At 43.5% G+C, this 144,179-nt stretch overlaps 1 protein-coding gene across 4 annotated transcripts; it reads right to left on the bottom strand.

The window, feature by feature from the left end:
• Positions 1–26,349: 26,349 nt before the first annotated feature.
• On the bottom strand, positions 26,350–131,052 carry LOC147604276 (catalytic/ hydrolase). Of its 4 annotated transcripts, none has more exons than XM_086795265.1 (11): positions 130,789–131,052; positions 130,580–130,697; positions 109,854–109,922; positions 64,607–64,686; positions 63,716–63,815; positions 33,225–33,278; positions 33,024–33,101; positions 31,741–31,838; positions 30,629–30,686; positions 26,890–27,011; positions 26,350–26,765 (listed from the first exon to the last, which is right to left on the bottom strand). In XM_086795265.1, the coding sequence occupies exons 1-11, from the start codon at positions 131,019–131,021 to the stop codon at positions 26,609–26,611; spliced, it is 1,167 nt and encodes a 388-aa protein (XP_086651391.1). In that variant the 5' UTR covers positions 131,022–131,052; the 3' UTR covers positions 26,350–26,608. The 4 variants fall into 4 exon arrangements, with proteins under 4 accessions (XP_086651391.1, XP_086651393.1, XP_086651392.1 ...); XM_086795266.1 differs by having other exon boundaries at positions 26,423–26,765; positions 26,932–27,011; XM_086795267.1 differs by lacking the exon at positions 33,024–33,101.
• Positions 131,053–144,179: the final 13,127 nt, after the last annotated feature.

The following is a 144,179-nucleotide window of genomic DNA, read 5'->3' as shown; positions in this document are numbered from 1 at the left end:
CCACTAGTGAGAAGATCTCATCAAAATTAATGCCCTTCTCCTGCTTAAAACCCTTGGAAACCAATCTTGCCTTATACTTAGGCAATGCATCTGCTGGAGACATCTTCAACTTATACACCCATTTGCATGGCAATGCATGCTTGCCTTTGGGCAATGAAACCAAATCCCAAGTTGCATTCTTCATCCACGAGTCCATCTCTGACTGCATGGCCTTCTCCCACTTATGCTTGTCATCCCGAGACATAGTATCTGTATAGTATGAAGGCTCACCACAATCTGTCAACATGACATAGTCAAGAGATGGTGTAAACCTTTGTGGAGGACGTGAGACTCTAGAAGATCGTCTCAACACTAGCTCAACCTGAGCTCCTGGCTGTCCCAACTGCATATCCTACATAATCTAAGGTTGTTCACTTGGCTGTGGCTCTCCCACCTCACGATCTATTGGCTGTCCATGCCCTGCATCATGTGGAACAAGCTGTTCATGCCTCGCATATGGTGGCTATCCATCCTCTTGAAACACCACTCTCCGTATCTCAACAGTCTTCTCTGGCTTCTTGTGCATATTGTCCTCTCATTAAAGATAACATCATGGGGATGCGTACTATCTTCCTAGCCTCTAGATCCCATAATCGGTATCCCATCTTGCCTGAATTACCATATCCAAGAAAAATGCACTTCCTTGACTTGGGATCAAGCTTGTTGCATTTTTCCTTAGGAACATAGCTTCACAACCAAATACACGAAAATGCCCATAAGATGGTGGCTTGCCTGAGCAAGCCTCTTGTGGCACTTGCCCATCTAGTGCCTTGGTAGGCGATCTATTGATAAGATGCACTGCTATCTTGATAGACTTAGCCCAAAAGCCATGAGGTAGACCGGCATTAGAAAGCATGCTTATATTCCTTTCTTGAATAGTTATATTCATCTTCTTAGCAACCCCATTCTAAGGAGGATTCTCAGGAGTAGTCAACTCCCGCTTGATGCCATGTAGCTCACAAAAATTCTTAAATGCATGAGAGGTATACTCTCCTCCATTATCAGTACGCAGGCATTTGAGCTTCTTGCCTGACTGATTTTCAGCAAATGCTAAGAACTTCTGAAATGCATCAAAGACATCACTCTTTTGCCGAAGAGGATAGACCCACACTTTCCGTGTAACATCATCAATGAAAGTAGCAAAGTAAGAAGCACCACCCAATGAGGCAGTAGGCATAGGTCCACACACATCACTATGAACCAACTCCAATGGTTCAAGCCTCTTCTTGCTTAAAGATTTTTTAATGTGAAGACCGTGTTTGCTTCCCATACATGCAATGCTCACACATGCTAAAATCTGAAAAATTAAACACAGGAACATACTGTAAACCAGAAAGTATCTTCATTCCTGTCATGCTCATGTGTCCCAACCGGTGATGCCACAATGAAACAGATGGCAGCTCAGTTACAGCAATCACATGATCCTTAACACCAGACACATGCAAAGAGTACAAAGTTCCGGACTTGGAACCTCCAACAACTACAAGAGACCCTTTGCTGATTTTCCCATGAGTGATTACCCAAAGAAAACATGGTAACCACTGTCATCCAATTGTCCAGTGCTGTGATCAAGCTCTTCTTAAGCATAGGCACATGCCGTACATTCTTGAGCACAAGAGCTAAGCCATTTGCAAGTGAAAGATACACATCTCCCACTCCAACAATGTCACAGGCATAATCATTTCCCAACCGCAGACATCCTTTCCTTCCTGCATCATAAGAGGCAAACCACTCCTAGTGTGGAGCAACATGAAAGGATGCTCCAGAGTCAATAATCCAGTCTTGTGACATACCATCATCCGTGGTAACCAAAAATGCATCTGAGAAAATAGAGGTATACAAGACATCATCGTCATCACCATCCCTTCAGCTTCTCTTAGCCAACCGCCTAACCACTGTAGTGATGGGATCCATTTAAGAATTTGGTTAGGTTTTGTCCCAAGTACCAGGGAAAAGAGTTCCCAGGCCCGCTAGCTGGATATTCAGGCAAACTTAAAGCTAGTCACTTACACACCCATGAAATTGCCTTTTTCACAGATTCAGCTGTCTTTAAAACAATCATTTAATGAAACTATAGTATCACTGATCATAATCCTCCAAAATATCCGGTTGAATCCTAATTTCTAATTTTTCCTTCATCGGAGTACCTATGGCATCATTGGCAACCAGAACGCTCACCACCTGTCCACTCAAGGGCCTTTTCGATAGTTCCTAGCTCATCGTACCCGGCAATATATTCACTTATAAAAATCAAAATGGAATCTCCATTGAAGATCAGCAAGATCAACCAACATATCCATATAAAAGAGCCATGGACTCATCCGTCGAGGACCAGCAAGGTCAATCAACCAGATCCATGCCCGAATTCAGAAAACAACTCTTACTCCTTGTTCTTCCAATATCTTCCCTGACGCACGTGTGGGTATCTTCGGTGACCCAGAGCCTGAGCACCATATGTTCAGCACCCTCTAGGATCTTTCGCAGGAGGTCACCTAGCACTTCACTCATTGGCCGCTTCCTTGGTCCCTCATCCACGGTACCGGAAGCTCACCATCCACATCAAACCAAGGCTGGTCAAGACCTTGGCCGACCTTGCTACATGAGACGTCCTCCATTGACTCTCCGTCAATTGTTGCAACTTTATATGCTAGGTCTCCACACGACATCAATCACAAGGTGAAAATGCTTTCCCAGTATTCGTGACATAAAACAGTCATTTAAAAACAAGTCATAAATACAGTTTCTATAACGAACTCTCATCTTTCCACATTGTTCCACATCAATCCACATCCATTTCATATGTATTCCCATTCTCATCCAATCACATCATTTTCATCTCATCGCATCTTTCCTCATTTAATCCTCATCAGATCTCATCCACTCGCATCTACCCATATCCACATCACATTCATTCACATTTCATCCATTCACATCACATCTCATTCATTCACATCTATCCCGTTTAACATCACATCTCATCACATTCATTCACATCTATCCCGTTTAACATCACATCTCATCACATTCATTCACATCACATATCATCCATTCACATCTATCCCAATTTACATCACATCCATTTCACATCAAATCTCATTCATTCACATCACCATCCCATCACATACATTCTATCCACATAACATCACATCACATCTATCCACATCATCTCTCATTCATCCACATCTCATCTCATTCATCCACATCCATCCAATCGTTCACATGTACGACTACCCACATCTATCCATACATTCATATCTATCACTTCACATCCACATATATTCATGTCACATCACCTCTCTTACATAGAATTTAAACATAGAATTTAAGAGAATTCTAATTTTGATATAAAAATTCTTTATGCATCTATTTATGCATAAAAATAAACTTCAATGGGAATAACACTTTTATATAAAATAAAAATCCTTTTATGTATCTATTTATGCATAGAATCCAATTCAATAGGAATAACACTTTTAAAATAAAAAAGAATTTCCTCATGCATAAAACTCAAATTTAATAAGAATGACACTTTTATAATAAAACAAATTCCTTTATGCATCTTTCTATGCATAAAAATCAAATTTAATAAGAATAACACTTTTGCAATAAAAAAATCCTTTATGCATCTTTCTATGCATAAAAATCAAATTTAATGAGAATAACACTTTTATAATTGAAAAAAAATCCATTATACATCTTTCTTTGCATAGAAAATAATTTTAATAAGAATAACACTTTTGCAATAAGAAAATTCCTTTATGCATCTTTCTATGCATAAAAATCAGATTTAATGAGAATAACACTTTTGTAATAAAAAAATTTTCATTATGCATTAAAAAAATTTTAAAAAGAATAACACTTTTGTAATAAAAAAAACTTCCTTTATGCATCTTTCTATGCATAAAAATCAAATTTAATGAGAATAACACTTTTATAATAAAAAAAATTTCATTATGCATCTTTCTATGCATAGAAATCAATTTTATTAAGAATAACACTTTTGTAATAAAAAAATTCATTTATGCATCTTTCTATGCATAAAAATCAAATTTAATGAGAATAACACTTTTATAATAAAAAATTTTCCATTATGTATCTTTCTATGCATAGAAATCAATTTTAATAAGAATAACACTTTTGTAATAAAAAATTCCTTTATGCATCTTTCTATACATAAAAATCAAATTTAATGAGAATAACACTTTTATAATAAAAAAATTTCCATTATGCATCTTTCTATGCATAGAAATCAATTTTAATAATTAATATCAGTGATATCCATGCATATTCATAGGTGAATATGTACATGGAGTAATTAGAATATTTCTTTTAGATGCAAAAATAGTGGGAATTACTTTTTTGGAATAACATAAAAACAAACTTTCTTTTCCATAAAATTATGGAAAGTTTTGCCATAACCTCCTTAATATCAAGTCTAAGTCAAGTCAAAGGAGTGGCGAAATGGTCCTTAAAACCACACTTTTCACAAAAGGAGAATTCTTGACTCTAAAATCCAGTTAGCTTCATCTCTAGATAGGGGGACACTAGTCAGTTGTACTTTTACACTTAGCCTAGTGTATGACCCATCACCTGAGAACTCCCTACTTAATTCCTTTTTGCATCGCATATCTATTTTAATCAATCCTCTTATGGATCTCAAGGTGTCATATTACAAGGCACATGTAATAGGCACACTTTGTTTTTACTAGTGCACATGTAATAGGCACACTTTGTTTTTACTAGTGCACTTGCCATCATTCATGCAACTAAATTATGGTGATTCAACAACTATTCCAAGAAACTTGATCGTGCGATCTCACTTCTAAGATTATGATCCCGCTGAACCCCCCTCAAAGGTTTGCCGTCATCATCCTATGTCTCAAATTGTTCATCAATTCAAACCTTTGATAACTCTCAGAGCGATAATTTGCCTTTCACATTGCCAATTATCTCAACCTTCGATCGATGACAAAACCCCTCAAATTGTTTTCGCGATCCAACCGATGTTAATCTGATCTTTGAATCTACAACAATCCATAAACGATCAATTTTTTTGGATCACCAATTCGACCAAGTGCCAGGAAGATGATAAGAAAGATGAAGTGAAACCACAAAAGGATATAGACAAAGATAAGGATGGAGGATCACGGGGGCCAACAAGGATGAGACCACCTAGGACAAAGATGGAGATGTAGAGAAACAGACAAAGGTGCACAATGCCAAGGTCAATAATCTAGTGGGCTCGTCTTCACGAAACAAAGAAACTAATAGGCAACTGAAGAGAGAAAGAAGACTGTAGACCAAGGTACAAGACCTACTAAAGAGAAAAAGAAGACTGTAGAGATCAAGGTACAAGACCTAGCACAGGAGCTCAAGAAGCCGGAGAAGAAGCAACAAAAGCACCAATCATGGATAAAGAAATATAGACTACCCACACGCATCTCTTACGAGTGCAAATCCTTGGCCCAAGCCCCCCATTCCCTAGCAAACCCTTCTCCTTGATGAACAGTCCAAAAGTGAAGGTGAAGAAAGTTCAGATGAGGAACAAACATAGTCAAGAGAAGACAAGTTCAACCACTTCACATATAACTCTATTCTTTCTCTCAGCCACACCATTCTGCTGAGGTGTATACCTGCAAACAAGTCAATTGTCTCCTTATTCCATGCTTCCTCAAGAAGTGCTCAAAAGCTTTTGAGGTGTATTCACCACCTCCATCTGTCCTCAGACCTCCTCTGCAATGGTGACATCCTCAGTTACAACAATCTTATCTATAACATGATGCCATCTGTAACTTTTTACTCACCCTACTAGCAATGCGGTGAAGCTTCCAAGGACAGAAGTACGTCTAGGTGCAGGGGGATGTTCCCTTAATCCATACTCATCTGCATTTTTGTCGTTCCCCACCCTAGCTTAGGTGGTTCATGTTACATTAGGCTTGTGGCCGAAGGCTGCTGGCCATATAAGGCTTGTATATACATGATAGTCTTTTTTGGGCACCTTATAAGTGTTGGGCAATCGGGCAAATAATGTGAAGAACACATCTTCTAGTGAACAACCTTCTTCCTTCTTCTCTAAAGCTTCTACTTTCTTGCTTGTGCTTTCTTGTGTGCATGTGGTGATGGATTTCTTGTGTGTGCTGTTTATTTCTGCATGCTTGATTTCATTTAAGTAGCTTGTAAATGCTTGGATTAGGAGTGGGGAATGGATTCAACCTTGCTAGCATAGCTATGGTCTATGTCATGGAGGATTGAAGAGGGTGATTGAAGGCTCAAACTAAAGGGATTGACACACCTCTAGGGTTCTCTCACCACTCTTCCTAATAACAAGGGATTTCCATGCTTCAAGAAAGCGGCTAGCAAATGATGATTCATAGCTCTGGCTAGAAGGCTCACTTGGAGGTGATCAATGGGCCCAGATCCGAGCGAGAAGGAAAGCCTACCAAGGCTCACCCCCTAGCTAAAGGTCTCTAACAACCAACTTGTCTAAGAGGGATTTGATCTGAATAGATAGATCAATGATGGCCAACCCACCATCATGCTAGAGTTAAATAATAAACCTTTAGGCCACCTTGGCCCTCACAAAACAGCAGGCCGTGTGTCCCTACCCAAAGAAAGTTATAAATCAACCTTGCACTTGGTCTGAAGCCATCCATGGGAGAATGCCTAGTAAGAAGTAATAATGTACCACATGGTGGCCAAGATCACCTAGTTGGACCCCACCACTCGCCCAACAAGGAAGAGTCATGCTACTCAAGTAAAGAAGCTTCTTTAGAATGCTCAAGAAGAGGGGAAAGTTGTTGCTGTGGCAAATTATCAATCCCTGCTTGATAACCCAAGTATCTAACTAGGGTGCTTGATAACCCAAGTATCTAACTAGGGTGTTGCGAGACAAAAGCCTTGTAGCCCAGTCCTCTGGTGGTGGGGAGTTTCCCTCGAGGAAAGCCCACCAATCCACTTTGTCATATAAGCTTTCTCATATTCAGGGAGTAGCACAACTAAGTCCTCCACTCAAAGCGTTCCAAACACTCACCTCTCCCAAAAAGTGAATATGCTATCCAGGATGCTCCTATCCTAGATGAAGCCTATCTACATGCCATGAATCAAATCTAGGAGGTGAGGTTGCATGCAATGCTGATGACTTTGCAGATGATTTAGTAGGCATTGGTGATGGGCACCACTATCGTATCTCTAATCTCCACCCTCCTAGGGAATCAAAGTGGATGATCCCCTTTGAAAGCCCCTCTGGCAAGAGGCCAATGCTTATGATCTCACTGCTATGAAGGCAAGCGCAGAAGCCATCCCCCTCCATGAGCTTCGAGACTCAAGGGAAGAGGGAAGTCAAGATTCCATCCACTCCACATTTTTTGTGGCGAGCAGGGCACCATACAAGCTCCCTCTTTGGATAGAGATGGGGTTGTCTGACTTTCCCGGCCAACCTTGGCCACTTCTCCAATGTTGGGTCATTTGCTACATTAATGTAGTAGCCAACTTCTCAACTTGTTGTCTTTTTGTGGACTCCTTGCTCTTTCCGTTAGATTTTGTAGTGTCTTGAAAGGGGCTTCTGATGTGCCCTCATGAAGTTCTCGAAAATGTGTTCCCTTGAAACTGTCCTCATGAAGTTCTCGGAAATGTGTTCCCTTGAAACTGTCCTCAAAAGTCCATAGCACTCCTACAACATTGCTCAAAGGAAGTATGGGCCATGGCATATAATGAATTGTGCAAGGATACGCCATCTAGACCTTCCAAGACTCTCCTGATTAGTCTTTAATCATAGAACGTGTCTCTGACACTGCAGCGAGAATGGAGATATCTGACTCTATTGATATAGTCTCGGATGGTTTTACCATCCCTTTGTTTGAAATTGTGCAATTGCTCCATCGAACTCCATCTAGTACCTTGGTGAGAATATCCTACCTTGAAGGCCTCTTCCAAGGCTTCAAAGGTGGCCTTGTCTCCTCAACTTTCAAGGACCTAAACCATTGGCCCGCTTTACCGTTTGAGGGTGAGGCACTCACCTTAACCTGATCTTCTACATGGCCAAAGGCTTCACAAATTTGATTAAACATCTCCAAATATGGGATGGGATCTCAAGTCACATCAAATTTAGTAAAGCTTTGAGATGTTGGTGGGTTTGTTCTGCTCTAATCTGGGTGCAGGTGCAAGTTGCCCGTGCCAACCCCCTCCCTATTTCCATGGCTAATCTTAATATTTCTGGGGTTAGCCCTGCCATGGTTGGAGTAGGTATAGGTTAAGGAAAGGTTGGAGGAGGAGCGAGGAAAATAGTATAATATACCATTGGAGGTCCTTATCTCATAGGTGGGTTAGATTGTGCCCCTTGTGGTCCCATGTGGTGTTGGGGGCATGATGCTTGCAACCACCCCCTCCCTATTTCCATGGCTAATATTACCACCCCCTCCCTATTTCCATGGCTAATGATGCTTGCAACCACCCCCTCCCTATTTCCATGGCTAATATTACCACTTCTGGTGTTAGCCTTGCCATGGCTGGTGGAGCAGGTGTAGGTTGAGGAAAGGTTGGGAGAGGAGCAGGGCCACAAGGATAATATACCATTGGAGGCCCTTGTCTCATAGGTGGGTTAGATTGTGCCCCTTATGGTCCTATGTGGTACCTAGGGTATGCTCCTTGTGGTGGGTACAGCTAGTATACAGGTGGACTGGGTTGATGTTATGGGCCTATGTAGACCCTTTCTCGCTGTTGGTATGACATTTATGGTCCTTGAGAAGATGGACCTGGCCCTAGGTTTTGTAAAGGTCTTTGGGCCTTGTAAGAACCAACCACTCCTGAAATAGGCATGGCTCTCCAAACTGGTGGTTCAGTCTAGGTTTGATGGCTTTCGCTCTACCCTATTTCCATTCTAGGATCTAGAGACAGTGTGGGCTCACCCTCTTGTGGATGGTCCACACCTCTTGCCCTAGGTTGCAGCTCTTCCGACTGTATGTTTCTTCCCAGTATAAATTTATGGAGCCTCAAAAGCAAGGCTTATCTGTGAATGTGTGGGAGAGGTAGGGCTTGTGCTCTTGGGCAGGTGACTCGTCCATGCACTTGGGTTCAGGCTCTCCTATCTCGAGGTTAGGAGTTTCTTGTCCCATTCTAGGGTGGTCTTTGCTTTCACTGGTGTTTTCCAAGATAAGCAAGGGAGCTTTGTTTGACTCCACGCGGTATTAACCGATGGGTCTGATCTTATAAGCAAGGGAGCTTTGGGAGAGTTCATGTCGTCAAAAAGAGGGTTGTTTTGCACCAATTTACCCGAGCATAGGTGCATGGAAAAGTGGAATTACTATGTAGAATCCTTGTGTGAAAAGTTTGTTTTGTGTTTTTTTTTTTGTGGGAATGGTATGGTCGTACGCTTTGAGAAAGGTACGGATGTACGCTTTCTAAGCTGAAGGGAACAGGCGTACGCTTCTCAGAGGGAAGATGGCACATACGTTCACTTTTTGAAGGACACGGGTGTGGCTTCACAAAGGAAGGGGCATGCAATTTGAGATGGAGAAGGTACGAGCATGGAAGATGAAGGGTACAGGTGTGGCAAGACTACCACGGGTGTATGCTTCAGGCAAAACAACTAATACGGGCATTTACTTTGGATAGGACAAGTGGTATGAGGGTGGCACAAGTGGAATGGGCGTACGCTTTTGAAGCTAGTGCAAAAGAGAATGGCACGGGCGTGGCAAAACTGATACGGCTGTGGCAAACACAATGAATGCTCTGGAACAGGCGTACCCTTCAAGATCTTCCCAAGATTTGGCCAGATTAAAGGCGTACCCTTCAAGATCTTCCCAAGATTTGGCTAGATTAAAGGCTGGAGATCTTCCCAAGATTTGGCTTGTAAAAATGGAACGAGTATGGCACAAGTGCCATGGTCATAGCATGTAAAGGAAACGGCCGTTCACTTCTCAGAACTACCTTCATAATGTGATTTTTGCCTAGTTTTTCCCTTAGATTCCTAGTGATTGATGTATCTTCTCACTAATTTTTTGGGGCTTTGATTCAATAGAGAGCTAGAGCTAGTCTCAAGCTATCTATTGATGCCTACAATGTTTAATGAAAACTAACTAATTAAGATTAATTTTTTAATTAAACTAAGGTGAAAACTTGATGAACAAATAACAAAAAATCAAAGAGTTGCATGAATGTCAAGGGCAATGTTTGAGCACTTACTTGCTTCTCCCATGCTCAATGAAGATCTCAATGCTACAATGCTCGATAAACCTCCATTGCTCCATGCAATCACCATCAACAAACAAAAACAAGCACGAAACCAAGCAACCAACCGGTGGATTTGCACTCCAACCGGTTCAAATAATGACTCTAGCAAATGAACAAAGTGGAGGACCCTAAGCTAAATGCATTTCCCCGGTAGCGGCACCAATGATGCTAATCCTAACATACTACCTTGCACACAAGAGAGAGAGAGAGAGAGAGAGAGAGAGAGAGAGAGAGAGAGAATAGAGGAGAGAAAACATGCAAGGGTCGAGTCTGGAGAGTTTCACTTAGCCAAACCTAATAAGGGTTAACTCCTCGATGTGAACCCGCTAGAGGCTCACTCCACCTTTACTTGTGTCACACCCAAGTAGAGATTCAATGGCTAGGTAGAGAGCAAGAAGGAGGGAGCTATGGAAAAAGCTCAACCTTCACCTCATGCCACATGCATGCAAGAGGGACTTGGTAGAGAGCAAAGAGAGGGGAGAGAAAGAGAGAAGCTAGAGCATCACCATCCCACAAGCACACACCAACAATTACGCATACAAGCACAACAAGCAAGCATACAACCACAAGCTCATGAGAGAGACAGAGAGAGGGACAAGACTACAATGAGACTAATGGGATTGTCCCTTTTCATATTTCATAAAATGTCTTATATACAAGAGCTCATAGTTACAATGGCTGGCCTCTATTTACAATTGGGGGCCCAAAACTAGTCTTCCTAGGTCTATGTACAACTATTCCTCATGACCGGTGTTACACAAACGGTAAGCTCGGTCATCCCATGTCTCTTTTCCATTAAGTGCGTTGTGCGGTTATAAAAGATGAATACAATAAGCGTAGCCACGCTTGAAAAGTAATGTTAACTAGAATGGTTAACACAAGTACAATTTGAAAGACTGACTTTCCAACCAAATAACAAATTAGGTGTATTATAAACCCATCCTCAACTAATGCTATTGTTTTCAATTTCAATCTTGTTTATTATTCTTCAGTTATTGTTTGTTTGAGTGCTTGCTTGCATTGTTCTCTAATTTCTCTATCACTTTTCTAGTTATCACTTGGATAGCCATTCAGATTTGGTCCTAATTCAATCCTTTCTTAGATCAACCTTAAAGTATGCCAAAGGAGTATGCCAAGTACTCCACCTTCCTTAGTGTACCCTCTTTAGTTAGAATAGAGCCCTCTTTAGTTAGAATAGAGCCCTCTAAGTAAATTGTGAAACTGAAAGTAGTTCAAATAAAAAACAAGAAACAAGAAACAAACCAAAAATATAAAAAATATAAAAATAATTTAAAAGACGACCCAAGAAGATAACCATCACCATGTGGGATCTAGGTATCACTTTTGGCTCTTAGTGATGGAGACTTGGGAACGTATCCTTGATCTTCATGGGATGGGACCTTGTGGCTAAAAACCTACAAACAAAGAGCTTTAAAAAAAACTATCGTTGTAGAGGTTTTTAGTGGTTCTTAGATACTCTTGTATGCGATCTCTAGGCCATTGCTTGGGTCTCTCAAGAGTGGTGCCATAATTTTCCATTTTTATCAAGTTCTTTCTAAAACTTAATTTTAAAAAAAGCAAAAGGCAAATCTTGGAATCATTACTTAGCGGTTTCATTTATACGATGCCCGATATAATAGCTAGAAATGGTTTCACTAATGTGATAGTGTGTAGAGACTAGGGTCATAACCTAAGGTATGCTTTCTTTTTATGGATTGGAGATGCAACGAGAGCGAGAGAGAGAGAGAGAACACATCGTTTGGTGGGTGCTCAATCACCCTTATCTTCAGGCTATTCACTATATAAATGAATGGTACATCCAACTATACACGGGGTTCCGGCCACATGGGCCTTTAACCCCAACAACCTCCCACTTAAAGGCCAATGTGCCTTTAAGGGAGAAAACCCAGTGGACATGCTATCGGATGCCCATCAATAGTCTGCAATGTGCAAACTGCTCAGAGAATAAACTCTTCGTGTAAGAAGATCTACAGGGTTATCAATTGTATGAACCTTGACAAGCCTAATGCACTTATCCTCAAGCACCTCTCTGATGAAGTGATACTTCACCTCAATATGCTTTGTCTTAGCATGAAAGACAGGATTCCGTGCCAAAACTAGATGGCACTTTGACTATCACTGTGCAAAACTGGAACCTCTCCTGTAATGCCCAAGTCTCCCACTAGACATGTAAGCCATATAGATTCCTTGCATGCCTCACTGGCTACAACATACTCTGCCTCAGTGTGGTAGACAAAGCCGTACAAGGCTGGAAAACAAGAGACCCATGAAATTGCACCTCCACTGAATGTGAAAACATATCCTGTCTCGTAGACCTTCTATTATCTACATTCCCTGCAAAATCTGCATCTGCATAACCAAGGATAGATTTATCCTTCCTCCCAAAGCAAATGCACAAATCCTTTGTACCAATCAAGTATCTCAAGATACTCTTCACTGCCTCCCAATGCTTCTCGCCAGGGTTAGCCATATACCTGCTAACAACTCCCACTACAAAAGAAATATCTGGATGTGTAGCTACCATGGCATACATCAAGCTACCAACTGCAGATGCATAAGGGATCTTCGCCATCTCAGCCCTCTCATCATCTGACACTTAGGGCTGTCCTTTTGGGGCTGAGTTTCACATATGGAGGCAACGGAGTACTTATGGGCTTCCTCCTCTCCATGTTGAAACGCTCAAGGACCTTGCCAATGTACTCCTTCTGTGTGACAGAGAGAGCACTTTCTTGCTTCTGTCCCTGACAATCCTCATACCAAGAATGTGACTGGCATCACCCAAATCCTTCATGTCGAAGGGCTCATGCAATTGTTTTTTCAAAGCATCCACATCATGAGTAGACTTCTCAACAATTAGCATATCATCCACATAAAGGATCAAAATCATAAGGGTGCCATCCAATGCCTTCTTAGTGTAGAGGCAATGATATGTCTCACTCTTGGTATATCCCTGGGATCGCATAAAAGCATGAAACTTATGGTACCACTCCTGTGGAGCTTTCTTCAGACCATAAAGGCTCTTTTGAAGCTTACATACCATGCGTTCCTTGTCCTGCACAACAGAGCCTCTAGTTGCTGCATGAAGATGTCCTCATGAAGATCCCCATGCAAGAAAGCTATCTTGACATCCATATGGACAAGCTCCATGTCCTCTCTGGCAACCAATGCAAGCACTGTACAAAGGGTAGTCATCTTCACCACTAGTGAGAAGATCTCATCAAAATCAATGCCCTTCTCCTGCTTAAAACCCTTGGAAACCAATCTTGCCTTATACTTAGGCAATGCATCTGCTGGAGACATCTTCAACTTATACACCCATTTGCATGGCAATGCATGCTTGCCTTTAGGCAATGAAACCAAATCCCAAGTTGCATTCTTCATCCAGGAGTCCATCTCTGACTTCATGGCCTTCTCCCACTTATGCTTGTCATCCCTCCCGAGACATAGTATCTGTATAGCATGAAGGCTCACCACAATCTGTCAACATGACATAGTCAAGAGATGGTGTAAACCTTTGTGGAGGACGTGAGACTCTAGAAGATCGTCTCAACACTAGCTCAACCTGAGCTCCTGGCTGTCCCAACTGCATATCCTACATAATCTGAGGTTGTTCACTTGGCTGTGGCTCTCCCACCTCACGATCTATTGGCTGTCCATGCCCTGCATCATGTGGAACAGGCTGTTCATGCCTCGCATATGGTGGCTATCCATCCTCTTGAAACACCACTCTGCGTATCTCAACAGTCTTCTCTGGCTTCTTGTGCATCTTGTCCTCTCATTAAAGATAACATCATGGGGATGCGTACTATCTTCCTAGCCTCTAGATCCCATAATCGGTATCCCATCTTGCCTGAATTACCATATCCAAGAAAAATGCACTTCCTTGACTTGGGATCAAGCTTGCTGCATTTTTCCTTAGGAACATAGCTTCACAACCAAATACACGAAAATGCCCATAAGATGGTGGCTTGCCTGAGCAAGCCTCTTGTGGCACTTGCCCATCTAGTGCCTTGGTAGGCGATCTATTGATAAGATGCACTGCTGTCTTGATAGACTTAGCCCAAAAGCCATGAGGTAGACCGGCATTAGAAAGCATGCTTATATTCCTTTCTTGAATAGTTATATTCATCTTCTTAGCAACCCCATTCTAAGGAGGATTCTCAGGAGTAGTCAACTCCCGCTTGATGCCATGTAGCTCACAAAAATTCTTAAATGCATGAGAGGTATACTCTCCTCCATTATCAGTACGCAGGCATTTGAGCTTCTTGCCCGACTGATTTTCAGCAAATGCTAAGAACTTTTGAAATGCATCAAAGACATCACTCTTCTGCCGAAGAGGATAGACCCACACTTTCCGTGTAACATCATCAATGAAAGTAGCAAAGTAAGAAGCACCACCCAATGAGGCAGTAGGCATAGGTCCACACACATCACTATGAACCAACTCCAATGGTTCAAGCCTCTTCTTGCTTAAAGATTTTTTAATGTGAAGACCGTGTTTGCTTCCCATACATGCAATGCTCACACATGCTAAAATCTGAAAAATTAAACACAGGAACATACTGTAAAACCAGAAAGTATCTTCATTCCTGTCATGCTCATGTGTCCCAACCGGTGATGCCACAATGAAACAGATGGCAGCTCAGTTACAGCAATCACATGATCCTTAACACCAGACACATGCAAAGAGTACAAAGTTCCGGACTTGGAACTTCCAACAACTACAAGAGACCCTTTGCTGATTTTCCCATGAGTGATTACCAAAGAAAACATGGTAACCACTGTCATTCAGTTGTTGGAAGTTCCGGACTTGGAACTTCCAACAACTACAAGAGACCCTTTGCTGATTTTCCCATGAGTGATTACCAAAGAAAACATGGTAACCACTGTCATCCAATTGTCCAGTGCTGTGATCAAGCTCTTCTTAAGCATAGGCACATGCCGTACATTCCTGAGCACAAGAGCTAAGCCATTTGCAAGTGAAAGATACACATCTCCCACTCCAACAATGTCACAGGCATAATCATTTCCCAACCGCAGACATCCTTTCCTTCCTGCATCATAAGAGGCAAACCACTCCTAGTGTGGAGCAACATGAAAGGATGCTCCAGAGTCAATAATCCAGTCTTGTGACATACCATCATCCGTGGTAACCAGAAATGCATCTGAGAAAATAGAGGTATACAAGACATCATCGTCATCACCATCCCTTCGGCTTCTCTTAGCCAACCGCCTAACCACTGTAGTGATGGGATCCATTTAAGAATTTGGTTAGGTTTTGTCCCAGGTACCAGGGAAAAGAGTTCCCAGGCCCCCTAGCCGGATATTCAGGCAAACTTAAAGAGCTAGTCACTTACACACCCAATATGAAATTGCCTTTTTCACAGATTCAGCTGTCTTTAAAACAATCATTTAATGAAACTATAGTATCACTGATCATAATCCTCCAAAATATCCGGTTGAATCCTAATTTCTAATTTTTCCTTCATCGGAGTACCTATGGCATCATTGGCAACCAGAACGCTCACCACCTGTCCACTCAGGGGCCTTTTCGATAGTTCCTAGCTCATCGTACCCGGCAATATATTCACTTATAAAAATCAAAATGGAATCTCCATTGAAGATCAGCAAGATCAACCAACATATCCATATAAAAGAGCCATGGACTCATCCGTCGAGGACCAGCAAGGTCAATCAACCAGATCCATGCCCGAATTCAGAAAACAACTCTTACTCCTTGTTCTTCCAATATCTTCCCTGACGCACGTGTGGGTATCTTCGGTGACCCAGAGCCTGAGCACCATATGGTCAGCACCCTCTAGGATCTTTTGCAGGAGGTCACCTAGCGCTTCACTCATTGGCCGCTTCCTTGGTCCCTCATCCACGGTACCGGAAGCTCACCAAACACATCAAACCAAGGCTAGTCAAGACCTTGGCCGACCTTGCTACATGAGACGTCCTCCATTGACTCTCCGTCAACTGTTGCAACTTTATCAGCTAGGTCTCCACACGACATCAATCACAAGACGGTCAAAATGCTTTCCCAGTATTCTTGACATAAAACAGTCATTTAAAAACAAGTCATAAATACAGTTTCTATAACGAACTCTCATCTTTCCACATTGTTCCACATCAATCCACATGATTTAATCCACATCCATTTCATATGTATTCCCATTCTCATCCAATCACATCATTTTCATCTCATCGCATCTTTCCTCATTTAATCCTCATCAGATCTCATCCACTCGCATCTACCCATATCCACATCACATTCATTCACATTTCATCCATTCACATCACATCTCATTCATTCACATCTATCCCGTTTAACATCACATCTCATCACATTCATTCACATCACATATCATCCATTCACATCTATCCCAATTTACATCACATCCATTTCAAATCAAATCTCATTCATTCACATCCCAATTCACATCACATCTCATCTCATCCATTCACATCACATCTCATCTCATTCATTCACATCACTATCCCATCACATACATTCTATCCACATAACATCACATCACATCTATCCACATCATATCTCATTCATCCACATCTCATCTCATTTATCCACATCCATCCAATCGTTCACATGTACGACTACCCACATCTATCCATACATTCATATCTATCACTTCACATCCACATATATTCATGTCACATCACCTCTCTTTACATCACATCACATTCTTTCATATACACATCCACATCCATTCTTTCACATACACATCCACATCCATTCTTTCACATACATCCACATCCATTCTTTCACATACACATCTACATCCATTCTTCACTTACACATTCACATCCATTCTTTCACATACATCCATCCATTCTTTCACATACATCCACATCCATTCAGGCGGCGTAAGACAGTCCTTTAAGAAAACACGGTTTCTATACAAGTTTTCAGTTTGATTTTCTTTTGATTACAAGGAGTATTTCTTGAATCAGTATCTCCAAAACTTCTTAATCGGAATTCTGAATTTCGTACCAGAATTCCTCTAATTCTAAAACCTTGATCCAAAGATCACTTCGAAGGGTCTGAAACTTAGTTTCAGATTTGGCGGGAGTTTTGACCTTCTTTCCTTGAAATTGACGAAAGAGTTTGGTATTGGTCATAGTCTGATTCAAGGTTCGAGTCTGATAAGATTTTTCCTGACCTATCTTTCTCGAAAAGGTTTGATAATTCTGTTACTATTTTACTAAATTTCTTTCTTTTAATATTCACTTAACTGATTTCTAAATTAGATACGAATTCCAATGAGGAATAAATTAATCATTTATCTGAATATTTCTATCTTGATATATTTCTTGCATTTTCTTCTTACAATCCGTGTGAATATAAAATGATAGAAATTTCTCTCTTAGAGTATTTAACTATTCATTTATCAAATACTCATAGAATTTAAACATAGAATTTAAGAGAATTCTAATTTTGATATAAAAATTCTTTATGCATCTATTTATGCATAAAAATAAACTTCAATGGGAATAACACTTTTATATAAAATAAAAATCCTTTTATGTATCTATTTATGCATAGAATCCAATTTAATAGGAATAACACTTTTAAAATAAAAAAGAATTTCCTTATGCATAAAACTCAAATTTAATAAGAATGACACTTTTATAATAAAACAAATTCCTTTATGCATCTTTCTATGCATAAAAATCAAATTTAATAAGAATAACACTTTTGTAATAAAAAAATCATTTATGCATCTTTCTATGCATAAAAATCAAATTTAATGAGAATAACACTTTTATAATTGAAAAAAAATCCATTATACATCTTTCTTTGCATAGAAAATAATTTTAATAAGAATAACACTTTTGCAATAAGAAAGTTCCTTTATGCATCTTTCTATGCATAAAAATCAAATTTAATGAGAATAACACTTTTGTAATAAAAAAAATTTTCATTATGCATAAAAAACAATTTTAAAAAGAATAACACTTTTAAAATAAAAAAAACTTCCTTTATGCATCTTTCTATGCATAAAAATCAAATTTAATGAGAATAACACTTTTATAATAAAAAAAATTTCATTATGCATCTTTCTATGCATAGAAATCAATTTTATTAAGAATAACACTTTTGTAATAAAAAAATTCATTTATGCATCTTTCTATGCATAAAAATCAAATTTAATGAGAATAACACTTTTATAATAAAAAATTTTCCATTATGTATCTTTCTATGCATAGAAATCAATTTTAATAAGAATAACACTTTTGTAATAAAAAAATTCCTTTATGCATCTTTCTATACATAAAAATCAAATTTAATGAGAATAACACTTTTATAATAAAAAAATTTCCATTATGCATCTTTCTATGCATAGAAATCAATTTTAATAATTAATATCAGTGATATCCATGCATATTCATAGGTGAATATGTACATGGAGTAATTAGAATATTTCTTTTAGATGCAAAAATAGTGGGAATTACTTTTTTGGAATAACATAAAAACAAACTTTCTTTTCCATAAAATTATGGAAAGTTTTGCCATAACCTCCTTAATATCAAGTCTAAGTCAAGTCAAAGGAGTGGCGAAATGGTCCTTAAAACCACACTTTTCACAAAAGGAGAATTCTTGACTCTAAAATCCAGTTAGCTTCATCTCTAGATAGGGGGACACTAGTGAGTTGTACTTTTACGCTTAGCCTAGTGTATGACCCATCACCTGAGAACTCCCTACTTAATTCCTTTTTGCATCGCATATCTATTTTAATCAATCCTCTTATGGATCTCAAGGTGTCATATTACAAGGCACATGTAATAGGCACACTTTGTTTTTACTAGTGCACTTGCCATCATTCATGCAACTAAATTATGGTGATTCAACAACTATTCCAAGAAACTTGATCGTGCGATCTCACTTCTAAGATTATGATCCCGCTGAACCCCCCTCAAAGGCTTGCCGTCATCATCCTATGTCTCAAATTGTTCATCAATTCAAACCTTTGATAACTCTCAGAGCGATAATTTGCCTTTCACATTGCCAATTATCTCAACCTTCGATCGATGACAAAACCCCTCAAATTGTTTTCGCGATCCAACCGATGTTAATCTGATCTTTGAATCTACAACAATCCGTAAACGATCAATTTTTTTGGATCACCAATTCGACCAAGTGCCATATTAGCAAAGGAAGATGATAAGAAAGATGAAGTGAAACCACAAAAGGATATAGACAAAGATAAGGATGGAGGATCACGGGGGCCAACAAGGATGAGACCACCTAGGACAAAGATGGAGATGTAGAGAAACAGACAAAGGTGCACAATGCCAAGGTCAATAATCTAGTGGGCTCGTCTTCACGAAACAAAGAAACTAATAGGCAACTGAAGAGAGAAAGAAGACTGTAGACCAAGGTACAAGACCTACTAAAGAGAAAAAGAAGACTGTAGAGATCAAGGTACAAGACCTAGCACAGGAGCTCAAGAAGCCGGAGAAGAAGCAACAAAAGCACCAATCATGGATAAAGAAATATAGACTACCCACACGCATCTCTTACGAGTGCAAATCCTTGGCCCAAACCCCCCATTCCCTAGCAAACCCTTCTCCTTGAACAGTCCAAAAGTGAAGGTGAAGAAAGTTCAGATGAGGAACAAACATAGTCAAGAGAAGACAAGTTCAACCTCCTCTGCAATGGTGACATCCTCAGTTACAACAATCTTATCTATAACATGATGCCATCTGTAACTTTTTACTCACCCTACTAGCAATGCGGTGAAGCTTCCAAGGACAGAAGTACGTCTAGGTGCAGGGGGATGTTCCCTTAATCCATACTCATCTGCATTTTTGTCGTTCCCCACCCTAGCTTAGGTGGTTCATGTTACATTAGGCTTGTGGCCGAAGGCTGCTGGCCATATAAGGCTTGTATATACATGATAGTCTTTTTTGGGCACCTTATAAGTGTTGGGCAATCGGGCAAATAATGTGAAGAACACATCTTCTAGTGAACAACCTTCTTCCTTCTTCTCTAAAGCTTCTACTTTCTTGCTTGTGCTTTCTTGTGTGCATGTGGTGATGGATTTCTTGTGTGTGCTGTTTATTTCTGCATGCTTGATTTCATTTAAGTAGCTTGTAAATGCTTGGATTAGGAGTGAGGAATGGATTCAACCTTGCTAGCATAGCTATGGTCTATGTCATGGAGGATTGAAGAGGGTGATTCAAGGCTCAAACTAAAGGGATTGACACACCTCTAGGGTTCTCTCACCACTCTTCCTAATAACAAGGGATTTCCATGCTTCAAGAAAGCGGCTAGCAAATGATGATTCATAGCTCTGGCTAGAAGGCTCACTTGGAGGTGATCAATGGGCCCAGATCCGAGCGAGAAGGAAAGCCTACCAAGGCTCACCCCCTAGCTAAAGGTCTCTAACAACCAACTTGTCTAAGAGGGATTTGATCTGAATAGATAGATCAATGATGGCCAACCCACCATCATGCTAGAGTTAAATAATAAACCTTTAGGCCACCTTGGCCCTCACAAAACAGCAGGCCGTGTGTCCCTACCCAAAGAAAGTTATAAATCAACCTTGCACTTGGTCTGAAGCCATCCATGGGAGAATGCCTAGTAAGAAGTAATAATGTACCACATGGTGGCCAAGATCACCTAGTTGGACCCCACCACTCGCCCAACAAGGAAGAGTCATGCTACTCAAGTAAAGAAGCTTCTTTAGAATGCTCAAGAAGAGGGGAAAGTTGTTGCTGTGGCAAATTATCAATCCCTGCTTGATAACCCAAGTATCTAACTAGGGTGCTTGATAACCCAAGTATCTAACTAGGGTGTTGCGAGACAAAAGCCTTGTAGCCCAGTCCTCTGGTGGTGGGGAGTTTCCCTCGAGGAAAGCCCACCAATCCACTTTGTCATATAAGCTTTCTCATATTCAGGGAGTAGCACAACTAAGTCCTCCACTCAAAGCGTTCCAAACACTCACCTCTCCCAAAAAGTGAATATGCTATCCAGAATGCTCCTATCCTAGATGAAGCCTATCTACATGCCATGAATCAAATCTAGGAGGTGAGGTTGCATGCAATGCTGATGACTTTGCAGATGATTTAGTAGGCATTGGTGATGGGCACCACTATCGTATCTCTAATCTCCACCCTCCTAGGGAATCAAAGTGGATGATCCCCTTTGAAAGCCCCTCTGGCAAGAGGCCAATGCTTATGATCTCACTGCTATGAAGGCAAGCGCAGAAGCCATCCTGAGCTTCGAGTCTCAAGGGAAGAGGGAAGTCAAGATTCCATCCACTCCACATTTTTTGTGGCGAGCAGGGCTTGGAGGGGATGTCCCTGAGCTCCTCTCAAGAAGGAGAGCTCAAAAATCTCTGTAGTCTGGGGGAGACCTGTGTGCTACCACACAATGTTGCCTGAGTCTAGAGCTCTATCACAATCTCACTTGAAGCTATCACAATAAAGATAGCAATATGCCGATGTCAAAGGGATTGCTGCTACCACATGTAAGAACACCAACAAGAGAATATCCAAGCTCGAAGAGTCTAGAGCTCTATCCTGCTTTCAAAGGCATGAGCCCGTTTGCTCCATGTGAGCCAAGGCTAAAAGTGTGTGACAGTATCAACTTACCATCCGTCTATGTCTCCCAAATGCTAAGAGAGGGAGTCTGCTCATCTCACTGCCCAGGGGAAAGCTTGTTCAAGAAAGTGGTACATGCTAGATAACAGTGTACAATGCTTTTGAGACTTCTTGTAGTATGCTAGTTGATACTAAGATGCTACAGTAGCTAACTAGCACTGTATAAGTACTAAAAATACTACCATAAAGCACTATTAACTACACCTTTCTATCCTTGTAATACCTACTTTAATCGCAATGAATAACATTGGGTATATATAGATCTTTGAGTGTGATTGGTGGTAGGTTAGATCTTGAAATTACTACACAACTTTGGTTATTTGTAGCTATAATATCTCCTTGCCTATGATGCTAGTGAAGATGAGGTTGTAGGATGATAGTCCATATGATTGGCTACATCTTTCTAGTCTTGACCATCTTCAAATTCAATACCATTTGGGAGATGCTAGATATTCAAAAGTGGATGTTGGTGCAGTTTATTCTTGCTAGAATATAGGAGTTTCCTTCCTATGACTTTAGTGAGCAATCAATTAGCCACAGATTTAGGTGTAGGTGATTCTACCATGTTACAAGTGAGTAAAGGTGAAGTAGAAAAGATGTGGTAAGACTTGAACCTTGATCTAAGGTCCTATCACATGCTAAAGCTATGAAAAATGCCTAACTTGAACACCCCCCCACAAGTATAGCAATGTACTTGCTCAACACCAAGATTCGTTTTGAGCATACTGAATTTATCATAGCTGATGGGTTTTGTGAAGAAGTTGCAACTTGGTGAGTGAAGCAATAAATTCCATCCATGACCTTCTCTCTTATAAAATGATAGTGAATCTCAATATGTTTTATCATGGCATGCAAAATTGGATTGTTGGAAAAATTATCACAAAAGACTTCAGTTGGACATACTTGAGCACCCTTCTCAACCATACGATCTCACATATTATCACATTGGTTGTCTTGTTGTATTCAGCTCTAGTTGATGAAAGTGCAACTGTGGGTTGTTTCTTGCTTGATTAGCTGATCATACCACTTCCAAGGGAGTAATAATATCCTCATGTAGACCTTCTATCTTCTAAGTTTCTATCCCAATCAACATCTTTATATGAAAACAACTTCATAGGAGAGTTAGCTTCATAAATCAATCCATGATCAAATGTACCCTTGATATACCTGAGAATCCTCTTGGCTACTAGTAGCAGCCAGTGAGATTTCCTAGGTTCTTGCATGAATTGACTCACAACTCATAGAGAATGAGAGATCTGATCTTGTGACCGTGAGGTAAATCATACTTCCAACTAGCTATCTATACATGTTTGCATTAGCCATCTTTAAGCCATCATCTTTCTCAAGCTTCAAGTTTGAATCCGTAAGAGTGGTGGCAAGTTTGCATGAATCCATGTTGAATCTCTTCAAAATGTCATGAGCATACTTTTGCTGTGAGAGGGAAATCTTGTTTGCATCCCAAAAGACTTCAATTCCAAGCAAGTAGTGGAGTTCTGCAAGATCCTTCATCTCATACTCCATTGCCAAAAATGTGTTGATTACTTTCAAACTTTCCATATTAGTACTTGTGAGCATAAGACCAACAACATATAGGATGATAAGGGTGATATCATCACCTTCAAGTTTGATGTAAAGAGTAGGATTTTCAATGTTGTTCTTAAACTCGCGAGTTTTGAGAAACCCATTGATCTTGTTGTACCATGCCCTCAGGACTTGCTTAAGCCCATACAATGACTTTTTCCACCTACAAACTCTGTTTGGAGAAGTGGCTCAACATAACCAAAGGGGCTATTTCATGTAGACCTCTTCTTGCAAATCTCCATTAAGGGATGCATCCTTGACATCCATTTGATGAAGTGGTCATCCATAGTGGGTTGCTAATGCCATGACTAATTTGATAGTTGTCATCTTTGCAATAAGGGAAAATGTTTCATCATAGTCTTCTCCATACCTTTGAGCAAATATTTTTGGCACATAACTTGGCTTTATACCTATCAATAAAACCATCTAAATCTAGCTTTACCCTATAGACCCAGTTGCATCCTATTGCTTTCTTACCTTTTGGTAAGTCTACAAGCTCCCATGTATCATTAGTCATGAGAGCATTATGTTCTTCATCCATTACTGAAATCCTTTCTTGCTTTGTACATGCTTCTTCATATGTTCAATTATAGGATTTAACTTAGCCATGAACCTTGTGTGTATGGCTACAAAATTTGATGTGTAAGTCAACCTTTGAGGTGTGGACTTTACCCTTGGCGATCTCCTTAGTGCTGTGCTTGAGGATTCTTTATCTTCATGTATAGGGGCTTATTGTTCCTCCATATCTTGACCTTGTTTTGGTGTAGAGGAGGTGGAACTTTGAGAAGCGATTGATGACTTCATGGGGGAATCTTCTTGGTTGGAAATTTATGAACCATTACTTTGACCTTCACCTATATCTTCATGGTATGTACTTGGGGCTACAAAAGACAACTTGTCATGCTCACCAAACACAACACAAAATCTCTTGACACACTCAGGTGATTGAAAAATTGAGATTATATAGCCTGTTAAAAATGTACACTTTCATTTGAATCCTTTGGAGTGTGAGTAAACTTAGCCCTTGGATGCGTCGCTCTAATGATACTTATACCTTCAAACATATTTCCCAAGATGTCCTTTGCTTCCTTTTCACTTGAAACATTTCTAATGTATGCAACCATGTTGTCATTGACATTGATGTTGATGAGGCCTTGAGCTTGAGTTGCTCTTCTATCCCAATCATTCCTTTGTTCTCCACCATGGCCTGGTCTTGCTTCTTCACTTGTCATAATCTTCCACATGTTCTAAATCATTAGTAGAGTTTGCATTTTAAACTTCCATGCAATGTAGTTGTTTTTATCAAGTTTGCTTGCATCACCAAGGAGAGACATATCACTGGTATGCATACATTCATCCCCTTTAAACTTCAGAGTGTATGCATACATTCATCCTGCTATATTTACAAATTCCACCTGTATATATACAAACTGTAAAAAAGGAGGCCTATAAATAGGCATCTTTCTATAATATACTACGTGATATCAAAGCTAAGACCTCTAATCTTACTATATTTAGACATTCCACTTGTATATACAAACTATAAAAAAGGAGGCCTATAAATAGATCCCTTTCTATAATATCCTACGTGATATCAAAGCTAAGTCCTCTAATCCTACCCTTTCCCCTAAAAATACTAACAATTCTTTCAACATCCTTGATAACACAATATAGAGCTAGACTATACAAGGGACACTGGCACACCCTCTCTTTTTGTAGAGTTATGGATGCACTAAAAGGAAATTCGCTTGTCCGATATATTTTCTTCTATCATGCCTAGAACTAAGTTTTTACGCTATCAATTTTTAAAATACTCACCATAACTAAACGTCTTTCGACATTCTTGATAACTATATATAAAATGCACTCTCTTTTTATGGAATTATAGATGCACTAAGATTCAACCTTCTTTATGATATATTTTCTTCTATCATGCTTAGAACTATGTTATTAAAATACTCACCATAAATAATCATCTTTACAGTTTATGAATACTTGATTTGATGAGTTGATTGAGACTTGTATCAAGATTGTGACAAATATTAAGACTAAGATTTGGGATTTGATTTTATCATTCTAAGTTTTTGATGTATCAGCTCTTGGGCAAATTGAGCGATCCTAGCTATATTACTTGGGGTGTGATTGCATGTAGACTTAGTCTTGCCCACAACTTCTCTTTTAGGGCACCGATGTAGATCTTGATATTCGTGTCTGTAGGGGCATAGCTCAAAGATGTTTGCTTCAAGATATCCCTCAATTACGATACACACCACCTCCATTGAGTATTAACACCACCTAAAAGATTAATACTAGTATCACGGTATGGCATATTCAAAGACCAGAGGCTCACAGGCCTTTGGGGGTATTCATGTTTATGACACCCAATGTACCTACAATATATGGAGTGACATCGTGCATACCCTTTGGGCAATTGCACAAACAAAACTCAACGTATTTATGAGAGAGAGGAACCATGGTATCTTCTCCTACACTCCTACGAGGCTTGTATGGTAGCATAGCACCCCCACTGTTTGGTTTAAGATCTCCCTTCGTATAATTTTATATTACTTAATAGAAGTCTATTTTTGAAAGAAAAAAATTATATTCACATTTTGTTAAACCACAAAACACACACAAATGAGCTAAAAAGTATGTTAATGTAACCATAGTCTAATTAACAGCACCATCATTTCCACTTGATATCCATTGAACAAAATCAAGTCATCATAATCAGAGTGTAAAGACTAATCAGAGTGTGAAGACCTATTCTCACAAGAGCGAGCTCACATAAAAGATCAAAAGTCCACATGCCCTTAGTACATACATGAAATGCTTAGCTAGTGCTCATCAAACAGAAAAGCAAACATTTGGCCAAGGTATTTTGCAACGTGAAGAAAAAAATGGGAAGACAGAGGAGCCTAGGCACAACGAAGTAAGAAACTGCAGGCAACGTTTGATAAAAAAAATTGTACAAACGTTGCCTGAAAACCTTACAAGCACCTTGAAAAAAAAGAAACGCATCTCCTACAATAATTAATAATTCTTCAATTTTCACACACTTTGGCTCCCTATTGGCATCTGTAAATAGTAAATCTGTGCTCTTGAAGAGAATTTAGCTATCCAACCATCCGCCCTTGAAAAGCTCCATTGCTGTTCTTCCCATAATCCACTCCATGTCCTCATCAGTCACAGAAACACTGCCCTTGGCTAAATCAAGGACATTCTTTGCTTTAGTGTAGCCACATTCATTAACCACATAGGGGAAGTCACTGCATACATACAATATCAGTGAGTCCTCACATCAATACCAAGATGACAATTCAAAAAAATAAATGATTTCTTGTTTGACGATTCTTGAAAGCTACAAAAAACTTTCCATTAATGTGGGTATACCTGCCCCAAAGCAGTCTTTTAGGACCAAAGGTGGCAATTAACTTTTTCAAAAGAGGCCATGTGTCCTTGTAAGGATACTCCTCCCTAGAAACTCTGAAGAAAGCACTCACTTTTACATATACCTACAATCAAACAAGTGATAGAGCTGTGAGCGTTGAGTCTAATGTTGAGTCTACATGGCTACAACACTAAAGCATTAGAATGCCTGCATGTCTCTATGTTGTTCCTAATCTAATTAGGCCTCAATCATCTCATAATTCATGTTAATTATTGAACAATTGACACCCAGCTTATTGTCTATTCAATTCCACTTAAGAAAGTGTTTTTTTTTCATACGTTGTATGCCATGCATGCACACTGTTGGGTAGGAGGGCAACTAGCCTGCAAACACACACACACACAACCTCAAGCACAGAGAAACGTGAGTGCTGGAAAAGATGTACTCAATAAATAAAATGGAAGTACAAGTGAGTACATAAAGTAGCCTAGGGCAAAGTGCCCAACACACATAAGTGTGTGCACACAGGGAAAAAACATGTGTCCAGTCCCAGGGAAAAAATGCCCGTGAGTAAGCTATGTTCACACCTGGAGTGGACATGACCAACAACCCCCCCTCAAGTGAACGGTGTGAACGGGTAGCAGGGTGATAAAGCTGTGAATGCTGCTTGCACTATGCTCCACAGTAAGAGTGATCAAGAGAGATCACGATGGCAAAGATGAGCTGCAGTGCCAATGGGAAAAGGGAGCACTATATGGCGGGGAAATAGAGAAGCCCCAATGTCATAGTGCTAATGCTAGAGCACAGTAGTACATAAACGCATCACCTAAAATGCATGTCAAAGATCATGTGGACATCAACTGCATCAAATCAAGAGGCATCACATAATACCTCCCTGAAGGCAAGCATCCAAATGCCAAGCTGAACTGCATGTAATCCACATCAATGACAACAAGAGAGCAAAGCATAGATCTATAACGGCACCAGTGATAAGCATAAGAAGAGGTAGCAGATATACGCATGTGTAAAGGCAACAAGATCCAGAAGTCATGCCTGTGAGACATGCAATGTAAGCTGCACGAGAAACTCATCAATGGAGGATCCGATGAGGAAAAATCAGCAATGGTAGGCTGATAAAAGTGAAAATTCAGCAATGGGAAAAGCTGAAAATCGGGAGAAAAAGTGAGGGCTCGAGGCAGGCATCAGCCAATGCTATGAGAGGATGGGTAAACTCTCAGCGATGCCATGATCAGTGGCATGTATGGCAAGTGTAAAGATGCATAATCCCACAATGAATAATATACATGTGACATGTCAAAACCATGAGAGCAAGCCAACACCAGTGCCAAGTGTGTAGAAGGCACTCCCAGTAAACATCACATGTGAGAAAGTGACAATGTCAACATTGTAGAAACAATCCCGTTGCAAGGGAAAACAGCATAAAAGGCATCTCCAGTAGACATCACATAAGAGAAAGCATCTAGCATAGACAAGCATAAGGGTCAACAAGCATAAGTGACCATGAGGCATCACCAACTGCATGTGGGCAAGTAAAATCCCCCCCCTGAATGCATCTGCCAGACAATGCATACCAAGAAGTACAGACTATAGAGCATAGTCATCAAAAGCAATGGCATCAAAAGACGTCTTTGCAAGTGATGAAGAAGGGTCAAGGCTGATACATGTGTAGCCAAATTGGCCTGATCTGCACCTGTGGAAGAAGATGCCAGCTGCTGCTTTTTTTCACTCTCAATACGCTTCCTGCATTCCTCTATGGTGTGCCCTGTTTTCTTGCAATAATTACAACACTTTTTCTTTTCAGGCTTGTCCTCTGTCTTGGGAGGATCCGATGGGCTAGGTTTAGGCCCAGATCGATTCCCACGAAAGGGAGTAGCCATTGCTGACTCAGCAGACATCATGTTGTTCTTGTTGGAACGAGATTGCTCTTCACTGAGCAAGAGAGTCACAAGGTTGTCAAAAGTGACCGCATTAGGTGCATTGCTTAGAGTCGCCTGCTTTATGACACTTGCCCCTAACAAGATGACATGGTGTTAAGATCCATTTTCATTCCGTTGGAATATTTTATGAACTTTTTTTTCAACAAAAAGGGTGGAAGAGTAGGTTTGTGGGGAGCGGATAGCGGATAGCGGGGATGGTAAATCTATTCTACTTCTTTATGCACGCTAACTCCTCTTGCCACGTGGTGGACGCTCCAACCTTGACACGTGGCGATCGTGGAAGATGCATGAGATGAAGAGAGTGATTTTTTAAAAAAATTTCCTCAGCAATGCAAGGGTCGAGTACTAGTTTATCTTTTAGAAGCTTCGGGCCATTTCCTATCCAAAGAAAGATCAACGAGGTGTCTATGAAGTTGAAGTTACCTCCGAACTGGACCATGCACGATGTGTTCCATGTCAATTGGCTCAAACCATATGCAAGTCCAATCCCTTCAGAGATTAAAGATAAAGCTGAACCAAACATTATTGATGAAGCTGCAGTGATGGTTCTTGAGCATATCCTTTTGCACCGCTTCAAGCACGGCTCCCACCGACGACAAAGACAATTCCTCACAACAAAGTTTCAAGCCCGAGGGACACACGAAGCAATTTGGCTTGACAAAGAATTTTTCAACAACAACCTGGCTTTATTGACGGACTATCTGGAGACTATGCAGCTTCCGTCAAGTTAAGTAGAAGGAGATGTCACGTGCATCCCGCACTGGGATGCCACATGGACATATTTGTACAGCAGGTGCAAGACCTGGAGTGGAAACTGGTCCCTTGTGAGCCCCACACTAGGAAAAATCAGCCAGGGTTCCACTGTAAGCCTCCAAGGTTAAGTGTACAAGTCCCATACATGGTCTTGGTCAAGTGTGCAAGTCCCTAACATGAAGCAGTGTCAGTCTATACTATGAGTCACCCTGCATGGGGATATGTCCTATATATCGATTGGGCAATAACAGGATGATTGCCGCTAAAGAACAGCCGACCACGTTACATTATGCAGGTTCCACTTTATTGACTAACAACGGCATAGATTACTGCTTCCACAGCCAAGGATAAAGGAACATGTGGATCGGGTGTGGCGTGCCTTAGGCTAGTGGAAAGGTAATTTGGGAAAGATATGGCAAAGCGAATTGCCTTTAAAACAGAAAGTTTTTGTATGGAGATGCCTCACGAAAACGCTCCCAAGAGGAGAGTATTTGGGAAAGCGCAAATTTGCGACCCCAAATTGTTTGCGGTGCCATCATCACATTGAGAGTCCTTATCATTTTCTATGGGCATGCACTGACACATGGGATTTTCTAAATCGTCTATTTTCGGATATGCAAACAAGATTCCCTGAGGTGACATTTGGAAAAATGTTTTGAATGTTTAAAAGATATCTTTCCAAACTACAAGAATATGCACTTTTCTTTGCCTGGGTGAGATATTGGGCTATATATGGACAATATGGCTGGATCGTAATTATGAGGTGTTTGCACAACCTCGGATCGACAAGTATATACTTCCGTCAATCATTACATCAGCATTGCATTACAGCTTTGAGCTGGAACAGAGTGATCAGCACAATTACGAAGTGTTTTTCCACTATTTTTAGATGTACTTTAATGAGAGCCTCTCAGGTTTTCGAATATAAAATAAAATAGTGGTTTCACAACCCCCCCCCAAAAAAAAGTGTGTGTGTGTGCAGAAGTAATGGGGGGGGAGGGGAGAGGTGGGAAGACAAAGAAAAACCTACTTGTGGAAATTTTGAGAGATCTAGAAGGCACTCCCACGCTTTCATGTCAGAGTCATCTCTGCAATAAAAACTAATTGGATTTTAGAGTAAACAACAAAACACTACGTTTTATATCCCCTTCTTTATTATGCACTCATCATTACACGAATTTCATGAGTATAATAGAGGGGGAAAAAAGGACTTCCAAATATATTTCTCCAGCTTGTCTTTGTTTCAATTTTGAACATGCATGCATAGCATACCTAGCTAAACTTTAAAGGGTTCTTTGATTTACGTGGCATGTTGAATCACTTTCAAAAACTCTTCCTACTGTGTTCTTTTGTCTATTTGTGTGGAATACAGGGTTCAAACTCATGCTCGCTTATGGCAGCATTGTGTGATCACAATTGCATCCAAGCTCGTTTCTAACAAGATGAAACAGATCAAAACATTTTTTTAAGATGATTTTTTTTTAGGATAAAAAAACTTGAGGCCCATTTCTTAATGCAACGTTTCCATATGCTGCAAACTGCTGCACCTGCACATTCCGCCTCTGCACGTGCCGCCATACAGCTCTGTACAGCCTGCATGTGCTCTCGTACAGCTGCCCTATATCAACCCATTGAAACCACAGGTTCAAGGGTTCCACATGAGGTACTTCCTGATTTTTGAGATGTGTTTTGTTCTCTTTTCATTTTCTTTGCTGCATCATTGCTATTCTGCAGAGGGTTTTTGCCTAATTTTTTTCAGCCATGAGGTGCTGATTTTTTAAAAGCATTTACAAAATGGCATTGTTTCTTGCTGTGCAGGGAGTAGGTAGCTTCCTGTTTACAGATTGTACCATGCCTCGGTCGCAAAGTCCCCTCTGGAACCATGTGACCAAGAAGTCAACATATGGTGGGTTTTAAACCTATTTACATGTTGTTATGCTTAAAATTTGCATTTACCAAGTTAAAACAGGCTCTTTTTGACCCCTATATTGTATGAAACGTTTCTGAAACATACGAAACATTTCAGAAACGTGTTTCATACAGGGTGTTTGCCACTCTAGGGTATGTCTTGACGGCAGAATCACGATGTTGAAATAGTATATACTATATCAACACAAATCTCAAAAAAGATAGTGACCATACAAGGGGGGCTTGCAAAATCCAAAATGATCAAGTAGGACTGTGGTTGCTGGAAATTCAGAACATAGCTGCTCAATTTCTGCAATATGAAGGAGAAGCCCCTGTAAAAACGAAGCATAATCATGTTAGTACCAACTAGAACCAGATTGAATTACAAAAAATGAATTGGAGCACGCTTCAGACGACTCAAACATGTGGTGGAAAAAGCATTGAAGTATCTGCAAGTTTTCAGAAGGGGGCAGGCTCTCTCATCTTTTCATGGTAGCAGCCTTGGATTATGCTGCTACTCATGTTACCTTTGTTTTGAGGAGCCCCCTCTCTTCATCTGCTGCTTTCTACTACACAACTGCAGTTGCAAACCCAACATAGCTCAGTTTCTCCATGCCTCTTAAGTCTTCCATATGTAAGTGTATATCCATGCATGCATGTGTGCGTACCTGTGTAGGTAAAAATACACCTCTTCTATGCGATGTCACAAACCCTCATACCTCTTCTGCTCTTGTTTGACCTGTTTGTGGTATACTTTCCCTCTTTGCTCCTCTGATATGTTGGTCTCTTCTTCAGCTCTCAAGTTCTCATCTCTTTTCCTTCTCCAGTCCTCTTTTTGGTCCTTATGTTGACCCAGACAAGAGTGGAGCATGGCATGCATAGAGCACGGGCCCAATTGTATACAGGATGTGTCTAGTTATCTGATGGGAGGAATTCGTATTGGATCCTATGCTACATCACTTCCTCAAACCAGCATAAGAGAGGATGATCCACATGCTACCGAACTACTTATCACACTCAAACAAGATACCCAGTCAGCAGCTCCATGTCTCATCACATACGTCGCATAGGAATCAAAGAGATGTGTCAAGTGCACACATGTATACGCTTGGTGCACATGGAATCACCGTATCAAAGGGGTACTTTCAAGAAAATTGAAGGTAGGCCTTACCCTTGCATGACATGCCAAGAACCAGAGATGAATGTAAAATGCAAATACTTCAACTCTCTTGGTGTGTGAGACATGACTACCCCTGAATGATACATCATTGAAGATTCTTACTCCTCTTGAGATACCTCTCTCATCTACATATCCCTCCTTAAAGTCTCTCCCACCTAGCCAAAAAATGGCATCCAATGCCAAAGGAGCCACAAAACTCTTGCCACAACTTTATCCATCCTATCTCCCTATCTCTATGATTGGCCATGTGTAGGTGCTAGGTAGTATGAGTCTTCTCCAAGAAGTGACCTGATACATAGCTTAAAGTAGGTCATCAACATCAGTCGTTACAATATACCTTGAAACACATGAAACCAACTGGTATGCCAAGCTGTCCAGCCTTCACAAACAGTGCTTTGCCGACATCATTGGTCATCTGTTAAAAAATCAGAAAGATCCTGGCTATCATCTGGCCAATAATTTAAATCATTTTTCGAAAGGTTAAGTTTAAGTTATTAGCTTAATGTAATAAGAGTTTCCAGTAAAGTTAAGGAAAGACCTTTTCATCAGATGGCCACAGATATGGATTAAATCGAACAGCTCGATATCCCTCCTGCAACAAGAAAGAACTAGTTTCATATCAAAAGCATGATCGAATTGTACCCTCTGCTAATTAGATCTCACATACACAACCTTGGTATGTTCTCTTGATCAAACTCATGCCTAAACAAGCAGCATTCAGAACTAAGAGTCTAATAGTACCACAAGCCACTTCATGCACTTTGCAGTCATAGATTTGAAAATTGGAACAAAAAGTTCCCCATAAACTGTGCACTATATGCAACAAGCGCCCTGTTTGCTGTTCCACACCTAAACATAGTTTAGGATTTGATAGGGGGAGCAATGGCAGAGTAAGTTGTCACCATTTGGTCCATCTCCATTTCTGGAGCCACTTCTATGGGATTGTCACTCCATAGAGCGGCCAGATTTGTACCATGTTCACATATGGCCAAGCCAGTGCCCAATGTGAAGGGGTCAGTTATCTTGTGTCACATGGACGTTACACAAAGCATTGTATGGGTTAAAGCAAGCTCCAAGAGCTTGGTATGATAAAATACATGCTCATCTAACCAGCCAAGGTTATATGAATAGTCCAGCTGAAAGCACATTGTATGTGAAGAAAACCGGTGCCCATATTCTCATAGTCATCTTGTATGTAGATGACATGCTCATTACAGGTACTAGCAAAGCACAGATTTCAGATTTCAAAGCTGATTTGAAAGCTGAATTTGATATGTCAGATTTGGGGCCTTTACACTACTATCTTGGCATACAGTTTATGCATACAGATGATGGCATTGTTATGCAGCTGTTAACCTATGACGGACATTGAGATGTACTACTTGTTACGTCATGTAATTAATTTAAGTATTCTGAGTCATGGGCCGGGCTTGTCGGTACCACATGTAAAGGATAAAGGGATTGGGTGATCGCCGATGAGAGGCGCATCTCGAATGTCAGCAGGATAAGGGTTAGGATCGGCTGGCCATGTATGGGCGGCCATGTGTGAACGGCTAGGTCACCTATAAGAGTCAAATGTAACCCTAAAACCTCTCATTCTCAATGTGCTGAATACAAGGAGTGCTCTTGCCTTATCTTCTCCATCCCATTCTCCTGCGTGTGTGTGTGAGAGAGAGAGAGAGATAGAGATAGCGACCGAGCACTGCGTGGCGGTAGAGTGGCGGCGGCGGCTCCTTCACTGCGGCGCGAGAATCCTTCACGACGGCGGTCTGAGCAGTGAGTGACACACCTTTGCTCCCTGTTGAGCTTGCTAGTTTCTAGTTGTATGCTTGCAGCCATTCGTGGCTCGCTTGCGGTGCCTGGCAAGTCCCCAGCTCCGACACGTGCGGCAAAAGCGAACATTTTTGGCGCCGCTGCCAGGGAAATGCCCTGCACCAAGCTCCAGATGCAGCTCGGGCTGCTGCGTGAAGTGAAATTTATACTGTAGGAAAAGCATACAGAGGTGTGATTGTGTGTATGGTGTTGATTTCCATTCATTTTTGCTGCATTTCTGGTTTTTTTCTACATTTCTGTTTTTACCCGTGCATTCATTAGGTCTGCGCGCTGTGGGTGTGTGTGCGAACACGAACGAGGGACTGCTCCCTCAGTTCTGCGCGACGCGAACCAAACAGCAGCAGCAAGGCGCTGCGGCGGCCAACCCTAAACCCTAAAACATCTTCCCCCAAAAAGAAAAAGAAAAAGAAAAAGAAAACGAAACCGAAACCCGCGTGGAGCGGAAAGAGAGATTTTTTATTTGGAAAGAAAATTTGAAAAGAAAAAACCCTTAATTGGTCCCGGCCTCGGTCTCGGTCTCGGTCTTTTGATATATATATATATAGGAGAGTGAGCCTCCATAGCTTTCTTTCAAGTGAAAGCCTAAGGAGAGTGGATCTCTATATGTAGTCTACCCCCAAAGGAGTGGAGTGGGCATGTGTAATAAAGCCTTCACCCTTTCCCCCACAAGCAAATAGAGTGTTCTAAGGACCACGGGAGCTCCGGATAGGCGAACACTGTGCTGTAAAGCACGCTAGGATCCCTTGAATGATACGCACGTCCTGAGCCATCACACGCCCTAGTCCAGGTTCGACCATAAGGAAGGGGGTAAAAAACAGGTTGAAAACAATATAAAAACAAGTAAAAACGGGGTGCGAAACACCTAAGAAACCACTTGTGTGGGCTTCAAGGGTAGTTACCAACGCCCGTAGGGTACCCACGTCACATGCGTCTACGCTCTGGTCGGGTGCTAGAGTCTGAGAAACTAGAAAGCGTTTCAATTTACGCAGGCTCACACCATCCCTCCACGTTAGCATCTTGGCCTTCAGTTGGAACCCAAGGGAGTGCAACCCAAGATCCACGGCTAGTGACTCGTCCTCCGACTCTGAAGTCATGGAAGGGCACCCTACCAAGAACTCTGAGGAAGCAAGCCAAAACATGCCAATTTGGGCCCCACAACCCGGATCTAGCATGTTTAGTCGTCTAATAGAGACCTTTAGTAGAGCTACACGCTCTGAACATGCGACAAGTGAAGTAAACGAAGGAGGAGGGGAAGTAGATTCGCCATTCACATCTCATGTAGACCCTACCCTCCCAAAGAGTGTCCATGTGGATATTCTGCCCACTTCGTTTAATGAAGACCCTACTGAGCTACCACCTTCTGACGGTCTTCCTAAAGTAGAGGTCCCTAGAAGTCAATCCATAAGAAGTGACATTGCGTCCACTTCAAGAGAACCTTTTGGCACGCCAAGTCTAGATGGGATATTTCTCAATGAAAATTGGGAATATGATCTACACACGGAGACTCTGAGGACCTATACATAGGTTACACATACCATGTAGATTGGTTAGAAGTCATACGATCTACATCTAGTGCCACCAATCTAGATGAACAACAACAAATGATATCTGAGGTTATTCATAGAATTATCCAATTCGAGAGACAGAATAGGGGAGTGAACCTAGTTTCCACTGGCCCTATGAGATTTTTGGATACGGGCAAGGCCAAACAACCAACCCTGTCACAATTGGAGACTCCCTCGGTGAGTCCCATAGATCCTTCGTATGTTACCCGTTACCACTGTAGTTAGTACACCACCGCTACCTAGTGGTACAGTACCTACAACAGTGCGTACCAGTGCATATCGGCCATATGTACCTATCGCTACTCATGCTCATGTAGCTCCTACGCCTCTTGTTATGCCAATGGCGTATGCTCCACGAATGCCTTATCACAACCTTATCTAAGAGGAGCTAGGCCTAGTCACATATCATATCCTACGTCAGCTGCATACATATCAAGACCACTACCAACTCTTGTCAACCAGGCCATCCTAGAAGTGCCTCCACCAGCTATGCCTGCTCACTTAGGTGATTTAGCAGCGTTTGCTCAAACGATCGAACGATCTATTGCGGAAAACATGCATGGCATGCCTAAGAGAGAGCCTAGAAGCAAGGCGGTACAAGTTGCCAAGCTCACTCAAAACTTCAGTGGTAACGAAGATGTTAGGAAGCACATTGAAGTTTTTGAACACGTGTGTAATTCCTTGGAAGAGCACAATGAGCTACATAAATGTAAAGCCTTAGGCTTAACCTTGAGTGAAAAAGCCAGAGATTGGTATCGAACAGCGTACTCACTATCCCACTCTCAAGAGATTGTTCTTGAAAGAATACATACGTGAGGGTGTGCTTTGGGGAGTAGCATCTCAACTCCAAAAAGCTGAACGCGAGGAAGGAGAGTCAGTGAGAGACTTTATTAGTCAACTAAAGCATCTAAATTCTCGCTGTACTCCCGATGAGCACTTCAATAACAACCAACTTCTTGATAGATTCATCCGAGGATTGCACCACGAGGACATATACAATGGCCTAGTCATTAGAGGTCTTACGACGTGGGAAGCAGTCACTACCAATGCAATCCAGTTAGAAGACAACTTGATGATTGCAGGTAAAAAGGTGTCTTCGGAGACACAGTCTGTCAGTTCGCAAGTATCTGGGCACGAGCCAATGACTATAAAACCTATTGCCAAGGAGCCCAAGATATCCGAAATGTCTGTAGCTGACCTTACTAAGGCTCTCCAAGAATACTTTAGGGGTAATCGAGCTCCTCAAAATAGCCATATGCACCCAAGAAGAGAGCAACAATGGTGTTTGGTTTGCTTAGGACCACATAGCACGAGTGAATGTCCCACATTCAGAGTCAAATTCAATGGGAATTGCAATGCATGTGGTAAGCATGGCCATTAATCTAAGGATTGTCTAGTACTTAAGCGTATGTTAGCAAATCAAGCACCACTAGCCTGGTCAAACACACCTCAAGTACCAGCATTGATGCCTGCACCACCTGTCGAGCAACCGTCACAACACATAGTTCCAAGGAACCCAAATTTAGTCCAGTCTGTGCCGTTACCACCGCCAGTGCTAGGACCACAACCTCCACATCCAAGGATTACCCCTATAAACCAGATAGGTTGTGAGTCACATAGTGCGTGTGGGGATTATGAAGAGGATATAGACCCCACTGTTCCATATGGGATTGATACGTTTGAAATGACTCCCCAGTACTACATGGAGGATCATTTCGGGCAAGTCAAGCCTGTATATCAAGCGGCTGCTCTCGCCACAAGAGGGCAAAACCTTAATACCGTGGCCAGGAGACCACCTCTTCAATGCTATGATTGTGGTGGGCCGCATCGTGTAGCGGAGTGCCCTAATAGGCTACATAAGATCGCTGCTCAAATGCAACCAAATCAAGGGAGCACGTCGGGAATACCTATACTTACATGTAATCGTTGTGGCATAGATCATTTGATTGCTCAATGTCCACATAATCCGAGTGCACCCAAGATTACGCCATTGAATTTGGTTGAAGTCACCAATGAGGCACGAGGAACCACACCTGTTGTACCCGCGAATGTAGTCACACGGTCAACGCTTCAAAATCAAAACTACATTCTTGAAGAGAGGGATACTGCATCAATTGCTCGAGCAAAGAAGAAGAAAACGCGACGGAAGAGATCGCTTAATGCCACAAGCTCCAAGCCTAGTTCAAAGACTAATATAGGAGCAGGAGACAACCCCGTGTATATGAATGATCCAGAAGATGATTCTGATTCAATAGAAACCATGGAGACTAAAGCCACTACTTTAAGGGAGGAACCCACTCGGGAGTTCAACGAAGGAGAATCAAGCGAATACATGAATCAGGGGAAACAAAGGGAAACTCCCCCGGCCCCACAACCAAGTCAGCTAATGCTCTCTCGGCCACCCAGACTGACTGAGACTCCCAAAGACAAGCCACGTGGGCCAAAAACCCTCAAGAAAAAGATTGGAACTTACCCAAACCCAGTAGAGGAGATTGAACGAGTGCAACACTTAAGGGGTTTGGTGGAAGAAACACAAAGAGAACTGGAGCCAGACCCTAGAAAAATCAAGATTCCAAACACAGTGTTTCCTACACAAGTTCAACCTCACAGGAGCCATAAACCGTTAGCTATACCTAGTATCATTCGGGAAGAAAGTGAGGATAGGACATCAGGAAGTGGGCAAACACCCTTCTTGCTTGAAAGAATGTTTAGTGAGGGAATGCCTGACCCCATCGAAGAGGAAGTGATTCCATCTTCACCAGTCCCTAGTCAGGGGCCGATATCTCGAAAAGTACCGTTGATGAATGTGTCCAAGCTAATGGATTTCATGTCCTCTGAAATCAGAACCACGATCATATCCAAGTTATACAGAGATCCTGAGCTATTCTTAGCTCTTCGGGCATTTCTCAATGGAGAACTGAAGGCGGGATTACCACAATTTGCAAATATGGATAGATCCGACACGCTTTAAGATGAGGAGGAACATTTGGATCTCCAGCCCAACCTAGATGAAGACTCGGTCGTTGAAATACCTGTTAACAAGTTGGGACGGTACTTTGAAGGTGACGAATCTAATGCAACCCTCCCTATTACTACCAAGGGATTAACTCTAAAGGGAATCCTTGATGGTGGTGCTGGAGTGAGCATTGTGACTAAAAACTGTTGGAAATCTATGGGAAGACCTCACCTCGAAGTCACAAACATAGTGGTTAAGATGGCAAACGGAACTATAGCTAAACCTATTGGAATGTTAAGGGACCTTAAGATCAAGGTTCTGGGATACAAGGTAAGACATACCTTCATTGTAATGGATTTCTCTAAGCATCCTATGTCATATCAAATGATCTTAGGACGTCCCTTCATGAGGGAAGCACAAATGGTGCATGACTGGTCGAAAAACCATGTCTACCTACAATTCCAGGACTCGGTCATTCGAGTTAATCTTGAGAATGGTCGCGCGCATCCTTTAGGAAGCAAGGTTATCATCAATAATCGATCGGATACCACTATTCACTCAGCCCCATTAAAGTATTGCTATACATGCATAAAAGAGACTAATGATGGGAAAGATTCTCCTTTTATGGATGTCCTACCGGGTATGACTGAGTCGGATAACGTGGATTGGGTACACCTAGCGGCAACCATAGACACATGGGAAAATAGAGGCACAAGTTGGGTAACGCCTGAGGAGCAAGACATGCCACCGTTAGTGCCAATAAACATGATAGGTGTTATGCACTTGACTCCTGATGGCAAGGAAGTGACAAATTCCCCCGACACTGAAAGTAGCGAAGACTCTGACCAATGCAACTCTGAGTCTGAATCTCAAGAAGAAACTGACTCTGAGCCTGATGGGGGGTATGAATCAAATATTCACCCAAGTGTGGAAGCAATGTGCTCAAGGCCTAGGGCAGTGACCTCTTGCAGTTCATCCAAGAGTGAGGGGGACACAAGTAAAGATCGACCAAGTGAGTCCGAATCTGATAGAAACAAAAATCAAAAACTTGGTAAGAAGAAAACGAGACATAAGCGACAACGCTATCGAGCTAATGTACGAACTACAATAAACAAAGAGAGATCCACTGCAGAATGGCTTAGTTATGTAGGAGCTATTGATGCTCATCGGAAGTTAGCGAATAATTGGGGACAATATCTCCAAAGTGTCATGTGGTGCATTCCGCAATCTCATGACGTCGCCCAATTAGAAATCGAAGAGAAGCCGAAACTAAGTCGTACTGCGAGAAGGCACCAAAACCGAGAGTTAGCTCAGTAACAACAACAACAACAAAAGGATGCGGAATTAAAAGAAAAAAGCATGGCACAACAAGAACCGGTAGACTTACACCCAGCACCCGAGCATTTCAAATCGTTTATCACGCGGGAACGTAAAGTCGTCTATACAAAAGCCCAACGAACGCCTACCAATGGGAGTAGCGGTGTCTACAATGGCCCGGGGGTAGTTAAGAAGATAGAACTAGTAGATCCAGGTGAGGAGTCTAACCCAGTTTTTATTGCTCAGGACCTCACCCAGACGGAGGAAGCTACACTCAAGAGGCTTCTTAGAGAATTCAAGGACAAAATGTGGATTCATATACCCTATTGAGCACTGAGAATGGGTTTCTCCAATAGTCATTGTACCAAAGAAGAATGGGAAACTCAGAGTGTGCGTTGATCTCAAAAAGATTAATGCAACCACCAGAAGGGATCATTACCCCTTGCCGTATTCTGAACATGTGCTTGAAAGAGTTGCAGATAAGGAGACTTATAGCTTTTTAGATGGGTACTCTGGATATAATCAGATCACAATTGTAGTAGAGGACCAAGCTAAAACAGCTTTTATAACGGAGTTTGGAGTGTTTGCCTTTCGCATCATGGCCTTTGGCTTGACCAATGCACCTGCAACATTCCAACGATTGATAAACCCGGCCTTTAAGACTTTTGTGAAGCTTTCTTAGATGATCTTTGTGTTCATTCCTCTTGGGACGAGCACTTAATGTGTTTACGGAAAATATTTGAAAGGTGTAGATTATACCGCATCTCATCGAATCCTTTCAAATGCCAATTCTGGGTTAAACACGGAGTTATTCTAGGGCATATAGTGTCCAAAAATGGGATTTCCACCGACGAGAGTAAAATCAAGCCTCAAGGTCATTCTGGAATTGCCCCCACCTACCAACTATAAGGGAGTCCAACGCTTTATGAGCCATGTTGGTTATTATCGAAGGTTTATTTTATTCTTCGCTGAGATAGCTCGACCATTGTACAAGCTTCTCATCGAGTTTAGTTGGACCGAAGATTGTGACCGTGTATATGAGCTATTAAAGAAGGCCTTGGCGAGTGCTCCAATCTTGAGAATGCCTAACTGGGATTTAATCTTCCATGTGCATATTGATGCATCAAACTTTGCTATTGGGTGTGTACTAACTCAACCGGGAGAACATAAACTAGACTACCCCATTAGCTTTGCCAGTCGCCAGTTGAACGATGCTGAAATGAACTACACCACTACGGAGCGAGAAGGGTTGGCAATGATATATGCAGTAAAGAAATTTCGTTATTACCTTCTTGCCACCAAGTTTGTTTTCTATGTGGATCATCAAGCATTGTTGTATCTGGTAAACAAACCATGCTCCACAAGAAGAATCACACGATGGCTATTGATTCTTCTTGAGTTTGATTTCACTGTTGTTGTGAGACCTGGCAAAAAACATGTCATGGCTGATCATTTGTCTCGCATACCTAATGGTGAAGCTCCTACGGGAGTTGAAGATGACTTACCCGACACTTCCTTGTTCATGGTGGAGACAATGCCCGATTGGAGTGAGAGGATTGTTAACTTTTTGGTTAATGGCTTTCCACCCAAAGAGCTTCGTAAAGATCTAGCTCGAAAGCTGATCAAGGAATGCGAACCCTATTGCCTGATGGCCGGGACTCTTTATAAAAGAGGAAAGGATGACGTTCTTAGACGTTGTGCCCGAGAGAATGAGTTTCTATATATTTTGCAAGAGTCACATATGGGCGTAGCCGGTGGTCACTTCTCAGAAGACTTAACTGCGCGAAAGATCTTACAATCAGGGTATTGGTGGCCCACTATGTTCCAAGATGCATCACTTTTTCTGAAGGGTTGCGATGAATGCCAACGCTACAAGAAACCCCAGCGGAAAGATCAGATGCCCCTACATCCAATTAAAGTAAATCAACCATTTGAAAAGTGGGGTTTAGACTTTGTAGGTCCAATTAGCCCAGCAGCCCGCAACACACAATCTCGCTATATTATTGTGGCCACTGACTATATGACCAAATGGACTGAAGCGAAAGCGGCACGTAAGGCAGATGCGAGGACAACAACCAAGTTCCTCTTTGAAAATATAATCACACGCTTCGGTTGTCCTTTTGAACTTGTGAGCGACAATGGTACGCATTTTATAAATGAAGTGATTAAGGAGCTCACAATAAATTTCATGATATCCCATTATAAATGAAGTGATTAAGGAGCTCACAATAAATTTCATGATATCCCATTATAAATCTACTCCTTATTATCCGCAAGCGAATGGCCAAGCCGAGAGTACCAACAAGACCTTAATCTCTGTTCTGACAAAGACTGTTGAGGCTCATCGCACGGATTGGGATCTAAAGCTTACGACAGCTTTATGGGCCTATCGTACTGCGTACAAAGTGGCTATTAATTGCACACCATTCAAGATGGTATATGGCCAAAGCAGTCATGCCGTGGGAGTTTGTCATTCCTAGTCTTCGTGTTGCTACTCAAGAGGGTTGGGATGGTAATCTCCTAGTAGAGCGTTTGTATATCCTTGGGCGGCTAAACGAAGAAAGGCAATTGGCGATGTACAATGCCCTTGTGGAGAAGGACAGAAGGAAGAAATGGTTCGATCGCCACCTGAAAGACAAGGACATCAAAGTTGGGGATAAAGTCCTGATGTATGGAGTGCGTAACAAAAAGAAGAAGCTCAAATATGCTGGTAAGGGACCGTATAGAGTACGTGAAATTACCCCGCAAGGTACCATCCGAGTGGAGACTCTCGACGGAGTTGAAACTATTGGATTCCTCAATGGGAGTAAATTCAAAAGATACTATGACCCCTTGAGCCAAGAGGAGTTACATGCAATCCATCAGAAAAAGGCAGCCAAAGAACAAGCTGAGCTTAAGAAGATACAAGCAAGAGTTGAAGCCAAAGAACGTCAACAGCGTGTTAGGCGCCAACGAGAAGCCAACTTGGGAATTATGCAAGCATTTTTCGAGGAGGCAAAGGAGGATTCACTGGAATCTGACCCGCCTCCACAATACCCAATTGAGCTACAAAGTCCTTACGGGGAGGTGCTGTATAATGCATTATTGGATACAGGAGCTCAACACAATTTGCTATCATATGGAGTGTGGTGTCAACTTGGAAAACCACCTTTATCCAAGAGTGCTATCCAAGTAAGGGTATCAATAAAAAGAAAATCCCTGTCTCAGGAATTCTGCACAGTCATGTTGCCTATGACAAGGGGACCGTAATTCAAAGCTTTTTGGTTATGCCTACTGGTACCATGGAGGGGACCGTAAACTTAGGGCGCAAACGGATGTTAGCCACCAAGTGCAATATTGATTGGGCAACCAGGCGAGTTACAACGCAAGAACCAACTCTCAGTCTGACTACTCAAAATCCCGCACCTAAGCCATCAACTCTGGACAAAACGCTAGATAACGAAAAATCACAAAGTCAAGTGGCCAAACCATCTTTGATTGTTTGCCACCCCTCACACGCTTCAACGCTAAGAGTGGAAACAGGTAGTGTCGTCTCCAAGGGCCCGCTTACTATACCAAAGAGTACATACAAATGGGTCCCAAAAGCTTCGTTAACGGCTACCTCCACTGCTCAATCTCGTTCAGACAAGAAGCCTCGTAGTAGGAAAGCAGCTACCCGCCAGAGAAAAGGCAACGTGACATCACGTTGGATTCCTAAAAAATTATTAGCAGCCCAACGGTACTACGAAGGGAATGACCAGATTTGGGTCCCTAAACATAAGATGAATCTCTCTACATCGCCTGTAAAACCTTGCAAACCAAACGTTGCCACCCCAACGACAATTCAAGACCATGGCAAGGGAAAGGTAACGGAGTGCTCCACACCACTTCTTCCAGAGCTAGTTTGGATTCCCAAACGATATCGATCGATACCACCTAGTTCAGAAAGGGGGGAGCCACATGAAGCTTCTAGCTCCTCATGCCAGGCACACGTTGATATGGAAATTTCTGTACGGTCTACACCTATCCTTGTCAACACCCACCAAGTAACCAATGAGTCTACGTCTCCCCTTGTAACAGTATCGCCGGAAACCATTTCCTCCGTTCATTCATGGGAGCGTACACTACCATCTCTGTAATTTGATGTAGCCACAAGGGTCATAAAAAGCTATCTGACCACATCACCACCTATGACCCGCTGGACAAATTGGTTCCAAGAGGCTACAACATCATTGCAAAAAATATGATCTATCCAAGGGGGGAGCATGTACTCATGTTCGACATTCTCTTGCCTCCTCCCCTAACCTTCTCCCCTGACCATGTAATTCCCAAATTCAAGGGGATGTATATATATAGCTTCATACACAAAAAAGAAAAGAAAAGAAAAACAAAAAATAGTAAAAAGAGCAAGAGCACATTAAGAGGAGAAATATCCGCACACAATTAGGAACTAGATTGCCCTGTCTTCATAAACCTACTGATGCTATATCTGTGTTTGCAGATATGGCAAATGCACGAGTATCACACACTTCATCCACTCCCACTTTTGGTGAGAGGTATCATCTGTACCTTTCGCAGATATTTCACATGTGCTATCCTGTAATTAAAACCAAATTCGATCATATAATGATACTAGCCAGAGAGGGAAATGTTGAGGAACTAGAATGGTTAATTCGTTTATTGACCACGACTGACTCCTACTCAGTAGAGAACGTATCCCCGATAGCCCAAGACTTTCCTTTTCCACAAGAGGACTATCCTCGCATGGTTACATTCTTGATGAGTTTATGTGGATGGGAATACGAAGAAGATATATCTGACGATAAATGGACGGATGAAACTCATGGCACTACCGAGGCGGACTTTATTTATTTGGATGATACAGATAGAGGCTTAGCCTTAGGGCTAGAGCCAGGACTCTACAACATCCTCTTACCTTGATCCTCAGTATTAGTGTGGTGACTGGTAGGTAGGTTAATATTTTCAAGTTGTTTTTAGTTTTGTGTGCTTAACGAGTCCTTATTTTTTCCACTGATGTGCCTCTCGAGGTATAGTGCTTGTTAGCTGGTTGTACGGGTTGAAAAGTTTGAGGTGGGTTCGCTTTCAAGTCTTGAGACTGCCGCAACGTTCATACATAAATATCTCATCAAATTGCGGGCATTTCTCATCAAATCAAGGAGATCTCCAAAATACAGGTGTAATTCTTCCATGCCCACTCTCTTTCGTTTTTACTGTTCAATTAATTGCATGAACTATAATGCATGACCACATGGAATTTGTCAAAGCACTACTTAGTTTTTGAAGTTGCCTAACGTGGTAGTGTAAATCATTAATGAGTTTAACCTTATTGGATATATTCTTGAGAATGCATGAAGTCTTTAGTTAACCCTGGAATACGGTTGTCTTAGGTGGGTCAAACCATCTTAATGTTTGACACCTGGCCGTGTGTGTGTTGACCTCTAAGACATAGCTTTTAGCCCTTTGTCGAAAGGATGTAAGAACACATTATAGTTCAGGAGCGAAAATAAAAAGAAAAAGAACCAAAAAAAAACTATAAAAAAATGACAATGTAAGTCTATTATGTGCTTTAATGTCGGTCTATCACCCTATTGACACTTGGTAGGCGAGGAGTATTCTACTCCAGACCGATGCCCTGGTTGGTAGGGGGTAGTCTTGCCTAAGATGAACTAATAGATTCCTGGAGAATGCCTTGTGTTAAACATGGCACCAGGATTGATGCTAGTTTTGCCTTAGGAAGGTCGCCATTGTGTATAAAAATTATCACATGCATAAAGAATAAAGGCAAAAGGCTCCTATAACTCTGATGTTTCTTGTGTCCCTAGGCTCTTGGGATTAGCTTGTTCTTAGAGTAGACACATTGTGGTCATCTGTTTATTTATTAAGCTTGGTAATTTTCCTTGACTTAGGCCAGTTATAGACCTTCATTAACCTTCGACACCTTGCTAACTCTTGATTTACTTTCAATAATTTTAAACTCCTGTTAATTTGCTACGCTAGCTCATTCATGTGACCCCTTAAACTAAGTTCTCATGGCAACATCCATTGTGGTCTAACATGTTTGATTTTATTACACTCTACATCTTTTGAATTCTAGCATACTTTCACTCTACTTCCCTGTTTTGCAGATGGTCTCCCACAACAAACCCTATCGAGCTTACCATACCATAGCTTTCAAGGACGGAATCTACATCAGGAAAGGAGGCATGTTAACCTATGACGGACATTGAGATGTACTACTTGCTACGTCATGTAATTAATTTAAGTATTCTGAGTCATGGGCCGGGCTTGTCGGTACCACATGTAAAGTATAAAGGGATTGGGTGATCGCCGATGAGAGGCACACCTCGAATGTCAGCAGGATAAGGGTTAGGATCGGCCGGCCATGTATGGGCGCCCATGTGTGAACGGCTAGGTCACCTATAAGAGTCAAATGTAACCCTAAAACCTCTCATTCTCAATGTGTTGAATACAAGGAGAGCTCTTGCCTTATCTTCTCCATCCCATTCTCCTGCGTGTGTGTGTGTGTGTGAGAGAGAGAGAGAGAGAGATAGCGACCGAGCACTGCGTGGCGGCACGGCGGCGGCGAGGCGGTAGAGCGGCGGCGGAGGCGACTCCTTCACTACGGCGACTCCTTCACTACGGCGCGAGAATCCTTCACGACGGCAATCTGAGCAGTGAGTGACACACCTTTGCTCCCTGTTGAGCTTGCTAGTTTCTAGTTGTATGCTTGCAGCCATTCATGGCTCGCTTACGGTGCTTGGCAAGTCCCCAGCTCCGACACGTGCGGCAAAAGCGCACAACAGCAAACTAAGTACATAAAAAGTTTGCTAAAAAGGTTTCACATGGATGAATGTAAGCCCATTTCTACTCCAGTAGAACCAGGTGTACGGCTTACTATGCATGATATTGGAGAGCCTTTTGAGGCCGGCATTTACAGCCAGGCAGTGGGATGTCTCATTTACTTGTGTAACACGAGGCCAGACATATCTTTTGGGGTGTCTTTGTTGAGCAAATTCATGCACAGCCCAGGCACAAAGCATTGGCAAGCAATCAAACGCATATTTCGTTATCTTCAGGGTACCCTAGAACTTGGTTTGTTCTATCCCAGAGGGGGCAACTTGCAACTTTATGCATACAGTGATTCAGATTGGGATGGTAATTATGATACCAGGCAATCCACCAGTGGAAATTGTTTTTTTCTTGGCAAATCATGCATGTCTTGGTTGAGTAAAAAGCAACCCACTATTGCCACATCTACTTGTGAGGCTGAGTACAGGGCAGTCTTCACAACTACAGTAGATTGTGTATGGTTGAGGAGATTATTGGCTGATCTTCGTGAGTGTCAGCAGACACCTACCACCATTCTCACTGATAGCCAGAGTGCTATGGCCGTGGCACGAAATCCAATATTTCATGTGTCATGACCCTGTGAAAATGGAATAGCACAAGTGTGGGCATGGTGGTTGCTGAGCAAAAATATTAAATGATTCACATTTGGGGTGCCCGGACAGAAATAATGATGTATGGACATTTCCAAGTGTGAAGGGGGAAACTAGAACATTAATATTTTAATGTTTTATTTATGGTTGCCCCTAGGCCTTAGTGGCCCCTAGGGAACTTTAATGTTTATTAAAGTTGGGGCCCTAGGACATTTTTGGAGAGAGGCCACTCCACTTTTGGAGTTGCATGCCTCTCTCATCTCTCTCTCTCTAGCTTTTTGGTAGGCGTGTAACCTACGTGCAAGAAACAAGCGCGGAGAGAAGGGGAAGCAAGTCGACTACTGTAGAGAGGTCTGGTTGCTCCTGTGTGTGTGAAGAAAACAGGCCGTACAGAGCTGTACGAATGTAGGTACAAGTGTACGACTGCAGGTACAGGTGGCGCTAACAGGAAACCGTACTGCAGGTACTGGCGGCGGCTGTTGCAAGCGGCTGCAGTTTGCAGTTGTAGTTTCAGGCAACGCAGGCAGGTACGACTGCAGCTACAGTGCGGTACGACTGTAGGTACAGTACTGTGCGACTGCTGGTACAGTGTACGAACAAGACAGGAGCAGGCGGCGCTGGACAGGACAGGTGCAGGCTGTGTTGATAGGTACAGTCAGCAGGCGGCTGCTGTTGGGTACTGACCAGTACAGTACAGGCACCTGTGGAAACTGTACGGACAAGTACAGTAGCGTTCTACTGACCTGTATAGGCAGGTACAGCTGGTGGCAGATCTTTTCAGACCTGAACAGTAGAGAACAGTGAATCTCCAGCTGCAGGTTAAGCTTTCCCAGAGCTATCTGATACATCAGACAAGTGGTTGCAAGAAGGCAAGTACAGATTGGTACGATTGGCTTCATAAGTGCAGAACCACGAGCTGATTTGGTAAGCTCTGAACTTGTCCATCTATCTTTCTTTCCATTGGCTTATGTCTGCTGCAGAGTTGTGCTATCTGGCCCCTTGTAAGAGGAGGGGTATGGCAGATTGAAAAGGGTGGAAACAGAGATTGGACAGTGGATGTATGTTTGTGCTGAGTTGTGGAACCATGTACATGAGATATGCCAGATGTGTGCTCGAGGCTGTCCTGCTGAATGGTCTTGGCTGATCAGAGGGAAGCACAGAGTGTTGCTTTGAGACACAGATCTGTGTGTGTGAATCCTCTGTGCTAAGAGGTATTGTGGGCTGCCAGATTGGACATACAGGTGTATTCTCTTGGCTGGTTTTGTTGTACTCAGCCTTACATATTTTTGAAATTGAATAAAGAAATACCACAAGGGGCGCCAAGCTTTGGGCCCAACAGGTGTCGGTTTTATTTCAGATTTGGGGCACTCTAGCTCCAATCAAATTTGTTTTTATATCTGGACTACAAGTGGAAGGGTGACTGCTAGTCTACCGCACTTTGGTTTCTACCAGAGGCCGGTTTCATCATGCACGTACCAAGCACATTGAGATTCATTGTCACTATGTTAGAGAGAGGTTACATGCAGGGGGGAGATCAGTTTATCTTACTGCCCTACACAGGATAATGTTGCAGATCTATTCACAAAGGCTTTACCTCGAGAAAAGTTTGAAGCTTTCCGCAAAGCTTTGGGCTTACTCTCACACAGAGAGTGATCTGCTACCTTGTACAGGTTCACACTTCCACTACAGGGGGGATTTGTAGGTATATGCTCACTTATGGTAGTGCTATGTGTGAACAGGGCTTAACCAAGGGCACTTTTTCCCATGTGGTTTTTCCCCTTGGATATCAAGTGTGAAAGGACACTCTACATATAATATTTTGTACTTCTATATTATATAGATGTGACACACATGCAAGGGTTGACTTGCATTTTGTGGCTACCACACTTTTGGCTCTCTCTCTCTCTCTCTCTCTCTCTCTCTCTCTCTCTCTCTCATTTCTGTGTGAGCTTCTCCATCCTGCACCTAACTCTAATGTGCAGGTTTGTGTGTGTGTGAGTGTGTGAGTCCAACACCAACAGGCACACACTACGGATTCTATGGCGAAGGAATTGAATCCCCTAGAGGTAGCCCTTAACTACCTTATACGCACTGGAAATTTGGTGAAAGGCAATGGAGGGGAACTTGGTGTGAAAGAACCCCCACATGGGGAGACAAGTAATGTTGTCTCCCAAGGTCAAGTCCTGTGCACAGAGATGAGGCTTCTGTCACTTCCAAGCAAGCCTCCACCCCGCATGGGTTGAAAAAAGAAAAGAATGTATATGGCAAAGAGAGTGGCAAAAAGCATGTTAATGTGCATGTCATGCATCCTCCCCATGGGGAAAGCGATAGGCATGTTAGCCACTACATTTTGCCTATGGAATTGGCTAGAGATGAGCCCAATAATGGGCTCGAAGTTGTGCATAAAGTTGGGACAGCCAAAGCTGATTATGTATCACGTGCCACTCATGCCACCAAGTATACCCATGGTGAATGAGTGTCATGCAGGGATCTAGGAGGCCGCCTTTGCACAGGTCACCATTGCATAGAGCACATGCCTCTGTGCCGCATGTTTCTCGTTAGGGTTTGATGCATGCACCTAGTTCTGCCCCTTTGGAGGATAAGGGGAAGAGAAAGCTGGAAGTTGAGGGTCATCATGCCAAGAGGCTTAAAGAATTTAAAGCAAGTGACAAATCTGTGAAGTTTGAAGCCTATCATGGTGATTATGATGCAAGCAAGGCAATTGCTTTTATAGCCCAGTTTGACATTGCCTGTAGTGATGAGGAATTCTTTGAGAAATCCAAGATTCACCATGTAAGCATGTTTCTGAAGGGCTCGGCTGCCCATTGGTGGATCACGAAAAAGCTCTCTAGAAGCCCCGTTCGAACATGGGAGGACTTTAAAGAGAGATTTTATGCACAATTCTTGCCTCTCAATGCCATGGAGAAGATTAGGTGGGATAAGATTGAGCACAAGGACAATGAGTCCATGCAAACATATGTAAACAAGTTTTGGAAGATCTACTTGGAGGTCTCGCCATTCTTGCTTGTGGTTGAGCCCGAAAAGAAAAGGAGGTCTACAAGTCCGATCTTGATAATAACCACAATGTTACCTTGCAAGACTATATAGCAGATGCCTTGCCACCGAGCAATTGGAACATAAATTGCAGTGTCCTGGTAGAGGAGACCATGCGTTCAAGGGCAAAGAGAGAACTAGTCGTAACCAGCAAAAGAACCGACAGCATGCTAAAACTTTTGTGAGAGATGTAAAGAGTGGTGGCAAGGCTGAAAATATGCAGCCAAAGGATGCCTCTCAGAAAAAGCACAAGTTTAGCCTCACTCCTGAGCAAAGGGAGTAATATGCCAAGGAGGGTAAATGCTTCTCATGTGGTAGCAAAGATCACATGTTTAGGGAATGCCCGCAACGTAAGAAGAAAGAAAAGAGAAGCAACCAAAGGTAAATGTGCACTATGTTCCTAACGTACAAGGGAATACAAAACATGAAAACAAAGAGAGTGGTATGTAAAGCCTGGAGACAGCTCAACGATCATACCGCTCTCTTTATGTTTGATGATTGTGCCACAGATAATTTCATTTTTGTGGAAATGGCGGCCTCTTTGGGTATTGAAATAGGGGACATGATACCCCAAATAGAAGCGGAGGCCACATTTGTGGGTAAAGAAGTGCAAGTAAACCCGATCATTGGGAAGTTGCGCATACATATCCAAGGTTACCTCGATCATGAGAACTTTTTGGTTGCACCACTCAATGGATGTGAAACCATGGCATCACCGCATGGAGCCATGTAAGGAGTATGGAACTACCAAGATTACTTTTATGCATAAAGGCTGCATGCATGTCATAGATGCTGGCCATGAGGGGGACTCCATCCCAGGTGTATCTCATATCCATATTAATAAAGCAATGAAGAAGAGTGTTTCCGCATACTTGGTCTTTGTTCGTGATAAGGTTGAATGTAATGACGTATGTAGATACTCTCACTAGTGAAAGGCTGAAATTTTTTAATGCATACAAGGATTGCTTTGCAAATGCATTACCAGGAGAGCTACTTCTTGAGATACCCGAGGATCATTGCATTGATTTGGTAGTAGGTACCAGGGTAGCTCCCCACCAAATACACCTGCATATACGGTAAGCGGAGCACAGCAAGAGGAGATTATGAAACAGATGATGGAGCTTTTGGACCAAGGTTTGGTTCAGCCAAGCTCTTCGCCATATTGCTCACCGGTCTTCCTAGTGCAGAAGAAGGATGGTTCCTTTCGTATGTGTGTGGATTACCGGGCTTTAAATAAGCTTACTATCAAGAATCGTTTCCCGATCCCGCGCATAGATGACATCCTCGATAAACTTGATGGGTCTGCATGTTTCAGCCGCATTGATCTTAAGAGTGGGTATCACCGGGTGCGTGTGGCACCACAAGATATACAAAAACGGCATTTAGGACGTCATTTATGAGTTTTTGGTTATGCCCTTTGGTCTTACAAATGCCCCGGCCACATTCAATAGAATGATGGATCACATTTAAAGTGAGCATCGGAAATTCACGTGTGCTTTTCGATGATATCTTGGTATTTTCCAAGAATGGGCAAAAACACCGCCAACATTTGGCCATTGTTTTTAAAGAGCTTCGTAACCACAAGCTCTTCATTCATGCGAAAAAGAGTGACTTTTTCCTTTCCGAGATTCACTATTTGGGATCAAAGAATGGCGTCAGGATAGATCTTGCAAAGATTAAAGCCATTCGGAATCGGCCTTGGCTATCTTCCTTACATGAAGTACAAAGCTTTTTGGGTTTATGTTCATATTACTTGTGTTTTGTCAGACACTTTGCATGGATTGCTTCGCCATTGCATGATCTCACCAAGAAGAAGGCAGTCTTCAAATGGACAGTCGATGAGAAAGATGCTTTCATTCGCCTCAAGGAGGCTGTTATGAGTGGGCCTGTGTTTCATTCCAGACCTACAGAAATCTTTCTATGTGGAATGTAATCTTTCTATGTGGAATGTGATGCATCCGGAAGTTACATTGGCGCTGTCCTAAATCAAGAAGGACATGCCATAGCTTATGAAAGCCGTCATTTGCATGACGCATAGCTTTCTTTGGGCATTTATGAGAAGCAGTTGTTGGCTATGATTCATGCCTTCACTATTTGGAAACACTACCTACTTGAGGCTGATTTTATGGTCAAGACAGATCATCAAATCCTAAGGTACTTCTTAACACAAATAAAGCTTTCGGAGAAGCATATGAGGATGGCGAAATTCTTGTCTATGTTATATTTTCAAATTATGCACACTCCAAGAAAGAGGAATGTGGTGGCAAATGCATTGTCTAGAAAGCCATGTGTGGCTGCAGTGTCAATTGCCTCACATGGGGACTTGCCATGCCTGAATTGTACCACACTGCAGGCAGGTACCACGGGTACAGAAGCAGTCGACTTAATACAGTCGACCACTGCAGTACGAAGCCGGTTGACGTGCGCTGACTGTACGGAGCAGGTACAGATGTACGTAGTAGGTACGGGCGCTGACAGGTGCAGTCGGCGCTGACAAGATGCAGTCGGCGCTGACTATACGGGCTGTACGGAATGTACGTTTCTGCTGACGGCGGCGAACAGGTACGGCAACTGCAGGCGAGCAGGTACAATTGGCAGCTGTACGGTTAACGCAGACGGCGCACAGTGTACGGGCAGAGTAATGATGTACGGGTTGTACGGAGGCAGAATGTGGCAGTGTACGGGCAAGGCAAGGGCAAGCCTTCAATGCTCTGATACCAAATGAAGGCAAAAGGGGTGTTAGGGTTAGGGTTTGGAGATGGTGCAAACAGGCGTGGAGAGCGACAGAGAGAGAACACGACTTCAGTGTATTCAGCTTGATAAAAAATGTGAAGTACAATAGCCACATAATAGTGACCTAAAGAGATGTGTTCACATGTCCGGCCATAAAATGTGCCGGGTGGACCAAAACACCTATAAACTGAATATAAGTGAAACTAAGCTAAACTGGGGGAAAAAACCTCCACTAACTGAAGTAAAAAGTGCCCCAGTAATCTACTGATGATCACTAGCACTCCTCTGGGTGCATACACAGCATAAAACCCAACAATTGATGAGTGCCATGCTCCTCCGTATGCAAGACATAGAGGTATAATGCCTACTACGCGAGCGTTACTTCTTTTGGCCAGGAATGCACAAACATATAGAGGCATATGTTTCTGCATGTATCACTTGCCAGAAAGTCAAGTTTGACAGGCAAAAGGCTCTTGGTTTGCTTCAGCCTTTGCCTATTCCCTTATAGCCATGGGAAAGTATTGCAATGGATTTTATCATGGATTCGCCTCGTACTCAGCAAGGCAATGATGCTATTTGGACCATTGTTGACAGGTTTAGCAAGCAAGCACACTTCTTGCAAGTCAGGAAGACCATTAAGCCCCAGCAAATGGCCAAGTTATTTGTGGCACAAGTGTTCAAACACCAATGGTATGCCTAAATCCATTGTGGGGGACAAAGATCCCAGGACTACAAGCCTCTTTTGGAGAGCCCTGTTTGACAATATGGACACTAAGCTGGACTTCTCGTCGGCTTTTCACCCCCAAACAGATGGGCAAAGTGAGGCTGCAAATTCAGCTGTGTTGGATCTTCTCAAATGCTATGTTGCAGAAGAGAAAACACTAGGGAAAGGTATCTACCGTTGGTAGAGTTTGCATACAACAACACAGTGCATGCATCCATGGGAAAGGCCCCGTTTGAAATTGTCTACGGCAAAGTGATACTGCCGCCCATCCTACGCACTAAGGATGAGATCTTTGCAGCTGATGAGCATGTCAAAGATATATACCTAGATGAATCTAGGAACATACCCAAATTCACCTTATAAGAAGGTGCAATTTATAACCTCATGGTAGTCATCCACAAGACAATAAACCATCAACTCCATCATGCATAGTATGGACTAGATACTACGACATCAACACTAACGTCATTAGTGCCCAATAGTGGGTGTAGAATTTGGTATTAATATATGCTCCCACACACACACAGCATACATTCATACAAGGTCTGTGTACTGAGTTTCTGTCAGAGCTCCAGAGATACACGGCAGACTCAGCAATAATGAAGCCTAGCACCAAGGATCATAACAATAGAAAGAATTATTACAACAAAAAGGTAGTTGATAACTTGATAGCAAGGTAGGATCAAAACGTACGTACGGATCCAATCCGTACCGTACGGGGATCCATACGTACGGGTCGATCGGTGCGGTCCCCCCCCCCCCCCCGGTTTTGTCCTTCTGTGCTGCATCTTGTGTCTGCATCTTGCGTTTGGACTCTGGAGGCTGTACGACCTCAACCTTCCGGTAAGGGCCAGCCGCCATGCTCTCTGTCCTCTACAGTTGCACTCTCTCTCTCTCTCTCTTCGCTACTGTCGCAAGTCGTGACTCGCCGCTGCCTTCTCCCTGGGCCGCCCCCTCCTCACCGTAGCCTCAGTTCGCCTCTGCCCTCACCGCCCCTGTTCGGCCACTGGCACCCAGTCGCCTCTGCCCTCACCGCCCCTGTTCGGCCACTGGCACCCAATACGGCTAGCCCTTTTTCCTACCCACCCTCGCTCAGGCCCCCAAGGCAGCAACATAACTCTCTCTCTATCTCTCTCTCAGCCTTAGCCCACCATCTGTGGATGACTCACTTGTGACAATGTGACTTGTCTTAAGTAATAAGTAATAAGTATTAAGTATTAAGTACGATTAACTTATTAAGATGATTGACGACTTGTGATTCTAATTTCTCACTTTTGAATTAGTAGGTTTGTGACCTTGTTGTGTCTCTATTTCGAAAGTTTTATATGTCAATGTGGACATGGACTGAAATTTTATGTAGGTGGCTGAAATTTCTGAGATTTTATGTATTTTTACCAATGGTACGTATTTTTACGTACCTTAAAATTTTTTTCCGTACCAAACAACGTACAGTACGTATGGATCCATACAGTACATAATGTTTGGTACCACCTTGGTTGATAGGGCATATGCACCGCTAAAGATAGAAAGAATTAACACAATATCAATTGGCTGCAACTTGGATGAAAACTTCACAATGTGAAATTTGCATGTCCACTAATACAGCATAAGATATACCTAGATGAATCCAGGAACATGCCCAAATTCACCTTATAAGAAAGTGCAATTTATAACCTCATGGACCATGGTAGTCATCCATAACCATCAACTCCATCATGCATAGTATGGACTAGATACTATGACATCCCCACTAACGTCATCAGTGCCCAATAGTGGATGTAGAACTTGGTATCAATATATGCTCCCACACACACTCCCCACGCGCGCACACAGCATACATTCATACAAGGTCTGTGTACTGAGTTTCTGTCAGAGCTCCGGAGATACAAGGCAAACTCAGCCATAATGAAGCCTAGCACCAAGCATGTCAGAGATCTTGATGTTGCCTTTGCACAAGTGCGGACAGCCATTGCTCGTTCACAAGATAAGCATAAGAGGGCTGCCGACAAGCACAGAAGAAAGGTAGACATCAAAGAAAGTGCTTGGGTATTGCTGAAATTTGAGAAAGCAAGACTCTGTAAGAGGCCAGGAAAGGAGGGAGCATGCCCTAAGATCTCTACCAGGTATTGCAGGCCTTTTAAGGTGATCAAGCAGATCAATGAGGTTGCTTTCCGTCTTGCATTGTCTAATCATTGAAGGATTCACAATGCCTTTCATGTGAGTCTATTGCGCAAGTATGTGGGACCAAAGCTAGAAGAGCCTTTCACTAAAGAGCCGCCAGAGGTTGATGAGCTAGAGGTAGTTCTTCAACCTGAACAAATTGTCTTTCACAAGGAGAGAAAGCTACCTGCCAGTAAGCTTTCCAGGAGATACCTTGTGAAGTTCAAGAACTATTTGCTGATCGACACAAAATGGGTTGATGAAGACTACTTCAAAGATTACCCACAACTTCTTCAGGCGTATTTGGAGGCTTTTCAGTTGAGGTCAACTATTTAGAAGCCAAGAGGGGGGGGAGGGGGGGGGGGGGTGTGTGTGTGGATGTCACCAATTGGCCGTCTTCTTCTATTTCGTGCCAAGGTACAAGAGGCCAGGGAGCTTCGTGTCACCCGTACTGAGGCCAGGACTTGCGTCACCTACAAGAGGCCAGGCCTCGTTCTACCTGTAGTGTGGCCAAGACATGGAACCCACTGTCAGGGATCCCAGTGCTTCCCACTGAGCCAGTTCCATGCTCGGGAAGACATGCTATTTACAGGTTCCAGGAATGGGAGATATATCCATTGCATAATGCATATGCATGCATCTTTGCCTGCTTGAAACTGTTTTCGCGTGACTTGTTTTCGTGTGACTGCTTGCTATGACATGTTCAGTTCACAGGCAGGGGACGCCCACTCATGAACCGTGCGAATGTCTTGTATTCTGACATAATTTGTGGCATATGAACAAGTGGTAAGTATTCATTTTAATTATTGAAATGGTGGGAAAGGTTTTACAACCTTTGGGCGTTCAGACTTCATTAAAGTCTGGACCGCCCACTAGGTTATGCCCGAGGCCCAAGAGCCATGTGTGGGCAGCCCAAGCCTTGGGCAACTGTGGGCACCCCGCTTGGTCATTTGAACCCACCATGTGGCCACTCTAATATGTGGACATCTTATGGAGGTGCCCACCATTATTCCGGGTTCCCAGAAGTAGAGCAGATACAGTAGGGTTCACAGTCAGTCACAGCAGGTACAGAAGGTGTCCACAGCAGGTACAGAGCAGGTACAGAGGGTGATATAGTAGGTGGCTTCAGCACAGAAGGTACAGTAGGGTACTTCTGGTGCAACAGTGCTGGTACAGCAGGTACAGAAGGTGATCCAGTAGGCGGCTTCAGCACAGCAGGCATAGTTGGGTACTGCTGGTGCAACAATGCTGGTACAGCAGGTACAACAGCAAGGGGTGCAACAGATTCAGCAGGTAGAAGAGGGGGCTACAGCAGATTCTGCAGGTAGAAAAGCCATCCACAAGGGGAATAGTCGACCAGAAGAAAAAGAGAAAGAAAGTTATATTAAATGTCTTCATGAGACCCAGTGGGTCTATGAGACCAAATGTGATACAATCGTGTCCATGTAATCTCATCATGGTACAAAAGAAAACAAAGACTAGAGCTATGAGCTGAGAATGTCAAATCCGAGCCATATGATACAAACTGGGACCATCATCATCAAGCTGGGGCTGATGTCTGTGTTGCTAGCGAGGTCCAAGGAGTCTAGGGCGTCCAGCTCACTGTAGTGCTGTGGCCCGGTCTAGAGTCATGGCAGAGTGGGGTCTTGCGGGGGGTCGGGCACTCAAGAATGTGTGGCTCGATGAGGCTGTGGGTATGTCATCCATAGCTGGTTGGGCATCCTCTCATGGTCGGAAGAACTGAGTGATGGTTGCTTGGGGCCGGGGTGGGTGTCTCCCATGGGGTCTCGACTCCCTAATCAGTGAGTCTATGTGGCGGTGAAGCTCTAGTAGGAAGAGTCCCAAGCACCGTTGATCTGGGTAATCCATGATCCTAGATAAGAGTTTGTGCCTATTTGTGCACTAGTATTTGGAGAATTTGAAACCTGTCTCTACGAGAGGATGAGCCAGGCTCAAGTACGAGAGCGCATGTTTGTGCCTGGCACGGAACAACAGTTTCGCATTCATCCCTCTCTATGTGTATGAGACTGGTGGTCAAGACGCAGTGGCTCTTACGAGTCTTGCATCGACATTCTACTCCGACACTTTTGTTTGAGTAACTTGTCTTCATACTTGCATTGCATTGGATTATTTGGCTGACAAGCCCTTGGAACTTTGTACAGATTTAAATACTCCAGTATTGAGGGGGGGTTTCGGCCCATTCGCGGCCCCAGTGATGGTGTACTGTGCAATACCTATCTCTTTTGCAAATTATCTTGTGCAATGATGTATCGTTCAATTGTTCTGTGCAAAATGGTTTTGACATATTAAGTGTAACGTGCGTATTGTTCACGAGACGGTACCCAAGGACGTTCACACCTAGCCGGTGTAGTTTCATCAGCAACACCCCCATTGGCCTCTGTACCTGCAATTTTGGGGTTTCAACAAAATTGAAGGTACCATCTCAAAATTGAAGCTACACATCATTACAAATTGGGGCTTTTGCAAAATTCACATACTATATCAAAATTATAGCTGCAATATTGTCAATAAATTTGGGGGTTATGCCAAAATTTTCCTCCTGCATCAAATCGAACAAGCAGAGAAGCCATAATAGAAAGAGGTTTTTAAAAAAATCAATTTGGGGCTTTTCGATTTTTCTACAGGCCAGACAAATTGAGACATTAATCTCAAATTGTCCATCATATTTCAAAATTGAGGGTGCATTACAAGCATTAAAGGGGTGCTACAGCTTCCTATAATATCAAATTTTGCAAACCCTTTTTTTAAAGGGTTTCATTAGCTGAAAATCATTTTTGAGAATTTGGGCATTTAGCACCATCTTTGTAAGGGTAGACACTCGCTCATCATCTATAAGAGCTAGGATCCGCTGTCTCCATCATGATGCGTGCACATATGTTTATTGAAAAGTTTGATGGAGAAACTTTCATAGCTGGCAAACCGAGCTGAAATTCAGCTTCATGTGTGAAGGCCTCTGGCCTTTCATTGAGGGGGAGGATAAGATGCCTAAAGTTGAAGGCGAAGGCCAGAAAGCTTGGAAGCTCCGAGATCAGAAAGCCTTTGGCCTCATAGCCCTAGGCCTATCCGACAACTTCATACATCATGTTGCTGATCTCCCAACTTCTAAATGAGATACTAGATAAACTCTTTGGAGCACAGGGTAAGAATAGAGTTCTATGGTCTGATGATGTTGTCACATGAGAGCTTTGTTGCTCATGTGAACACAGTCTGAAATCCCTGATGAACCAGCTTGCTACACTCAAAGCCAAGGTGGAAGAGGATGTGGCCGTAGCAGTCCTGATCAAATCAACCCCTAAAGATTCCTACGGAAACCTCATCACGACACTAAAGAATCTCCCAAACCTCACCTTGGAAGGAGTCATCAACTCCTTCAAAAAGAAGAAGAAAAGAAGTTCGAGAACAAGTCCATACAAGGAGAGGGCTCCTTTACAAAGGAGAACTTCAAAGATGCAAAGTGTTCCCTCTGTGTGGCAGAAACAACAATATAGAAAAAGACTCTTACACAAAGAAGCCGTGCAAACATTGTGGAAAAAACAACCACAATGAGAAATATTGCTACCACAAAAAGGAAGCTGCCAACATCCCCGAGGACACAGAGCCTTCCACACAGGAGGCCAAGTTTATTGCTAATGATTGGGCCTTTTAAAGTCCACGGAAAAAAAGAAAAAAGAGTGTGGTGTTGTATTCGGTTGTGTTCGTTCTTTTAGTTGTATCAGTGACCTGATCCTAGGTGTACTACTCCCAAGGGACTCCATTACAGGCATGTGAAACTAAGAGTCATGTGATTTATCCTTGACCAAATAATTAGCATGAGAAACCATGACCTAGATTTATCCTTGACACAATATGAGGTAATCCCTTGAGGGGGGGATTGTTGAGAATCAAGGTCTTACCTATGTGTGGGCAACCACTAGAAGACTTATGTGTTTGTGTGTGTGTGAACTACCTCTTAGAGGAGTCACAAATAATATCTAGATATTTGTGTATACTATGACATGTGCAGTGATGTCACACAAGCAACCTTTGTACCTATAAAAGATACTTGTACTGCATTGAAATAATCAAGCAACCATCACATCTTACAGTCGCGTACTCTTTCTCTCTCTAGCATTCCGTTGCCTAGGCCTCTTCTTGCTTGAGCTCCGCAGACACAGGGACACCTTCTTCAGAGAGCTTCGGCCCCAGCAACCTCGCCCCCTCCCTCGCCAGCCAACCATCACCAGTTTCTTGCGAACCCAGGAGGTGGAGGACACCGACATACTGAATCTTGTGGACCCTCCACGAGCTGCTCTGGACCTACCTCGCCCGAGAGGAGTTACCTCGGACTGAGCCTTTGCACTCCAGCGTGCCCGACACCCTCGGGCCCCCCGTCGGCCATGATCACCTCATCAACTCCAGATCTAGGATATGCTCCACCGCCATCGACCTACCTTTCCACGTGACATAGTTGAGGGAGACCTCTTGGCCATACTCATTAGCCCCATGCCTGATATTTTGGAGTGGTATACCATCTACTCGGAGCTGATGTTGCTCTCATGTTTCTATGTTCTTAGTATTCCACGATGAGTTTCCATGGACAATTTTGTATCACCCCAGTGAGACAGCTATGTTTATGTTTTCTTTCTATTTTATTTTCCATTCCATGATAAGATATGCCATGGACATTATTGTATCACTTTGGTCTCATAGGCCCATTGGGTCTTTAGTAGACGCTTAATCTCTCTCTCTCTCTCTCTCTCTCTCTCTCTCTCTCTCTCTCTCTCTCTCTCGGCAGGCTTTATGGCAACGATACACTCAAGAGACTTGGATTACACCCAGTCAGCCTCTACCGCCGAAGATGCTATACTACTACAGGCTTTATGGCAACGATACACTCAAGAGACTTGGATTACACCCAGTCAGCCTCTACCGCCGAAGATGCTATACTACTACAGAGATCAGTTTATGCGTACCTCAGCGGATGGATTCATACAGAGACCTGGATACATGGATGTGTACATGCCTTACAGTGCCCGAGTGGTGATCGGCCAGCTTAGAGTGTCATCACACCAGCTTGAGATTGAGGCAGGTAGGGCAGCACAGATCCCCAGAGCAGAGAGGATATGCAAACTATGCCAAGAGGAGGTTGAGAATGAGGAACATTATGTATGCAGATGCAGAGCATATAGTGTCATTAGAGAGAGATACACCACCATCTTCAGTGGACATCCCTCACTCCGCCAGATCATGGAGTCCGCAGACCAGCGCAGATTTGGCCAGTTCTTGCTAGAGACACAGCACCACAAGGAGACACTGCTACGGACTCATACCACAGGGAGAGGTGGGCGGCAGCTCCAGCTCACTGAATTCTTCCAAAGATCTATCCTAGTGCCTATCCTGACACAGGAGGGGGTTACACTTCAGCGCGCTGCGGACCTCCGAGCCAGACGGAGACCGAGAGCACCAGGCTACCAGACTCTCAGACTACATCAGAGGGAGATCATAGAGATACAGGTTCGACATCAGCACCATATCCAGGAGCGGCTAGCTCACTTACACTCACACCCGGAGATCATGCTGCGAGGTATTTTTGCCTCGCCATCGCCTATGTATCACATATTACACCCCCATTATGGTACTGGTTGGAGCTAGACAGATCTGCATTGCATTCTTGTATACCCTGCGCATATAGGTTGCATACTGAACCTCTAGCAGTAGTGCTCCATCCATCACATCCCCCCACTAGCTCAGTACTTTCATAGTTTATTTCATGTTCATTTTGTCCTCTTTTTTTCTGGACATCCAGAAGACATTGACAGTTGTACATTGATTTGTCTCATAGGTCGAGTTCGGCCTCTAGTAGACGTTAATACAGCTTTCTTTCTTTCTTCTTTCTCGTCTACATATTCATAGACATGGCATCTATTTATGAGCCTCCATAGGAGCCTAAACCTAGCAGCTCTGCATGAACAATAGTGATAATGTGGCTAGAAAGCTCAGTCATCCTAGACTAGGTTTACTTTTTCTTCTGGTTGTTGCTTCTTGTCGTCGTCGGAGGTAGAAGAAGCGAGTTTGCAGTCTTCATCAGCTTTCAACTTTGCAAGCCTCTTCTGACACCCTTCGATGTAGTGCCCTAGCTTGTGGCAGTAATGACACTTTCCTTTCTTCTTCTTGGTGTCACCCTGTGATGAGTCCACTTTGCCTTTGTCCCTAGAGAAGTAGACTTGGTCTCCTCTGCTTGCATCACCCCTGGATCTGTTCTTCCTTGTCTGCTCCTCATGGAGAAGTAATCCAACCTGGGGTTCGAAGGATATAGGCTTGCCCCTTCCTCTCATAGAGAGATTGAGAGAAGTATGGAAACTTTGATAGGACTCGGGTAAGGAGTTAAGAATGGCAATGAGAGCAGCATTCTATTATCATATATTTAGCAGCTATTCTTTTAGGTCTGTTAACTTAGTAAGATGATCTGTGATGGAATCATTGTCACCAGCCTAGACATTTTCCAGTATGAAAGAGGTCTGGTGAACTCCAAGGCACCTAAATATTTGGAAAAGTACAAGCTTTGGGAGTAGGCTCTCTTGGTGCAAGCTCTCTCTTCATTTGGAGTAGGCTCTCTTGGTGCAAGCTCTCTTCTACCATGTTGGCTACTCGCATTCTTGTCTACATCACCTTATGGAGAATCTCTACACTACTTCACTCCCCTCTACGGAGGGTTTTTCTATTTCTTTAGCCTTTTCACGGCTGTATGCATGCTGTACGAGCTGAATCAACCACTGTACCTACTGTTGTACCGGCTGGGTGGAGGGCTGTACCTGCTGTTTTCAGATTCTGTACCTACAAATGGAGCGCTGTACTGACTGTTTCAGATTCTGTAACTGCTGTAGTGAGTTTTTCAAACTTATGATGTGTTTTTTTTTTCCAAGAACGATACGATCGGCTCGTAATCTCCAAGAAATGCGATGCAGATAGAAAAATTTATTACTGTTTTTCATTAAACTTAACAGTTCCCCACATATTACGACAACAATAGCATACAGTGCTTTACAGCATAGCATACGCGCTTTACAAAACAGCCCGTGAATCCTTGATGGACAGGCTGGATTGCCCACCATCTATGAGTAGCAATTCCCTGCCCACATCACCGGATCCTTTGGCAGCAAGGACAGGCAGATTTTTTCAAATCAGGCCAGAATTTTCAAAAACACAGCCCACACCGATGATGGCTTTCTTAAATGACTAGTGCATCACCTTTGCCACAAGCCGTTCCAACTCAACGACTCCACCCCCTCCTTCTGTTGGATCGGCAAGACAACATCCAACAAATTTGTGTGGATATCTCTGTAAAACACTACATCAAGAACAGATCAGATCCAAAATCCAGTAAATCTTACAGACTAGTAATATAGGTAACAAATTTAATAAATGATAATTAATATTAAACACAAGATTATCATGATTTCATGTTGGTTTAAGATGAAACAATTCATCAAAATAGTCCACATGCGCACACAAGCGTGCACACAAAAGGGGAAAATGCACAGTTCTAGAAAGAATTAGCCACAACTTCATCAAAGACTTCAGGGAGCTTAAAACACAAACCCCTAATTTCACAAAAGCAACAAAGATTGCTTGAATTTCAATATACCTATGGCCAGAAAATTTTGTACACTTGGCATAAGAACTGAGCAAGGCAGACAACCTTGAGAAGATACCAGATGTTATACAAAGGCCATCCACAAGGTCCAATAGATTATTTGTGTAAGACTAAAAACTCTTCACAATTTGAATCATTTCAAATATCTTTGAAACAAAAGTAACGAGTGTTTGTAAAACCATGTCCAGGTAGAGGAGAAAAATAAGTTGACGGAGCAAAGAGGTGGACAAAGACCAAACAAGGACATCAATAAGCATGCAAAAAGATGGCCACCAAGCATGTATCAGTAGGCCTGTCATTAAAAAGCTGCATGACTTCCATATCAACTAAGCAATGCTCATTCACGTGCATTCACATGCATGAACTTACAATTTCTAGCAATATGACCTATATCTTTGACCGCTTCCAGCACAATGGTTTCATTCCTTACTGATCATCATCAATCGTACACAAGCCTTGATCGAAGAGCAAAGGTTTCTTCTTACCTTGATACATAAGAGTGGTCAAACTTGTGATTGATAGGTTGAACAATCAAAGCTCCCTCCACAGAACCTTCTTTCATTGCCTACACAATCCAAAGAGGACACAACCATCTCTTTTACAAAACCAAAACGTCAACTATGCATCCGATATAAACATAGTTCATAAGTGAGAAAGACAAAAGTGTACATTTACACAGCACAATACTTGCAATTTTACACACATGCTGACTAATGCCAAATTTTAAAGAAAATGAGGACGATCATTTACTGATGAACTCCAGAATCCAAGTACAATAAATTGTTGCAACACTTTTACCTTGCACCTCATTGCCCACGCTGAAGCACTGCAATGAAGAAGCAAAACTGGGCTGCTGTTAATTGCAACCAAACCAAAGGATAGGGGTGGAAGTTGGTAGAGGGTGTTGGAATTGGGGTTTGGAAAGATTGGGGTGGAAAGAAATGATGGTTAAGCATGGTGATTAAGCATAGAGGTTAACCTAATGAAGGAGATTAACACAAGAGAATGAACACAAGTAATTAGCATAAAGCAAGAGCATTAATCTTCATTAGTTGATGAGCCTTATATACACACCAAAATTACATCGAAGTAAGCACCAAAAATGGTTCCTAAAAGTGCCCACAATCACCCCCAAATTCTCTCCTTGAATTGAGAGAAAGGGAAACTCTTTTACTCCTGGTGAATGTGTGGTTTGGAGGATGAGAAACATCCAAATGAGAGGGGTTTTGAGAAATGATGCAAATCAGAGTTAGATCAACTCATAAACATGTGATTTGAAGCGTGAAACTCCCAAAAAACTCAAGAGTGATTAGAGCTAATCACCTCCTAATGACAGTGGACTGAAAAACTAATGAAACGCTTGGATCTCCTCAACCGATGGATGATTTGCTTCAAGACTTGGGCTGTAGATTCCTTGTACACTGAATTAGAGATCACCAAGAGCAATTAGAACAACTCCATCTACAGGTGCCAAATTTCGTGATTTGCTGCAGCGTTTTGCATTGGAAGACAACGTTTTTTGGCTGCATTTTCCAGCGAATCTGGCGGCACACTTTGATGTGGATGAAGCTTTGTGAATTTGCTTGAAGGCCCTATGCCTGGTTTTCAAAGAGAAGCTCTAAACATTTGGGGTACAGAAAAAGCATGTGTGCATGTGGTTTTTACCTATTCTTGAAGGTTGTGTGCATGTGGTTTTTACCTATTCTTGAAGGTATACAAAAAGTATGTGTGCTATTTATGCTATAATTCTATGATTAAGTTATAATGAAGAAAAAAATGAGCTCTTAAGGTTTTGCCTTTGGTGCCCAAGAGAGTAAGTGGGGATGGGCTAATTAAGGCAAGCGTGTGCAGTGGTGTACAAGCCATGCTTAGAAAGTGCCTCCTATAGCATATACTACATGCAATGTAGAAGCCATTACAGGTCAACCTCAGGGAGGGATTTTTGACGGTGAAAGCATGGGTAAACACACATCCGAGTTTGCTGATTGGGGAGGCCAGCTTGCGACAAATTTTCCTTTGCCCACCAAAACTCTCTCAAGCTTTAGGCTCTCACTCGAGCCTTGGGATTTATGGTAGGCATTAATCTCCAAGATTGTCAGCACATGTGGGGACTATTTTCAGCTGTTCATCAAGTGGTTTGGCCATTGCCATAGACACTCAGGGTATGTATTGTATATTCAGACTTGATGACTTGGGTGAAGTCCCAACTAGCTCAGCCTTTGGTGTAGCTAGTGCTCGGGGAGATGTAATTCACCTAGGTAGGTGTAAGCACTTATTGGGCATACCATATGCAAATAGCTAAACACTTAAACACTTAAAGATTTATGGACATTCACAATGCAGTAATAAAGCTGAAAATAAAGTGTTGCACTGTCACTAACACTGGGGCCGAAATGAGCCAACTCCCTTCCCCCCTCAATACATTTGTACTTCTTGGAGTATTGTGTTGTACATAACCATGGGTTCCATGTGCCAAGTTTTGCCATGAACAAAAGAAATGAATACATGTACTAACAATTCAGTCAGTGCAGATGTACCATAGTAGCATGGTGAAAGCCACACCCCCACCATATGTGAGATAAGAGAGCGCACAACTGTTGTCCGAGACCATGCATACACAAGTGCTCTCATACTAGAGCCAGGCTCTCATTCCCACGGCTAGCTAGTGTGCTGGTTCTCCTCACAAAGACACCGGTGGACACTCCCGAGCACAATACTAGGCAGCAGCAGGGTTACTGTATATGATGGAATTAGGGCTAGGGTTTACAAAGGTGCCGGTCAGCTAAGGGGGATGAGAGCTATCCATTGTGTGTGTTGAGAGAGAGAAATGTGATATAACCCAAGAGACAGGATATTGCAAGACCCAATGATGATTTGATTGATTGATGTGTTATGAAGCGTCACCAAGTACAATCCTTTTATAGCCTTAGAGACTCATCTGAATGACATCACTGCTTATGTCAAACTCGTATAATATCTAGATATTTATTTTGACCACTCTAAGAGTGGGTTCAACACACCTACCTACACACATAAGTGTGTGTTCACCAAAGTGGTTTCGTACGGTACGGTACGGTACGGTACGGTACGGTATATGTACAAGTACATAAAGCACGCATCGGGATAAGTACTTTAAGTACGTTCACTTTTTTAAAATTATGTATATATAATAAAGATATGTATTATAAACCCTGGTGCCTTTAGAGATGGAAGGACAACTCTGTTGAGTGGAAGAAGTGAGTGAAGTGGTCATGAGAACTCGAGATTGAGCTCGAGTGGCTCATCCATCAATGCTCTCAAGCTCTCTGTGAAGCTGTTTGTACATCTCCTCCTGCTCGAGACTAAGCTCGAGTGACTCGTCTATCAATGCCCTCAAGCTATCTGTGAAGCTGTCTGCATATCTCCTCGTGCTCATCACATACTATGTCACTCTCCTCGGCATGTTGCTGTTTGTGACACTCCAGCTCCTCAACATCAACCTACATACCATGTATTCACTAGTAGTTATTAGTGACCAGTCACTTTAAACTTTTTTTAAAGTACGGATACGGAAAGCATCGTACCGGTACAGTACGTATTGAAAGTACTGAAGAGATGAGTACGAGTACAGAATGCAACTATGGTGTTCACACACACACATACACAAATAGGGGTTCACACACACGAGACTCTTGAATGCCAACAAACCCCCCTTTGGAGCGGGGTGGAGATGCTTGAGAAAACCTTCAATAGCCATGGTCATTTGGACTCTAAACTGCAACACATGATACAAAAGATCAGAGTGTGCCAACACTCAAACTCTAATGTTGCCCCCCTAGATCTAAGTAGGGTGGCATGACACGGAAACAAGGCCTTTTATAACATTGAGGCATTACAAAGTGGATAAGAACACACAGAATTTATTTAAATTCAGTTTTTGAGGGAATTCCCGAGCAAAGAACCCATGACTCACACACATAGAACAGCTCAGAAGGCCCAATCATAACTTTCCTTGTTGAGAGAAAGATTATCCATTGATGTGAATGCTTTGTCGTCTTTTGCTATGGAAGCTTCTGTTGTGTCTTCATCTTCTTTGTCTTGGACAAGGTTGGCATGTGTCTTTTCTTGTTCTTTGGTCATTCTTTTGAAGCATCGGTCCTTTGTGTGTCCGAGCTTCTTACAAAAGTTGCACGTAGTTGTTTTCCCTTTGCCTTTCCCCTTTGTGAACATGGCACTCTATAGCTGGAATGTAGCTTTTTCTTGTTCTAAGGCGGCCATCTTCATCTTAAGGACGGCTACCATTACATCATATGACATTTCCCAAGCCACCCTACGTATAGTCAGGGTTTTGGAGTATTTTGAAACCCCTTCTACGCTGGATAAAAGCATTGCTTTCGTATCATCTTCATCAACGTTTGCCTTTGGATTGGCAAGTTGTTAAAAGGATTGAGCCTAAATTGCTAGAGTGTTCTTCCAAGATAATGCTTTCATTCATTTTCAAGTTGAAAACTTTTTGTTTAACACTCTGTAGTTATTGATTTTGTTCCCAAACGGATTCTCAAGTTTAACCCATACCTCCTTGGATAATTTGACAAAGTCCACGTTGTGGATAAGACTATCTAGAAGACCAAGGCCAATGAGGACGAAAGCTTTGTTATTTTTGTCATGCCAAGCTTGAGGCTTGTCAGCACCTTGATTTTCTATAGGTTCCATGTCAGTGCCTTTGACCAAGGACAAACAACCTAAAATTTTCAAAACAATTCTTGGCAGACATGATTTCTTTGTGGATGGAGGGGTAGTTTAATTCTGTGTCATGAAATCTTCCAGTAGCATATCAGTAAATTTCCTCTTTACCATCCTTTGTTTTTGTGAGAATGCCATCCCAATATTTGTCACAAGCATAAGAATAAACAGCAAGAGTCAAGAACTTCTGAAGAGGTTGCTGATCTTTGGAGAGGTTGCGAGGGTACATCCAAGAAACAAATTCAGACACCCAAGAAACCTTTGTGTTACTTTGATATTTGGAAACTTTTCACAGAAACTGCAGATCTTTTGTATTACATGTTCCTGAAGCATAATTTGTCTCAGATTGATTGTTGCTTGGAAAATTTAATCTTTTAAAGGAACATATGTAACTTTGTTGTTGCTTGACGATCTGCTACACCCTTCTCGCCTGCGTCCGACACAGCACCCGTTGTTGAGTACCACCTCTCACAACCTTCATCTCGGCCAGTCATCACCAACTTCATTTGGTATCATCAACACAACCGGCGTTGGTTGGTTGGGCACTTGCGCCACTCCATGGGGCTGAGTAGAGTGCAGTCTTTTTGAGCACAGAAGAGAGGCAGTGCAGACTGGCTCATTTGTGCATCCGTTGTTGGCTCATCTCTGCTCTTCTGCCCATCTTGTTCTCTCTTACATGCCAGGTGGAACCCTTTGCTAGTATATATACCTAGATGAACCCAGGAACATGCCCAAATTCACCTTATAAGAAAGTGCAATTTATAACCTCATGGTAGATAGTCGTCGAGAAAAAGAACCTTTATCTAGGCCAGGCCAAGCAATTGGCAGAAATTTAGAAAATCTCCCATTATCGTTATCGAAGTAGAAAAAGCTACTAAATGGGAATAGGATGTGAATGGGATGTGATAAGATGTAAATGGGATGTGATAGGATGTAAATGGGATGCGATAAGATGTAAATGGGATGCGATAGGATTTGATATTCTATGAATATTTGACCACCTTCATGAGGGTTTTTGTGCACGACTTCAATGTGTTCGGGAGAAAACAAGACCACATAAAGCACTTGATGATGTGTCTAGAAAAATGTAGAATAGCCAAACTGACTCTCAACCCAGTTAAGTGTGCCTTTGCAGTCACAAGTGGATCCTTGTTGGGACACACAGTGTCCGCAAAAGGACTAGCATCGGACCCAACAAAAGTCGAGATCATACTAACGCTGCAACCACCTAAGAATACCAAGGAGTTAGCCAGATTCCTGGGTTTAATTAAATGGCACAATAGGTTCATGAGATTCTTGGCAAATGTAGCAATACCTCTGTACAGTCTAACTAAAAAGGATGTAGAATATGTATGGTTAGGAGCATGTTAGGAAGCATTCCGGAATCTGAAACAGATGCTGTCTTCAGCACCAATTCTCCAGCAGCCAAATTTTAAGCTGGTGTTTCATGTGTTTGTGGATGCTATGCTTCTGACTTTGCCAGAGGAAGTGCTTTGATGCGAGACTTTCATAAAGGTTGGTTCCAACCAGTGTATTATACAAGAAGAAGACTATCAAAGCCAGAGAGGAGTTTTTTCACCTTGGAGAAGGAATCACTGAGAATGATTTACTTGATCAAAAAATTCATGCAGTATCTATTGGGTAATGTTTTCGTTTTTCATGTGAACCACAAGGCACTCTTATACCTCGTAAACAAGCCAGACTTAGCAAGAAAGTTAGCCAGATGGATGCTGTTGCTACAGAGTTTGAGTTCACCGTTAAGCACACCCCACGAAATAAACATGCAATGGCAGATTTCCTGTCTAGACTGGAGTCGGAAGAAACTCCAGGGTGGAGGATGATTTTCCAAATGCACACCTCTTCATCATAGATGGAGAGAGACCATGTTGGTATGATGAGATACTGCAATTCCTTTCCGACTCGTCTTTTCCGGAGTACATGTCAAGAGATCAGAGGAAAAAGCTAACTCTCAAGAGCAAGTTGTTCATGGTGGTGGCAGGACAATTATACAAGATGGGCAATGACCAAATTTTGAGAAGGTGCGTTCCTAAACATGAACAGCAAGCTATGCTAACAGAGGCACATCAAGGGATTAGTGGAGGCCACTATTCCGAAGAAATCACGGAAAGAAAAGTGTTCCAAGCAGGACTGTGGTGGCCAACAGCATTGACAGATGCCCACACGTTTGCAAAAGAGTGTGACATGTGCCAAAGGCTAGGGCAGCCAAATGATTCAGACACAATGCCTCACACTCCGATACTACCACTCGAGCCATTCTAGAAATGGAGTCTGGAATTTGTAAGCCCATTCAAGCCAACAGCTCAGAAAACGAGAAACAAGTATATATTGGTTGCCACAGATTGCTGCACAAAGTGAAAGACTAGAAGGCATCAGTGGCTAAGTTTCTATACGAAACAATCATGACAAGATTCAGATGCCCGACTGAGATAGTCAGCGATCGAGGGAACCACTTCCTCAATGAAGTAATTGTTGGGTTTTATGCTGTGTATGCACCCAGAGGAGTGCTAGTGATCATCAGTAGGTTACTGGGGCACTTTTTACTTCAGTTAGTGGAGGTTTTTTCCCCCAGTTTAGTTCAGTTTCACTTATATGCAGTTTATAAGTGTTTTGGTCTACCCGGCACATTTATGGCCGGACATGTGAACACTTATCCTTAAGGGTCACTATCATGTGGCTATTGTACTAGATTTTTCTATCATTGAAGTATATTGGAAGTCGTGTACTCCTCTCTCTGGTTTTCCACGCTTGCTTGAACCTGTGTAAACCCTAACCCTAACCCTCATTGTCTTCAATTGGTATCAGAGCATTGAAGCTCTACACAGCCCTGCCCGTACACTGCCAAGCCTTTGCTGCATCTGCCCGTACAGCATACGTACATTCAGTCTGCGCTGCCTGCATCGCCTTCAGTAGCTGTACCAGCCCGTACAGTCAAGCGCAGCCACCTACATCACCTGTGCGCCGTCAGGTAACCTCTGCGCCTGCTGCCCGTACCTGGTCGCCTTCAGTCGGGTACTGCAAGTCGTCGCCTACAACTACTGTAGAGCGCCGCCTTCAGCCCGTGTACCTGTGCGCCACCTGCAAGACGCCGCCTGCAGCCCCTGTCAGCGCTAATCGTCACCTGCACAGAGAAATGTGCAGCTTTAAGTGCTGTGTACCTGGCGACTGCACCTGGCGACTGTACAAACACTTACCTGACGTGTACCTGCTCGCCCAACACAGAACTGTACCTGCCCGTACAGTAAACGCTACCTGCACAGTACTTCCACCTACATCAGCCTGTGAAGTACAGTCATTTGTACTTGCACTTTGGTGATCAGTACCTGCAGAAATACCACAACCTACACAGTCATTCAGTGGTAAGCATTAAAATTCAGTTTTTGGGCATTTTTATTTTCTCTGTGAAAAATATACAGGCACAACAGGCAGATTTTCTAGCAAGAAAATATACAGGTTTTTTAGCACAGTTTGGGTGCAGCAAATTTGGGCATTTTTGGGACATTTTGGCATTGTGTACGCCATTTGCTGCTCTATTCAGTCATTGGTGCATTGAGCTGCACATTCAGAGGATTGAGAGTGCAGGCAGATTTGGGGGAACTGTATTCAGTGGAGTACAGTTGTTATCAGGGTTTTTGCTATTGGGTTTTTTGGTAAACAGGTACAACATTGTGCGTAAAGCATAATGGCAAATCAACAGCAAAGTGATGTATTCACATATTTGTCTAAGGAAGACAAATTGGATGGCACGAACTACTCCTTGTGGAGTTTTATGCTGAAAAATGTGCTTGTGGCAAAAGGTCTTTGGGATTTTGTTAGTGGTGATGAATCACGTCCAGGTCCATTGGCTCCAGAGACTCCTCCCCAAGGGGGTGCTCGTGGACGAGGACAACAGGTACAGGCTCCAGGACAGCCATTGCCTATTCAGAGAACAAATGCTCAAAAGACATGGGATGCCAGGGATGCACAAGCTTAGTCACTCATTGCATTGTCAGTTCAGAGGTCCATTATACCTCATATTCGTTCAGCTGGCTCTTCACAGAATGCATGGGTGACTTTGGAGCAGATGTATGCTGCTCGTAATGAGGCTAGGATCTCATTTTTGAAAAGAGAGCTGGAAAATCAGAAAATGAATGAAGGAGATGATATGTCTAGCCACTTAAACAAGCTGCAGGATTTGAGAGAGCAACTCATCAATGTGGATGAGATTATTCCTGAGAAACAGCTTGTGTCCACCATCTTGCACTCTTTGCCAAGATCCTACTTGGCTTTCCATACCTCTTTGAACCTCAGCATGAGGAATGCTGTTGAACCCCTCAAGTATCAGGAACTTGTTGCTCTCTTACTACAAGAGCAGCAAATGAGGAAGAATATGAATATGAACACAAATGCTGAACAAGCATTTACTACAGGTCAAAAGGGGAAAGGAAAAACTCAGCCAAAGAGTTCAAATCAAAATTCAGGTGATGGTGGTTCTTCACAGGATACCAAGAAAGGTGATGGACAGCCCAAGAAGAAGGGCAAATGTCATTACTGTAAGAAGCCAGGTCACTACATCACGGAATGTAGGAAGAGGATTGCCAAAGAGAAGGCAAAGGAAGCTGGGATGTCTGTTAATGATGCTCCTAAAGCTCCTCCAGAGACTGCTTCTTTTGTTGAGGACAGGGATTACTGTTTTTTTACATGCAGCTATGATGCCTCTTGGTCTTCACAGGCACTCAGTTTGACAGAGCATGCATGTACTTGGTATTTTGATAGTGGTGCCTCAAAGCATATCACATCTTGCAGGGATTTGTTTAGTCATGTTGGCCCTGCCCCTGTTGGCAAAACTGTTCAGTGTGCCAACAATGCTTCATATCCAGTTTGTGGCATTGGGGAGATTCAGCTTACAGCCATTGATGGCTCCATTCTCCGCCTTACAGATGCCTTATATGTACCAGGGATAAAGAAGAATTTGTTGTCCATTTCTTCTTTAGCACATTGTGGAATGCAGGTCTACTTTGATGATGATAAATGCATGGTCAGAGACAAAGCAAATGCCTTGACCTTGATGCTTACTGGTACATTATGTCATGGACTTTATGAGTTGGATGCATTTCAGCCAGTGGATCAGTCTGCTTATCATGCATTCACTCTTACTCCAGCTATGGTTGATGCGGAGTTATGGCATGCTCGCATGGGGCATGTAAATTTTGGTAGTCTTATGCTTATGCAGCGACATAATATGTTTACAGATCTACCTCTCATGGAGAAGCCTCCAGATCACATTTGTGAAGGATGTATTTTGGGAAAAATGCACAGGTTTTCCTTCCCACGTGATCAGGCTCTAAGAGCAACTGCAAAGTTGCAACTTATACACAGTGATCTTTGTGGTCCCATGCAGACGAAGTCATTAGGTGGTTGCTTTTATTTTGCAACATTTATTGATGACTTCTCTCATATATGCTGGGCCTATCCTTTGACACAGAAATCACAGGTATATGATGCATTTTTGGCCTTTGTAGCACTTGCTGAGACAGAGTCAGGATGCAAGGTGAAGACTCTCCGTTCTGACCGAGGGGGGGAATATATGTCACATGTGCTGAATTCCTTTCTTGGGAGTAGAGGTATAAAACATCAGTATACTACTCCTTACACTCCACAGCAGAATGGGGTTGCAGAAAGGAAAAATCGGTCACTCATGGAGATGGCCAGATGTATGCTAAAGGCAAAAAGACTACCACATATCTTTTGGGTGGAAGCAGTAATGTGTGCTTGTCATATTTTAAATCGATGTCCCACAAAGGCATTGGTTTCTATTACTCCTTTTGAGGCTTGGCATGGCCGCAAGCCTTCTGTATCGCATTTTCGTATCTTTGGGTGTCTTGCATATGCACACATACCCAAAGAGTTGAGGAGGAAGCTTGATGATAAAGCCACAAAATGCATTTTTGTTGGGTATAGCCGTGAGAGCAAGGGCTACAGGTTATATGACCCACTATCCAGGAAGATATTCATCAGTCGGGATGTGATTTTTGATGAAAAATCAGAAATATCCATGGCTGGTTATGAGGCAAATCAGGCTGAAAATGATGTGTTTGAAGGTCTACTACCCATGGAGTTTCATTCTACAGTTGGTGATCCAACTCATGAGGGTACTGGACAGCCAGCAAATGATGTAGGTGGTGCAGAAATTCAGCAGCCAAATGAGCCAGAAGCTGAACCAAATATGGGACAGCAGGCACCACAGGTCAGACATATACCTAGATGGTATTTGAGGACATTACAGGACAGCCATTTAGAGGGTCCTCTTGCTGGTCGTACTCGTAGGGAGACAAGGACCAATGAGCATGCACACATCATGGATTTGAATCTGGTTATGGCAGCCAGTTTACAGGATGATGATGAGCCTGATTCATTTGTGGATGCACGAGATAATGTGCATTGGAACAAAGCCATGCAGGATGAGATTGATTCTATTAAAAAGAATCAAACATGGGATTTGGTTGATCTGCCCAAAGGCAAGAAATCCATTGGTACTAAATGGGTCTATAAGTTGAAAAGACATGCAGATGGATCCATTGACAGGTACAAAGCCCGTCTAGTTGCAAAGGGCTATGCACAGAAGAAGGGCATTGATTATGAGGAGACATTTGCTCCTACATCCCGTATGTCGACACTTAGGTGTGTCATTGCATTGGCTGCACATCGTGGTTGGGTTGTTCACCAGTTGGACATAAAGACTGCATTCCTACATGGGGACCTCGAGGAGGAAGTTTATGTATTTCAGCCCATGGGATTTGCAGAACATGGTCATGAGGGGAAAGTATGCAGGCTGAAAAAGGCCTTGTATGGTTTGAAACAAGCTCCACGAGCTTGGTATGCAAAAATAGATGCTTTTCTACTCACTCAGGGATTTGTGAACAGTCCATCAGAGGCCACTTTGTATGTGAAGAAAGAAGAGACAGATCTGCTGGTCATCAGTCTTTATGTGGATGATCTCTTGCTCATGGGATCAAATGATGACAAAATTGCAGCTTTTAAGGAGATACTGCAACAGACATTTGACATGTCTGACTTGGGCCTTGTACATTACTATTTGGGCATACAGTTTGTGCAGGATAACAGAGGCATTGGGTTGTTGCAATCACGTTATGTTGCTAAACTTCTGGAGAAGTTTAAATTTCAGGATTGCAAGCCTATTAGTACTCCTATGGAGCCTGTGATGGAACTGTCACTACAAGATGACAGTGTTTCCTTTGATGCCACTACATATGCTCAGGCTGTTGGGTGCCTCATTTACTAGTGTAATACAAGGCCAGATATTCAGTATGCAGTCTCTCACTTGAGCAGATTCATGCACAGCCCACGGTTGTCACATTGGCAAGCTGTGAAGCGTGTATTCCGTTATTTGCAGGGTACCTCGTCTCTTGGTTTGCTTTATCCTGAGGGGGGTGACATGCAGTTACATGCTTACAGTGATTCAGATTGGGCTGGTGACTTTGATACTAGACATTCCACTAGTGGAAATTGTTTCTTCCTTGGCGCTTCATGCATTTCTTGGCTAAGCAAGAAACAGACCACAGTGGCCACTTCGTCTTGTGAGGCAGAGTACAGAGCAGCCTACACTACTACTGTTGAGTGTGTTTGGCTGCGTCGTCTTATGACTAATATGGATATTTCAGTGGAGGAGCCTACACCTATCTATACTGATAGTCAGAGTGCCATTGCTGTGGCCAGGAATCCTGTGTTTCATGCTCGCACGAAACACATTGAGATTCACTATCATTTTGTTCGGGAGAGACTCCAGGCAGGAGATATCAGTCTGATCTACTGTCCTACAGATCAGAATGTGGCAGACATCTTCACCAAGGCATTACCACGTCCGAAATTTGAAGCATTCCGCAATGCTTTGAATTTGTTTCCTTTTGGTGGATGATGTACAGTGATCACATATCACTCCAGGGGGGTTTGTTGGGTTTTATGCTGTGTATGCACCCAGAGGAGTGCTAGTGATCATCAGTAGGTTACTGGGGCACTTTTTACTTCAGTTAGTGGAGGTTTTTTCCCACAGTTTAGTTCAGTTTCACTTATATGCAGTTTATAAGTGTTTTGGTCCACCCGGCACATTTATGGCCGGACATGTGAACACTTATCCTTAAGGGTCACTATCATGTGGCTATTGTACGAGATTTTTCTATCATTGAAGTATATTGGAAGTCGTGTACTCCTCTCTCTGGTTTTCCACGCTTGCTTGAACCTGTGTAAACCCTAACCCTAACCCTCATTGTCTTCAGTAATTAAGAAGCTAACAAAGCAACACATGATCATACACAAGAAATCAACAGTCTGCTACCCACAGGCTAATGGACAAGCATAGAAACCTGAAAGGAATTATGATCAAGACAATCAATGAAAATAGGACAAATTGGGACACAAAACTACATTTTGCATTATGGGCATTCAAGATAGCTTACAAGAATGCAACAAGACTTACGCCATTTAGCATGGTGTATGGACTGGAAGCAGTAGTGCCCATGGAATTCATCACACAAAGTCTCAGAATAGGTGGCACAAAGATTATCTCCAGAAGAACCGGAAGTTCACAGAATTGAGCCACTCCTTAAATTGGATGAAAAAAGACCGTATAGTGCATGGACAGCTAAGATTGTGCAAAAACGAAGAAAGCTCCAAGTGGACAGGAACACCAAATTCAAAATCCTCGAGGAAGGAGACACAGTTGTGTTATTCTCCTCAAGAATGGAACCTCACCCAAGAAAGTTGAAGATGAGATGGACATGCCCATTCAAAATCATTAGGAAAATGGGAACGAGAACCTTTGAACTAGCAAGCCTGGATGGAGAAAGGTTAAAGAAGCTAGTGGACGGTTATAGGTTCAAGCCTTACCACGGAAGGATGCCAGAACGTGAAATGACACAAGACAGACAAGCACATCAAGAACCAGAAAGCATCCAAGGAGCAAAATCCGAATCCAATCAAGACAAGGAATGGGAATCGGGACAGAATTCTAGAAAGAGCAAAAAGGGAGAAGCACAAGATCTAAAAACAGAAACTGCCGATGTAAATGTAATTTCAGCATGTGTAGAAAGTGTAGAGCCAGCTGGCAATTGCATGGAGGCGATGGGAAAATCGATGGTGGCGCCACGTAAAAGGGTGCATGGATGGAAAGGGAAAGGAGTCGCATCAATTTTCCCACACCACTATCCAGATATAAACAACCTCATGGCCTATGCAATAGGCACTAATAAACAATATTTGAAAAGAATTTTGAAAAATCATGAAAACATCAGGCAATTATGGCCGTACCAAAGGAGGCGTGCACCATGACAACGGTTGGGAGGCACTGCAGTTTCTCACTGAACGCCCGCCTTCCTTGGTTTGTGTTTCTCTATTGTGCAAAAGCTCAATTCCCTACTCTCTCTTCACTAAGCTCCGTTGTGCTACCTGTCCCCTCTTTGCTAAACTTCGTTATGATTCCTGCCTCGTCTCACCCTCCTCTAGCTATCTGTTGCCTAGCAAGATGGTGGAGTTCGAGAACTTGTCATCCACCCTGTACAAAGAAGTAGAAAAACACGCAGAATGGCTCGAGAAGATGGCCTTGAAGGAGTTTGCAAACATGCCCTAGGAGGAGCTCCAACACAATTTCAAGGCAGGAGAACAGTTGGAGCAGCTCCAACCTTCCAATGTCATCACACTGCCCTCAGGAGAGAAGAGGGAGTTCAATTCCTTGTACGTGTTTGAGGTGTTCCACTTGTCGGGCAGAAGGCGAAGTTGAAATCAAGCTTGCAGAAGATGATGATCTCATCACAAAATTCGGCCCGCTAGAAGGAAAAGCCAAAGAATATGAAATAACCGGAACTACTAAAAAGAACAAGCAGAAGCAAATGAGGTTTGTGGTGGAGATGATAAACCTCACTCACAAACCCTACTGCATGTACGAGGAAACGTTTGGCATGATGAAAGCTGCAGAAGCAAGCACACGGGTGGCATGGGCAGAGGTGCTCTACCACAATCTCAAAGAGCAGATCGGGAAGCTCACCAGGCCAAACACAAAAACAAAAATCGGGCCATACCTTCACGCTCTCTTCAAAGGTAAGGTTCAACTAGGAGCAGAGAAGAAAAAGGAGAAAGGCACAAAGGACAATGCCCCTACAAGATCTGAAATCTCAAAGCCTTCCAGAAAGACTCAAGAACCAGCCACCACAGGTCAAGGAAAAAAGAGGTGGTTTGAGTTTGGGGAGAAGAAGGTCAGATCAAGAATTATCTCTGGAATTAAGAGTATGTGTTCATCTTCGATTTTTGGAACATAATCCAAATGATCTAAAACTTGAAAATCACCGTCCACAAACTTCTTGAGCCAAGAAATGTGGAAAGTTGGATGAATTCTATCCCAAGAAGGTGGTAACTCCAACTTATAACTGAGAGATGAGTTCTTCTTAATAATAGGAAAGGGTCCATAATATCTTGGGCGAAGCTTTGGAAAAACTGATTTCACTTTCTTGTATCGATGAGGGGCAATATATAATAATACCAAGTCTCCTTCTTGAAATTCAATATGACGACGACGCTTATTAGCTGTGCGTTGATATTGCTCTTGGACGCTGATCATCTTATCCTTAATCTGTAATAGAATATCTTGCATTTCCTGAATGAGATGGTCTGCTAAAGCCACTTTATGTTGAAGAACAAAGTTGGCAGGAATAAGGGGAGTATGGCCATAAGCTGCTTGAAAAGGTGTCATTCCAATAGCTGAATGATAAGAATTATTATAAGCAAATTCTACCAACGGTAAATATTCTTCCCATGAAGCTAATCGAGACTGAACATAATGTCGCAACATTTCTTCTAAAATCTGATTAACTCGTTCCGTTTGGCCATCTGTCTGAGGATAATAAGCAGAGCTAAAGAGTAAATTTGTACCAAGAGACTTGAATATCGAAGTCCAGAAATGTCCTGTAAACTTTGGGTCTCGATCCGAAACTATAGATTTTGGCAATCCATGAAGTTTGAAGATATACTGTATAAACAATACTGCAATATCTGAAGCTTGGGCTGCTTTCTTGCACGGGATGAAATGTGCCATTTTAGAAAATCTATCAACCACCACAAGAATCTATGTATTGCCTTTAGAAGAACGTGGCAATGAAGTGATAAAATCCATACTAACACTTTCCCAGCGTTCATTGGGAACTGGAAGTGGTTGAAGAAGACGAGCTGGAACTTGTCTGCTAGCTTTCATACCTTGGCACGAGAGACACGTTGTAACAAACTTAATAACATCTTGCTTCATTTGAGGCCAATAGTATGTAGCTGTCAAAAGACGATAAGTCTTGTTGATGCCTGGGTGTGCAGCATAAGTGACCTCGTGATGTTCTTTCACCAATACTCTTCGAACATGAGTATCATGAGGTACACAAATACGGTCCTGATAATATAATAAACCATCCACTATTGTATATGCACCATAAATCTTTAAGTCGGAAGAAGTTGCATTTTGAGAATTGAGAATTCGAAATGCATTTCCAAAATCACGATATGTTAAATAACACCAAAGGATCATACATTCAAGATATCAAGCAGCAATAGTGTCCAAAGCTACAACTTGGACGGGCGCCCGTAATGGTGTGACGGAGTATTTATGGCAATTCCCGCTTCAAGAGCGTGTGATAGCAAGTTCGGATGAAGTCCTAAGTGATGTACTTCATGGATATATTATAAGAGTAGTCATTGTAATAGCATTAGGCCTCTTATGAGCCTAAAGTGCCCGGTCGGCCATAGTTTAAGTGAGTGTGAACACTTATGGCCATGTATATAAGTGAATTTCTCTTATAATACAAGAGACTCTCCCATTGTACAATTGAGTCTTGCTCTTGCTAATATCTCTCCCTAATGCATGCTAGTGAGTGTGTGTGAGTGAAGTGAGGTGAGAGGAGAGACGAGGACCCGTAGTGCAACGTGGCGGTATGACAATGCTCGGGAGACACGGTGGAATTGCTTCTTAAGGAGTTGTAGAGCTTGGAGACCTCGAGTCCTTGAAACTTTGAGGTATATCCATTTCAACTGTAGAAATAGCCAAGACCGAAGCTGACAGCATACGACTGAGGGCATCCGCAACCACATTGGTAAGACCAGGAACATACTCAATTGTCATATGAAAATTGGCTAAGAATTCGACCCAACGTGCTTGCCTAGCATTCATAACTGGCTGCGTGAAGATATATTTCAAAGAATGATGATCTGTTTTTACCACTGAATCCGCACCAAGAAGATAATGTTTCCATGCACGATAAGCATGAACAATAGCTAAAAATTCCTTGTCATATACCGGGTATCGTCCCTGAATTGCAGAGTGCTTATGACTGTCAAACGCAATAGCACGTCCTTGTTGCCTTAAGACGGCACCAGTGGCAATATCAGAAGCATCCGTGTAAACATCAAAGGGGAGAGTAGGGTCTGGAATAGCCATGACAGGAGTTGTTGTCAAAGTTGTCTTTAAATTTTCAAAAGCTTCTGTTGCGGCTTCAGTCGGCATCTCTAAATCCCGAGAGGAGAGGCTACGTACTGGTGAAGCGGCTATATGCCATCCAGTATAGTAGGGGCGATCCTCTGGGACTGGGCTTGCACGAGAGTCTGCTACTGGAGAAGAAGGTACAGGAGTATGGGCAGCTACTCGTGTCAGGGTGTATACTCCGGTGTAGAGGGGCGCACCGTGAATGAAGATGGATGAATGTCCTCAGAATAGGTGCAATATTCATGAAAAATGATGCTACACTCGGGGAGGATAGCGCCCAGATAAGGATGACGCCTGAGCATAAAACAATAATGATCCAAATCCTGTGCAGAAGTACAAACACGTATAACCCACACGTTCGAATTCTCGGAGGTGAGAAGTCCGTGTGGCTATCTGTATGCGGTAATGAGTGGGCTGGAAATAGGGAGGCACACTCACTAGAACAGGGGCTGGGGCTGGTGGAGAAACACGGGTAGGAGAGGGCACTATGGATTGAGAGGGTGTATCCTGTAAATAACTAAAGTCATAGGTTTCCTCTGCCATAAGCCGTCGGAGAAGAGGTAGTGTGTGTCCACGTGATCCCGTAAAAAAGGTATTGGCCCCAGAGGAGTGGAGAGCCTGCAAAGGAATGAAATGGCGGGTTGCTGATATGTTAATACTCCACTTTATGTGAAATGTGTATACCCAAGAAAATGGAAAGATCACACCTGAAGGAGGTTGCCATTGTATTGCTGGAGAAGAAGCACCAAGGTCGTAGCCGTCAAGCCGCGGAGAATACCATCATAGACCGCAGGAGCCTAGCAATGAAGAAGGCTGCTTTCGAGGAAGAGAGGCGGCAGCAAATTGGCGCGTAGAAGACCAAGGCAGGCGCCATTTCGTAGAAACCCGTATGGTAAGTGTATGGTTTTTTTTTTTAATGTGCTGATCGCTGGCCATGGGGTGCTTTTTTGTTTTTATTTGTTTTATGCGCTGGTCGGCGGCTTGACGTCGGGTTCTCCCTCCCTTTTTTTTTTGTATGCGCTGGTCGGCGGCGGCTGGCCGTCTGGTTCTCCCTTCTTTTTTCTTTTTTTTTTTATGTGCGCGTTGGTCGGCGGCTGTTCTTCGCTGGCGGGTTTCCTGGCTTGCGCTGGCGCTCGTCGTTAGGTGCTGCCGGTTGCTTCACGTGGCTGGTAGAAGCCACGTGTATTAAAAGGCTTAATTATAAGCCTTAAGTTATAAGGCTGTTTTGCTTTATATAATTTTTTTTTATGTGAAACGTCACGTTTAAAAGAAAACGTGAAAAGGCATGGCTGTAGAGAAATACCACTGTAAAGCTTTTATAGCTTTGTTAACATGATTAAGACTTAATTAATAAACATAAGACAAATGCTGATAGAAAGATTGAGATGAGATGTTTGCATTGAGACAGGGGCCTTTCTTAAATAGAGGCCGAAAGGGTACAAGTGAAGAGACACATCCCTGGGAAGGGGTGTGGCTCTTGAGCATAGTCACAGGGGACGGAGGGGACGGCAGCTTGGAACGCCGGAACGGCGATTCGGGACGGAACAGGGACGGGGACGGACGGGGATAAACGGACGTCCCCCACATCACGTTTCTCACAGGGACGGGGACTGCGGTCGGGGACGGCAGAGAGCCGTTGCGCCTGCCGTTTTTTGGCAGTTGCGCCTGCCCGTTTCTAGCCGTTTATGGCTGTTGGCTCTTTGAGGCTTGGCCCTCTCTCTCTCTCTTGCCCTTGAGGCTTTCCTCTCTCTCTCTCTTGCCTATCTATATAAGAACAAGCCTCTACAAGGCTACAAGCACACACAAGTTCACAACTCTCAAGGCTCAAGCTTCTTCTCTCTTCCAACTTCCAAGTTCCAAGCTCTAGGCTCTCACACAAGGCCCGCGGGCCACCGCCCTACTATCTAGATTCTAGAATCTAGACTCTCTCTCTCTCTCTCTCTCTCTCTCTCAAGCCTCTTGAGTCTTGACTCTTCCAACTTCCAAGCCTCTAGGCTCTCTCTCTCTCTCTCTCTCTCTCTCTCATTCCTCAAGGCTCTCTCTCTCTCTCTCTCTCTCATTCCTCAAGGCTCAAGAGTCAAGCCATCTTCAACCATGGCATCCTCCTCACGTGCCGGGGCTTCTCGTAGAAGGACAACGGGATGGACATGGTGGGAGGAGGTTAACTACACCACATCCGTTCATGGAGGCGGTTCTCGGCCATGGGTATGCAAGCTTTGCCCGTACCAGCGAACGGGTGGCGCCGACAAAGTGCGATCCCACCTCTTGCATGAGAGTGGGCATGAGGTGAGGTTTTGCACGAATGTCGCGCCCGAGAAGAGACGGGAACTTCTTGACAAGCTTAGCGTCTACGAAGCGGTCGAAGCGACAAGGACACCACGAGTGGCCGTGGATCCCGCGACGATGGGGAGAGGAACTCAAGCCTCTACAATGGACTCATGTGGTGGATCGGGATCATGCACACCATCACCTTCACCATCAAGTCGGAATGTTACTCCATCCACGACACCGGCACCCTCCATCTCCACGGCCTCTCAATCATTACGTGGCCCACGGTGACAATCTACACTTGGGGAGAATTGGAACCCCAAGTTGAAGGAGGAGGTGGATATGGCAGTGGCCCGCTTCTTCTTCCACGACCACATTGCCTTTCAAGCGGCTAGGTAAGTGCAATCGATCATTGCCAATTCATCATTCATGTTTTCATCATCCTAGTCCCCTTCTCATTAGTAAATTACTTTCTTAAATAGGTCGGAATACTTCAAGGTCATGGTTAAGAAGATTGGGGAGTACGACTCAACCTATATGCCCCCCTCATCCGAGAGCTTGCGCACTACATTGCTCGAGAAGGAGAAGCGCATTGCAGAGCAAGCAGCCGACAACACAAAGCGGCAATGGGAGAGGAACGGAGTCTCCCTCATTGTGGATGGATGGAGTGACACCCGCAAGAGGAGTATTCACGGCATGGTTGCATATTCCCGCGGAGAGATGTACTTCATCTCATCTCATGATGCATCCGGCGCTGGGAAGAGCGCGGATGTGCTTGCGGCGGAGTGGGCTACCACCATGGAGATCGTTGGCCCCGAGCATGTAGTGGGCTTTGTTGCGGATGGGGAGCCTTCCAATAGGGCAGCGGGAGCTATTCTCCAAGGTATGTATGGACATGTCACGGTGTCCTTTTGTATGGCTCATTGCCTAAACAACCTCCTCAAGGACATCGGGGCATTACCATGGATCAGCCCGCTCATTGAGGAGGCCAACACCATGGTCTCCTTTGTCCTCAACCACCAAAGACTTCGGCATGAGTTCAACAAGAGGTCCTGTCTCTCTCTCCTCAAATATTCCGACACCCGGTTTGCCTACAACTTTCTCATGTTGGGCCGGTTGAAGGATTGTAGCGGTCCTTAGCGACGAGTTTGTCGCCATGCAAGAGTCCCATACAAACACTGGCCAAGAGTGTAGGCTACGGGCGGATGACGCCTCTTGGTGGGAGCGTGTGAAGACCACAGATGCTATGGTGAGGCCCATAGTCCACCTATTGAGGATTGTAGACGCTATGCAACCATGCATAGGCAAGGTCTACGAGGCCATGGATCGCATGATAGAGAAGTTGAAAGACTTCGTGCCTGACGAAGACAGATACGAGGAGATCCATGCCTTGTGTCTAGGAAGGTGGAATTCCTACTACTATCCATTGCATGCAGCAGCTTATGTGGTGGACCCAGAATTCCAAGGCAACAAGCAGGAGAGCGACCAGGAGGTGAGCGCTGGATGGAGGATCATCTTGGATCGTCTTGTGCCTGATGCATCGGTTAGGCGCAAGATCAGGGACCAGCTTTCGATGTACAGGTCATTTCATGGCTCCTATGGCTGTCATGATGCACAGGTTGACCGCTCCAAAGTTGGTGCTGCTCTATGGTGGGAGGACTTTGGTTCAAATGGACCAGAGCTGCAGCAGCTTGCCATCCGCATACTTAGCCAGGCCGTCAGCTCCTCTTGCTTGGAGCAACTTTGGAGTACCTACAGCCACATTGCCTCTAGGAAGAGGAACCGACTCGGGGTAGAGCGTGCCAATGACCTAGTCTTCGTCAGCGCGAACTTGCGAATGCTTTGCAAGAGCATGACCAAGAAGGCAGATTCCTTCACCGAGTGGGAGACGAGTTAACAAGAAGAGCAACAAGAGGATGAGGTGCAGGAGCAGCATGCCAGTGAGGATGAGATTGAGGATGAGCTTGATGCTTCTTTGGCACAAGCTACCCATGACCATGAGGCGAGCACTTCACGTGGATGATCATTCGTGGATCATGATTCATGGGCCTTACTACTTAGCTCTAGCCTCTAGCCTCTAGTCTTCAGCACTTTTTTGTCATTGACTCATTTGAGTCTGTCCATGTATTCTGCCTCCTTACGGCTTAGTCCTGACTCCTGAGTCATGACTCATTTTGTATCTACTTAATTATTAATATGACTCAAAAGCTTACCATTTTAGTGTAAATTTATGCTCATTTTGATGTACTTTCAAAGTAGAATAAGTGTAGAGTAGAAAAATTTTAAAAAAAAGTTTTTTTTGAGTGTTGTTCCCTCCCCCGTCCCCGTTCCCTACTTATGGCCGTCCCCCGTCCCGTCCCCCGTCCCCCGTCACCGTCCCCCGCTCCTTGTGACTATGCTCTTGAGTCAACGGTTATGTCCTTTGGACTTAGGGGTGTGCCTTTTAATGAATAGACATGTCCTTTGATAGTGACCCATGTGTAAGGGTGTGACCCTTCACAGGTGTCCTTTCAGTTAATAAGGGATTAATGAGTAATTAAGGAGAGATTAAGAGAGTTAGTCACAATCGTGACAAAGGCGGAGACACATCTTGCAATGCTGGATGCAGAGGACTATCCAGAAGTATATGAGGTGGAGGCAGAGAGGATGGAACAATGGGAAACACATGCAATGGAAGACCTCAAGGAGGTGTGGGGGACATACTTGGAAAAGTTGAAATCAGTAATGGCAGCACCACACCTGCATGTAAACAAATAATTCCTCATCAGCCAGGAGACACGAATCCAGACGGAGGGTCAAGAGATCCGGATCCGGCTACATCCTCAGGCCCGGAATCAAGAAAGGCTTCGGAGGCCCCAGCGTCGAGTGGAGCTAAAAAGGAAGTAGAAGGCAGTAGAGGTGGTGGCAGCAAGTCTGAAGAACTGCAAAAAGAGAATGAGGAGCTGCGGAAAAGATAAAGAGATAGTGTTGTGGCCCAACTCTGCATTGGATCAAATCCCGGCAAATGAGCTAAAAGAACATGCATGGGCGGCCACAAAGAAATTCGAAGAGAAAGCGAATGATGAAGCAACACTACAGGTTCAGGTGGAGGAGCTGGAGGTGCTCATCGAAGAATACAAGGAACAACAAAAGCAAGATGGCAAGACCATCAAAACGTTAATGAAGGAAGTAGAGACAACTACGCCCACAAGGGTGACAAGGGGCAAGGCAAGAAAAATGAGTGTTAATGAGCTTAATGTGGTGGCATTAACAACTGCCAATGCAGAGATCAAAAAGAGAGCAAAACAGTTGGATACCATGAGAAAAGCCCATGCCGAAGAACTACAGTCCAAAGACAAAATGATTCGGGATTTCCAAGGCTGGGCCAACCGAGAAAAAAGGGCAAAAGATTAAGCTGCAAGAGGAGTTGGGGCAGAAAAGCCTGAGCACTTGGAAAGAGACAGCCCTACAATGTATGTAGCAATTGGTGCACTCTTTACAGCAAGTAGGAACCCTGAGGCCTTCCAACTGGGACGACATAGCTAAGTTCATGACTAAGTTGGAAGCGCCTATAGAGACAGGACCAGGCCACAAGGAGACAAGCCCTTCCCCAGGAGAAACGCGAGGCCGGATCCAGAGCCATGCAGGGAAGCGGGGGTAAATTCTGACTAGCGGATCTGGGTGAGGAGGCAACGGCTCAATCAAAGAATGGCACTGTCAGTGCCCCTCACCAATGGAGTAAGCTAGCAGAGACATCAAAGAGAGGGTCAAGGTTGAATCAATCCTAAATACTGCCCTATGGGTGGAAGTGGAGCCAAGGCAGTAGAAGGGGCACAAGAGAACTGGAACAAACAATCTTTGAAGATGATGCCATCTGTCCGAAACACAGAACCCCATGCCTTTGTAGCTAACATGGCGGTGGCTGCGATGACGAGAGCCAAGGCCAAGTATCCAAATGCACAGCCTATCGAAGTGCAATTCAGAAGGGCTGATGAGTGAGCCATGGAAAACTGAAAGAAAAAGTAACATGAAAAACATCTAACAGGACATGTGATCTGCTGCAAATGATCCTATGTACAGTGAGATATGCTACGATCAGCTAATGACAATACCCGCCTTGGCCAAAACCGATCTGATGGTGGAATGAATGTCAAGCCTTTGTGATGGGAGCGTGACATGTCAGCGGAGAACCTCACGAATCTGTCTCTGTGTGGTGGAGGGTCCTGATGCTCTGGGTCGAGGACGTCTCGCTCGCGGAATGGATCGAGCTCTCTCACTAAGAACTCCTCTGGGGCGTGGACCTAGAGCGTGGGTACGGGTGATGGGCTCTGATGTCGTAGTAGAGGAACTGTTGTGGGCAATGGATTCCGATGTGGATGTATGTACCACAAAGAAATTTGTGATGGCTCTCTGTGAGGTGTCCTCTCGAAGCCAAGACTGTCTCTCAGCATGCTGGCTCAACACTACATCCCTGTGTCGTCTCAACTCCATCAAGTACATGCCCAAGCACCCCTGATCCTCAAACAGTATCACCCGTGTGAGTGGTCCGAATCCCTCTCGGAAGAGGGTATGGAATCTCCCCCGTATCTCATAGTAAGCCGGGCAACTGAGCATATAATGGGTCTCATCCTCTACTGCTCCTGTGATGCATATTGTGCATGTCCTCTCCTCATTTGGGATATCCTCAGCACTGCCAGTCTCTACTCTGAGGCAGTGAGAGGATACCCTAAGCTGGCCGATCGTGATATACATGGCATGTGACATGTGTATCTGTATGTATCCCGGGATCTCAAAGAATCCATCCTCGGAGAGTCTCAAGAAGTGATCTCTGTAGAACTCACACTTCTTACCAATCTCTAACGGAGACACCCATGTCTGGTGTATGTGTAGCCCGAGTAGATCTAACCGGATGATCCGGTTGATCTCCTAACGTGAGAGATCAAGGTATGGGGAATCCAAGCTATACTGAAACGAGGGGAGACGGTCCATCTGCATGCCATGTGCATGAAACCACTCGAGTACCTCAGAGTACCATGCATGTGTCGGTAATGGTAGCGGCCGTGTCATTGAGGAGGAGGGCAGTCCAGCTCGTCTCAATCGCTCCCTCTCCCTCCCGCCTTATAATTGCATAGAGGACTCTAGTGCTAGTCATGGGAGGCAATCTCTGTCAAGCATGTATACATGCTGAATATAAGTGACAGTTTGAAAAAAGGGCATCTGTAACCAGTGGTGCCACCCCAAACTCTGCATGTAGAATGTCATGTGGTACAGATGGCTTACTCCTAATCATGCGTGACAACATCATCACCTATAGCCTCTCTATGCTCCTCCACTGATCCTTCCCTAGGCCTGGCCCCCAAAGGGCTGCACCATACATAGCCGCTTGTTATACTAGAGTATCAAAGAGCCAGCACTTAGTGCGGGGTTCTTGGAAATGTGCCTAGAAACACTCTCTCTCCAAGGCTGAGGAAGATGAGTTGGCTAAACAACTCTAGACTATTTGAGGATGGGCCAGATCCATCCAAGTAAATCACCTTGGGGTGCGCCTATGTTACTTAGGAGAAAGAAGGATAAAACTTGGCGAATGTGTGTAGATTACAAGAGACTGAACAGATCAGATGACCTGATTGACCGTTTAGTAGGAGAGAAGCATTTCACGAAGATAGATTTACGTACTGGTTACCACCAGATACGTATTCATGAAAGGCACATCGAAAGAATCGCCTTTCGGACTAGGTATGGCCATTACGAGTTTCTCGTATTACCTTTTGGGTTGACCAATGCTCCAGCCACTTTCCAGCAAATAATGAACGATCTTTTTCGTGAACATTTGGGAAAGTTCGTGGTGGTGTTCCTGGATGATATTTTAGTATACAATCATACTCTCGGGGATCATGTTAGACACCTCACGATTGTCTTGATTATTTTAAGACAGAATCGACTGTATGCTAAATTCAGTAAATGTGAGTTTTTCATAATAGAGATGGGTTGAGCATTGACTATGATCGAGTGCAGAAGGTTTTGGCTTGGCCGACACCGCAGACGGTGAGACAACTTTGTTCTTTTCTCGGTTTTGTTGTTTTTCTTCGAAAATCTCTGCGGGAGTACTCTCAGCTCACACTACCAATGACCAACTTGTTGAAAAGTCATGGACGTAAGTCGAATCAGCCTATCACTTTGAATAACGATTTGGATACGGCCTTCAGAATTTTGGAAAGATAAAGTCAAGGAAGCACCTCCCTTAGCACTGCCTGATCCTAGTCGGCCTTATGTTCTTGAGACCGACGCAAGTGACCATGCGATCAAGGCTGCTCTATTCCAAGATGGTAGACCTGTTGCTTTCGAGAGTCGAAAGCTGGACGACACTCAATCTCGTTGGCCAACCCTTGAGAAAGAGCTTTACGCTATCATTTACACTCTCAAGCTTTGGAGGCATTATTTATATGGCTCCAAGTTTGTGGTACTGACTCATCATCAGTCAATCAAGTATGTGTGTGATGCGGATAATTTGAGAGGTCGAAAGGCTAGATGGACAGAGTTGATGCAAGATTTTGATTTTGAGATACGCTATCGCAAGGGGTCCATGAATAATGTAGCAGATGCGCTTAGTCAGCTCACAGAGGTGAATACTTTGTCATTCACCGAGATTTTCACAAACTTATTTCAGTCATTGAGATTGCTTTGCAAGACTGATAGTTATTTTGGTCCATATTGGCAGAGGATCCAAGACGGGAGCTCATTGAGCGACCAAGAATCGAAGACTGAGCAACCTACGATTCAGGCTACGGGAGACCAGTGGATGATTCGGAATGGTTTACTATTCCGTAATGACAAAATTTGTGTACCACACATCCCGGACATTAGGTCCAAGATTCTTAAGGAATGTCACAACACCCCTTCTGCTCGACACCCCGGGGTACATAGGACTTTAGCTTTAGTGAGACACTTTCTATTGGCCAAAGATAAATGGGTATGTAGAAGATTATGTCCTCAAGTGTCAGATTTGTCAAGCGTATAAAGCTGAACGCTTTAGACGACGGACTGGGATGTTGCATCCTTTGCAAATCCTAGGTAATAAGTGGGAAAGTATTTCCATGGATTTTATTACAGGATTGCCAAGAACACGTCAAGGCCATGATTCTATTTGGGTTGTGGTAGACCGCTTGACAAAGATGGCTAGATTTTTACCTACACGAAAGGCTGTTACAACTACGCAATTAGTAAGGCAGTTTATCGAGCAATTGTTTAGACTGTATGGTTTACCGTAGGACATAGTCAGTGATAGGGACTCTAAGTTTACAAGTGACTTTTGGAGGCTTGAGAAGTTGGAAACAACTTTGAATTTGAGTTCCTCAGATCATCCTCAATTTGAAGACCATACTAAAAGGGTGAATCGGACTTTGGAAGACATGCTTCATGCATATGTCCCCAAAAGACAGGGTTCATGGGAGGATTATCTTCCTATGTTAGAATTCGCATACAGCAGTATTAAGCATACGAGTACAGATTTTAGTCCTTTTATGCTTATGTACGGGTTTCAACCTACATCACCTGTTACCGTGGTATTTCCACGACTTCCGCATGATGCAACGCGTACCTTTTTGCAAGACATGCAAGAAATGTTACAAGTTGCGAAGGAATCTATTAGAAGCGCTCAAGACACAGAGAGATTTTATTCTAATAGACATCATTCACCGAGAGAGTTCTCTAAGGAACGATGGTGTATTTGCGAGTTCCGAAAGATTCCGAGACTTTGCGGACAGGCCGATCTCCGAAATTATCCCCTAGATACCACGGACCATTTCGAGTTAAACACCGGATTGGTTCAATTGCATATGAACTGGACTTGCCTTCTCATGTGAAAGTTCATCCCGTATTTCATGTTAGTAGACTTAAGTACTCGGTGGAGCAGACCAATAAGTTACTCCTCAACAATTCATAGATGTCAAGGATATGACATTTGTGCCACACAAACTGGAAAAGATTCTTGGATTTCGTGAAAGAGCATACGCTACTCACGGAATACAAGATCAAGTGGAAGGATCGTGCTGAGGAGGACGCTACATGGGAGACACTGACAGAGGGATTACCCTAAGTTTTTAGGGAGCTCAGGAGTGAGCCCATAGAGGAAGGGGAGTATGTCATGTGCACAAAGTGTATCTACCGTGTGCAGCACACACACAAGACTAGCTTCGAGGCTTGGGGTAGCTTGGAGCTAGGCAGGCAGATTGGCAAGATGGGCTAGGAATGGACTGACGGGTAGGCACCCATGTGTGGACACCCGGTGACTAGCCAAGAGCCTATAAAAGAGTGACCAAGGTCAATCAATCAATCAAAGTATCGCGAGGCTATGCGAGAGCTCTGTGGTCACGAGCCTAGATCATGCAACCGAGGCCGGCAATAGTCTTGAGGCCCGGGAGGGTAGCTCCATGGCGGTATGGGACGTCATGGGGTAGAGACTGGTCGGTACGTCTAGCTAGTCAGCTCAGCTCGTAGCTCGGTGGGAATAGCCAAGACTTGTGGGCTTTGCCCGGGGCTCAGGCTGTCGTGGTTGGGTGGTGTGTAACTCGCACGCGGGATGTGCCGGGGGGACTAGGGCCTTTTACACACTTGTTGATACCATCAATGCATATTAAAACATTTAAACATGGCCACAGCCTTAACACATATCCATCATCACTTTGCATAAAACATAAAGCTGGACAAAACATCCACAAATGCTGAAAATGGAGCTTGCACGTGTGACACCGCATAGAGGCCGGAATGGGCCGACCCCCCCCTTGGAGTATTTTATTACCCATGGAGAATAATATCATGTACAAGCTTTGAGGGCCTTACTCTCCCCACGGGAGATGCCAGATTTTCCCTATACAAATGCCATAACACAGCCCAACACAAGGCTACCAAGCCGGAACATAGGCTGTAGAAATGCCGAGCCAACAATATAATCCATATACCTCCGTGTGGGTACTGATTCTTCCCCAAAAACCACGGGTCTTCATGCAATAGAGCTGGTACAGCAAGTACAACTCTCCATTTAGCCGGTACATTAGGTACAATTGCTGGTACATCAAGTACAATGGCTGGTACAGCAGGTAGTGGTTGGTATAGCCGGTACGGTGGCTGGTACAACAAGTACAATGACTAGTACAGCACGTACAGTGGCTGGTACAGCCGGTACGGTGGCTGGTACAGCAAGTACAGAGGCTGGTATAGCCGGTACGATGGCTGGTACAGTAAGTACACACACACACACACACACACACATTTTTATGTTGTCCTATAGCATAAGAATGCTATAAATGGTAGAAAAATCCCAAATAATATCTGTTAAAATATGCAAATGCAGGGTCTCATAAAATGACCAGTACAAGCATGAAAAGGTGTATGTAGACCCTCTGGAGATGATATATCTTCCAACATGTTTCTGGTGCAGGGCAACCCCTAGACACCTACTTGCAACCTTTCCGCTGTAAATTCAAGAGGAGGATTCCATGGCTTCTACACCAACTATCATCTCTTCATCTATTCCTCAACTTCCAAAGGAATCCACCTTAGATGGAACCAATTATCTTGATTGGGCACTACAGATGAAGACTCTCCTTCGATACCATCAGCTATGGGGTATTGTTTCTGGTGTTGATGCCTCTCCCGATGCTACTTCTCCTTAAGCCGAGATTGATGCATGGGCTGACAAAGATACAAGGGCTCATGCCTTTATCTTCTTCAACATAAAACCCTCTATTGCTCGTCAATTTGATGACAATGATGAGAAAACTACAGAACAATCGTGGGATACCATCCAAAGGAGGTATCACCGTGAGAACTCTGCTCAAAAGGTGACCTTGGAGAATCAGCTCTCCAACCTGAAGATTGTCGATACTGCTAACATCATGGATTCTGTTACAAAGTTCATAACCATTCAGAAGGAGTTGGTCTCTTTGGGGAGCAAAGCTACCATCATGGATTCTGTTACAAAGTTCATAACCATTCAGAAGGAGTTGGTCTCTTTGGGGAGCAAAGCTACCATCACCGTGAGAACTCTACTTAGAAGGTGGCCTTGGAGAATCAGCTCTCCAACCTCAAGATTGCCGATACTGCTAACATCATGGATTCTATTACAGAGTTCATAACCATTCAGAAGCAGTTGGTCTCTTTGGGGAGCAAAGCTACCACTGAGGACTTTGTCAATCGGCTCCTCGCCAAATTGCCCGAGACTTTCTCTACTTTTTGTGATACTATATCAGTTCTTCCTTTTACTCTTGATCTACATACCATTGTTGGCATGCTTCAGGATAGGGCCATGAGAAAGAAGACCAGCCAAGGTACTTCCAAGACCCTTCTTTAGGCTAAGGGCAAAAGAAAATGGCAGTCCAAGGTTTCCACGAGCAACAAAGGTGACTACAAACCTACCAACAATCCCCCTCATAAGGAACCTGTTATTATTGTGGTCTCAAAGGTCACATTCAGCCTGATTGTCACAAGAAGAAGAGAAAAGGTGGTTCTGCTAAGAAACCCCCGAATCAAACCTCTTCATCCACCAGCCAAACTCAAAAATCCTCTTCCACCAAGAAGAATGTCTTCAGTATTGAGGAGGTTCCCTCTCACTCTCCTGTTCCTTCCACCTTACGTCTTACGGATTGGGTGGTTGATAGTGGGTGTACTACTCACATGACTCCTAACAGGACCATTCTTCATGACATTCGTCCCCACTCTACGACGGTGTCCACTGGTGATGCTTCCAACTTGGAGGCCTCTTCATTTGGTAATGTGCAACTTAATTCTTCCCCGGGCCAACCTTCTACCATTCAGGATGTGCTTCATGTTCCCAAGCTCTCCAACAATCTCCTCTCAATTTTCGGATTGTGGAGAAAGGCTATGGTGTCTACTTTGATAGTTCCATCCTTCAGATCATCAACACCAGCACCTTGCAAATTGTTGCCACAGGTATCCAGGAAGGTGGTCTTTATCGGTTAAAGGACTTTGGTGGCTCTTTGACTGAGTCCGAATCTTATCTGCTGCAACTTCTTCACAGCTATCATGCCTTGGTAGCTCATGTGGATACAAATTTGTTGCATGCTCGCTTTGGGCATCTGAATTATACTTCTCTACAGCTGTTGCATAGTCACAATGCCATGTGAACGGGAACGGGAATGGCCCATGCTGTCCGGAACAGGAACGGCATATAGAAATTAGGGAATGGGAATGCCACGTCAACACGCACATGCACATATATATATATATATATATATATATATATATATATATATATATATATATATATATATATATATATATAGTGTGCGTGCGTGCGTGCGTGCGTGCGTGCGTGTGTGTGTGTGTATACACATTATACATACTACATAGCCATTGTGATTGATCATGAGACTTGACTCATGAGAACTAAAGAAAATAGATCCAGAATCTAGATTCCACAATCAACTAGTGAAACTTCAAACAATACAAAGAGAGGCGCAATGTGCAGGAGTTCAAAGATAGATAAAATGTGCATAAGCAAATCCTAAATGTCAAATGACAAAAAACTAAAAGACGGAGTACAACATATCAAATGTCAAGATCAACAACTAAATCATCATCAACTACTCTAGAAGAGCTCCCATAATCATCATGGTCCATGTCCATAAGCACTGCATCATCATCTGAATCTGAAGAAGAGTGGGCATCAACGAAACCCTTTGCCTCTAGACTGTAGAGCTGACTAAGTAGTCGCATATTTGCGTAGACAAACCAAATCATTGGTTCTTTGTGTAGCAAGTCAGTTCCGCCTTAAGGCAATGTGGCTAAATACACTCCACAATTGCTCCATAGGAGAGGAACTAGCTCCTTGGCTCAAAATATGAATGGCAACACGTTGAAGCTCAGGAGTCCCTACTCCATAATCCTCCCACCATAAAGCAGCAGCCACACTGCATCTATCTCTCTACGCATCTGCTCAACCAAATCTTCCTTGCCTGCTTCTATAAATTGATAATTGATCTTTCCACCTTTTGAAGCCTCTCCAACATAATAAAATTATCGGCAAAGTGGGTTTCAGAAAATTTTAAGATATCCTTTTGGGAAGACCTCTTTCTGAACTCTGAGAGGATATAGTGGTAACGAGTGATAAAACTCACAATCTCTCTCCCTTTCTCAAGCCCATGGCAAATCCCCAATGTCCTTCAACAAATTATTCAGCCCATGTGCGATACAAGGAGTGAATGTGATATGAGGACACCTCAACTCCAACTTTGCCCCTGCCGCTCTATTTGATGCTTATCCATCCTCCTCCTCTATTGGAACTGATTGGCAAAAAGCCACATCATGGTCATGGTCATGCATCAAATGAGCTTGCACACGATTGGCACCTCCTATCTTTATTTGCTTGCAATACCTGCACTTACATTTCCTGGCACCTCCACTTGCATATGTCTCATCCCAGTCCACCCCATGACCAAGTAGCTTGCTTCTTGGACCGCTCGATGCCTAAAGCTCTAGGTGCCATTGAATGATTGTTGAAGGAGAAGAAGATGAAAGTAAGAGGATACTGTGAGCTTCCAAGCCTGGGCCCTGTGAACTTTCAAGTTTGAAGAAGGTCGAGTGACAAGTTACAACGCTCTATTCAATCTCAGGAGGGGTGGCCAGCGACCAGCGCATACACACAGCAGCCCGTTTTTTATTTGTTATCTTGGCAAAAGTACCGTTTGAAGGTACTTCCGTACCTTACATACTATATTAGGTACGTTTGGTACCTTTAAATGATACCTGACGACCGTTGCATTCCCAACCATCACAAGGAACGGCCGTTCTCGAAACAGCAACAGCCGTTCCGACTAAACCGCCACGTCACCACCCGTTCCAAACCGTTCCAACGTGCCATGCACATAGGAAACGCCGTTCCAAACCACCGAGAATGGCGTTTCCAGTTACTATCAGTTGTTGTCTTCTCAGTGGATGGTCAAGGGTCTTCCACCATTGAAATCCTCCCACTCCACTTGTGTGGCTTGTCTTCATGGCAAGCAACACCAAGATGTCTTACCTCACGAGGCTACTCATCAGGCTTCTCATATTCTGGAGCTCATTCATATGGACCTATGCGGCCCCATGCAGACTACTACCCAAGGATGTGCCAAGTACTTTATGCTTATTATTGATGATACTCGCACAAAGTTTGGGTTTATCTCTTGGCAAAAAAGTCTTAAACTTTCTCCCGCTTGCAAGAGTGGGTGACTTTGGTTGAGACTACGATCACACAAAAGATTCGACAAGTCCACTGCAACAATGGAGGAGAATTCATCTCCAAAGCCTTCCATATTTTTTTCTCACAGAAAGGTATAAGCCATTGATTTTCCACACCTCACACTCTTCAACAGAATGGTGTGGTTGAACGCAAGAACAGGACTGTTCAGGAGATGGCCCATCTATATATATATATATATATATATATATATATATATATATGTATAGAGAGAGAGAGAGAGAGAGAGAGAGAGAGAATCCAGGAACATGCCCAAATTCACCTTTTAGGAATGTGCATGTTATATACTCAAGGTAGTCAACCCACAAGACTATATAACTACCAACTCCATTATGCATAGTATGGACTAGATACTACGACATGGCCCATACCATGCTTTCTTCTTCTGATCTTCCTCACTCTTTCTAGGGAGAAGCTATGAGCACTACTATTTACATCATCAAAGGCGGTTTCTCATATGACCCCAGAGGAGGCTTTTACAGGACAGAAAACTTCCGTCTCTCATTTCAAGGTTTTCGGTTGTGATGCCTATGTTCATATCCCTCATTCTAACAAATCCAACCCAAGTCTAGGAGGTGCAAATTCCTTGGATATAGCTCTCATTCCCAAGCTTACAGATTATGGGATCCGGAGTCACGATCCTTGGTGATTTCTTGCGATGTTCACTCTGTTGAACCCTCAAATGATTCTCGCTCTCATCCCGAGCTTATCATCCTCCTTCCTCGGCCACCCCAACTCCACCACCAGCTTCTCCACCATCAACTTCTTTACCCCCTACGTCTCCACCCCCATTTTCTCCTTCCCCGGCTTCTTCTCCTCCTCCTCCTCCTCCTGCTTCTATGCAACGAAGGATTGCCCCCAAGGTTCCACAATGACTGGAAACCACTCTTCGTGATTCTCATCTCTCCAATATGGAACTTCATAAGCTTGTTGATTCTTCAACACAATCTTTGGAGCTTGTGCTACTAGTTTGGAGTAGGAAGACCTTATGGATGACACAGGAGGCTGTCGGCCAGCTTATGAAGCAATATTCTCTATCGGCTGCAGCATTTAATGGGAATTTTTGTCTAGGAACTGGCCAACAGCAAGTCAGCTAGTCCATAAAGGATTTCCAACCCTATAAAAGGGCACACTTGCTCAAGGCTTAGATCATTCAGCCCTCCTATAGGAGGAGTCATAGAATAGGAACTAGATTCGGTTTTCCACTTTTTGATGCGGCAGCCAAGGCTAGCCATGGCTTTGTACACCTTTTTGTACTATAGAATATACTGAATACTCAGCTATCTCTCTCTATTCTCTCCATCTTCTGTATGCATTTTGCATCAAGCATGTTCCAGGATGGTGTTTAGGGCTGAAAGAAGACTCCCAGAGCTTCCGCATGTGACAATTTGACACGGGCACAGAGATTACAGCAACTTCGTCATTCTTGTAACCTCGCCTGATGAGTACAGTGATACAGTCATATGAGCCTACTACAGCTAAAGAGGCTCTTGCTCTTCCTGAGTGGCAAGCAGCCATGGAGACCAAGATTGATTCCATTGAGAGGAATCGTACATGGGAGCTTGTGGACCGGCCTCTGCATCGCGACAGGTTATTGGGGTCAAGTGGGTCTTTAAGACCAAGTTTCATGCTGATGGATCTCTAGACAAACACAAAGCCACATTAGTTGCGAAGGGATACTCTCAGATTGAGGGTGTGGATTATGAGGAAACTTTTGCTCTTACAGCCAAATACACCACCATCCAGACAATTCTTGCTCTTTCTGCTCATGAGCACTGGCCGGTTTATCGAATGGATGTCAAGTCTGCCTTTCTTAATGGTGACTTACATGAGGAGGTGTATGTTGAACAACCTCAAGGTTTTCAGGTTCTCAGACATGAGGGTAAAGTGTACAGATTGTACGAAGCCCTTTATGGTTTGAAACACGTACCCAAGGCATAGTATGATAGGATTGATGCATTCTTTCTTTCCCTTTGATTCCATAGATGCTTTGTAGACAGCAATCTCTATGTCTTTGCTCATGATGCTTTGCTCTATTTGATTGTCTTATATGTTGATGGTTTATTGATCACTGGCTCACATCTTACCAAGATTGCATAGCTCCGGTCAAATTTAGCTCTCACCTTTGAGATGATAGATTTAGGACTTCTCTGCTACTTTCTTGGGATGGAGGTCTATCAGTCTTCTGATGGAGTGTTTCTTAGCTAGTACAAATATTTGCAGCAGCTCTTGGAGACATTTGGGAGGACCGAGTGCCATCCAATTTCTTGTCCAATGCATCCTAACTCCAAGCTCTCCTGTGATGATCCCTCTCCCCTCTTTGAGGACAGTACACAATATCGGAGGCTTGTTGGTTCTCTTATTTATTTGACTTATGCCAAGCTTGACATTTCTTACAGTGTCAAGCTTGACATTTCTCAATCAATTTTCTTCCACTCCTCGACATTCTTGTTGGCAGGCCACTCTAAGGGTTCTCCGATATTTATCCGGTACCTTGGACTATGGTCTCTGTTTCAGAGAAAGCACTAAGCTTGTCGGATACTCTGATGTTGATGGGACAAGTGATCACCATACTCGACGATCCACTTCTGGTTATTGCTTCACTCTTGGTTCCAATCTTATTTCCTTGAGATCCAAGAAGCAGAATACAGCATCATTATCTTCTACTGACGTTGAGTACCGTGCTCTCACACGGACAGCCAGAGTGCCTTGGTGTTGGCTCAAACTTCATCCTTCCATGGCAAGACCAGGTCCACTTTCACTTCAAGCTGGTCACCGACACCATAATTACACTGGAGTATTGTACTTCTCAAGACAACCTTGCTGATTTCTTAACCAAACCTCTTCCTCGAGATACTATTGATCAGCTCCTTACCCGTATGGGAGTCCGACCCCGTGCTGGAGCTGAAAGGAGGTGTTGGACATGTCATCTCCAACTTTCTTTTTGTAAGCCCAACGGAGCGTGCAGGGACAGACTCAACCACGTGTCCAAGAAATAAAAATATAAAGAGAGAGAGGGGAGAGAGAAAAGGAATGGGGATCTTGCACAAAATACCACATTGAGCAAGCAACAGGCCCCACCCCCTTTTAAGAATTTATTCAGGAACAATCCACGGGCACACTGGCCAAGATCAATACAATCAATGAATACAAAACAAACAAATATGCCAATGTAGGATATCCAAGTTGATGTCGATGTTGATGCACAAGATTTCTGATGTCGAGCACACCACGGGAATGACCCACAAGTATCTCTCACCAAGCTAGTACCAAATCCAATATCCAAATCCAATGAATCCAAGTCCAAGTCCACATCCAAGTCCAAGTCCCATAACCAAGTTCCACATCATGTCCAAGCTTCATGCCCAAGCTATATGTCCAAGCTTCATGTTCCATGTCCAAGCTCTATGCCCAAGTTCTCCATCTCTAAGATCTATGTCCAAGTCCAAGAAACACTCGCTCATCCCATGAGTAATCTCCACAACTCCTATAGCCTTGTCCATGAAGAAAACCATGAAAAAGCTCTATCTCGCAAGAAAACTGATATAAAACATGTTTTAATGGTTTTTGGACGGTAAAAACATTCAAAAAGCTGTTTTTAGGGTTTTTGGAGCACTTTTTGAAATTTCTGTCCGTACATGCGCCCGTATCGCCCATGCATATGCCCATACAAGTCTAGGGCTAACCGTACATCTGAAAAGCAAGTTGGAGAAGGTGTTGATGGCGAAGAAGAAGCTCTCCATGATCGTAATGATGCCCACACACACTCCACAATCTCCTTTAATCTTCAATGATCTTGTTCAAGGTACTACAAGAGAAGTCCAATCCTTTTTATACTTGTAAGAGACCCTGCTTTTTGCCAAAAAGCCTTCATGCTTTTGCTTTGCCTTTTTATGCTTTGCTTTTCTCTTTTTACTTTTATTAATAAAATATTACTCAACTTTTGGTGCTTCGCTTTTCTAACTTTAAGGCCTTGCTTTTTGGCTTTGGAGCTGCTTTTTGAGAAAGTGCCTTTTAGCTTTTGGTCCAGCTCAGTCTCCTCTTTCCAATGGTGCCCTTGGCTCGCGGTCAATCCTATTTGACTTTTTGCTTTTTCTTGCTTTTTGACCAAGAATGGTGCTTTTTTTTAATCAAACCTTATGGACCCTGTCCCCATGTCTTCTTCCACCTGTCTGGTATCCGGGCATGGATTTCATTATGTGAAATAGAGCTAGGAGGGCCAAATAGTTACACTTTTACTCCATTTTGTGTCCCTTTTTATCCAGATATTTATCTAATGTCATTAGGGATTTTTTCAATATTTTTTAGGCTATTTTAGGCATTTTTATCAATCGTGGACATTTGTCCTCCAGTCCTACAGGCCGACTGGCGCTCTACACATATGTATATAAGCATGGACATTGTTCATTCATAATTCATTCTATACTTTCAGTTCTTGGCTCAAGTATTGGATCTCTCTTGGCTGTCTACTCTCTCTTGTGTGATCTCTACTTGCTTCCACTTCATATTCACTTATTACACTATTGCATGACTTGAGTGAGAAGAAGGCAATGTACAAATGGACAAAAGCTGAAAGTGATGCCTTTGTACAGCTTAAGGATGCCATTATCACGAGACCCGTCTTGGTGATTCTTGCATAGGCTATTTAGTGTCGAATGTGATGCATGTGGCAGTTGTAATCGGGGTTGTTTTTAATCAAGAGGGCCATGTTGTGGCTTATGAGAGCAGGAGATTGCATAATGCCAAGCTCACACTTGGGATTTATGAGAAAGAGTTGTTGGCTGTAATTCACACCCTAACTGTCTGGAAATACTACTTGTTAGGGATTAATTTACAGTCAAAACTGATCACCAAAGCTTGAGGTGCTTTCTCACCCACGGCTTGAGGTGCTTTCTCACCCACACCAAGCTCTCCAAGAAGCACATGAGGATGGCGAACTTCCTCTCCATGTTTCATTTTCAGATTTCGCATACTCCCGGGAAGAAGAATGTGGTTGCCAATGCCTTGTCACAAAAGCCTTATGTGGTAACAATTGATATTGCTTCACACCTAGGATGAGTGAAATGTATCATTTGGATGAGGATTTTGAATGCATATGGGCTGATTTGCAGGCTGGTACAGCTCATGCTCATTTGTGATCAAGGATGTATACCTCATGAAATACAATTGCCTATGTGTGGTCAAGAACATGAGGCAAAAGGTCTTGGTCCTTGGATGAATGCCATGCTCCTCCTTATACTAGTCATATAGGTATACTACCTACAACTCAAATGGTTCAGAGGTATTTCTATTGGCCAGGCATGAGAAAAGACATTGATATCACAAAGGTCCTGGTGTGGACTCATGGAAGAGCATAGAGAGACTACACGTAATGATGCTATCACATTTGATCACGAGAAAATCGGTGCCACATGTTATTGTGCTAGCAGAGTTTGGGGCAGCCCCCTTGGTCATGGATGCCCTCTTCCAGACCATCACGTACACTCAGCATGTTTATACACTTACTAGGGACCGTCTCTCGAGACTGGCACTTGAGTCATCCCTTCAGTTACACCAGGCGGAGGAGAGGGAGAGGAAGAGAAAGGCATGCTAGACCGCCCTCCTCATCATCAACAGTTACCACCATCATTACTAGCACCAGCATGGAACTCTTAAGTGGTTGAGTGGTTTGACACACATGGCCTCCAATGGACCGAGCATCAGAACATGTACTGCTCCTCATCCTCCAACTCTCCTTTAGTGCATACTTTGCATATCCGGTCCTTTGTGAGAGGTGCTCGGCTCTACCAATCTCCACTCTAAGGCGGTGGGAGGATACACTGAGCGTACCAATCGCTATCCACATCGCATGTGACATGTGTGTCTGTATGTATCTTGATCTCTCAATGAATTTGTCCTGGTCTCTATAGAACCAGAGCTTCTTGCGAAGCTGTGGCGGGGGCACCCATTCCCGATGTATGTGAAGCCCAACAAATCCAACCGAATATTACGGTTGATCTATTACCGTGAGAGATCCAGGTATGGGGAGTCCAGGCTATACTGAAAAGGAGGGAGGTACTGTGAGATCCAAGGGAGATTTCATTCTCTCTTCTGAGATGCTTTCTATCCACTCTCACAGGTAATTCAATATGAGGACCAGAGATGCCAACACTCACACGCCAGAGAGAGGCAATATTGTGGCAACACTCCGAGAGGCAGACTCAGCACAACTCATCTCAAACTATCATCATAGATTTCTCTGACATACGCCCCCATACCTCAGAGGCCACCACTCCCACACACAACCCCTGGGTCCCACGCAGCCAGGAGGTTACTAGTGAAAGGGTTCGATCTATACTGCATGCGAGACATCCCCGGCCCCGTTCAACATGATTGTATACTCCATGCATATAGCTTTGCATTCTCCTAGTAGTAGAGCTCCATCACCTCCCCCACTCATTGTACTTATTGCACACCCAGATTCAGCTTTTTAGTTCAGTACTTTTTCATTTTGTTGGGATGACAGAGGATACCCCACACAGGTACACTGATTTATCTCATAGGCTAATAAAATCTTTCTTTCTTTCTTTCTTTCTTTCTCTCTCTCTCTTCGCTGTTCGCCGCCCTCTCCCGCCTGGGCTGGCTCGCTATGCTGGCCCACTCCTCACCCTTCCTGTCCCCGCCCACCCTTCCTCAGGCCCCCAAGGCAGGAACATAACTCTCTCTCTCTCTCTCCTCCCTACCTGTGGGAAGTGCTGCAGAGTAAGCTCGAGGAATGGCTCCAAGTCTCCAAGAGAAGCTCGAGGCCCTCGAGACAACAATGAAGGCACTAATCAAGGAGAACAAGAAGACACCAATTCCAACCTCAATGAGGTGGAGAACAAACTACACCGGCACATCATGGCCCTCGAAGCACGGGCCACGGACCTTGAACAAGAGAACACAGCACTCAAGGAGGAGGTGAGTGCATTGAAAGTGGAACTGGTAGCCGTCAAGAACACCGAGAAGGAAGAAGGGGAGATCAATGACAACACTCTCACGGCCATCAAAGAAGAGATCTCCAAGGAGATCACAAAGGACATGGAGGGAAAACTCGAAGCCAAGCAGTCAGGATGGGTTGAGGTGCTGAAGAAGAACATCCGTAAAGAAGTGAGGGAGGAGACTCAAAGGGAAGAACACTTGAGGAGGAGAAGATGAGGCATGCCCGCCACCTCAACATTCGAGTCAAAGGTATAGCCGAGACACCCGAGAGAAAGATGGACAGCTTCTATGCATGAAGCTCGGCTATAGGGAAGAGGACCCTCTCCCCTTCACCAAAGCATGGAGAGCCAGGAAAGACTCAACACGCAAGCGAGCCCTCATCCTACAATTTGCAGGAGAGACGGAGAGGGTCACCTTCATGAGAAAGAGGGTGATTCTACGAGGATTACAGGGAAATCCCATCTATTTGGATGACAACCTAAAACATGCATGCCGAGAGTCCTACAGGCCCGGAAAGAGGGCAAGAGAGCATTCTATCGCGATGGCCATGTCATCATCGATGGCAAGGCCACCGATTAGCGCCAGGCGGCCTATGGGACATCAGCTATGGAGGATCCAGATTCACAGATACACATAGCAGTTTGGAACTGCAATGGAGCACTTTGGACACATCCTGGGAGGATGGAGGAGGTCATGGAGGGACGGGACATCATACTACTTACAGAAACGCACCAGAGCCCAGAGAGGGGGCTACCCAAAGTAGAGGGCTATCAATGGGAGTTTACATACAGGGGGACCACACGACAGAGCACATTGAGAGGATCTGGAGGTATAGCGGTACCATTCAAGCGAGAGCTACAGGAGCGCCTACACATGGTAGCACGTGACCGAGAGGCTAGATACATGTGGATAGACAGCAACTCTCAGCAGATAGGGTGTTATACATTGCTCTATGCTACTTCTCTCCTAGAGGATCAAGATATGCCATGACAGCAGAGGATGACAGTAGAGGCAAGGAGGAGGACACAGGGCCATTGGGAGAGTCACCATATGCAGCCCTTTTAGATGAGATCATACACTACTCCAACCTGGGGGAAGTCCTCCTTATGGGGGACTTCAATGCACGGACACAGAGCCGACAGGGCGACATTTATGATTTCGAGCACCCCGAGGTGATGCACACACTAGAGGTGGAGGACACGGGAGCCTACAGGGTGTCAGAGGACATGGGGCCAAATAACATCAGATATGGTCATCACTTACTTGAGCTGGGAGCACGACACCATCTCGTTATTTATAACGGGATGAGACAGTGGTTGGCAGGATTCAGGAGCACTGACATGCTTTCCACGATCAAAGGGGGGGGGGGGGGGGGGGGGAAGCACAGTGGACTACATCATAGGGTCCATGGAGACCACACAGGTAGTGACATCTTTCACCATCCCCCCTTGTCCTATTGGTGCGGATCACACGTACCTCTTACTGTCACTGGCGAGCTCCACACCAGCACCCACACAACCCACACAGGGATCGCATACAACCTTCTACTTCACCCATGACTTGGCAGACATATATGAGCATCATGTATATGACAGGCTATTCCAGATGGATCCCCTGTCACCTCTAGACACACTCACCACCCAGCTGTCATCTCTACTACATACGGCTGCCACCCGCAGCTTCCCCCATCATACACACATTGCACGCACTGATAGATCTGGGAGCATGCCCCAGAATCGGTGGTATGATGATGAGTGCAGAGAGCTATATAGACACCTCCGCGCCCAAAGAGCACTGGGGGACCATTACACAGAGACAGGCAAGCCGACAGATGAGGATCCTCACACGCCATAAGAGGCGTGCATATGAGGAAGCACAGTACTGGGATATATACCACCTACTCATGAGCAGAGATGCAACCACTGCATGGCGCAGGATGAGAGAGCCTCGCCCTCGTTCCCCGATTGAGGATCCACACACATGGCACACATATGCAAAGAGCCTCTACCATATCCCTCAGCAGCCACCCATACCACAGCCACATGAATCCCGCCCTACCACCTCTACTTTCTTTACCGCCTCGATGGTAGAGAGAGCTATCCACCGGTTACAGCATGGGAGATCGGCTGACCACACAAGTATACAAAGTGAGCATCTTATTTATGCAGCTGACACACTGGGACCCCTCTTTAATAAGGCACTAGTGGAGGGTCTACCAGCTGAGGGAACTATGCACACCATTGTGCCTCTCCACAAAGCGGGAGACATGCTAGACCCTCAGCAGCCACCCATACCACAGCCACATGAATCCCGCCCTACCACCTCTACTTTCTTTACCGCCTCGATGGTAGAGAGAGCTATCCACCGGTTACAGCATGGGAGATCGGCTGACCACACAAGTATACAAAGTGAGCATCTTATTTATGCAGCTGACACACTGGGACCCCTCTTTAATAAGGCACTAGTGGAGGGTCTACCAGCTGAGGGAACTATGCACACCATTGTGCCTCTCCACAAAGCGGGAGACATGCTAGACCCCAGCAACTACAGGACTATCATGATTGGTCATACACTGGCCAAACTTTATGGTGCAGTGCTCGAGGCAGAGTTGAGCTCATATGCAGAGAAGGAGGGACTGCGAGCACCAGGGCAAGCTGGATTCCGACGAGCTTTCTCCACTATTGACCATATATTCACTATGAGATGTCTGATTGACAAGGCTAGGGCGCGGGACAAGAGATTATACTGCTGCTTTGTGGATTTCCGCAAAGCATTTGACACAGTGCCACGAGAGAGACTCTTCCAGCGTCTACAGTCATTGGGGATCCCATCAAAGATGGTTTCGGGTATCTATGCTTTATATGAGCAGGTCTTCGGGCGCCAATACGATGCCCCGGGGGGCTATCTGATGTTATTGCTAGCACCATAGGTGTGAAGCAAGGATGCCCACTCTCTTCTACACTATTTGGGCTATACATCGATGAGGTGGCTGACTTCATTGGTCACGGTGGTGGGGACGGGGTAGACATCTCAGGTACCACAGTCCACATTATGCTATATGCAGATGATATTATTCTGGTCTCTGAGTCGCAGATGGGACTAGAGCACCATCTCCATGTACTCGATGACTTCTACACACAGAGGGGGCTTATAGTGAACCTTGGGAAAACCAAGGCCATGATTTTCCACACCTCAGGGCCGGTTCGACGACAGGCCATCTTCACACTAGCAGGAGGACAAGTAGAGGTGGTAGACTCATATGTGTACCTGGGGATTACATTTACGACTCCGCCAGGAAGATTTACTATGGCACAGGCAGCCAGGGATAGACTCACACGAGGGTACGCAGCTCTGGCCATGCTAGAGAGACAGTGTCACCAGGCACACTTCCAGGAGCCCCGCACGAAGGGGTGGTTGTTTGACACACTAGTCACCCCTGCTTTGATGTATGCTGTAGCAAATGGGCACCTGGGCTCGCCACCTCCACATGGTCTCAGATAGAGAGGCCTCAGATTCTTATGCTCTCACAGATGATCCGCAGCAAACCCTCCGTCCCACATGACATTGTCCGGACGGAGTTTGCTGCACCTCCTATGCTAGTAGAGGCCCTCTTCCAGACGATCTGCTTCATACAGAGGATCAGAGATATGCCATCAGATCGACTCTCACATAGAGCTTTTGAGGCGTCCAAGCAGCTCGCAGAGAGTGGAGATATGAGATCATGGTATTCACAGATGATACAGTGGCTCACTCAGCATGGTCTTGACATAGATCACCTACCACCTTTCCAGTATGATATACATGCACCACACATCCAGCTCTCTCACAGTGAGACTCACCTACCATTTCACACTATAGCTACATGCTACTGGATAGGAGTTATACCTCTTGATGGTATGGGACATCAAGGTAAAGGTTAGATGTACTTCATTATAATTCATGTGTGCATCCCTTGGGCTCAGGGGTGGTTGGGTGGATGAGTTTATGCCTGATTTATGCATGTTTATGCATAAACATGCATGTTTATGCATGTTTATGCATAACATTTATCTAGAGAGATCGTAGGGTTTAACAAGTGGACTATTTGACTAGGTGGGTAGAAGCCAAGGCAACAAGAAGTGCTATAGAAAACAAGGTGTGTAAGTTCCTATTTGAGATGCTTTATTGTCATTTTGGAGTCCCTTTAGAACTAATTAATGATCAAGGAAGAGAGTTTAGGGCTGATGTGATGAAGGATCTTGCCGAGATGCTAAGCATAAAGAACATGTTTACTACTCCTTATCATCCGCAATGCAATGGGCTTGTGGAGAGTTTTAATGGTGTATTGCATAATTTGTTATTCAAGCTCATGTGAGGATGGGATCCACATATACACTCTTGCAAAGTTTGGTCACCATTGGATCACATTTGGTTCAATGTGCATTAGAAAGGCCCAATTTTCAATGTGTTATGGCCTTAGAGAGCCAATCTTTTGGATCATCCATTGTGTCACATCCAAGTCTGGGGACAAGCACACTTTGATCTTTAAAGTGTTCTCGCATGTAATGTGGCCTAAAACCTTATAATTACTTAGAAGGTTGGCATAACCTACTATATACACCATTCATTATGCAGGTCACTACTTATGTGACACAACTGTGTTAATCAAATGGAAATGAATGGAATTCAGTTCCACCCCTCAAAATTGAACAGAGTCCTTCGACAGGATTTATGCCAGCGATACACTCAAGAGACTTGGATTACACCCAGTCAGCCTCTACCGCCAAAGATGCTATACTACAGAGATCAGTTTATGCGTATCTCAGCGGATGGATTCATACAGAGACCTGGATACATGGATGTGTACATGCCTCACAGTGCCCGAGTGGTGATTGGCCAGCTCAGAGTGTCATCACACCAGCTTGAGATTGAGGCAAGTAGGGCAGCACGGATCCCCAGAGCATAGAGGATATGCAGACTATGCCAGGAGGAGGTTGAGAGTGAGGAACATTATGTATGCACATGCAGAGCATATAGTGTCATTAGAGAGAGATACACCACCATCTTCAATGGACATCCCTCACTATATGCACATGCAGAGCATATAGTGTCATTAGAGAGAGATACACCACCATCTTCAATGGACATCCCTCACTCCGCTCGATCATGGAGTTCGCAGACCAGCGCAGATTTGGCCAGTTCTTGCTAGAGACACAGCGCCACAGAGAGACACTGCTATGGACTCATACCACAGGGAGAGGTGGGCGACAGCTCCAACTCACTGATTTCTTCCAGAGATCTATCCCAGTGCCTATTCTGACACAAGAGGGGGTTACACTTCAGCGTGCTACGAACCTCAGACAGATTTCTTTAGTCTACACAGCATCCACGTCAGAGACCACCACCCACACTAGCGGTCTGGTCCCGTGCCCAGAGGGGTCCTCGGTGATAGAGCTCGATCTATTTTTGCATAGCCATTTCCGTTTCCGTATCCATTTCCCCAATTCCCATACCTATGTTTGAAATATGCACAAGAATAGAGGCTGCCAAATTGACCAAAAAGATGCAAAACAGAGTTCTCAGAAATCACCAGGACACTTGTCAAACCTAGCACACTTCCATTCAAAATAAGTTTAGACTTTATACTACTAAGACCAGTTATTCAAGGTAACTAAGGAGGCGTTCATTCAGATGACTTGATACTTGGGGGTTCACTCAGCACATGTATTGAGGATATCTATGGGACCCTTCTGTGTCTCATAACACAGGGAAACGCCCATCTAACCTGGAAGCACAGGGAGCTCCCGGAGAGTGGAAACTGTGATAACGAAGTACCTACTACCACTATAGTAGCTTTAAGAAAACCAATCTTCTTGGCTGTTTATATGGATGTCCAAGTCAAAGCATATAATCAATGTCATTCTATTGTGTAAAGGTGATGCTTTGTTTTTGATGTGCCACATGGCAGTGCAAAGTCCTGCAGAATCCCATGTCAACTACTTCTCCAATACACTTGCCTAAGCCTAGAATTTAGCCAAGTTACCTGTAGCAAAACATCAACACTGCCAGGAATCGTTGGTTCTTGCCCTGGGAAGTACGGGAATGCTTGTGCCTGCCATATCCAATGAAGCATGACAAGCCAGCCATCAATAAGAAAACCATGCTTACTTCTGGAGGAAGGAAAAAATCACCATTTAATACCACTACAACTTCTGTTCTCTACGTAAAAAATCTAGTCAAAACATGAACATGGTAGTGTTAAATCCTTTTGACTGCCTTGTGAATTGTAAATATTGCTTACATTACTTCAGTAAACAAAGTTTTACTTTGAACCTGGATCATCTTAAGAGAAGGCAGTGTTAAGACTTAATGGATCGTCTTTAGACTTAATGCACAAGGTTTCGTTATGTGTGTGGTTCCTCTCTAATAATTCTTTCAAGAGAAAGGATCGTCTCCAATCTCTAGTGCCAAGTTAGAGGTTGTTACTGCTTCCAACCAACAAGTAAAAACTGACCTTTGAAAGCAGTCAAAATTTGCACTCTGCTGACATTGATTGTGCCAAAATATTTGGGCAGAGATTCTCAATGGCCAATGGCAAGTCGGTGTTGGTCCAACCATTGTGGATAAAGGCTTCCCAACCATCCAAAAGGAAGTACCTTATATGTACAATTCCCCATTAAGTTGCAAAGGATGTATATGCTGACCCTTATAGATCAATAAGTACTTGTTGCCAACAAAGGGCAAAGGAGTCTACTCCCCCAAATCAACGAGCTGGAGCATCCCCCCGTCTGCACACCTGCATCTCCTCTCCCCCGTCCTCCTTCGCACTGCCCCCTCCTCCCTCCTCCTAAGCACTTCCACCTGCCCTTCGCCCTCTCCCACCCTCCGCTTCTCCCCCCCCCCTCTGCATTCTGCCCTCCGCCACCTGCCCACCCTGCCTCCTGTGCGCCCCGGAAAAAGTCCTCCAAAAGTAACACAGCAAATTGCACCTTCTCCTTCTCACCTTTGAATAAAATCAAAGTACATCTCCATTTTGCTAATCCACTCCGCCAATTCATTTAAAGCAGCAGCTTCTCCCTTGAACTTAGGAATGGCCACTGTATCATTCACATCTCTAAGTTACAGAGTCACCCAGACTCGACGCGCTATACTCAACACAATGCCACTAGGCCTCTTCTTTATATGCCAAAAGCCTCTTTAGTTAGCATAGCCCCATGCTAGTCTCGCTAACCATGCCAAACTAGAATGACATATACCATTGTGCTCACAACCTCAGCTTTCTGGGACTAGGCCTATGAACCAGTCAACCATATGCTGCCTAGCTCAGGCTTCCTAGTCATATTCCTTGTTTTAAATCAAATTCGCCAACATAGTGAAAGTCAAAACATATGAACCATATCAAGAGATCAAACCCCTTCTAAAACCTGTCATAAATGATATGTTCGCAACTTAGAAGGCAGCACTTTTCAAAAAAAAAACTCATTACTAAGCACACAACATGAAATAGTAAGTTGCCAATTTTGGGTTCAACACAATACTAAATTTAGCAAATTAAATGACCTCGTGAATTTAATTCATTAAATAGGAGGGTAATACAAACAGAAAAGGTCCTTGAGTGCCAAAATCAACCACGATTTTATACCATTGCAAGGTACCTTGAAATATGGCACTAGAAGGACTCAGATAAATCAACAGCTAGCCCAATTCCTTTTGATGAAAGACATCAACCTGATCAAGCCACTCTTGGACTTGGCAGCCTTGCACGTTTGGCAGACATGCTGTGGCCAGACTATGGGGGGCATGGTCACCCTAGGAGGACATCATTCGCTTCATCATCCACATCGGAATGCTGGCAAGGTAACTCAAAGATTATGCAGCAGCACTGCACAGCCTTCCTTGTTCCTCAACCCGGATGACGGTTGTATATTCTTGCATTACATGCTCCCAGTGTGACTTCCCCGCCCCCCCCAAAGAAAGGGGGGGAAAAAAAACAAATCTCAGTTTTTACACATCTATGGAGGGTTGTAATCTACCTCCGAGCAAATGCACTTTTGCTTAACTAATAGAAGAAACTCTTTTCAGCCGCGGAAAGGGAAGGGGGGGGCAGGGGGGGGGAGGGGGGGGGGGGAGGGGAGAGCAAGAGAGAGAGAGAGAGAGAGAGAGAGAGAGAGAGAGAAATGAAATGAAATGAAATGATATATTAACGTCTTCAGAAGGCCAAAATGACCTATGAGACCAAAAAGGTTACAACAATTGGTGGATCTGATACAATGTCTGTGTAAGAAAAGCTACAAACAACTAAACGACTAACTGAAACTGAAACAACTATGGGGAAATGTACGATACTAGGAGCTCCTAATGGATAACATCTGGGAGGAAAACTCCAGGAACAAAGGTAAGCATCATACACATCACTATCCAAAGATGTCTCTCATCGGTCGATGGCGGATATCCTCAATGTCCTCCATGGTGAGTACTCTGACTGGACGTCTCCCATGCCGTGCTAGTATGGTCCTGATCCTCTGTTGTAGTCTCCGCCGGTGTCGAGATGGGCCTCTCATCTTGGGGCGCCTAGACCGCCCCAGCTCTATAGCCCGATCAATCAGTGTACCTCTGGTGCGGCTGTACTCTGGGGCTGGCTGCAATGCCTGCTGGCCTGACTGCTCAATCTCTGGTCGAGAGAAGTCTGTAATCTGCCTCTGTAGGTGTCTCTCCCTCTCTGATCCCCTCCCTCTCAGGAGACCCTCTCTATGTCTACGTAGCTCCAACAAGTACAATCTGAGGCATCTCTAATCCTAGTATCTCATGACTCTAGAAAGTGGTCCGAAGCCCTCTCTAAACAGGCAGTGAAAACGGCCTGTATCTCATAATATACTGGACAGTGACATATGTAATGTAACTCTGTCTCTGGCTCCATCTGGCAAAGGCTGACAAATCCTGGCCTTAGCTGGTACTCCTCTGAATCTGCCAGTCTCAATCTCTAGCTGGTGTGAGGATGTGCGCATCTGACCAATAGCACACCGTACCCCATGAGAAAGATGAGTATCCATGTAGCTGGGTCTAATCACAAACCCATCCTCCGTGAGCTAGAGAAGATGATCTCTATAGAAAGCCATCTTCGTACCAAGCTCATGTGTCGGCTGTATCCATGTCCTTCTAGTGTCCAGCTGAGTCAAGTCCTGCCTGATAAGTCTGGTAATCTCTGCCCGTGTGAGAGAGAGGGAGGGTGCATCCAGGGAGTACTGAAATGGAGGTAGCCTGTCCATACTAAAGCCATGCAGTTGGAACCAAGCTGTCATCTGTGCATACCAACATGATCCGTCTCAATGTGATGCCAACTGTCGTGAAGACTCCAGGGCTAAGCGAGCATATCTGTCTCTAGGGAGAGCCCAAGTGCTATGTATAAAGGAGACTGATCGAGTGAGTGCCTCTACTACCAATGGGGGGGCAGCCATCTCTGCACGGATAATATCATGTGGTACGGAGGCCTTGGCCCTAATCATCCGGGAAATCATAGAAACCAAGGACCTCTCCATACGTCTCCATCCATCAGTGCTACCAGCTCGCGGCTGTGGTGATCCACTGAGGGTCCCCATATCTCCACTCCATACAGCATGGCTGAAGTGACCAAAGTGTCAAAGAGCCAGAGCTTTGTTCGAGGTTCCTGAAACTGAACCTGCGAACACATCCTCTCTAGTCTCCCCAATGCTGCATAAGCTCTGGTCAATCTGGTCTCCGCTACTCTCCTCAAGGAAAATAGTGGGCCACTAAAAACCACACCAAGGTAAGTATATGCATCTATATACTCCACTGTCTCCTGACCATATGTAAAGGTGGGTATTGACCTCCTAACCCACTATGCTGTGGTGTTAAACACCATCACCTTGGTTTTACCAAGGTTAAGAGACAATCCACTGTCCTGTGCAAACGTGTGCAATGCATCCAAATGACGCTGCATCCCCTCTGGAGAATCTGAGATGAGCACAATATCATCAGCATACAATAACAGCGGAATCCATGTCCCTACTAGCTGTGCTCCTCTGTCACCCTCCGAAACCTCATCCACATACATCCCAAATAAGGTGGGAGAAAGAGGGCAGCCCTGTTTCACCCCAATAGTGGAGTGAACCATCTCAGATATACCCTGAGTAGTACGTACCTGCCCCACAACTGTCCTGTATAAAGCCATGATTCCCCAAATCAGCTCTGTGGGCACTCCCATCTCCTGTAGTCTGCGCATCAGTCTGGCTCTCGGTACTGTGTCAAAAGCTTTGCGGAAATCCACAAAGCAACAATAAATCCTCCTGCCATATAATCTGCCCTCCTCAATAATAGCTCTGAGTGTCAAGATATGGTCAAGAGTGGAGAAACCTCTCCTGAACCCTGCCTGCCCTGATGCAAGTATGCCCTCTCTCTCTGCCCATCTACTCAACTCCTGCTCAAGAATAGATGCATATAATCTAGCCAATGTGTGACCAATCATGATGGTACGATAATTCCCGGGAAGCATGGGATCCCGTGACTTGAAGATAGGCACAATCGTGGACATATTCCAAGTCTCAGGAAAACCCTCACACATGGCTCGGTTAAACATCATAGCAATAAGCTCTGCAAGCATATCTCTGGCATGAATAAAGTGCTCTGCTACCAAACCATCATGATCATATGCTCTCCCAGTCCTCATCCTGTCAATATCTTTCCTTACCATCTCAGCAGTAAAGAAAGCACATGTCTCTGGGCATGGCTCCGATGGGTCTGGCAGGGGCGGCTGTCCTGGTGGTGCTGTGTACAGGGATGCTGCATACTCACCCGAAATCTCTGTGGAGGTAATGGCTGGTGATGGTGAATGCTCATGGAATAGTCTCCATGCCTCGCCTGAGTCCTGACTCATAAATAACTGATACAAATCCCTCTCTAACTGAGCAAGATAAGCCCTCTTCTTCCGTCGCACTAGGTGTCGGAAGGTAATCCGTGACTGTCTGTGAGTGGTAACACCCATGAGCACCTCTCTCTGTAATCTGATCCTCATCTCTCTGCACTCCTCATCATACCAACTGTTCTGGGGCATGTTCCCAGATCGTCTCCGTGTAGGCTGACTATGGGGATATGCCTCTGATGCTGCAGCATGAAGCGTCTCTATCAATATCTGAGTGAGCTCATCTAATGGCCGTCCTGGCTCCTCGGCACATAAGCGTCTGTATATATCATCCGTGTACACGGTGTCAGTCTCCCTCATAAAGGTATAACGAGTGTGTGTGGAGACCTGTCCCAATGGAGCGGTGCTGAACTGAAATGTGAGAGTGAAGGACAAGATAGCATGATCCACTGCTATTCCAACCGGCCTAGTGCCTACCATAAAATCCTGAAAAGAGGGAATGAGACTGGGCTGAGCCATAACATAGTCCATTGTACTAGCACCATGCCGATGTGGAAAGCTAGTGAAACCGCCCGATGTCGGGAATCTCTGTAGGCCATTCAGGATGGCCAATCCATGTGCAGTCCCCATGTCTATCAAATACCGCCCATACACTGTATGTTCCTCATCCTGTGAGAGTCTAGATAGGCCCATATCCCTAACATCAAGCTCCCTCAACATCTCCTCTGAGGTATCATAAAATACTGTCTGGTTATGGGCAGTCCTGGCATTGAAGTCCCCCAAGAGAATGATGTCACCATCCTTGGAGAACTCCCAAATGTCATCATCCAAAATAGAAAAGGGAGCTAGGTGATGCATACACTGATGTACTAGGAGCAAAATAGCATATAGCAATGTAGAGATATCTGCCCGTCTCTGCCCTCAGTCTAACCCACATGTACCTAGCCTGCTCATCTCTGCGGACTATATGTATCAGTGGCTGTAGCTCCTCTCTAAACAATACTGCCACTCCTCCTGAGCCCCGTCCTCTATGCTCTGAACGAGTCTCCTGTCTACAAGCTGTCTCCCATCGGTATCCACTAACATGTGGCATGGACTGTCCAGGAGCCTGATGCGTCTCACAGTAGAAGATGATGTCCCTCCCAGTGAAACTATCCTCAAAAGCCCCTACATCAAGGCGTAGAGATCCATTACAATTCCAAGTAGCAACTTTGAGTGTAGTCCCATAGGTCTCGCGCCGTCATGAAGAGCGCCTCTCCATAATCACCACTCTACCATCTCTATAGAAGGCCAGTTTCCCTTTCTCTCGGGCATAACTTCTTTCATGTGGGCAAGTTGCGAGAGTGTGAGGTCATCTCCAAGAAATATTCCCGTCTTCTTGAGTGTAGGACGTCTCTTCAAGAAGTCCTTCGCTTCCATGGAGGGGAAACGAATGATAAGTGCTCTCCTTAGAAAATTCACCACTACCTTCTCTCTTCTTTCCCACTCTCCATGCCTTTGTGTGTGTGGCTTCAATGCCCATCATGACAAGAGCTCCTTGGTTTCCCCTTCCGCATCATCACGGTCTTTTAGACCGGACACTCGTACATGTAAGGCCCGGGTCTTCCTCCTTTGCTCCTCTTCAAGGGTCATGTTGATGATGGTGGGAGTGGGGATGGGTGGCGATTCTTTACCTTTCCCTTTCTTGAATGTAACACGCGGAAGCTCTGGGTAGTCTTCTTTCAGCCCTAAACACTCTTGGAAACCTTCTGATGCAAAAATGCACCATCTGATGCAAAAACGCACCATCTTCTACTGGTTCATGGTCTTTATCTGTTTGCCTCTTCTGGATCTAGCCCTGAGAATGTCCATGGCATCTGTGATGCACATGACATCCCCCTCTGCTAAACTTGATGACGGGAATCCAACCTGCTCTTGGATGACTGTCATCATCCCAATCCTGTCCCGAAGTCCCTCTGTCATCTTCCATCCCTGGCAAACCTTTTTCTCTAAAAATCCGGTCTGTTCTCCAAACCACTCTGTCTCTAATGAAGATCTATGCATCTGGTCTTCCTCTAGTCCACAATCCATTCCTGCCCTGGCTCTGAAACACAGTCTTGGTCTTCATTCCTGGAACTGAGTCTGGCACTCTCACATCACCCTTGGAGGATCAACCTCCCTTGGGACCGTTACCTGAGAACCTATCTGGTTCACGGAACTGCCATCCCCATCTGGCACTGTGGAACACCACCAACAAACCTCCTGGGAGTTCTTCCCGATCTGTGTTCTTGCCTTGGGCTTCGAATCCGTGTACTTCCTGTACCTTGGACCTGTACACCATCATCTGGGACTGAATCAGTGTTTAGCTTTGCTGAGCCTGATGCTCTGATACCAATGTAACACGCGGAAGCTCAGGGTAGTCTTCTTTCAGCCCTAAACACTCTTGGAAACCTTCTGATGCAAAAACGCACCATCTGATGCAAAAACGCACCATCTTCTACTGGTTCATGGTCTTTATCTGTTTGCCTCTTCTGGATCTAGCCCTGAGAATGTCCATGGCATCTGTGATGCACATGACATTCTTGGCGACCTCGATCCATTTCTCGGCCTCATCCATCTTCTTTTGTGTCTTTGTGATCACCTCCACCCATGAAGATGTCTTCTCTTTATGTTGCTCCTCCTCCTCTCGAATGATCCTCATTTGTTCCTTGATGGTATTCAGCTCTTCAATAAAGGAGGGCTGAAATTCTCCATCCTCAAGCTTGCTTTTTAAAGTGGCTTCCAACTCCTTTTTGAGGGCTGAGATTTCAGCCGCTTGACTTTTAGCATGCAGTTTGGCCTCCACTAGTTCCTCCTTTAAGGCTGAAATCTCAGCCTCTTGCTTGGATGTTCTCAACTCGAGCTCTTGGATTTTGTCAAATCCCTTCTCGAGTTTGGAGAGGCGGATTATGATTGCGGTAACGGAAGAGTCGACCATCTTCTTGTTTTCTTTGATAATTGTGCCGAGCTTGTCCTCCACTTTCACGAGCTCCTCTTTAAACCCGGTCTTGGCCATGACTTTTTGCAAAACTTCCCACAGCCAATGGATTGGAAATTAATCCATGACACCAGCGCGAAACAGCAACAGCAGCAGGGAGAGAGAGGGGGGGGGGGGGAGGGGGTTCAAGCCATGTAGGAGAGGAGAGAAGAGAGAAGAGATTCAGCAAAGAGAGAGTTATGTTGCTGCCTTGGGGGCCTGATGAGGGGGCGGGTGGGAAAAGGGAGAAAGGGGAACAGCGAGAGAGAGAGAGAGAGAGAGAGAGAGAGAGAGAGATGCGAGCGAACAGGCGGGCAGGGGCGAAAAGGGGAGGCGGAGCGGAGGAACAGCGAGAGAGAGAGAGAGAGAGAGAGAGAGAGAGATGCGAGCGAAGGGGGGCGAGGCAGGCAACGGGAGGGGTGGGCGCAGCGGGAGAGGAGAGCGAAGGGGGCAGCGGGAGAGAGAGAGAAATGAAATGAAATGAAATGTTATATTAACGTCTTCAAAAGGCCATAATGACCTATGAGACCAAAAGTTACATCATGGTGGATCGAGAGAGAGAGAGAGAGAGAGAGAGAGAGAGAGAGAGAGAGAGAATTTAGAAAGAAAGAAAGAAAGAAAGATATATTAAGCGTCTTCTAAAGACCCAATGGGCCTATGAGACAAAAGTGATACAATAATGTCCATGGCATATCTCATCATGGAATGGAAAATAAAAAAACAGAAAGAAAACATAAACATAGCTATCTCACTGGGGTGATACAAAACTATCCATGGAAACTCATCATGGAATACTAAGAACATAAAAACATGGGAGTAACATCAGCTCCGAGTAGATGGTATACCACTCTCCAAAATATCAAGCATGGGGCTGATGAGTATGGCCGAGAGGTCTCCCTCAGCTATGTCACATGGAAAGGTAGCTCGATGGCGGTGGAGCATATCCTAGATCTGGAGCGGAAGAGGTGATCGTGGAGACGCAGGGGGGGTCGAGGGCGTCGGGCACGCTGGAGTGGAAGATAACTCCTCTCAGGCGAGGTAGGTCCAGAGCAGCTCGTGGAGGGTCCACAAGATCCACTATGTCGGTGTCCTCCACCTCCTAGGTTCGGAAGAAACTGGTGATGGTTGGCTGCCGAGGGAGGGGGCGGGGTGGCTGGGGCGGGGTCTCAAGAAGGTGTCCCTGTGTCTGCGGAGCTCAAGCAGGAAGAGGCCCAGGCAATGCTGGTCCTCGAAGTCAATGATCCTGGAGAGTGGACCGAATCCCTCACGAAATAGACGGTGAAACCTCCCACGGATCTCATAGTATACTGGGCAGCGGCATATGTAATGCTCCTCCGTCTCAACCTCTGTGTGGCATAGTCGGCAGATCCTCTCCTCTCTGGGTCTCCGTATGAGCTTCCCGGCTCTGAAGATGCTCTCAGCTCTACCTGTCTCCACTCTGAGGCGGTGGGATGAAACCCATATCTAGCCAATCGCAATCCGCATGGCATGGGACATGTGAACACTCAAGTAGCCCGGCTGCTGGATGAATCCATCCTCAGTGAGTGAGGAAGTGATCTCTGTAGAAGTGCATCTTCGTGGGGAGCTCCGGAGGTGTGATCCATGTGCAATGTGTGTAGAGGCTCAGAAGATCTGACCAGATAACCCGGTTGGTATCCTCGTGAGACAGTCGGAGAAAAGGGGAGTCCAAACTGTACTGAAGGGGGGGTAGGCGGTCCCTATAGAGCCCATATACTGAGAACCAAGTGGAAACTAGTGCATACCAGTAACCATACTCCAGAGTGCCCCTCAAGTGATAGCTATCTGGAGAACTCCAAGGCAAGCCTTGGGTACCTGTGGGGATCCATGTAACTGATGCGATGGAGGTATGTGACTGTCTGGAAGAGTGCCTCCACTACCATCAGGGTTGCAACAAACTCTCCCTGGATAATCTGGTGTGGGACTAATGGTTTGCTGCGGATCATACGGGAGAACATCATGACCTAGGGCCTCTCAACTCGATGCCAATCCTCATCGGATAAATCTGGCCCCCAGAAAGCTGCTCCATACATCAAGGCTGCTGTGACGAGGGTGTCAAAAAGCCAGCATTTCATCCTAGGCTCCTGGAAATGTGCCTGGAAGCACTGCCGCTCAAGTAAGCTCAAGGCTGCATATCCCCGCGTCACTCTGGCATGTGCTGCGGGAAGCATGGTAAAGCGTGGGCCACTGAAAGTGACACCAAGGTAGACATAGGATGAGACAATCTCCACAGGATCCCCTCTATATGTGAAGCTCAATCTGGATGTGAAGGGGCGAGAGGTATTGAAGACCATTACCTTGGTTTTACCAAGGTTAACCAGAGAGGTCCCGCTGAGTGCAAAAGTCATGTAAGGCATCCAACCGTCTCTGAAGCCCTTCGGTTGAGTCCAAGAGGAGGACGATGTCATCTGCATAAAGTAGTATGGGGATCAATATGCCTGCCAGTGTGGGACCAGCCCCGCCTAATGCATCAATGAAGCTCGAGATCTCATCAATGTAGAGGCCGAAAAGAGTGGGTGATAGAGGGCAGCCCTGTTTCACCCCAATAGTGGGGGAAATCTCCTGTGATGTACCTCCTGGGGCTCTCACTCGTCCGGTGACGGACTCATAGAGGGCGATGATGCTCCAAACCATGTCAAATGGGACTCTGATCTCCTGTAGACGGTGTAGGAGGCAAGCTCGGGGAACAGTAACAAAAGCTTTGCGGAAATCCACAAAGCAGCAGTAAATCCTCTGATGTCGTGCTCTACCCTTCTTGACGATGGCACGGAGGGTGAAGATGTGGTCAAGGGTAGAGTAGCTCCTCCAAAAGCCAGCCTGTCTTGAGGCTCTGTATCCCTGGCTCTCTACAAATGAATGGAGCTCCGGGCCAATGTGTGGCCAATCATGATCGTCCTGTAGTTATTAGGATCAAGTGGATCTGTTACGACCTATGTTTTTCCCTCTGGACAACATGCAAGTGGGCACGGGCACGGGATGGACAGTGTGAACAGGCATCAATTGGATATGAAAAGGAAAACTCATATGTGTGGCCAGCCCAAGTGTGAAAGGGGACAAAAGGGAGTTTTTGAGTTTATAAGGTTTTAAAACCTTAGATGACTTAAAATATTATTTTTTTTTTAAGCATGCGTTTTGTTGCTTTTAGCAATTTTGAGAAAAGCAAATCGCCTCCTTATAAAGCGATGGGTGGCAAGCTGAAGGAGGGCAGATCGCCGGGTGGTGGTCATCGTTGAGCAGGGGTCACCGTGTAGAGTCGGCGGCTGCTGCACACAAGGGCTACAGCGCCAGGCGGGCTACATCGGGTTGTTTATGGCTGTGGGCACCAGGAGGGCTGCTGTGCGCATGGTTACAGGCGGCTACTGCGCACATGGCTACAGGGCGCTGCTGCGCACATGGCTACAGGGTGTTGCTACGCACATGGGCTACAGGCAGGCGGGGCACCAGGTGGGCTGCAGCCAGTCAGGGTAGCCAGGCAGGTATCAGGTGGAGACTCTCTACGCCAGGTGGTTGCACGTATGGGCACGTATGGGCTTCAGCCAGCAACGGGCGCAAGGCGGGAGACTCTACAGCCAGTCGGGCAGCCAAAAGGACTACAGGCGGCCACAGAGGCGCAAGGGCTAAACAGCACGCTTGACTCTATCTCTCTCTTGGAAGGAGGTGAGCTGAAGGAGGCGCCGAGGGGCTAACAGCCAAGGGGTCTCTCTCGCTCTCTCTCTCTTCGCAAGCAGGTTTTGTTTACGAGATTAGGATGCAGAGGATCAAGCTATATATGCACAGGATGATGTTCTTGGAAGAGATGTGTTGTTGCTCTTCATCTTGGACTTATGTGTATTCAGGGATTGCTTGACACATCCTCTATCTTTCTCTCTCTAGGTTTTTGGCACCGTGATTGGATGGTGCATATGTGGATTTTTCTCATGGAGGCAGGACATTGGTTTTTTCGAGAGAAAACAGGACTTTGGTATGGAGGAAATAGGCCTATGGTTTATCTGATATAGGTCTGGTTTATCGGATACAGGTCTTGGTTTCATGTGGAAAGCGTGTATCTGATTCATATGAACAGGTTGTAGTTTTCTCGAGGTTACATGCAAGCTGTGACTATAGGAAAGGACATATGGTTTGGTACAGCCGTACTGCGGTTTGGGAAAGGGTTTGAGGGATCCATGTTAGCGATGGAGAAGACCTTTTCAAGCAGGGAGGTGTTGTATAGGGGTGTGCCTTCTCTATGGAATGCTTTGTTGTAATAACGAGAGTTCTTATTTGGAAGCCCTGGGTGAAAGTTTCGAGGGATCCTATTGGTAGAGGATTCTACAAGTTGTACTATGTACTCAAATTTTGTTCAAGTAAAGAAATACCGCAAGGGGTGCCACTGCGTTTTGGGGCCAATCGGTGTCCTTGTACTATTTGCAAGAGCACTCTAGCTCCCCTTCTTTGTTTCCTTTTCCATGTCCCCATGGGTGATGAAGTGTTTTGTGTGCGAGTGTTTATTTCACCGCCCGTCAGGTTTCTGAAGGCCGGTTTCATGGTTCCATCGCCGGGATATCGTCGACTTTCTCAAGGAGGCGAGCCCGTGGTTGTCACATCAAAAGCTTCAACATGTGGAAAGTGAATGGGACGAGTCCCTGTGATGATGTTCATAACTGGAATGACGTTAATGACTTCAGCAAATCACTATGAGATTAGTGGATTATGCTGACAGATTGCTGCTGTTAACACTTGACCCAGTGGATTAAGTTAAGCGATGTCAAATTAAAAATCTATATAATTGAAAATTCCCATGGAGGACTGTTCAAATAGAAATTTCGGTCTAATGGACCATTATTGTGATAAGAAATTGAATGTTATGATCTGAGTGAATTGTTATCTGATGATGAGTTCTATATAAGGGATCTTTATCCAAGGAAGTACAGGAGAGTGCAGGATTGTGTGTCTTTGCCTATATAAGGTGAAGAGCAAAAGCTAAAGATGCAGCTCAAGAGAAAAGACACCAAGGACAAGAAGAGTTGGCCAAGAACAAGAAGCAGTTGAAGTGTTGTACAAAATGGCTCCAAACATTCTGCACCCAACGAGTCTTGATATTTGTGCAGATCCCATACTTCAAACTATGGTGCAAAAGATGGGTTGAAAGCCATGGCTTTCGACAGTTTGTCACCGGTGGTATCTTCACGGAGGCTTCATGGGGTTCAGAAGGCAGCTTCTTTCTATGTTTAGCAGTGGTGATCTACTATGCTTTATTGGGACTTGTGCTTACCACTTGGGTGGAGTGCAAGCAGGTTTTGGGTGCATGTGGATGTATCAGATGAGGCTCAGATGGAAGCAAAGGAACTTGATGAGGTTCTTATTCCCGAGCAGATACTGGCACATAAGGAAAGAAAGGTACAAGGTAAAGTTTCCCGTCGCAATCTTGTGAAGTTTAAAGAACTATTCACCGATGGATGCCAAGTGGATGGAGGAGGGTGACTTAGCAAATTCACCTCAGGTATTGCAGCTTTATCTTGATGCCTTTGAGTTGGAGCTGACTCTTATTACGGCTCATTCAGGTTCAACAGAGCATGGGTCTGGAGCATTGCCTGATGCTCAAGAGGGGGGTAGCACCTCCGCTCCCTTGTTAAAGACAGGCTCAGTTTTTCATCTAGGAGTCGCTTGGTGACATCTTTGTATTCACTCGAGGTACTGAGGCTGACAGTACATCTGCTTATGGGACTTCTATGAGATTGTGTACTTGTCACATGAGATGATGCTATTGATCTTCTTTGGAATGGCATGGTTTGGTTTAGCTTAAAGTCTGCAGCAACCTGAGCTAACACTTCGAGACTCTATGAAGGGCATAAGTCTTGCGAGCAGTCCTAGAGTTGGTTTGGTTCATTTATGGATTGAACTCTATTTGTGCATGTATTTATACACTTTTGGAGGTATTATTGTATTCTAGTGCCATTGGATCCTGGTACTCTTGAGATCAAGTACTTTATTATGTTCATGGATGCACCACTGGGTGTGACTCCAACGGGATAGCCATGAGACATATGTGGGAAGTACTTCGTGGATGTATAGTTTAGATGCATTGAGTGCCTTCATATGCTCATGTTTTACCATCAGTCGTGGTCCTGCGGGATGTCCATGGGTATAAGGCTTGCAAGCAGTCCTTAGACTGTTACTTTAGAGTAGGTAGAGCATCTTCAGGAGTTTATTGTTTGCGATGCATATATGTGTCATGCATATGTTTGTCATATGTAGAATGATGCATGGTTTTGTTTTGTTTTTTGCTAACACAGGTTACGTGTTTCCACTTGGTTGACTTTTGCTGCAGGTTCTGAAGGAACAAGCAAGAGTGGTTTGTCACTTTGATGTCCAGGATGATTGTTTCATCACCCAGATACACTGGAGGGGCATTGCTTTGGTCATATGGGGACTCTTTCTTCGTTGGATGCTTACTGTGTTGAGTGCAATCGAGGACACTTGCTATTTTTCAAGAGGGGGGTATGTTACAACCCTGTGTTTTTCCCTCTGGACAACAAGCAGGTGGGCACGGGCACGGGCACAGGATGGACAGTGTGAACAAGCATATGAAAAGGAAAACTCATATGTGTGGCCAGCCCAAGTGTGAAAGGGGACAAAAGGGAGTTTTTGAGTTTATAAGGTTTTAAAACCTTAGATGACTTAAAATATTATTTTTTTTTAAGCAAGCGTTTTGTTACTTTTAGCGTTTTTGAGAAAAGCAAATCGCCTCATTATAAAGCGACGGGTGGTGAGCTGAAGGAGGGCAGATTGCCGGGTGGTGGTCATCGTTAAGCAGGTGTTTCCGTGTGGAGTCGGCGGCTGTCGCACACAAGGGCTACAACGCCAGGCGGGCTGCATCCTGCGCAGGCGGGCTACAGGCAGCTAATGGGTGCCAGGTGGGTTGCAGCCAGTCAAGGCAGCCACGCGGGTATCAGGTGGAGGCTCTCTACGCCAGCAACAGGTGCAAGGCGGGAGACTCTCTACAGCCAGTCGGGCAGCTAGAAGGACTACAGGCGGCCACAAAGGCGCAAGGGCTGAACAGCACGCTTGACTATTATCTCTGTTGGATATTACACCCAAATCCATTCAATGGTTGTTAAGGGCTATATAACCTTGACTTCTTTACTCAAGCCACATCCTCAAAAGGGCGCCTACATCAAATATAGCCTAGAGGGAATATTTCTCATTTAAGGCATACCCACATGGGGGAGATGGCCTCTTATGGTTGTAAGACATCATAGGTGATGTCATGTGGTCATGTACTACTTGCCTATATAAGAGGCCTTTGCTAATGAAGATTCAACTCGTGTATTTCCATTATAATGCCCAAGCTATGTCTCATTAGTGTTTCTTAATTCACTCTTAATCATGGTTATAATCATGACCTAACCATGACTATAACCATGTTTGATCCTCCTTAGTTTTGTTAATTCACTCCTAATACCAACATTTGGTATCAGAGCCACATTAATACAACCTCATCCCTTTCATTTGCCTCATCATTAGTGATTAATTAGCTTAATCATAAGCTTATCTCTTCCCATTTCATAGCCTGAAAAATAGGGCTGCCTTGGAGCATCCACAGCTCACAGTCGCCTCCACGAAATCGTACGGGATTCAAACCGTGCATTCTCAACATCATAAAGAAGCTGCAGCTCGGAGGAATTAGGCGGATTTTGCGCAGAGACGCCAGCATTGCAGGCGAAACCGGCGCCAGTTTTTTTGGGGGAAATCAATCCACCGATTGAACCAGTAGAAGATTCTCTAATTCGCCTTGGCTTTGGGGGTTTTCAATAGCTGCAAACACGCCTGTGCAGTCAGTTTCTTGAATGGATTTGTGGTTTGGTGGCTTCAGGTCTGACATAATCTCAGAAAGCTCTTTTGGTAACAGTTAAAGCATGGATGATTAACTCACTTAATCACTAGTAATTAGTGCTTAATCTGGCCTCAAGTCATTGCTATTGAAGGTGCTAAAGGCATTTTGTATTTAGACTTAGGCTTCTATCTCATTCAAGTACTCCAAGTGACCCAATTTTTTGGAAGTTGTTTTGAAAGCATTATCACATTGGTCACCATATACTTGATGATATTACTATATTGTGATGATGATATTGTTTACATCATTTTTTGAATCACAATGACTGAACCATCTGATGCTGAATCATCAAATATTCAACATTTGAGGCCTAAGAAGAAAAGCAGAAAGCCGAGGAGACGGGTAAGAAACAATGTCTACAACTCAAGAGCAAACAATGTTTTAGGAGGGCATGATTGGTCTGAATTTTTCATAAATAACCTCCATCTATTTGGTGAAGGTATCTAATCTTGTAAAAGCATTAGACACTGCCCTTGAGGGATACTCAAGTGGTAAGACCTTGCTTTATCATCATGTCTACATCCTCATTTCATGTTGATAAGTTTAATGGGATAGGCTTTCATACCTGGCAAGTTAGAGTAAGATTTATTCTCATGAAGAAAGGTCTGTGGGGAGTTGCTAGTGGAAAGGAGAAAAAACCTACCACTAGAGATGGTGAACAAGGATGGTTACCTAGGGATGAGAAAGCTTTTGCCATAATTGCATTAGGTCTAAGTGACAACTACATACATCATATCTCTAATGCAAACAACTCAGCTGAAGCATGGGAAATCTTAGAGAAATTATTTGGGGCAAAAGGGAAGCATTCCAAGATAGGGCTGAAAATCCAATTCTTTAAACTTGAAAAGAAAGCTTCTGAGTCTTTACCTACTCATCTTAATTATATGAAAAGCCTAATGTCACAACTTGCAACAATAGGAGCACCAATAGATGAGGAAGATGCCATTGCAGTTTTATTGAAAAGCATGCCTTATGATGAATATGGGCACTTAGTGTCAACTCTTATGAATCTTCCGGATCCTACTTTAGAGGCCATTGAAGCTGCACTCCTTGAGGAGTACAAGAAGAAGCAAGAGAATATAGGGATAATGGAAGGGGCATACTTCTCCAACAACAAGTCACACTTCAAGAAGAAGAACTTCATCGACACAAAAGGAAAGAAGAAGACTTGTGGATTCTGCGGCAAGGACAATCATATTGAAGAAAATTGTTTCTTCAAACAAAAGGCACAAAAGGCATTTCTCGCAAGTCAAGACAAAGAAGAGCTGCAAGAAGAGGCCTCCGAAGAGGCCAATTTTATCGAAGAAGATTGGGCCTTTTGAGTAAAATCAAGGGATAGCCCAAACCATGTTTAAAAATCTCTCCATCCTAAACATAACTATCTCATTGTAAGCTTTACTATGGTATTCTAGCATCATCCATCATTGCTAGCATTGTAAACCTAACTGGAATAAGACCTACGGGCACCAGCATGGTCATCATAACTAGTTTTTGTATGTTGTAACTAGAACCTAGAATTGCCATCATAAAGGTAGCATTGTCATGGATTTGGTTGAAGGAGGGTTTGTTGGATATTACACCCAAATCCATTCAATGGTTGTTAAGGGCTATATAACCTTGACTTCTTTACTCAAGCCACATCCTCAAAAGGGCGCCTACATCAAATATAGCCTAGAGGGAATATTTCTCATTTAAGGCATACCCACATGGGGGAGATGGCATACCCACATGGGGGAGATGGCCTCTTATGGTTGTAAGACATCACAGGTGATGTCATGTGGTCATGTACTACTTGCCTATATAAGAGGCCTTTGCTAATGAAGATTCAACTCGTGTATTTCCATTATAATGCCCAAGCTATGTCTCATTAGTGTTTCTTAATTCACTCTTAATCATGGTTATAATCATGACCTAACCATGACTATAACCATGTTTGATCCTCCTTAGTTTTGTTAATTCACTCCTAATACCAACAATCTCTCTCTTGGAAGGAGGTGAGCTGAAGGAGGCACCGAGGGGCTAACAGCCAAGGGGTCTCTCTCTCTCTCTCTCTCTATCAGGTGGAGGCTCTCTACGCCAGCAAAACAGGTGCAAGGCGGGAGACTCTCTACAGCCAGTTGGGCAGCTAGAAGGACTACAGGCGGCCACAGAGGCGCAAGGGCTGAACAGCACGCTTGACTATTATCTCTCTCTTGGAAGGAGGTGAGCTGAAGGAGGCACCGAGGGGCTAACAGCCAAGGGGTCTCTCTCTCTCTCTCTCTCTCTCTCTCTCTCTCTCTCTCTCTCTCTCTCTCTCTCTCTCTTCGCACGCAGGTTTTGTTTACGAGATTAGGATGCAAAGGATCAAGCTACATATGCACAGGATGATGTTCTTGGAAGAGATGTGTTGTTGCTCTTCATCTTGGACTTATGTGTATTCAGGGATTGCTTGACACATCCTCTATCTTTCTCTAGGTTTTTGGCACCGTGATTGGATGGTGCATATGGGGTTTTTCTCATGGAAACAAGACATTGGTTTTTTCAAGAGGAACAAGACTTTGGTATGGAGGAAACAGGCCTATGGTTTATCAGATACACGTCTTGGTTTCATGTGGAAAGCATGTCTCTGGATTCATGTGAACAGGTTGTAGTTTTCTCGAGGTTACATGCAAGCTGTGACTATAGGGAAGGACATATGGTTTGGTATAGTCCTACTGCTATTTGGGAAAGGGTTTGAGGGATCCATGTTAGCGATGGAGAAGACCTTTTCAAGCAGGGAGGTGTTGTACAGGTGTGCCTTCTCTATGGAATGCTTTGCTGTAATAACGAGAGTTCTTATTTGGAAGTCCTCGGTGAAAGTTTTGAGGGATCCTATTGGTAGATTATTCTACGAGTTGTACTATGTACTCAAATTATGTTCAAGTAAAGAAATACCGCAAGGGACGCCACTGCGTTTTGGGGCCAATCGGTGTCCTTGTACTATTTGCAGGAGCACTCTAGCTTCCCTTCTTTGTTTCCTTTTTTAGGTCCCCATGGGTAATGAAGTGCTGTGTGTGCGAGTGTTTGTTTCACCGCCCGTCAGGTTTCTGAAGGTCGGTTTCAGGATCTCCGGCTTTAAGGATGGGGGAGATGGTGTTGGTGGACCAAGAGGGTGGAAATCCTTCACAAAGGGCTCTATTGAACATGTAGGCTAGTAGGGGCGCCAGGGTATCATGGGCATGCGAGATGTACTCGGCAGTGAGTCCCTCATGATCTTGGGCTCGCCCAGTGCGTAGTCTATGAATGGCCTTAAGGACCATGCCCTTTGTGAAGAAGGTGGAGGTGGTGGGGTAGGGATCTGGTGGTGGGGGTAGGGGTGGCTGATGGGGGATATGATAGAGGGAGCGTGCATAGGAGTGCCATGTCTCCGAGCAGGTGATAGGTGTGGGAGGGCGATGTTCTCGGAGTTTCCTCTAGGGCTCTTTGCAGTTCGGCCCTAAGAAAAGTCGGTATAACTCATCCTCTTTCCGAGCATAGAGCTCTCGTTTCTTGCATTGGGTGAGCCGTTGAGAAATTCGTTGCGCTTGGCGCTTTGTGATTTGCCCAATCCGTACCTCATGGTTAAGACGGGAGCGTGTGGCCCGACATTCGTCATCATACCAACAATTATGGGGCATGGAACTGCAAGGTGGCTTGGCGGTAGACCACCGCGTGCAGATGAAAGAAGTAGTGGCGGATGTGTGGAGTATGGTGGTGAGTTGTGTTGTGAGGGTGGATAGGGGGACAGTAGGTTCCACATCCTGGAGTTGGCGATAGACGTGGTTGGAGTAAACAAGGTCAAGCTCGTGAGAGAGAGAGAGAGAGAGAGAGAGAGAGAGAGAGAGAGAGAGCGAAAGAAAGTTATATTAACGTCTACAGAAGACCCCAAGGGCCTATAGACCAAAAGTAATACAATGGTACCATGGATATACTGAGCCATGGAAAACTGAAAGAAAAAGTAAAATGAAAACATCTGACAGTACATGTGATCAACAAATGATCCTGTGTAGAGTGAGATATGCGGTGGTCAGCTAATGGCGATACCCGCCTCGGCCAAAACCGATCTGATGGTGGAGTAAATGTCAGGCCTATGTGATGGGAGCGTGTCATGGGCGGAGAACCTCACGAATTTGTCTGTGTGGTGGAGGGTCCTGATGCTCTAGGTCAGGGATGTCTAGCTCATAGAATGGATCGAGCTCTCTCGTTAAGAACTCCTCTGAGGCGTGGGGCTGGAGCATGGGCATAGGTGGTGGGCTTTGATGTCGTAGTAGAGGAACTGTTGTGGGCAGTGGATTCCGATGTGGATGTGTGTACCTCAAAGAAATCTGTGATGGCTCTCTGTGAGGTGTCCTGTTGGAGCCAGTGCTGTCTCTGAGAGAGAGAGAGAGAGAGAGAGAGATAATCCACATCCCCACCTCATCAGGCAATCATTTCCAGCTCCTGGGCAGCCTGTTACATAGGTAGAGAGAGAGAGAGAGAGAGAGAGAGAGAGAGAGAATCCACATCCCCACCTCGTCAGGCAATCATTTCCAGCTCCTGGGCAGCCTGTTACATAGGTGATGGGCTCCCAAACAAAACAAAAGGTCTGAAACATGCCTGATGGCCGTGCTATGATACGAGACCAGGCAGCTGGATGAGTTACTGTAACAGCTATACTTCAACTTACAAGTATCAGTAATTGCTTCGCTATCCATCACGCCTGAGTTAATTTCAGATGACTGAAAACCTAAGAGTCAAGGCCAGGAAAGCCCTCCTACACCTGATCACATGGACAGCTGGGATGTCCAAACGCCCTTTCAGAGCCCAGCCTTACTATCAAGTTTCTTCTACGGGAAGTGTTGCATGTTTATACGACATTAAAAAACCAAGCAATGCAACTAGCTATATGCATAAAAATATGTTAGCATGCACATGTAGAGCTTTCTGTGCACTGCAAAACCCTGGATATCAGACGTGTAAAGAAACAAGCGATGCACATACATGGTAAGTGAAGAAACACAGAAAATGCACCTGCTCTGGAGGGGCCCAGACATGTAGATGGCTGTCAATAGTTTTCCACTGAGAGCCTTGTACCGTCTGCGCAGACATAGAAGCCCTGGCCATAGAGACCTTCTGGAGGGCTCGGCTCCTGCACACACATGCACCCGCAGCGCTGAGTATTAAGCGTTTAAGGTAAGCATGTGTGTATGTGTGTAATGTTAATGTTAGGGGGAATTTGCCTTTTCTTCAGGAAGACCACCGCAGCAGCAGCTGAAATGGCCAGGAGGGCTCGCAATGGCAAGGTGGACCGCCTTAAACTCAAAATTGGCTTGAGCTTTCCAGTTGCTTTGGGCTGTTGGGGCTGGTGGCTGCAACAGGTAATGGTGGTAAGAGGTGCTAGTTTGTTGAGGAAATTGGCCATTTTGTGCTCACACACTACCATTCCATTTATTTCTCTCCCCACATATATCATATATATATATCATATAGAACTAGCACCTCTCATATTTCCACTAGCTCCAAAACATAAGGCAAAGATGGTTCTCGATGCAGAGTAAGTGTGAAACTAGTTATGGCATGGGCACTGACAATTACTGATGTGCGATGATGGAGTGCATCAATGATGGATCCTTGATTGGTTTGATGTGATTGTTCTTTACAATCATACTTTTCATGTCCATAACAACAATGTTCAGGAAAAGTGTGCCTTGGCTCAAGTTGAAATTTTTAAAATAGTTTTTAAATGTGAACTCAAAAAAGAATTTAAATGGTAGTAATAATGACATAAACAATGTAAATTTGGTGAAGCCATCTTGATATCTTCCCAAGATGCCAAAATTGTGGTATAGGGCTTCTATGATTTTACTAGTCATGCTACCCTTCCTTAGAGGCTGAAATTACAATACGTGGGGCCATAATGGCGAGCAGAATGATAGCACTCTTGCCCCTTCAAGTTAGGGTACATGGTCCAAATCTATCACAACAAATAAAGAAAATAGCTTTTGTTACTCATTTTCACCTCAACAACCCATCGATAATGGTTGTTCCTTAATTGTTTTCCCTCAAGAGCCCGCCATCTATAATTGTTGCTCCTTAATTTTTTAGTTATCTCATTTCCAATCTATAAAGTGTAAATTTCTTTCATTCCTAGCTTGATTAATTTCAATGTAGGATGAAGCACGAAGGAGGAGTTTGGTGGTAGCTCCCACAACCCCTTCTCAACCTCTTTCAAGAGACATTATTTTGGGGTAGGTAAGAGGTGCTAGTTTGTTGGGAAAATTAGGCATTTCTTGCATTACCATTCCATTTAATTTTTTCTCCCTACATATCATATATATGTAGAACTAGCACCTCTTAGATTTCTAAATTTTCCACCTAGCTCCAAAACACGTGGTAGCGCGATGGTTTTCACTTTGGAGTAAGTGTGAAACTAGTTATGACATGGGCCATGACAATTATTGCTATGATGATGAGAGTGCATGAATGATGGATCCTTGATTGGGGATGATGTGATTGTTCTTTACAATCGTCCATTTTTCATGTACATGACAACAATGTTAAGGAGAGGTGGTGTGCCTCAACTCGTCCTAGGGCCAGTTGAAATTTCAAAAGTGTCGACCAATGTGAACTCAAAAAAGAATTTAAGTGGTAGTAATAATGACATAAATAGTGTAAATTTGGCAAATTATATGCTTTTTCTTTCAAGTTTCAAAATTTAGTAAAATATCAAAGAGGAAATGTGTATATGGCTTGAAAAAACTTCCTCAAATGTTGCATGAGGAACATATTGTCAATGGAAGCAAATAAAGAATGAAGGTAATCATGTTAAGAATACATATTGTCAATGGAACATATTGTCAATGGAAGCAAATAAAGGATGAAGGTAATCATGTTAAGAATACATAGATGATGGTAATGAATGTCATGGTAACTCTCAAGGACACCATTGGCAAGTATAGTTAAACATCAACTTGTATGTTCTTACACTTCTTAGTTATGTACAACTTCTATAAGTGCCATGTTAATAAATTAGCCATGGTCCTTAAGAGGCTTTTCCCATATTGCAATTTTGGCACCTTGGGAAAGGGTAGCAAGGAGCATGGTCATAACAATCATATATATGTTTAAAATGGCAATTAAATATATAGGGCCGCTATGATTTTAGCAACCATGCCCCTTGTTGACGAGTGTGAACACCCCCTAGCATTTTGGCATTAGCTTGGGTGTGAACACTCCCTAGCATTAGTAGCATTAGCTTAGGCTTATGAGTTGTTATTACAAGATGTCATATCAAAAAGTGGTTATTACAAGAGGTCTAGTGGGAAGTTAGGATCTTGTGGAGGTTATGGGAGCCCAATAGTCACATGGGTAGCCCAACAGTCACATGGGTATCCCAAGAGTCACATGGTTGGATGGCTATCTAAAGCCCCTCTTGTATGCAAAATAGACATGACTATGGTATGTACATGATTCTTGGATGCACTAGATGATGGATATGGAATACACTATGATGTTATGCTATTTTGCTTGTATGTTTATCTTGTATCTTTTATGTTGATCCATGCTTCCTACGCCATGCTCATATGTACGTGTACTCCACGGCTATGTGTGTAGGAGCATATTCTCCCATGTGAACAAGGCTATGCTCACACTTGGCCATCGCAAACGGGATGAGAAGCTTTGATCTTCTCCTTGTCCACAAGCTCTTGATTAGAAGTCAACTACCTAATCCTTAAGCATTTCTTACCGAAAGAGAGATTATTACTTAATAGTAGCGTGCATGCTTCTTTCTTGATTGGATTATGCTCTCCCTCAAAACCCCATAAGAAGGGAGATTATGCTAGAAGGCGCCAATGTCCACATGATGCCTCTGCTAGATTTACTTCTCTAATGAGGGATTAAGGAGATCTTTTGTTATAGCTTGCTTAAGTGCTAATGTGCAGCATCGCCTTCTGCCACTGCCTTCTTTGCAGTAGCAAACAGCGCCATTGCCGCCTTCCCTATTCGGTGGTTAGTTGAGCTTTACTATTGGCTGTTCGTGGAATGAAAACTAGTTCAACTTCCTCCAGCTCAATCTCTATTGTTGGCAGCACTTTCCATTACATTTTTAGGGCAGGGATCCTTCTTTTAATGCCACTGATAAGTCAGCCAGTTGGCCGTTGATGTACTCGACGTCAGCAGGCTTAGCAGTAGTTGCTCCTCTCCTGTCCTTGCTGTCATCAGCCTCTTTGATGATAAACAAGCCATTGTTGCATAAAGCATTGTATCAGTATCCAATTTTGAGATGTCTAAGAAACCACTTTTCCATATGGTATGCTAAGGTGTATGCATCCCAACAAACTATCATCATCTTGTAATATAGAGCCCAAAGACCTTGTCACCTCTCATTGTAGTGTTGGGACATTCACAACCATCTTCAAGAACATCCAGAAGCTCCAAAGTCATATTCTGAAATTTAATAGCCTTGTAAGAGTTGACGACTCTGCACCATGTAGATCTTCCCTATTGAAACTGTCTTCACGGCGTGAGGAATAATCGATGCCATATTCCACACACCTAACGCAAAGGACTAGCATGCTGTGAGAAACACAAGTGCTCTCCTTTGAGAATTCGTCCATTGCTCAACTTCTTTTCGCGCTAGGCTAGATGGTCTACTAGATGGGTTCCCTCACCTTATTGAGAATGTAGATGTTTTACTTGATGTAGCCATGGCTAATGATGCACATGGGCTACTTGATACTATCCCTCACATAGTTGAGGAGGATGATGATGTGTTCTTTGATGTAGATGTAGCCATGATTGATGATGCACACGGGCTACTCGATGATGACCCTCACGCCATTGAGGATGATACAATTATTATGACTCCTTGGGCACCTTGGAATATTGCCTTTCCATGCGTAGGAAATACACATAAGCAAGAGGTTTTTTTAAAATAAAATGAACACTAAAAGTTAAGATTAAGCAGCCTTGCGTGTGAATAGCAAAAACCTTGGTATTGCACCAAGATCTACTTGTTGGGAGCACACTTGGTCTTGTGTTGGTGTGGTGCACTAGTTGCAGGGGCTTTGATTAAATCAAACACTAAAAATGGGGAGAAAAAGAAGCACAGACATATGGCATATGACATGTTGGCTTTGATGATTCACCTCATCGATGCCTACTACATGGAGTACGTGGAAAGTATCCGTAAGAAACTCGGGGTGGGCGACTTGATGAACTTGAATGGTAAGTAATTGGCCAAATATATCAATTGTTGAAGTATTGTCTTGAAAAATGGTGTCAATAAAAAAATAATATTAAGTATTGAAAGAATGAAGCATGAGATGGTCGGAGGAGACGCTTAGCTGGGATACTACCGAGACGCCTGTAAGAGCCACTCAGAAGGCATGAGATCTGGAGGAAGCCCAGCAAGGTCCCGATCGCGATATTAATATTGAAAGAATGAGGCATGAGAGGGCCAGAGGAGATGCTTAGCTAGGATACTACCAAGACACATGTAAGACCCAGTGAGAAGGTATGAGGTTCGTTCGGAGGAAGCCCATGAGAGGCCCCGACCACGTCACCTGTAAGTCCTAAAATGAGGCATGAGGGCCAAAGGAAGAGTCTTACATTGAGGATACTACCAAGACGCCTATGAGACCAAGTGAGAAGGCATGAGGTCCAAAGGAAGCCTAGTTGAAGGTCCCTACTAAGTCACCTATAAGTCTTGAATAAAGAGGCATGAAAGCCGAAGGATAAATCTCAGTGAGATACCTAATGAGACGCCCATAAGACCCAGTGAAAAAGCATGAGGTCACTGAGGTCCTTACCGAGTGTCCTGTAAGGAAAAGGTATGAACAAAAAGCAAAATGAAAATGTAAAAAGCATAAAAAAATAATGTAATGATTTCTAGAATGTAGTTACTTGGGTGTTGTAATTTCAGGACCCAAGGGAGGACTCACCTTGTGGACTTTCAGAGATAAAGCTGACTTCCCAGACTTGTGAAAAGAAGCAGATAGCTACATCGACCCACATGGTAGCACACTTGAGTGCCCATGGATGAGATTCTTAATCAACATATACTTTGTGGACTCTTCATCAGATTGGTGGAAATCATCTTCCCACCATCTCCTTGGTCTACCATTAATTTTTGTGGTTCTACATGATATATTGTATAACTTGAAATGTCTTGCATTATACCTTCCAACAGCCACTTATTCACAGATTTTTATGATGTACTTGGCATTGATAGGAGATGGTACACCCCCAACTAAACAAAGGGGAAGAGAGGTGTTGACGGGTGTCAACACCCCCTAGTATTTTGGCATTAGCTTGGGTGTAAACACCCCCTAGTATTAGTAGCATTAGCTTAGGCTAATGAGTTGTGGGATTTGGTTATTACAATATGTTATATCAAAAAGTGGTTACAAGAGGGCTAGTGGGGAGTTAGGATCTTGTGGAGGTTATGGGAGCCCAATAGTCACATGGGTAGCCTAAGAGTCACATGGGTATCCCAAGAGTCAAATGGTTGGATGGCTATATAAAGCCCCTTTTGTATGCAAATTCGACATAAATATGGGATGTACATGATTCTTAGATACACAAGATGATGGATATGGAATACACTATGATGTTATGCTATTTTGGTTGTATGTTTATCTTGTATCTTTTATCTTGTTCTTGATCCATGCCTCCTACTCCATGCTCATGTGTACGTGTGTACTTCATGGCTATGTGTGTAGGAGCATGTGTGTTCCCACATGTTAGCAAGGCTGGGTGTTAGCAAGGCTATGCTAACACCCCATGCTACCTTTTCTAAGAGGCCAAAATTGCAAAACATAGGGCCGTAATGATTTTTCCAAGAGTAGGCTTTATCCTAAACAGTAGTGCTCTTTCCCCTTAAAGTTGGGGTACATGGTTCAAATCTACCAATATTGCAACAAATAAAGAATGGTTTTTTGTTGCTACTTATTTTCACCTCAATAATCCATTTATAATGGTTGCTCCTTAATTTTTCAATTATCTCATTTCCAATCTATAAAATCTAAATTTCCTCCATTACTATCCTGATGAATCTTAACATAGGATGAGACTCAAAGAAGAAGTTTTATGGTAGCTCCCATTACCCCTTCCCAACCTCTTTTAGGAGACATTCGTTATGGGTTTGAGGCTAGCCTTGAAGCTACTAAAATCTTCTCCACCCCGTCACCTCTACTTGGTATATAGCTGAATGTGCCCATTGGCATACTCAGCATATTCACTAAATACACAAAAGTCAATATTTTCATGAAATTATCCATACATTTTTTGTAAAAAACTCCACTTAAAGATCATAATGTTTGTGTGTGTATGTGTCCTCTACTTTCTACAAAACTCTCCATCAATGTTTTTTGGGTAAATTTTTTTTAATGGCTATAAAAAGCTTAAGCCCTATGATTTTGGCTTTTTAAATCTCTCACAATTTCTCAACAAATGATACTAGTCACCTAGGTTTACTATCATAGAGTAATTTTAACCATACTGTAAGATTCCTCCCTCCGGCTTTTGAGGTGTGCAAGTGTAAGAACCTCCCCTTCTGATCTTATAATTATTCCCCTCTCTGAAATAAAAGAAAGATCCTGTTTTGGCCTAGAGAGAGAAAATGTCTAGAGGGAGGTAATTCAAAATTGAGATATTTTTTGATATAAAAATCCTCCTAGTGTCTAAAATGGTTTCCCCTGAAACAGAAATTTAAAAAGAACTTTCCAATATGCAATTGGAATTAATTAAAAATAGGTATACAGGACCTTAGCTTAAGGGTCCAGATTTTTTAAAAAATTTGAATTATGCTCCAATTAAGGTTCCTATGGACCAATAAGATTAATCCAAATGTAGGGAGGAGATAAATTGAAGAATTAAAGAAAATCTCCCAAAAATGAGTAAATGCTCACATAAGATGAAGAGTTTACTAAGGACAAGGTTTATTAGTTAAAAAAGAAGAGATATTTAGAGGAAATGATGTATTTTTGACACCTCAGTGTGGGGATCTCCCCTCATGAAGGAGGCGCCTATTTCACATGTGTGGAGGAGTTTTAAACTCATAAATAATGAGATATTTTCATCTCTTCTCTCTCCTATTTCAACTAGATCCAAAAAGTAAGCTAAACTGACCCAAAAATGGTCAAAAATTGACCAAATTGATCTGGAAAATTCTAGAATCAGTTTGCTTGGTTAGAGGCTCATTTTTTCCCATAAATAGAAGCCTCCCCCTTTGTAAAAGGTTAATAGTGTTTATGCACTGTTACTCTATTCCTACCCAAAGCCAATTACATTGAATTCACTTGATAATTCAATTGTTTTTGACTAAATCCTCTCCAAAGAAATTGGTGGGCCACTCTTGATCCAAACAAGAGTAGAACCCTCTTTTTATCTCTTCTCTCTCCTGTTTCAACTAGATCCAAAAAGTAAGCTAAACTGACCCAAAAATGGTCAAAAATTGACCAAACTGATTTGGAAAATTCTAGAATCAGTTTGCTTGGTTAGAGGCTTATTTTTTCCTATAAATAGAAGCCTCCCCCTTTGTAAAAGGTTAATAGTGTTTATGTACTGTTACTCTACTCCTACCCACAGAGCCAATTACATTGAATTCACTTGATAATTCAATTGTTTTTGACTAAATCGTCTCCAAAGAAATTGGTGGCCACTCTTGATTCAAACAAGAGTAGAACCCTGAATCCCTCAAGCCAAAGGAAAGCTTACAAAACTCCATGTAAGCTAAAATTTCTACTTTTTAATTTCAAATCTATGGTTTTTTGATTTCCTTGTTTTTTTTATAGTTGATTAAAGTGAATCCTGATGTTATGCCTTGATGAAAAGGCTACCCCCTTCTCTTCCTTAAGAATTCAGCCTTTCTTTATCCTTAAATGAGTAACAAATAAATTGATTAAACTTTTCTTATTGTTTATTCACTAGAAAGTGAAAATTGAGTAGATTAGAGTACTTTACTTCAAATTGGGGTTAATTTTAAATTGAAAATAGAATGTTAAAAATTGAGAAATGGTCAGCCATACAAAGGAGGTTATGGTAAAATTTTCTTAAATTTTATGAAAAATAAAGTTTATTTTATGTTATTCTAAAAGAGTAATTCCCACCATTTGTGCATTCTAAAAGAAATATTTTTATTTACTCCATGTACATATTCACCTATGAATATGCATAAATATCATTGATATTAATTATTGAAATTAATTTCTATGCATAGAAAGATGCATATTGGAAATCTTTTTATTATAAAAGTGTTGTTTTCATTGACTTTAAATTTTATGCATAGAAAGATGCATAATGAAAATTTTTATTATAAAAGTGTTGTTTTCATTGAATTTAATTTCTATGCATAGAAAGATGCATAATGGAAATTTTTATTATAAAAGTGTTGTTTTCATTGAATTTAATTTCTATGCATAGAAAGATGCATAATGAAAATTTTTATTATAAAAGTATTGTTTTCATTAAAATTGATTTTATGCATAGAAAGATGCATACAAGATTTATTTTTCTTTCAAAAGTGTTATTCTCATTAAAATTTATTTTATACATAGAAAGAGGCATAGAGGATTTATTTTTCTTTCAAAAGTGTTATTTTCATTAAAATTGATTTTATGCATAAAAAGATGCATAAAAGATTTATTTTTATTTCAAAAGTGTTATTCTCATTAAAATTGATTTTATGCATAGAAAGATGCATAAAGGATTTATTTTTCTTTCAAAAGTGTTATTCTCATTAAAATTGATTTTATGCATAGAAAGATGCATAAAAGATTTATTTTTATTTCAAAAGTGTTATTCAAATATAAATTGATTTTATGCATAGAAAGATGCATAAAGGATTTATTTTTCTTTCAAAATAGTTATTTTCATTAAAATTGATTTTATACATAGAAAGATGCATAAAAGATTTATTTTTATTTTAAAAGTGTTATTTTCATTAAAATTGAGTTTATGCCTAGAAAGATGCATAAACGATTTAATTTTATTTCAAAAGTGTTATTTTTCTTAAAATTGAATTTATGCATAAATAGATGCATAAAAAGGATTTTTATAAAAGTGTTATTCCCACTGAAGTTGATTTTTATGCATAAATAGATATGTAAAGAATCTTTATATAAAAAATTAGAATTCTCTTAAATTCTATGTTTAAGTTCTATGAATAGAGATAACGAGATGTGAGAATCAGATAAGTGTGAATGAATGGATGGATGGATGCGATGTGAATAGAGGTGATGAGATGTAAGGTGAATAGATGTGATCAGATATGATGTGAATCAGATAGATGTGAATGGATGGATAGATGTGATGTGAATAGAGGTGATGAGATGTGAGGTGAATAGATGTGATGAGATGTGATGTGAATCAGATAGATGTGAATGGATGGATGTGATGTGAATAGAGGTGATGAGATGTGAGGTGAATAGATGTGATGAGATGTGACGTGAATTAGATAGATGTGAATGGATGGATCGATGTGATGTGAATAGAGGTGATGAGATGTGAGGTGAATAGATGTGATGAGATGTGACGTGAATCAGATAGATGTAAATGGATGGATCGATGTGATGTGAATAGAGGTGATGAGATGTGATGTGAATAGATGTGATGAGAATAGATGTGATGAGATGTGATGTGAATAGATGTGATGAGAGGTGACGTGAATTAGATAGATGTGAATGGATGGATGGATGTGATGTGAATAGAGGTGATGAGATGTGATGTGAATCAAATAGATGTGAATGGATGGATGGATGTGATGTGAATAGAGGTGATGAGATGTGAGGTGAATAGATGTAATGAGATGTGATGTGAATTAGATAGATGTGAATGAATGGATGGATGTGATGTGAATAGAGGTGATGAGATGTGAGGTGAATAGATGTAACGAGATGTGATGAGAATCAGATAAGTGTGAATGAATGGATGGGTGGTTGTGATGTGAATAGAGGTGATGAGATGTGAGGTGAGTAGATGTGATAAGATGTGATGTGAACCAGATAGATGTGAATGAATGGATGAGATGTGATGTCATGTGAATCAGGATGTAAATGAATGATATGGGATATGAGTGGATGATATGTGATGAAAATGGATGTAAATGTATAAGTGAAGAATGGATGTGAATGTATACGTGAAAGAATTGATGTGAATGAGTATGTGAAAGAATGGATATAGATGTGTATGTGAAATAATGTGATGTGATGGAAAGAGATGTGATGTGTCATAAATATATGTGGATGTGAATGTGATGGATATGAATGAATGTGAATGTGATGGATACGAATGAATGTGATGTGATGGGATGTGAATCGGGATAGATGTGAATGAATGAGATGTGAGGTAAAATGAATGAGATGTGATGTGAGTGAATGTGATGTGGTTTGAATGGATGAGATGTGAATGAATGTGATGTGAGTGAATGTGATGTGGTTTGAATGGATGAGATGTGAATGAACGTGATGTGATGAGATGTAGATATAGGTAGATGAGAGTGGATGAGATCTGATGCGGATAAATGAGAATAGATGTGATGAGAATGAGAATACACATGAAATAAATGAGAATTGATGTGGAACAATGTGGAAAGACGAGAATTCGTTATAAAAACCGTATTTATGACCTGTTTTTAAATAGACCTCAACACGGATGAGTCCATGGATCCCATCACTACAGTGGTTGGGCGGTTGGCTAACCCACGGGACTGGATGGGGTTAGGCTAGACTGATGGATCCCTAAATTGAGACTCAATTCTGTTATGGTACGAGGGATGAAGTAAATCCCGAAAAAAAATTGTTCTATGGAAAATAATCAATGGCTATGTCTCTCAATGAGGAAAAAAGCGTTGGTCTCTATGATCCAAGTGCAATCTTTTCCCTGATCTGACTATGGGACTTCGGGTTCAGTTAGATCAATTCAGTTAGTTAAGGCTTTTGACTACGTTAGAGAAAAATTACCCTGGAGGAATCGCCCGTGCTTTCCGGGCAAGGGAAGTTTTGCCGGGTTTCGATTTTGGAAGAACCGATGGAGTAGTCTCTTGTCCGGATATCTGTGGGCGAAGCCCTGAGTGAGGGACCCTGCCCTGTGCAAGAAGTGCTACTTCCGCTACTAGCACCCCTAAATTCGTTGCGCGGTGGGGTCAGGGATCTTACACATACAAAGTCACAAAAACTTGTCTTATTTTTATAGATACATCAAAGGTGATCAATGGATAAGGTATAAAAAAGGTATGGATAGGAGTGAAATTCCAAACCTCTAATCAAGTATTATGAATACATCTTTGAACTGTTTCTTCAAATTTTTATAAGATCAAAGTTACCTTGTCTTCTTTCATTTTTTATTATGTGATGTTCTATGTTTGACAAATTGGAAGGATCACCCAAGTATTTATGTTGATTTGGAAAGAAAAAACACTAATTTATGATGTCAATTATAGTATCCTTGATTATATAGATGATAAATAATAATTTTATTTGATGAGTTACTGGCATAATGTGATACTTATTGTCTTTAAAAAATAATTAACCACACAAGTGTTGCATCCCTAGCATGTAACATGGGTTAATGCTCTGTGGTCCATGGGAATGTAGTAAGGGGTAGCAATTGTCTTTGAGAGAGTTAGTTAAGTATCTCATTTTTGTATGGATAAAATAGCAATTGTCTTTGAGAGAGTTAGTTAAGTATCTCATTTTTGTATGGATAAAATAGCACCCACATTATATATAAGTAAGGGTAGGCTTATAATTCAGTGCATTGAGCCAACCTCATGTGGATCTAGATCTAGAGTAGCTATAAAGGTAGGTCTTTGGCTACATAGCTTTGCAGGCTAGTATCATGCATGGTATGGGACCCACATGATGGTGGTATAACTACAAGGTGGTCTTGATATCTAAATGCCTTATGTTATGGGGGTGTGCTCATCTTACTCCCCCAAGGTCGGGGGTGGTTTTGAATATGGTTTGGGTGGAAGTGATTCCATGGTCCATTACTTTCCTTGTGTGTTTATGTGTATGCATATGTATGTGTGTTTGTGCTCTAGGTGTAAGACATTCTCAAGTCTACATATTGTGGATGTAAAAGTTTGTAATAGAGGCCAACTTTGCAAAGTTATGGAGTTGTGATTTTGAGGTAAAAATCGAGGTATGTTAAAACCCAAAAGATCTCTCTAGCTAATCACTATGCATAAACATACATAATACATGCATATACTCATCCACCCGATCACCCCCAAGCCCAATGGTGCACACATAAATATAATGAAGAGCCACATACCTAACCTTGGTGTCCCATACTACCAAGAAGTATGTCTTCAATCCAGTAGCACATAGCTCTAGCATGAAATGGCAAGAGAGTAGATACAATGCTCTACACAAGAGAACATCCCTTGAGAGTTTCCCATGCCCCTATTATATAGGAGAGCTATCAAGGGACTCTTGACTCTCCATTTCCAAAGTGACTCTTGATGGGACCCACATGATGGTGGTATAACTACAAGGTGGTCTTGATATCTAAATGCCTTATGTTATGGGGGTGTGCTCATCTTACTCCCCCAAGGTCGGGGGTGGTTTTGAATATGGTTTGGGTGGAAGTGATTCCATGGTCCATTACTTTCCTTGTGTGTTTATGTGTATGCATATGTATGTGTGTTTGTGCTCTAGGTGTAAGACATTCTCAAGTCTACATATTGTGGATGTAAAAGTTTGTAATAGAGGCCAACTTTGCAAAGTTATGGAGTTGTGATTTTGTGGTAAAACTCGAGGTATGTTAAAACCCAAAAGATCTCTCTAGCTAATCACTATGCATAAACATACATAATACATGCATATACTCATCCACCCGATCACCCCCGAGCCCAATGGTGCACACATAAATATAATGAAGAGCCACATACCTAACCTTGGTGTCCCATACCACCAAGAAGTATGTCTTCAATCCAGCAGCACATAGCTCTAGCATGAAATGGCAAGAGAGTAGATACAATGCTCTACACAAGAGAACATCCCTTGAGAGTTTCTCGTGCCCCTATTATATAGGAGAGCTATCAAGGGACTCTTGACTCTCCATTTCCAAAGGGACTCTTGACCTTCCATTTCGAGAGTGACTCTTGGTCTTCCATTTCCAAAGTGACTCTTGGCCTTCCATTTCCATGTGTGACCCTTGGTTGCTTGACCCTAACCTCGACTCAAGGTTAGGCCTAACCCTAGTCCCACTAGAGCATGTTCCCATGCTCCCATGCTCATATACCTAGGGTGGGTTAGCCTCCTATTATATGCACATGATGTGCACATAACAAGGTATATGTGTTTTTTTTCAAAAGAGTTGAAATGGTTGTTTTGCATATCTCTCGCTCAAAAAAGAGTTGAAATGGTTGTTTTGCATATCTCTCTCTCAAAAAAAGGGGGGGAAAACAAGCGTGCACACGCGCGCACACACACACACATATTGAAAGAGCTAATTGTTTCCCACTATAATTTGTCAATGCCATGATTATTGCCATTTATTGAGGGTGGGGACTTTTAGAACCTCCAAAGGCTAACCCTAGGAAGCCAAAAACTTCTAATAGATCTATGGGAGCTTGGGAAACTTGAGGAAGATCAGCCAAAAGTTGAAGTCCTTTAGCATTGAG

The sequence above is a fragment of the Cibotium barometz genome, chromosome 62 (genome assembly GCF_041138505.1).
Source record: "Cibotium barometz isolate CiBa-2024 chromosome 62, ASM4113850v1, whole genome shotgun sequence".
Lineage (NCBI taxonomy): Eukaryota > Viridiplantae > Streptophyta > Polypodiopsida > Cyatheales > Cibotiaceae > Cibotium > Cibotium barometz.
Note: the sequence above shows the minus strand (reverse complement) of the source record. Positions and strands in the feature narration are given on the sequence as shown.

Excerpts from the sequence above, each read along its gene's own strand:
- LOC147604276 (XM_086795265.1), bottom strand. The coding sequence starts at position 131,021 with ATGATATATGTGGGGAGAGAAATAAATGGAATGGTAGTGTGTGAGCAC. Across the intron at positions 64,687-109,853 it reads GTGTTGATGTTTTGCTACAG|GCAATGAAAGAAGGTTCTGT; the intron begins GTAACTTGGCTA and ends TGGATTGTGTAG. Across the intron at positions 31,839-33,023 it reads TTGGTTTCATGTGTTTCAAG|GGGCTTCTCCTTCATATTGC; the intron begins GTATATTGTAAC and ends TCGTTTTTACAG.